This window comes from Haliotis cracherodii, unplaced genomic scaffold (assembly GCF_022045235.1).
Source record: "Haliotis cracherodii isolate W230 unplaced genomic scaffold, xgHalCrac1.p SCAF_7, whole genome shotgun sequence".
Taxonomy (NCBI): domain Eukaryota; kingdom Metazoa; phylum Mollusca; class Gastropoda; order Lepetellida; family Haliotidae; genus Haliotis; species Haliotis cracherodii.
In genome coordinates, this window is record NW_027266330.1 from 30281421 (window position 1) to 30425599 (window position 144179).

At 41.3% G+C, this 144179-nt stretch overlaps 6 protein-coding genes and 1 pseudogene across 12 annotated transcripts in view; 5 read left to right on the top strand and 2 right to left on the bottom strand.

Annotated features, from left to right (window-relative positions):
• Positions 1-2212: 2212 nt before the first annotated feature.
• On the bottom strand, positions 2213-4534 carry LOC139448299 (NADH dehydrogenase [ubiquinone] 1 alpha subcomplex subunit 1-like). The gene is made up of 3 exons (XM_071229849.1): positions 4388-4534; positions 3894-3986; positions 2213-2380 (listed from the first exon to the last, which is right to left on the bottom strand). Exons 1-3 carry the CDS (start codon positions 4487-4489, stop codon positions 2345-2347), a joined length of 231 nt encoding a protein of 76 aa, XP_071085950.1. The 5' UTR covers positions 4490-4534; the 3' UTR covers positions 2213-2344.
• Positions 4535-4949: 415 nt separating this feature from the next.
• On the top strand, positions 4950-25400 carry LOC139447643 (regulator of nonsense transcripts 3B-like). 4 transcript variants are annotated; one of them, XM_071229057.1, is made up of 13 exons: positions 4950-5110; positions 5843-5949; positions 7247-7353; positions 7726-7824; positions 8248-8358; positions 10104-10186; positions 13516-13704; positions 15474-15850; positions 16148-16324; positions 17982-18116; positions 18380-18428; positions 20745-20915; positions 24792-25400. In XM_071229057.1, the coding sequence occupies exons 1-13, from the start codon at positions 5012-5014 to the stop codon at positions 24930-24932; spliced, it is 1845 nt and encodes a 614-aa protein (XP_071085158.1). In that variant the 5' UTR covers positions 4950-5011; the 3' UTR covers positions 24933-25400. The 4 variants fall into 4 exon arrangements, with proteins under 4 accessions (XP_071085158.1, XP_071085159.1, XP_071085160.1 ...); XM_071229058.1 differs by having other exon boundaries at positions 18383-18428; XM_071229059.1 differs by lacking the exon at positions 20745-20915.
• Positions 25401-28869: 3469 nt separating this feature from the next.
• On the top strand, positions 28870-34109 carry LOC139447069 (testis-specific serine/threonine-protein kinase 2-like). The gene is made up of 2 exons (XM_071228224.1): positions 28870-29170; positions 33154-34109. The coding sequence occupies exons 1-2, from the start codon at positions 28870-28872 to the stop codon at positions 34107-34109; spliced, it is 1257 nt and encodes a 418-aa protein (XP_071084325.1).
• Positions 34110-46777: 12668 nt separating this feature from the next.
• LOC139447723 (uncharacterized) lies at positions 46778-87926 on the top strand. Of its 4 annotated transcripts, none has more exons than XM_071229191.1 (14): positions 46778-46836; positions 55267-55375; positions 61337-61396; positions 61898-62983; positions 64396-64442; positions 65067-65183; positions 65554-66253; positions 72318-72475; positions 72846-72904; positions 82185-82251; positions 83971-84011; positions 84202-84433; positions 84608-84694; positions 85334-87926. In XM_071229191.1, the coding sequence occupies exons 5-14, from the start codon at positions 64406-64408 to the stop codon at positions 85990-85992; spliced, it is 2157 nt and encodes a 718-aa protein (XP_071085292.1). In that variant the 5' UTR covers positions 46778-46836; positions 55267-55375; positions 61337-61396; positions 61898-62983; positions 64396-64405; the 3' UTR covers positions 85993-87926. The 4 variants fall into 4 exon arrangements, with proteins under 4 accessions (XP_071085292.1, XP_071085293.1, XP_071085291.1 ...); XM_071229192.1 differs by lacking the exon at positions 46778-46836 and adding an exon at positions 47404-47447; XM_071229190.1 differs by lacking the exon at positions 46778-46836 and adding an exon at positions 47999-48061 and having other exon boundaries at positions 55269-55375.
• LOC139447993 (uncharacterized) lies at positions 69434-70791 on the top strand (annotated as a pseudogene).
• Positions 87927-93043: 5117 nt separating the features above from the next.
• Positions 93044-108857, top strand: LOC139447374 (uncharacterized). Its single transcript, XM_071228690.1, has 13 exons — positions 93044-93175; positions 94997-95053; positions 97890-99006; positions 99272-99304; positions 99512-99628; positions 100446-101172; positions 102068-102222; positions 102681-102751; positions 102943-103009; positions 104033-104073; positions 105127-105337; positions 106254-106340; positions 106837-108857. The coding sequence occupies exons 4-13, from the start codon at positions 99274-99276 to the stop codon at positions 107511-107513; spliced, it is 2184 nt and encodes a 727-aa protein (XP_071084791.1). The 5' UTR covers positions 93044-93175; positions 94997-95053; positions 97890-99006; positions 99272-99273; the 3' UTR covers positions 107514-108857.
• A 21531-nt stretch (positions 108858-130388) lies between these two features.
• Positions 130389-144179, bottom strand: part of LOC139447665 (uncharacterized) — a 19996-nt gene continuing 6205 nt past the window's right edge. The window contains exons 2-10 of the mRNA XM_071229093.1: positions 143057-143277; positions 139277-139443; positions 137951-138201; positions 136060-136297; positions 135185-135362; positions 133899-134180; positions 132991-133176; positions 131671-131818; positions 130389-131006 (exon numbers count right to left, since the gene is read on the bottom strand). Coding sequence (XP_071085194.1) covers positions 130750-131006; positions 131671-131818; positions 132991-133176; positions 133899-134180; positions 135185-135362; positions 136060-136297; positions 137951-138201; positions 139277-139443; positions 143057-143277 — 1928 coding nt within the window. The 3' untranslated portion in view covers positions 130389-130749. The remainder of the gene's footprint in view (positions 131007-131670; positions 131819-132990; positions 133177-133898; positions 134181-135184; positions 135363-136059; positions 136298-137950; positions 138202-139276; positions 139444-143056; positions 143278-144179) is intronic.

Consider the following 144179-nt stretch of genomic DNA (forward strand, 5'->3'; position numbering starts at 1 on the left):
TCTTGAGGGAATAACAGGGCCTCGGCCCCTGCTCCATTATTACTAAAGAATGGAGAGTTACCATGGTTACTCGGACATTCCCCTCCACGTAACTAATATTTATATTAATAAACAAATTCACAGACGAGGCCGAAGATCATTTGAGAGTAGTGGGAGAATAACTTCAGACAGTTTATAATTGTGAGATCTAGCTTGTTCTTAAAGGCCTGGATCAAGTTTTCTAGAAAGTCATGAGGGAGAATGGCTTGAGTCAGTTTACCCAGGGCCGACACCATTGGTCTTGGTCAGACTGGTCTGCAATGATTTTGTGCTCTTTTTTGCAATATACTGTATTGGACGTAATAAGCGCCCAGGGCGCTCTCAAAATTAGAAATAGGGGACTCTTATTGGAATATTATTTTGGTGAAAAAAAAACAGTTGAAAGTTCGTAAATTTCGTGGTTTATGCTGACAACCTGAAATGTTTATATACGACGTATATATTTTTCCAGGATTTAATTGCCCATAATTAAGGGTGCATATAACAAACCAGTGCGTATTATACACGAATAAATAAGTCTTGTGTACATTGATCGGAGGGGTGCTAATTGAGATTGTTCACTAACCAATATATTAGCAAATATCGCTGTGGGCGCTTATTACGTCGAATAGGGTAATACTTTGTGATCCTTAATAAATAATAATAATAATAAGTGCATTTATAATGCGCCAGATTCCATTCACCAAGTGGATGCTCATAGCGCTACACTATTATAACCCCGGTCAATGGATCAGTGAGCACTCGATTTTCATGCTCAACTCCCTGGGGAGTATACAACCCAAGCTGCCTGTGAGGCGCTAGAAGGTTAACAGCCACATTACCATCTCATCCTACTGGGTACCTACTCACTGCTGGGTGAACAGAGGCACGTTTCGAACAAAGTCACTTGCCTAGGGAGACACCACATGTGGTATATTTGCTTCAGTGTGGGGCAGGACCGAAGCCCTAGAAACTCTCAGGAGTCAAGCTGCTGAACGCGGATAATGATGATAATATAATGTGTTAGGCGCATATCATACCAATTGGAGAGACAGAGGCCTTATGTTGGCCAATGTTGCCCTTAAACTACAGTAATAAAAAAGGTCAACAACCACCTGATTTGTTCTCATAATACTACTTAGCATTACCTAATGGGCCAAAATAGTTGTCTTCAGTCAAAGGTGTGGACCTTAACAAATGGTGAGTAGTACACTACAGTTAATATGTCAGATTCATTATACTAATGTGAACTGACCGCCTCTGTGGTCCGGCTGGAGAGCGGCAGGAAGCCCGGGATTTGATCCCCGGCTGAGTCACACCTAGACTTCAAAAGATGGTACTTGTTGTTACCCTGTCTGCCGCTCAGCATTAAGGGGTTAAAAACCAAGGGCTGGTTGGCTCAGTCAGTATACTTTGTCTGAGTGGGGTATTCATGTTAAAATAGGGCATGGTATCTCAGTGGCTAGCACTATAAAATCGGCATCAGTCTAGGCTAATACAAGCGCACACCCGCACGCCCGCACGCGTACATGCATGTTTGTCACTTTGTAAGTGGAATAATCTTGGACATGACGTGAAACCCCAATTCACCTTACCTCACTAATATAAAGAATCTTTACCTTTTATTGAGGATTACATAACACCACCACATCTTTGAGTGAGTGAGTGAGTGAGTGAGTTGGGTTTAACACCGCTTTGAACAGTATTCCAGTTATATCGCGGCGTGTCAGCTTAATGTGGGAGGAAAGCCCAAAGTGATGCAGGTCTTAGACGTTCACCAGTTTGGTGAAACCCATGAGCACGGGTATGGTGCTGACAAACCTAGAAACAATCGGGGCGAACCTTTATTCAACCCACAATCACAGGTTTCTGGCGTGCCCAAGGGACGCAACTCTGCACAGCGAATCGCTGCGCTTCAGATGACTGGGCCACTCGTGCCCCCCTCCACATCTTTCAAAACTGAGATGTGTTTGGGACCCAGCTCCACAATGCCACACAAACATACCGGTACTCTTTTTTTTTATCATCCTCTGCATCATAAGAGGCGACTAACGATCGACTATTTACAGACCACTGTCATATAGCTGGAATATACATAGCTGGAGTGCAGCGTTAAACAACAAACAAACAAATCACGTAACTACAGTTGCGAGTTGATTTCCAAAGATAAAAGATAAAAACAAGACAAAAAATATTTGATACAACACATCATTTACTCATCTACTCTATGCAGAAATATGTTACAAAGTCCTCCCTGAAGCTAAGCAGCAGGTTGGACAGTCCAATGTTCACTAGTTGATGACCTCAACACTGCAGCAGTCAGCCATCAGTTACTCTTCTCGTCAGGTATAGACTCCAACCCCTGCAACAACAAACACATGGAATCAGCATGTTCAGTACGGGTTCGTCGTGGTTAGGGGCGTTCGGGTAGCCTAGTGGTTAAAGCGTTCGCACGTCATCCCTGAGACCAAGTTTCGATTCCCGACATGGGTACATGTGTAAAGCCTATTTCTGCTGTCCGTGTTCAAGATATTGCTGGAAAATTGCATAAAGCAGCGTAAAGTGAGTGAGTGAGTTGGGTTTAATGCCGCTTTTAACAGTATTCCAGTTACATCGCGGCGTGTCAGCTAGATGTGGGAGCAAGCCCAAAGTGGTGCAGGTCTCAGATGTTTACAACTTTGGTGAACCCCACGAGCACGGGTATGGTGCTGACAAACTAGAAACGGGGCGAACCGGGATTCGAACCCACAATCATAGAATTCTGGCATGCCCAAGGGACGCAACTCTGCATAGCAAATCGCGGCGCCTTGGAAGACTGGGCCACCCGTGCCCCCAAAAGCGGCATAAAACCATACTCACTCGCTCACTCAGTGGTTAGACTGTAGGATGAGAGTGAAGTGATACAGAACTTACATGCAGTTATATCAAAAACTCCATCATAATGTTTTGTTTGTGATTTGTTTAACATGTTAAATGCCACACTCCGCAATATTCCAGCAATATGATGGTGGTCTGTTAATAATGTACCAGACCAACCAGTAATTGATATTGTTAACAACAATCCACGCCATTGGGGTACAATGACATACAATCAACCAAGTCGCAGAATCGGACCACCCTATTTGGTCACTTCTTACCATGAATTCAACTACAAAAATTCCAGTTCAACGTTAAAACTCCTTAACATATGGTCTACATTAGTCGGACTCATTAATAAGTTGGGAGTTCCAGGCATTTGATGTATCTTGTTAAATGGTATGTCATGATAAATATTGCAAGCTGGATGTTGCTGCCTGTAACTTGTGTTAGGCAAAGACAACAACAATACTATTCCAGTCATATCGCGGCGTGTCAGCTTAATGTGGGAGGAAAGCCTGAAGTGATGCAGGTCTCAGACGTTTACCACTTCGGTGAAACCCACGAGCACGGGTATGGTGCTGACAAACCTAGAAACATAATCGGGGCGAAGGGGGATTCAAACCCACAATCATAGGTTTCTGCGAATTGCAGCACCTTAGACGACTGGGCCACCCGCGCCCCCTACTGAGGTAGCAAGCATATCATATTTCCAATAAACATTTGGAATTGTTTTTGGTCATGATATTAACAGGTATTTTGATATTGCATTCAATGAAATATTGAAGAACTAAGTATTAACATGATTAAAAGCTTTTGCTTTTAACTATCCACATATCAGTGAAATAAAAGTCAAACTTGTATAGCTGAAAAATTACTTTCAAGTATCACAACCTGAACATGGAAATTTTACTTTAAATTTGTGACTTTTTATAACCCTTTAGCCATGTCAGCTGAGACTTGTGGCCTCTGAGAATGCCCAGATAAATCCCTGAATACTTCAAATTTCCTCAACGCACCCGTGGCACATATTCACTTCCTGTTATCCTCTTGTCCCTGAGATATGTGTTGTAGTCCATGTAGAGGCCTGCGTCCCAGTTTCTTTGACAACTCTGACAACAGAGAAATAAGTAAAGCTTTAAACTATTCCACTCAGAGGTTGTTTGTTTGTTGCTAAACGCTGCAGTCAGCAATATTCCTGCTATATGATGTCAGCCTGAAAATAGTGGAGTCTGGACTAGACAATCCTGTGATTGACATCATGATCATGATGAACATTGATTTACACATTTCGGATACGATGACATGCAATGATGCATCAAGCAAATAAGAAAGCCTGACCCTCCAGTTAACATAAAGTTATGGGTTGTACTCTCTTGTGGGGATATTTACTGTTCCGGGTCATATTTACAGTAGGCTATCACTAGATTGAACACAGAAATGACTTTGACATTGACATCAATGGAAAACCTTTATGCCCTGTCAAAACGTAATTAACGATGCACACGCATACCTTTCCGTTGTAACTCAGTTTACTTATGACCCAGTTTATGTACGTTGGTGCAGTTATGCAGCCCATAACGAGAGCAGCACTCGGCAGTATTTCGTACCACATTTCGATTTTCCCAGTAGTGAAGGGCACACCCGAAAGGAGAAATATCTGAACTACGTTAGTAAACAGGGTGAGTTGGTATATTTACTTCATAAAAAGTATGTAACTTTGTTGATATTGATATAAATCCCACTTTATTGTTACAGGTAATCCCCAGAAAATGATATCCCAATAACTGGAAATCACACGTAAGGCTCTACGCGGCTTCCAATGATGTATTTTACAGTAACTTGAGTTCCATGTCCTTTCGGACATCTATCACACTAGGTAAGCAGTAAATCAGTATTCTCGAATTTAATTGGTGATTATTATGAACCGTCTTTAAGAGGTTCAATAAATTCATTATCACACAGAAATATTCTTATCACACTGTATTACTAGAATAAATGTTACATCTACGGTAATTTATGAAAACGAAATTCTCAAGCCTTTACTGCTGTACTACATTCAGTCTAACTGACAACATCCGGTTAAAATGGTGGAAATCTTCATTTACCAGAAAGTAGATAATAAACTGTTGATACAATGACACACGACAGGTCTGAGAGTAAATCATCAAAATTGTCAGAAAAAAGAAGTAGTGATGAGAGAAGAGGCAAGGATAGAGAGTCACCTCCTACAAAGGTATATTAGAAGGATACAGAAAATATAGCTGTCTAATTTGAAAATGAAACATTGATTTGGGAACAGAACTAGACGAACTGTATAATTTGGAACGTTCTAGTCAACATTACACATTCAAACATAAAGAAAACATCAATCTAAGCCCGTCGTTAATACAAGAATAAATGGGTTGTATTATGTTGAGTTGTCATTACCCTGATTAAAACGTTTGTCCCGCTGGTTAGTTCAGTTTAACAGTTGTTTGTTTTTGCCGTTGACAGTCAGGGAGCATGAGTGCAGATTTTGGACCGCATAAGAGGTGGTATAGAATATGTTCAGCATTATTATCATTCAAGGATCCAAGGGCAAAGCATAGAGTAAGGGGTTACCAACCCTCACCCTACCAGAACTAACCCTAAGGATCGAAAGAGCCACAGATAAAAAAATTTTATGCTAATTATTTTTTCTTGAGATATATCTATTAATTAGGATATAATTGTGTTGTCAGCAGATTCTAACAACAATTCTCTCCATGGTATCCAGCAATTAAATATAACTTTTAATGGGTCCCAAAATTGTATGAATAAAGGTGAGGTGTTCAGAGAAGTCTGATTTAATGTGGGTTTTTGCAACAGAGATCTTCTGTTCTATGATTATAGTTGCTATGAGGTGTTATGATGTCAGATAGGTGACAGAATACATCACCTGTTTTTACTCAAAATATTATTGATAATGTCTGTGAATGCATTTTAGGTTGTGATTCGGCGCCTCCCTCCTTCACTGACACCAGAGGTCTTCCTCGAGCAGGTGTCACCTCTCCCCAAGTATGACTTCTTCTACTATGTCAAGGCCGACATGAGGTAGGCTAACAAATGGGGGATCTAACGTCCAGATGCTGCTTACAATGTGCATCAAAGTTAATACAACAATGTATTTTTCTTTTGATGGAGCTCTCTTATTATCATGATCATTTACTCAAACAGCTATGAAAGAAAATTATGTCATCATTTTGGAATGCAGTGATCTTATCCAACAATTGATGACATCATATGTTCAGCCCTCTAAGTGGCGACCATATTGGTTGCCACTGTGACCTAATTGTATGATTTACAATCATAATTGATCTACTGCTCACCACTTGGCTACAAAAATATGGCGACAATATCGACCATATTTTCCTGTGTTTTGTGCACACATTTTGCCCCCAAAATACAGCTGTGTAGAGACTGATCACTGTATTTTATCCTGCATTTAGCTGACATCATTCTGCTTGATGCTGTTCAAATCACCATGCATTCTCGTGCTTTAAATTTAAAAGTTCATTGCAAAACAATACCATATGACAGTGTAATTGAGGGTTGAGCAAACTTTATTCCTTAATGTATTATTCCTGGTGAAATATTAGTTTCAATTACAATTTCTTCCAATCATTATGTTAAAACTCTTTTCAGTTATGATACTGGGTATTTTTCATCATGCGACCCGTGAAGATGCAGGGTAGAATCGATCTTCAGTAACCAATGCTAGACTATGTGATTATTTACAGACCGCCGTCATATAACTGGAATATTGCTGAGTGCGGCATTAAACAACAAACAAACAAATGTCATCAAGCATGGTGATGTTTTATCACAAGTTTCCCATTTTCATATACCAAGTTTTTTATCTTCTGTTCGTTCACCTGAAAAGATACCAGGTATTTTCTTACTGCACACTGTATGCAGAATAGCAATTTCCCCCGAAACTTGTACCTAAGAATGGGGGGATGTTCATTACACTCAAATGAGCAATACACAAGAAAATACAAAAAGTTGTTGACTAAAGATTAGCATAGAAAACCCTTCTGTTATCCATTTGCTGTTTGAAATTAACATGGTTAAGGTGAGTTTTGAACCTTTGTAAGAATTATTCTGTGAAAAATTGGAACATTTGAGAATAAAGAGTGAGTGAGTATGGTTTTATGCAACTTTAAGCACTATTCCTGTAATATCACGGCTGGAGACACTGTAAAATGGGCTTCACACATTGTACCCATGTGGGGAATGGAACCCGGGTCTTTGGCGTGATGAGCCAATGCTTCAACCACTAGGCTACCCCACCACCCCTTGAGAATAAAGAAATAATTGAGGTCATATCCGTCCTGTTGTTGTGTTTCAGCTTGGGACAGTATGCCTTCACCAGAGCCTACATCAATTTCCAAAATGCTGAGGACATGTATACCTTCCGAGATAAATTTGATGGCTACATCTTCATCGACAGCAAGGGTAGGCTGTCTGCTTGTCATACTCCTGTTATAACTTATATGTTGACAAATACCATTTGAAACTGTCCGGTTCCCCTGGGGAATATTATAAGGAGTAAGATGCTTATGACATCTCTACTCCACCCCCACCCCAAAAGGGGAGACATTGTCATACTTCATATTTAGCATGAAATTGATTAATCACAGGCCCATATAGGTAATTGATATCAGTACACATTCAGAATGATTACTTTAGTGTTTAGTGTTAGTCACTGTATCAATATGTCGTGATACTTTTGAGTCCAATTTCCAGTCAATGACATCTCTAATACCAGATGTTAATTCCTGGAATAATGCCGCAGAGTTATACAGAAAAACATCAATGTCTTTTCAGGGAATGAGTACCCAGCCATTGTGGAGTTCTCTCCCTTCCAGAAAGTTCCAAAGAAGAAGGTGAAAAAGCCAGACACCAAGAAGGGGACCATAGAACAAGGTTGGTGTTACATAATTCGAGAAATATATCTTCAGACATGCATATGTCTTGGCCTGAAGGGACCCGTGAAGATTCGGGGTGGAATAGGTCTTCAGCAACCCATGCTTGCCAAAAAAGGCGACTATACTTGTCGTAAGAAGCGACTAACAGGATTGGGTGGATAGGCTCTCTGACTTGGTTGATACATGTAATCGTATCCCAATTGCGTGGATCGATGCTCATGACATCAATCACTGGATTGTCTGATCCAGACTCGATTATTTACAGATTGCCGTCATATCGCTGAAATATTGCTGAGTGAGGCTTTAAACAACAAACAAACAAGCAAACTTGGCCTGAAGGTATGTGAGAGCTTCGTGTAAGGAAGTTTCAGAACTATGTCCCTACTGATGCCCTGATTAATCTCACTCTTGTTTACTTCAGACTCGGACTACCAGAAATTTCTGGAAAATCTGCAGAACCCAGAATCTGAACCTGCAGCCACTATCGACTCTTACCTGGAGGAGATAGAACAGAGGGAGAGGGAGATGAAAGGTGAGTGTCGCACTTTGACAAAACAATCTTAGCACTACAATTATTGTAAATCCTGAAGATTAAGATCTTAGTCTTCCGCTACAATAACCATCCTCTTGCACAGAACGATTGTTGGCCAAGATCATTGTAAGCTGCAAGGGAAACTTACAGTTGGTCGAAGCAATCTTAAGTAGCTAAGATCTTTGTTGTCCCTGAGTCCAATTGATAAAATGGAATGCAAGACAGGGTCTGTTGTACATTAGACAATTTGCTTCACTTTCAAACATGGCTGTTTCATGTCGTTAAACTGTGTGATTCGAATCAACACTTCAACAACACGAAGAATGCATCATAGATATCACGCCAAACATTGTTAATCGCGATAGTGAACTCCAAAATTATCGAGTCGATACCTTAAAATTCCCATCGACTCTATACTGAAAGAAGTGTGAAGCAGTATACCGTTTCACTAATCAGGGGAAGGATAAGAACATACTTGTCTGTTTTTTTGTTGTTGTTTTTTTAACGCCGCACTTAGCAATATTCCAGCTATATGACAACGGTCTGTAAATAATCGAGGCTGGACCAGACAATCCAGTGACTGATATCATAAGCATTGATCCACGCAATTGGGATCAATGACATGCATCAACTAAGTCAGCGAGCCCGACCACCCGATCCCGTTAGTCGCCTCTTACGACAAGCATAGTCGCCATTAACGGCAAGCATGGGTTGCTGAAGACCTATTCTACCCCGGATCTTCACGGGTACATACTTGTCTGAAAGCTGTTTGTAATGGTCATTACCTTTTTTGTTAACTCAAGGGCAGCTAATCATAGATCATACTCTAGATAGGAGTGCTTTCCCTTTGTATATGTGCTGTCGCCCGTGGTGCACCTTGCAGAATGTTTTAATGATATTTTCAGTTTGTAGACAGTAATAAGTAGTATCTTAAGTGTAAAAAGTACTGCTAACAGCTTCAGTAGCAGAACCATTAGTGATTTCATTTGATTGTGACCACACTGTGACCAATGACGTCACAATGGTCTGCAGAGCATTGTGATACAATTTCATTGCAGCGATATCTACAGTATAGATATCGCTTAATCTCATCCAAGCGATATCTCCTGTCGGAGCCAGTTTTGGATAATAAAAATACCTCCACTGTTGATGATTACGATCTTAAGTCCAGGCTCTCTTACAGTCACACTAAGCTCAGTTTGTGCAAGTGGTTCACTTACCTACCAGTCCACTACTATACCCATCTAAGTTCCGTCTTCTACTTTTATCTACCTGCAGGGGTGCACAGGTGGCCCAGTCGTCTAAGGCAGCGCGATTCGCTGTGCAGAGTTGCGTCCCTTGGGCATGCCAGAAACCTATGATTGTGGGTTCGAATCCCGGTTCGCCCTGATTATGTCTCTAGGTTTGTCAGCACCATACCCACGCTCGTGGGTTTCACCGAAGTAGTAAACGTCTGAGACCTGCATCACTTCGGGCTTTCCTCGCACATTAAGCTGACACGCTGCGATATAACTGGAATACTGTTAAAAGCGGCGTTAAACCCAACTCACTCACTCATCTAGCTGCAGGCTCTACTATGGTTTGTCTGGTCCAGGTTTGATCAGTGTTGTGACCGGACCCATTTTCCCACCCACTCATTGACTGAAGTATTGGACAACACAATACATCAGTACATACATTCGAAGAAATGTTCTTATGATGAAGGAAGGTAACAGATTTTGTAAGACACATTGCTTTGTTTGTAGCAAACCATGGGTGTCCTAAAACAACAACACCACTGATTGAGTACCTGAAGAGGAGGAGGGAGGAGAAGAAAGTGGCCATCCAGGTAAAGATGAGGGTAGTGGGACGTACAGGGTATTAAGGAAGTGGCCATCCAGGTAAAGATGAGGGTAGTGGGACGTACAGGGTATTAAGGAAGTGGCCATCCAGGTAAAGATGAGGGTAGTGGGATGTACAGGGTATTAAGGAAGTGGCCATCCAGGTAAAGATGAGGGTAGTCGGACGTACAGGGTATTAAGGAAGTGGCCATCCAGGTAAAGATGAGGGGAGTGGGACGTACAGGGTATTAAGGAAGTGGCCATCCAGGTAAAGATGAGGGTAGTCGGACGTACAGGGGATTACAGGGAGGAGGAGGGAGGAGAAGAAAGTGGCCATCCAGGTAAAGATGAGGGTAGTGGGGCGTACAGGGTATTAAGGAAGTGGCCATCCAGGTAAAGATGAGGGGAGTGGGACGTACAGGGTATTAAGGAAGTGGCCATCCAGGTAAAGATGAGGGTAGTCGGACGTACAGGGGATTACAGGGAGGAGGAGGGAGGAGAAGAAAGTGGCCATCCAGGTAAAGATGAGGGTAGTCGGACGTACAGGGTATTAAGGAAGTGGCCATCCAGGTAAAGATGAGGGTAGTGGGACGTAGAGGGTATTAAGGAAGTGGCCATCCAGGTAAAGATGAGGGTAGTGGGACGTACAGGGTATTAAGGAAGTGGCCATCCAGGTAAAGATGAGGGTAGTCGGACGTACAAGGTATTAAGGAAGTGGCCATCCAGGTAAAGATGAGGGTAGTGAGACGTACAAGGTATTAAGGAAGTGGCCATCCAGGTAAGATGAGGGTAGTGGGATGTACCGGGTATTAAGGAAGTGGCCATCCAGGTAAAGATGAGGGTAGTGGGACGTAGAGGGTATTAAGGAAGTGGTCATCCAGGTAAAGATGAGGGTAGTGGGACGTACAGGGTATTAAGGATGTGGCCATCCAGGTAAGATGAGGGTAGTTGGATGTACAGGGTATTAAGGAAGTGGCCATCCAGGTAAAGATGAGGGTAGTGGGACGTACAGTGTATTAAGGAAGTGGCCATCCAGGTAAAGATGAGGGTAGTCGGATGTACAAGGTATTAAGGAAGTGGCCATCCAGGTAAAGATGAGGGTAGTGGGATGTACAGGGTATTAAGGAAGTGGCCATCCAGGTAAAGATGAGGGTAGTCGGACGTACAGGGTATTAAGGAAGTGGCCATCCAGGTAAAGATGAGGGTAGTGGGACGTACAGGGTATTAAGGAAGTGGCCATCCAGGTAAAGATGAGGGTAGTCGGACGTACAAGGTATTAAGGAAGTGGCCATCCAGGTAAAGATGAGGGTAGTGGGATGTACAGGGTATTAAGGAAGTGGCCATCCAGGTAAAGATGAGGGTAGTGAGACGTACAGGGTATTAAGGAAGTGGCCATCCAGGTAAAGATGAGGGTAGTGGGACGTACAGGGTATTAAGGAAGTGGCCATCCAGGTGAAGATGAGGGTAGTGGGACGTACAGGGTATTAAGGAAGTGGCCATCCAGGTAAAGATGAGGGTAGTCGGACGTACAGGGTATTAAGGAAGTGGCCATCCAGGTAAAGATGAGGGTAGTCGGACGTACAAGGTATTAAGGAAGTGGCTATCCAGGTAAGATGAGGGTAGTGGGATGTACAGGGTATTAAGGAAGTGGCCATCCAGGTAAAGATGAGGGTAGTGGGACGTACAGGGTATTAAGGAAGTGGCCATCCAGGTAAAGATGAGGGTAGTGGGTCGTACCGGGTATTAAGGAAGTGGCCATCCAGGTAAAGATGAGGGTAGTGGGATGTACAGGGTATTAAGGAAGTGGCCATCCAGGTAAGATGAGGGTAGTGGGTCGTACAGGGTATTAAGGAAGTGGCCATCCAGGTGAGATGAGGGTAGTGGGACGTACAGGGTATTAAAGGGCAAGTTCACACGGAAATGAACCTATTTTTCTTGTACTTTTTCCACATTAAAAGTGTTAACCTAGAAGTGTCGTAGACAAAAATATAAAAATATAACAATTAACTAACATATTTTTTGCATTAAAACGATATATATTTTTCACATTTACCAGGTGTTCTATTTCCATAACAAAAACACCATGGCTTATGCCCCTTGCAATATGACGTCATTGGTGCCAATTGATAAACATTATGACGTCATCATGCTTTGTTAGAGCCGCTTCACGTGATGTAGGTACAGGTGTGTGATTCTAGCGTCTCAGATGCCAGCCAGCATAGTGTTATGCTGAGTCACCACTGCGCCGGAGTGTGTCGTAGGCCATGTTGTTTTACCGCAAACTGGTACTTGATATCTTTTGCGTTGAGAATAGACAGAGACCCAGTTGAATTGGCACCAATTACGTCATAATCTAAGGGGGATAACTCAGGCCTGTTTAGTTCGAAAAACGAAGTCCTCATAACGGCATATCATTTTCACACTATTGTGAGCTTCCTACTTTCACTGTGAAAAAATGAGTGTATCTTTTCAAACACAGACACTAACTAATTCTAAAATTGCGCTTTGTTTAGAAAAAGAAAGAGAGTGATTTTTGCGTGTACACTTCCCCTTTAAGGATGTGGCCATCCGGGTGAAGATGAGGGTAGTGGGATGTACAGGGTATTAAGGATGTGGCCATCCAGGTAAAGTTGAGGGTAGTGGGACGTACAGGGTATTAAGGAAGTGGCCATCCAGGTAAAGATGAGGGTAGTGGGACGTACAGGGTTTTAAGGATGTGGCCATCCAGGTAAAGATGAGGGTAGTGGGACGTACAGGGTATTAAGGAAGTGGCCATCCAGGTAAAGATGAGGGTAGTGGGATGTACAGGGTATTAAGGAAGTGGCCATCCAGGTAAAGATGAGGGTAGTGGGACGTACAGGGTATTAAGGAAGTGGCCATCCAGGTAAAGATGAGGGTAGTGGGACGTACAGGGTATTAAGGAAGTGGCCATCCAGGTAAAGATGAGGGTAGTGGGACGTACAGGGTATTAAGGAAGTGGTCATCCAGGTGAAGATGAGGGTAGTGGGTCGTACAGGGTATTAAGGAAGTGGCTATCCAATTAAGATGAGGGTAGTGGGGCGTACAGGGTATTAAGGAAGTATTACGCAACTATAACAGCCTTGAAAATGATAGTTGAAAAGCCTGGAAAAGGCCTTGACTTTTAGTATTCCATATCTGTATGAACCTTGTTTTGTATGACACGTCGGGAGGACAAACCACGCCCTTTCTCCGGGCAGATGTTCTTTCCACTACACCACAGAGGCATTTTAGTTTACTAGGAGGGAATTCTACCTGTAGGGTTATCATTACTGAGATAATGTCAACATGTGTGATACACAGCTTTATTCTGCTGTAGAAAATCCGTGAGGAGAGGAAGAGGCGTGAACTGGAGCGGAGGCGGGTGAAAGAGGATGAGAAGAGGAAGAGGAGGGAGAAGGAGAAACTGATGCGAGAGAAGGAGAAGATGCGAGAGAAGGATGGGAAGGACAAGGATAAAGACAAGGACAAGGAGAAGGACTCGAAGAAGGAAGACCAGCCCGTGAAGGTGGGTGCTGGGGCAGGTAGTGGTGGTGGTTGAGAAGCACCGTATAGGTGGGTGCTGGGGGAAGGTAGTGAAGGTGGTTCAGAAGCCCGTGAAGGTGGGTGCTGGGGGAGGTAGTGAAGGTGGTTCAGAAGCCTGTGTAGGTGGATGCTGGGGGACGTAGTGAAGGTGGTTCAGGAGCCCGTGTAGGTGGGTGCTGGGGGAGGTAGTGAAGGTGGTTCAGAAGCCTGTGAAGGTGGGTACTGGGAGGAGGTAGTGGTGGTGGTTCAGAAGCCCGTATAGGTGGGTGCTGGGGGGAGGTAGTGGTGGTGGTTCAGAAGCCTGTGAAGGTGGGTGCTGGGAGGAGGTAGTGGTGGTGGTTCAGAAGCCCGTGAAGGTGGGTGCTGGGGGAGGTAGTGAAGGTGGTTCAGAAGCCCGTGAAGGTGGGTACTGGGAGGAGGTAGTGAAGGTGGTTCAGAAGCCTGTGTAGGTGGGTACTGGGAGGAGGTAGTGGTGGTGGTTCAGAAGCCTGTGTAGGTGGGTGCTGGGGGAGGTAGTGAAGGTGGTTCAGAAGCCCGTATAGGTGGGTGCTGGGGGAGGTAGTGGTGGTGGTTCAGAAGCCTGTGTAGGTGGGTACTGGGAGGAGGTAGTGAAGGTGGTTCAGAAGCCCGGGAAGGTGGGTGCTGGGGGGAGGTAGTGGTGGTGGTTCAGAAGCCCGTATAGGTGGGTGCTGGGGGAGGTAGTGGTGGTGGTTCAGAAGCCCGTGAAGGTGGGTACTGGGAGGAGGTAGTGGTGGTGGTTCAGAAGCCCGTGAAGGTGGGTACTGGGGGAAGGTAGTGGTGGTGGTTCAGAAGCCCGTGAAGGTGGGTGCTGGGGGAGGTAGTGGTGGTGGTTCAGAAGCCCGTGAAGGTGGGTGCTGGGGGAAGGTAGTGGTGGTGGTTCAGAAGCCCGTGAAGGTGGGTGCTGGGGGAGGTAGTGGTGGTGGTTCAGAAGCCCGTGAAGGTGGGTACTGGGAGGAGGTAGTGGTGGTGGTTCAGAAGCCTGTGAAGGTGGGTACTGGGAGGAGTTAGTGAAGGTGGTTCAGAAGCCCGTATAGGTGGGTGCTGGGGGAAGGTAGTGGTGGTGGTTCAGAAGCCTGTGTAGGTGGGTGCTGGGGCAGGTAGTAGTAGTGGTTTCTGAAGCCTGTGTAGGTGGGTGCTGGGGCAGGTAGTAGTAGTGGTTCAGAAGCCTGTGTAGGTGGGTGCTGGGGCAGGTAGTAGTAGTGGTTTCTGAAGCCTGTGTAGGTGGGTGCTGGGGCAGGTAGTAGTAGTGGTTTCTGAAGCCTGTGTAGGTGGGTGCTGGGGCAGGTAGTGGTGGTGGTTCAGAAGCCTGTGTAGGTGGGTGCTGGGGCAGGTAGTAGTAGTGGTTCAGAAGCCTGTGTAGGTGGGTGCTGGGGCAGGTAGTGGTGATGGTTTCTGAAGCCTGTGTAGGTGGGTGCTGGGGGGAGGTAGTGAAGGTGGTTCAGAAGCCTGTGTATGTGGATGCTGGGGGAGGTAGTGGTGGTGGTTCAGAAGCCTGTATAGGTGGGTGCTGGGGGCAGGTAGGGGTGGTGGTTCAGAAGCCCGTATAGGTGGGTGCTGGGGCAGGTAGTGGTGGTGGTTTCTGAAGCCCGTGTAGGTGGGTGCTGGGGGAAGGTAGTGAAGGTGGTTCAGAAACCTGTGTAGGTGGGTGCTGGGGCAGGTAGTTGACATCCATAAATTCTCTTCTTTCTGTGTATCACTTAGAAAACATATGCCATGCCTGTTGTGTTGCAGCTGCTGAAGAACCCTGAGAGGGAGAAGGACAAGGAGCCAGTCAAACCAAAGGATGAGAAGCCTACAGGCAGGGAAAACCTACGCTTCTCAAAAGAAAACCGAGAAAGAGAAAAAGCCAAGAATGAGAAAAGAGATGAAAGACCGAAGTCCGGTAGGGACACAGGTCGAGGGGGAGACAAGGGGAGGCAGGGGAAGGAGGACAAGTATGGCGACAAGTCGGGGGATAGATATGACAAGTACGAGAAGTCCCGACCCAATAGAGAGGATCGAGGGGACAAGTCGAGATCTTATCGAGATGACCGTCCGCCGGACCGACTCCGGTCGAGGAATGACCGGGATAGAGACAGGGATCGTGACAGGGATCGCGACAGGATGAGGTATATATGTCCTTCTTGTCCCAGAAGGATTCTTTTCAATACTGACATTGCAAAGATATAGGAATGAAGCTGTTGGTATGTTACAACATTAAGGGTTATGGCACAGAAGTATTGGTAAAAAATGTTTTATAATACCTCCTGAGAAATATCAACTCTCTGTTCCAAACTGTTAATCTTGTCTCTGAATTATGTATGTTAAATGACAGATGTAAGCCGTTATTGAAATGCTATAAACTCACTCACTCACTCACTCACTCACTCACTCACTCACTCACTCACTCACTCACTTTTTTGCAGAGATGATCGTCCAAAGTCTGGTGGCTACGGCAGGAAACAGGATGGGTACTATGACCGTGATGATAGACCGCCACGTGGTAACCATGACGACAGAAAGAAAAGTGACCGCTACGATGACCGACCAAGATCCAGTGGTTCCAACACTGACAATAAACGGAAACAAGACAGTTCACAAAAGTAAGGGTGTGAGTTGGGAGTGAATAATTTAAACTGCAGGCAGTCACTTTTTGGACAGACAAACCGGTGATCGATGGCATGAGCATCCATCAACATCACCATGACACACCATTAGCTAGGTCACACATTGTAAACACCTATGTCAGTTTAAGGTTTATGTCCCTTTTGACAGGCAGGGTGATGTCCGTATGGATATTTGAAATTTTTTAAAACTTTTTAACAAATCTGAAAAATGGACTTACGTCGGGAAATAGCCTATTTAGACATCCAGCATCCATATGATTCAATGTGTGTGGGTGAGTTTTGTATTCCAGTTCCATGACTGACATGACTACCGTATTTGACGTAATAAGCGCCCTGCTCTAATAAGCGCTCACGGCAATATTTGCTAATATATTGGCTGGTGAACAATCTCAATTAGCACCCCTTCCGATTGATCAATGTACACAAGACTTATTTTTTCGTGTATAATACGCACTCGTGTGTTATATGCACCCTTAATTATCAGCAATTAAATCCTGGAAAAATATATATGTCGTATATTAACATTTCAGGCTGTCAGCATAAACCACAAATTTACGAACTTTCAACTCTTTTTTTTTTTCACCAAAATAATATTCCAATAAGAGCCCCCTATTTCTAATTTTGAGAGCGCCCTGGGAGCTTATTACGTCGAATACGGTATGTGATATATCTAACTCACCTTGCCTGGGAAATTCAGCTGGTAGTAGAGCTCCGCAATGAGGAGATTGGGACTTAGATTGTGTAGCTTGATTTTGGAGGAAAGCCAGAAGTGATGCAGGTCTTAGATTTTTCCCACTTTCATGAAACCCATTAGCCAAGTATGAAGCAGACACCTAGAAACATTATCAGGTGAACCAGGCAAGCTCCTTCCCAGGGGGTGACACCTTCGTTACATTCTCGGTAACATCGCTGCCACCAGTGTGGGCGCGGCCATTACAAGAATCTTGAAGTTTGGCCTCTAACCCCAAATGTAGTAATGTTCATACTTTTGTTTATGTCTTTGGGAATGCCATCACAGTGAATTTTGATAAGGTTTACGTCTGACCATGTTTTCCAGATGTTTTGTTTACTTAGTTGTTTGTATAATCAGATTGGTTCGAGATTGCAGACTAACGGAAAATCAACCAACTTCTCCCTTACATTCTTACTATATCAATTAAAGATGATAGTTTCAATGAAATATAAATTCAAATTGACAAACAAAGGATGTAATTTATCAGCGGTAAGTGTATTCAGCGTCACGACAGTCGTCACTTGTTTGTAAACATAACGGTCATACGGTTGCGAGTTCAACTCCACGCATGGTTGGGGTCATTTATCACAGTGGGAAGTTTTGACTGATGTCAGCGATAGTATAGAGAGCTCCGCGAACGGACTATGGCTGTGAGGAGCTTGGTGAACCAAGTTTACAAGGGAGGCAACTCTGCACAGCGATTTGTGGCAACTGAGACAACTAGGCCACCAGTGCTACCTGATTTCATTTGAAATTTTAGTTAACAATATTTAAACAAGTAGTCCAAAAAGGAGTAAATATCAGACAATTTTCCACAGTTTGTGGAGACTGTAAACATTAATTCAATATCTGGGTAAGCTTGTGTGTTTCCATGTGTAGAAAGTGATTGCCTGTTTGCAGGGATGATAAGAAAGATGAACGGAGAGAGGAGAAGCCCAAGTCTGGCGGCAAGAGTGGGTCGGAGGAGAAGCCCAAGTCTGGCGGCAAGAGTGGGTCGGAGGAGAAGAAGAAACCAGAGACATCGCAGGAGTCAAGGTCAGCCGAGGAGCCATGTTGTAATTTTGGTCGTGAAGATCTGGGTCCCCACAACCCATGCTTGTCGTAAGAGGCGAATGCGCTTGTCGTAAAAGCCGACTAATGTGATCGGGCGGTCACTGACTTGGTTGATGCATGTCATCGTATCCCAATTGTGTATATCGATGCTCATGATGTCAGTCACTAGATTGACTAGTTCAGACTTGATTATTTACTGCTCAAAGGAGCATTAACTCACACACACTTTGATCTTTGACCCTCAGCAGCAAGAAGGAAGGGGAGGCAACTCGTCCTGAGCGTGAGCGACACAAGGTAAGGCGTTTGAAGAGTTACCTGTCTTGTTTGGAGGTACAGAGTAGTGTTAGTGTTAGTGTTAGTGTTAGTGTTAGTGTTAGTGTAACCCCTTACTCATGTTATTTGTTAATGTGCTAGAAAGGAATAGTTTAGTATCCATTTTGATACAAAATGCTTTAGACATGTCAGAGATGTTACATTTTTTTAGATCATACAAAATGTTTAATTCCTTTGAAAATACATAAAAACTACTTTTTGAGACTTTCCAGAATTGAAATAAATTTATGATAATCAATCGATAAATTTGGATAACCTCATGTGATTTGTTTCCATGGCAATTGTGTTGTCTATGGCCATGAGTTCATCTGACAGGATGAAGCTAATGGACATCAATCACTATTCCAGGGAGTTGTCTGACTAGTCAAGGGAGGTAACTCTGGCAGGGAGTTATCTGACCAAGCTCCTTCCCAGCGCGTGACACCTTCGTTACACTCTCGGTAACATCGCTGCCACCAGTGTGGGCGCGGCCATTTCAAGAATCTTGAAATTTGCCCTCCAACCCCATATGTAGTAATGTTTATACTTTTGTTTATGTCTTTGGGAATGCCATCATATTTCAATTTGAAAAGATTTACGACTGACCATGTTTTCCAGGATGAATTTACTTTGTTGTTTTGATAATCAGATTGGTTCGAGATTTCAGACTAACGGAAAATCAACCAACTTCTCCCTTACATTCTTACTATATCAATAACACGATAGATTTAATGAAACAGAAATTCAAATCGACAATAGAAGAAATTTATTTAGCAGCGATAAGTGTATTCGGCGTCACGACAGTTGTCACATGTTTGTAAACATAACGGTCATTCGGTTGCGAGTTCAACTCCAAGCATGGTTGTGGCCACCTATTCACAGTGGGGAGTTTTGACTGGTGGCAGCGATAGTATAGAGAGCTCCGGGAACGTAATATCGCTGTGAGGAGCATGTTATCTGACTAGGCAAGGGAGGTAACTCTTGCAGGATTTATCTCGACCTGTTCTCAGCCCGATATTCGTTCTCAAGTCTGCAGCAAATGCCATTAAATATTCCCAAAATGGAGTTTAAAATTTTCCAATTCATGGCAGTTAATATCTAATTTCATGGCTTTGTAGAGATCACCTGTATTTCACAGACAACAGAACAAGTAATAAGAAGTGGTATTGATGCTTAGTAAAAATTTATATTTTTTGCATGGAATACAGTCTCAAAATACAATGTTAAAATACATGTATATGAATTTAAGAAGACAAGAAACGTACCAGTTTTGAACAAAATATATTGTTTTCCCAGTTTGCCTGTCAGAGTCACTCACTTTTAAATCCTGGATAAGTCCCAGTTATTTGAATAGTGATTTCTCATTTTGAGAAATTTATACTCTTCCGGCACTCTGTTGAACATTAACTGCAACTACATGCCTAAATATCTTACAATCTAAGACATCTAGCTTATGAATGCAGAGCTCCAGATAAATTTTTGGACAATTGAGTTTTTACTCGAAGGTTTCTATTTCAATTGGGTTATTACATTTTCATTGGGTAACCAATATTATTTCACTCATCTATTCATCACTCTATTGGGTTTTCCCCAAAATAAGTAAGCATTTTGAGATTAAAAAAAAATGAAATAATGTTTTAGATGTATATTATGGTTCTAAATATGGGCTTGACTTGGAAAGTAAATAATTGTGTTTCGGAAATAAGCTCCATTGTACACATGCTGAGAAAGCTTCATTGGGTATTTACGCATGCTGTTTTCAAACAATTGAGTTTTTCATTTAATGCATGCGTGTCTGTAAGTTGAAATTGAAAGTAATTGGGTTTTGAATAGTTTTGAGGGGTATTTAATGCAAATAGCTTATCTGTAGCTCTGTGAATGTGTACACCTTTGGGTTAGTACTCAAGCATCATTGACCACAAGGTCTGCGAAGTCAAACATTTTGTCTGATTTATCAAATCACCCATTTCTGAATCCTTACCCCCACTTTCTGAATCCTTACCCCCATTCCACAAAGCGATCAGAGTGCTACGACTGTCGTAAGTGTATGTTAAAATATGGGAGTAACGATTATCTAAGTACAACGATCGCTTTGAGCAATGGGGCCAAGTTTCCTATATAGACGTGCGGTGTGTGAATATTTACTTAACATGTTCGTGTTTATTATCATTATCATCATTCATTCACCAGATTTTCTTTCGATCATGTGTAGGTTTTGGAGACTGCATGGCTTTTTCAAATGTGCATTTTGTTCATTTCTTGTTTTGTTTTTTCTGTCCATTATTTCAATGGGAACAGGTTGATAGTAAGAGTGGGGAAAATTGTAACGAGGATCCTAAGGATGTAAAAATAGACGACAAACGGAAAGACGATAACCGATCGAGCTCTTCGATCAGTAGAGGAGAGGAGAGTGAGAAAAGTGGACAGGAAAGTTTGGGGGACGGTGATGAGAAAAAGAGACGACGCAGGGTAAATTAATTCGTTGTATACAGTAATTTAACTCACAAAGCTCCATATCATGCTTTATCTGTAATTATATCTTCGGACGGAAACAGTTTGGAGCCAAGATGGTAATTCTGAAAGATTTTGTCTCTTTACATATTAATTTTGGTCTGGTTTCTTAAGGCTGAAGGGGTCCAGATACTACAGAAACGTACCCTAGGATGAGTCCATTTCACCGCAGGGCCGGAGGGCCGCAGGGTGCAATGCACATAACCAGTTCCTTAGGTATTCGCCACTTCCTGTATGCCAAACTGTGGTTAAATTCAAAATGGCACTACGCTATCGACAGGAGGAATTTTTAGATTATCTTCTGAAGCCTTTGACAATGCTGTAATGTTAAGAAAGGTTAGAGCTCTTGGCAAAAGATCGTGCAGAAGTAACACGCATGCACTCTTAACCAGGCAACCCGGAACTAGAACATGAACCGGTTTCGGTTTCGGTTTCCGTTTCGGGTTGAGGAATATGGACTTTACGCCATTAAGGGTACCAGGTATGTTTCTATATTCTAATTTTGGCTAGGGTACATTTCTGTAGTACCTGTGCCGACAACGACCCCTTCTGTAGGTTCCCTTCACTTTATAATGAAGATGTGTTTATGTGTCGTTATCGCCAACCATGCACACAGTGGACACAGTGACAGCCCTCTGTTAGCAGTCTTCAGTACTTCATGGTCTCATAAAGATACACTTCTGCATCACCCATGAATAGATACGACCAATTTGCAGGGCAGTTGCCCCTGGGGGATTCGTGGTTAGAACTGGTTCTCAGCTGTTCTAGACTTAAGTCAACACATGGTCAGGATCGATAACAAAGTTGATAGCCCGTCCTCGTATCCAGATGGCATGGACCATTGGTCACTATGTGGATCGTGTGGTCAGACTTGGTGACTTGGTGGCTTGGTTCATTGCATGTCATTGTACCCCAACAGTGTGGATCGTTGATCACAATATCAATCACGGGATTGTCTCGTCTGATTCGATTATTTACACAGGGTTCGTACAGGCTTGAAATGGATTTGAATTTCAAGGTGTTTCTTGAAAAGCCTTGATTTTTAGTGCCTACCTTATAAAGCCCTGTATATAACTAAAACAGCTTGAAAACCCTTGAATTTGTACAAATTGGCATCTACATGTACTTGTTAATAAAGGGGCGGTTGGGTAGCCTAGTGGTTAAAGTGTATGCTTGTCATGCCGAAGACCCGGGTTCGATTCCTGTCATGGGTACAATGTGTGAAGCCTATTTCTGGTGTCCCCTGCCATGATATTGCTGTAATATTGCTAAAAGAGGCGTAAAAACCATACTCACTCACTCACTCACTCAAATTTGTGATGTTGATAATCAACTTTAAAGGTTTTACTACTGATATATCGTATTACAGTTGAAAGCCTTGAAAAGGCCTTGAATTTTAGTGATCCATATCTGTATAAACCCTGTTACAGACCACCGTCATATTGCTGCAATATTGCTGCTTGCAGCTTTAAACAACAAACAAACAAATAAACAAGCAAACAAACAAACAGTGTAGTCCCTGTTTTTAACCAACAGTCTAGCTCCAGTGGGAGGGCAACCAGTGATAGTTCAGGCCAGTGATCACTCTGATCTTACAACATTTCTTACACATATTTGACTTCAGTGAGTTATATACAACTTTATTTCATGAACCTACTGAGATTACATACAGGTCACTACTTCAAGGCGGTCACACATATTCAGGTGTGCTGGGGACAAGTAGTGTATTTACAAGACCATGAAGTATTGACATTGTGAAGTGACAAAATTCAACCAATCTTTTATGGAAAGCTACAGTTTCAGCATCTTGTAGAGTATCAAGAGATGCTCCATTAAGAAACCAAGAAAAGATTCCTCATTGTGGTGAATGCAATTATTCTGAATTTAGATATCGTAAATATAATTATATCATGACCTTTCAATTGATGCGGCAAAAGTTGGACAAGTAGCAGAAGGATTTTGAAATTGTCTAGATGCTTTTAGTTTATAATGTTAGTAGAATTAATCATTGTGTGTATGATGAAGATGTGGAAGAGTGAGGGCTTGCTTCTGATGTCCACTGTGGTACATGCGACTGTTGTTCCATTGTTAGCATGCTGCAGCACAAGGTCCTCCCTGCCGCCGTCGCCCGCATGTTCAGCACTTGTTAATCTGGACACTGTTAGTCTTGATACCCTGAAACCCTGTTAAACTGGACACTGTTAGTCTGGATACCCTGAAACCTTGTTAATCTGGACACTGTTAGTCTGGATACAATGAAACCTTGTTAATCTGGACACTGTTAGTCTGGATACCCTGAAACCTTGTTAATCTGGACACTGTTAGTCTGGATACCTTGTTTTGTTGGGGGCAACATACGGTCATCGGTGGACATAATTTATATTCATTTGTTTGTTGATTAAAGCCGCTCTCAGGAATATTCCAGCTGTATGACCACGGACTTTAAATAATCGAGTCTGAACAGACAATCCAGTGATTGATATCATGAGCAGTTGGGATACGATGACATTCATCAATCAAGTCAGTGAGCCTGAACAACTGACCCCGTCAGTCGCCTTTTACGACAAGCATAGTCACCTTTTACGGCAAGCATGGGTTGCTGAAGACCTATTCTACCCCAGAATCTTCATGGGGCTATAGGCAAATGTGGTAGTAGGTTTATAAGTTATGTGACCCATGAAGATCCAGGGTAGAATAGGTCTTCAGCAACCTATGCTTGCCGTAAAAGGTGACTATGCTTGTCGTAAAAGGCGACTATGCTTGTTGTAAAAGGCGACTGACGGGGTCAGTTGTTCAGGCTCACTGACTTGGTTGATGAATGTCATCGTATCCCAACTGCTCATGATATCAGTCACTGGATTGTCTGTTCAGACTCGATTATTTACAGTCGGTGGTCATACAGCTGGAATATTGCTGAGAGCGGCCTCAAACAACAAACAAACGAATATAAGTTATGTCCACCGATGACCGTATGATGCCCGGTCTGTCCAGCTGTTGTTCCTCAGTGTCGACACTGTCCTGTAGTTTTAGATGCTTTGTTCAGACACTACCAACCCTGTCACTGTTGTCCCCACCTGCCACCACACATTCATGTAATAGTATCGTTCTCATTTGGCTAAAAAAAATAAGTCTTGGTTCTCAGGCACTGCCCGCATCATCATAAAGTCTGCCGCACTTTTTGTTTTTATTTCCATTTTTAAAAAAGGAAAGAAATCCTAAAACTTAAAAACAATGCGATCCAATGTAGCACAACGTTACTTCCCTTTACACGCACACCGCTTTACTGCTTTACTGCACATCTCGTGTTATGGTCATGGCGGCAATAGGAGTTTGTATGCTTGTTTATGTAGGCAGGCACTTTCCCAGGTTGATGGTGCACAACTGTTTATTTGGTTCAACACTAGTTTGAACAAGCCAAAAAAAAAAAAATGCAACCACCCGCCCTCACTTTATTTTCAAAAGTCATTGCCTGAGAACTAATACTTTTATTTTTTTTAGCCTTTGTTAATGTCGTTATTAGCATTTATTTACTTACATTTGTTTTTTTCTCTTAATTTATCATCACTATTAATTTTCTTTTGTGCAGTGTTAACATTCATTTTGTTAAATACTTTCATATCAAGTAAATCAGAAGATTTGTTAAATGTGGATTTCTGTTCTTGTGTTAATCTGATGCTTTTTGTCTATTAGATTTGTCTTGTGATGTTAACGGCGTGAACACATTTAGCCTGCATGAAACAAGGAGTGACTGTGCTTCTGTGTGAGTTAATCTGTACTACTAGGCAGTAGGGCTGTTTTATCAGTGACCATGACACTAATTTTGTGCTGATGCAGGATCGGCCAGAGAGACAGATCTATGTCCCGCGGCGAGCGCTCGAGAGGCAGAAACAGGAAGCAACCAAAGACGGGAAGGAAGGTCAAGGTGACAAGGGTCAAAGTGCAGAGAAGTGCGACAGCGAAAAGGGTCAAGGTTGAAGAAAGGACAGGATTTTATTTATTGAGTTTTACTGAGCGTCATGCGAGTCCCTTAAAGTGACGTATGATGCATGAATGGTACACTGATATGTATGTTCATACGGAGATGCACTTGATTTGATATTTGGAGAAATATTTGAAAGGTGGGTGGGAAATATGAAACTCATCACATACATATGTTCAAATTCTGTTGGAAGTTTTTTGTTTTTGGAAATGTTTAGAATATTTTGAGACAAGACATATGTATTCTTTAGTTCATGTTTTCATTATTTCCGTATCACAGTCAGGTGCTCAACGTGTCTGATTTTTCATGTGCATGGATCTATTCGTTTCATTTGTATTTTCCAAATAATGTTTGAAGTTCATGAAACTGTGCTGGGCATATTGATCATGATGTGCAGAATGTGCAGTGGCTGTGGAGGATAGAATGTCCTTGATCACAGCGAGATGAGCAACACTGCAGGTGTTATGCTGGTAATAAACATGTGTAACAATGTGTGTCTTCTGTGTTGTATCGTGGGACTCAGCATCAGTTTCAGATCAGCTGAACACCCTTCATCTTGATGATATGCTACTCAACCTTCGACAGGGATATTCTGAAGTGGGGATAAATTGGACTGGATGTTTGGAGATGTTGTAGTGAGTGAGTTGGGTTTAATGCCGCTTTTAACAGTATTCCAGTTATATCACGGTGTGTCAGCTTAATGTGGGAGGAAAGCCCGAAGTGATGCAGGTCTCTGACTTTTGACACTTCGGTGAAACCTACGAGAACGGGTATGGTGCTGACAAACCTAGAAACATAATCTGGGCGAACGGGGATTCGAACCCACAATCAAAGGTTTCTGGCATGCCCAAGGGATGCTACTCTGCACAGTGAATCGCGGCACCTTAGATGACTTGGCCTAGCATGCCCCCTGGAGATGTTGGAGTGAGAATAGGATGTGATTTTGGCACAGGACTCATGCATGCTAAGCTTTATTTTCAGTAAGAATAAACAAAAGTAAATATGGGAGCATGCACGCACGTGAAGTGTTAGAAGATATCCGCAATAGGTATTGCAGTTTAAACAGTGGGTGTTTGTGTTGAGGCAATGAATGGGTAAGAAGTTAATCTTTGTTGCTTCACTTCACTCCACTCCCAAAACGACACAAAATGAGTCCTAAGATCACTCAAGTCAGTGAGTCTGAACAATACTACTCAAGTCCCCATAGGGATTCTGTGCTTGGTCACACTCTTATTAAAGTCGGGAGCCAACAATGTATATACATATATACTTTCATTTATTATGAAATGAGGCTTTACATGCGTCAGGTTCAGCCCAAATTGCATCCCTTTTGTACACCTACATCTCCAACATCCAGTCAGATTTGTCCCCCATCTGGGCACACAGAATATCCCTAACAAATATGGAGTAGTTCACATCACAGTTGACAGTATGTGGAACACCCGTGAAGATCCCAGGTAAAGGTAGTCTTCAGCAACCCATGCTTGCCATAAAAGGCAATTTTGCTTGTTGTAAGGCGACTAACGGGATTATGTGGTCAGACACGCTGACTTGGTTGAAGCATGTCATCGATCCCAATTGCGTTGATCGATGCTCATGATGTCAATCACTGGATTGCACGTTCCAGATTCAATTATTTACAGACTGGTCATATAGCTGGACTTTTTCTGAGTGCAGCGTTAAACAACACACAAACAAACACACTTTGTACAAGGATACAAACAATAAGCATATTCACAGATTTACTGTAGGTTTACACTATGAGTGAGTGAGTTGAATGCTACTCCGCTTTTTATCACAGCGTTGGCTTTATATCACAGCATGTCAGCTTGTGAGAGGCTAGCCAGAACTGTTGCAGGTCTTAGATGTGTACCCTTTAGTGAAACCCAGCAGCCGGGGTATGGTGCTGACAAACCTAGCAACATCATCATGATTTCACCACTAAACATAAAGCTATCGTAGATATGTTTGATTCCCCCCTGAAATTAATGAGTATGTGCCAGACACTGTATTCCGCCAACTATCTAGAACACTCATCTGTCAGCTGTTATTTAAGCAGTTTGAAAAAGAACTGCCCAGAATTAACAATTAGTATTGCAGATATGTCACATTTGTTGTGAGTCAATTTGTTTGTTGTTAAAGTCACACTGAGCAATATTACAGTCATGTCACGGCGGTCTGTAAATAATCAAGTCTGGACCAGCCAGTCGAGCGATTCACATCATGAGCATCCATCCTTGCAATTGGGATACGATGACATGCATCAACCAAGGCAGCGAGCCTTGCCACCCGATCCCGTTCGTCGCCTCTCACGACAAGCATAGTCGTCTGGACTGCACTATTATGTTAAGAGACAAAATACGTTTTAAAAATACAACAAAAATGGGTATTTCAGTGTTAAGTAACACTATATTATCCGTACAGAATGTGATCATCCAAAATCCCATGGGTAATAAGTAGGATTTAAATTTATGTTTCAATATGAAATTGGTTTAGTTTAATAACGTGACTCGGAACATTCCCATGTGCAATGTTAGGCCGAGCTAACACATGTAACCATAGCCTGAGTCTGTGCCGCTGGCTATTGTGAGTTGAGCTGTTTTCCGTCCTAAAAGTTGAAATTTCTGTTTTACCATTTAGAGACAAGTTGGCAGACTGTATAACTGCAAGCTATAAAATGAAGTGCTTTACGAGTTGCCTACCAGCGACTGACCCGTGAAGATCCGGGGTAGAATAGGTCTTCAGCAACCCATGCTTGTCTTAAAAGGCGGCCATACCTGTTGTAAGAGGCGACTAACGGGATCGGGTGGTCAGGCTTGCTGACTTGGTTGATGCATGTCATCGATCCCAATTGCGTGGATCGATGCTCATGATATCAATCACTGGATTGTCTGGTCCAGACTCGATTATTTACAGACCGCCGTCATATAGCTGGGATATTGCTGAGTGTGGCGTAAATCAACCAACCAACCAACCAACCAACCTACCAGCAACTACCAGACAACCCAGTGATTTACATTACGAGCAGCTATCTACAGACTCGATTATGTACAGACCGCCGTCATATAGCTGGAATATTGATGACTGCGGCGTTTTAAACAGCAAACAAACAATATGAGACCTAATTACAAATTGTTTTAATTCTAAATACTTTTTAACACGGACGAGAATTAACTTAGATCCGTGGGTTATCCGTTTGTCCATTCATAAAACAAGTTGATGTCATTTCCATGTTTATGTTAGTAAACAAGTCAGACACAAGCGTTGTAGAGTTACTTGTTCATAAGACGGACAAAGAAATAACGTCCAAACACTGAGGGTGCAAGCCCCCCCCCCCCCCCCCCCCCCCCCCCTCTGATTCCTAAAATAGGGGCATAAAGCATTTGCCCGTCAAGGCCAAAGACCCGGGTTCGATTCCCCCATATGGGTACAATGTGTGAAGCCCATTTCTGGTATCCCAACGCCGTGATATTGTTTGAATATTGCTGATAGCGGCGTAAAAACATACTCACTCACTCACCCAAATACCCTCTAATGTTCGTCACCAAGTGTCATTGCTCACCCCTGAATCCCGAATACTACTTAACAAAAATTCTCCAAAGCATTAAGAAAATTTACGCACACAATTATTTTTCAGTCTGAGTAACGAATAAGATTATATTTGCGTCACGCGTACCACACAGCCAAGTCCCGAATACCCTCTAAATAGACCCCCCCCCCCCAATATCCAGCTTACCAAAAAGCGTTGGCAGACTCAACACTGCCAATGCGCATGTACTCAGAACTTGCGTAGACATGACGTCATTTGTGAAGACCAAGCGAATGGAACCATAGCGTCATAACAACATGACGTCATAATGGGCGTTGCGTCACAGAGAAGCATAATTAAAATGGACGTTCAAATGGCCGCTGCCATATCTCCAGACTAATGAAATGATCACACGCGGCCGCAAGAGGAAAATGGAAGCTCACATAGGGGGAGATAACTGTAAGGCCCACGGCAGCAAGACAGAACCGATCCCCGCGAAAACACAGAGCGTGTGCCTGCTATCCGACGCCGCATCTGGAGATTCAGTTTGCAGTCCCGATGTTAGCCATCAGTTTGTTACAGTTGTCACAGACATCGATGAGGGGACGACGGAAGTTCACACACAGACCTGTGACCTGGGGGATATCTGGACACACAAGTACCCACTTCCACTCAGTAAATACCCCGCTCGCCCTATTCGTACAGGTAACCGCTTCATTCAGTAAACTCCCGATTTGTCTGTTGCGTTGTGAAAAAAAAATAACAATTATCATACATGATCTAATCCAATATGGAAGGTAGGTATACGGTGTAATGCATGTGTACTACTACTTCTACTACTACTACTACTACTACTACTACTACTACTACTACTACTACTACTACTAGATCTGTGAAGAACCGGGGTAGAATAGGTCTTCAGCAATCCATGTTTGCCCTAAAATACGACTAGATGCGTGTCGTAAGAGGCGACCAACGAGATCGGGTGGTCAGGCTCGCTGACTTGGTTGATGCATGTCATCGTATCCCAATTGCGTGGATCGATGCTCATGATGTCATTCACTGGATTGTCTGGTCCATACTCGATTATTTACAGACCGCCGTCATATAGCTGGAATACTGCTGAGTGCGACGTTGAAAAACAAACAAACAAACAAACAAACTAATAATGATAATAAGGTACGCAGCCTAGGCAGTATCCATTTGGAAGAAGTGTATGCATGTGACCAGGAGACCTTTGGTTAGGTGGTTCTTCTTGGTAACTACGACCGCCTCCGTGGTCTAGTGGTAGAGCGTCCGCCCGGAGAGCGGAAGGTTCGGGGCTCGATCTCCGGCCGCGTCATACCAAAAAACGTTAAAAGATGGTACTTGTTGTAACCATGTCTGGCGCTCGGCATTAATGGTTTAAAACAAGGACTGGTCGGTTCGGAGTCAGTATACTGTGTCTGAGTGGGGTATTCATGTTAAACTGCGGCATGGTATCTTAGTGTGCTAGCACCATAAATCGGCATCAGTCCGGACTAGTACAAGCAGCCACACACACACATGCATGCACGTCGCTATATATGGACGCGACGTTAAACCCCATTTCACCGCACCTCATTATCCTTAATCCGACGTATGGACCCCGATCACAGCCGATCATAAGGCGTTACTTGATCAAGTGATTACCTCTGTTTGCGTACTTGACAAGCTCCAGCATTAAATGCTGCGACATCCAACCTGTTTTTCAGATTACTTTGTGAATATTCGCCATTCGTGGGGTGGGGTGGGGGTGTGTGTGTGTCAATTCTCTTTGGGGAACTATGTATCACAATAAAATACAGAGGTCACATCGAGTGTCAACGTCAACTAATGTTAACCATTTTACATAATCCAGCAACACCATACCCTGCTGTGGTAAACGTCTAAGCCCCGCATCACTTCGACCTTACCTCGCACATGAGTGAGTGAGTGAGTATGGTTTTACGCCACTTTTAGCAATATTCCAGCAATATCACGGCGGGGGACACCAGAAATGGGCTTCACACATTGTACCCATGTCAGGAATCGAACCCGGGTCTTCGGCGTGACGAGCGAACGCTTTAACCACCAGGCTACCCGACCGCCCCACCTCGCACATGAAGCCGACATACAGCGATAGAACTCAAATAATGTTCAAAGGCGGCGTTAAACACAACTCACTCCCTATTAAAGCAAGTTTTGGGTGTAAGGATGTAAGGATAGGGAAAAGCTGGTGACAAGAACACGGGGCAGGTGCATTCTCTGTACAGTAAACTACGGTTATAACGAACACGATTATAACGAACTGACGGATATAACGAGCTAACTTTTTAGTCCCGACTATTTGTTGTAGTTATGCTGTATATATGCTTATAACGACTTACGGTTATAACGAACTAAAATTAGTAGTCCCTTGAATTCGTTATAACCGTAGTTTATTGTATGTAAATTGTTTGTATTTGAGATAACTGAACCCGACACCTTTACTCCAAGTCTATTCTTGGGGTTGCAATCAGTACCCCCATCACATTATCTCAACCACCCCGGTGGGGATCCCGGATCAGGTAGGTCCTCACCGACATATGCTTGGGGATTCACAAGGGGACTCACTGGGTAGGGTTGGCAGGTTCCGCGACCTGACTGATGCGTGCCACCCTACCCCGACGGAGGGGGTCGTTGGTCACAATATCAATATCTAGCTCGGGCTTCATGAAAATAACTTAAGCTCATATATCAAACCTTAAGACAAAATTTGTTCTCAACAAAATTTGAGCTAAGATCATTTTCAAGAACCCAGGGCCTGGTTGTCTGGTCAAAACTCGATTATTTACAGACCCTCACATGGCGGCATGTTACTGAGTGCGGTGTTAAACTGAAAACAAACTATAACAGTCTCACTTATTTGTTGACTATATCCCCCTGATTAATCCAACTTATTTGTTACCACTGCTGGCCTGGCACACGGGCAATCAGTCATCACTGTAGCTGTTCTATCTTAACACAAGCGCGCGGTAGTCGTTTTGTGGACCAGGCCACTCTGCACACAGTAAAATGCTGATGATATTCAAGGCAACATCACACATTTCATTGTCGACCAGCCAAAGACGTATATGTATATAGGTCTTTGGACCAGCTAAATCAGAAGTATTCCAACTACCTGGATAATTGTGTTCTTTAAAGAAGGTAATTCGGAACAAAGTACACTTTGTATTAATTTTATATTACAGCAGGAGTCTTATATCGACAAAGCTATCATTAATTCAAGACCATCACTTTTTCCGCTCGTTTTCAAAGCCCATCCACATTCATGTTCAGATAATTTCATACGCAGTATTATTATTGTCACTGTCCAACCCTCGCTGTCAGTAATGTTCTGATGTCAAGTAAACCGAGTACTGTGTGTTTGTTCGTTGTTTAACGCCGCACTCAGCAATATTCCAGCTATATGACGGCGGTCTGTAAATAATCGAGTCTGGACCAGACAATCCAGTGACTGACATCATGAACATCGATCCACGCAGTTGGGATAGATGACATGCGTCAACCAAGACAGCGAGTCTGACCACCCGATCCCTTTAGTCGACTCTTACGACAAGCATAGTCGCCTTTTACGGCAATCATGGGTTGCTGAAGACCTATTCTACCCGGGATCTTCACGGGTCAAACGGATCACTGAACCCATCTGGAAGTATTAGGAAGAAGGAACACATTACACTGCCAGCTTACCGAACCGCCTTATATGAGTTCTCTGGTCTCACATTTCAATAAAGATAAAACTCGACATTCGTACAGTAAACTACGGTTATAACAAACTCAAAGGGATTACTAATTTTAGTTCGTTTTAACCGTAGTTCGTTATAAGCATATATACAGCATAACTACAGCACATAGTCGGGACCAAAAACGTAAGTTCGTTATATCCGTCAGTTCGTTATAAGCGTGTTCGTTATAACCGTAGTTTACTGTACGTAGCTAGGCCCCCTCCCACAGAGCAATCGTAGCGCTGTGATTGCCGGAAGTCTATGATAAAGTCATCACTCCGAAGCAAGCGTTTCTACCCTTGCCACACCAAGGCCACTTTTGTTGGCGCCACGAGTTGTGCCCCTTGTAATGAAAAAGCGATATCCAATCAGATCGCTGTTTTGATCTCGTATAGCTTCACAAAGATGGCTACCATATGGGCGACGAGCTAGTCAATCAGATAACGAAAACATTCGTGATTTCATCCCTGACACAAAAAACATAGGCAATCGTTGTTTTGTTTTAAAAGATGTCAAAGACATATTCGTGTCAACAAAGACAGGCAGCGGTTAATCACTTTCATCTAAGGTGTACCAGTCGTGGATGTTGATTTTGTGAAACGTTCTCTGATTGGACTATCGATATTAGCAATTGTCCAATCACATTTAGCTCAGGAAAACGGGCTTGATGTGGCAAGGGAGGAAACAAGGCCTCGGGAAGGTGTTATAAAGTGTGGGAGTTAATATAAAATACAGCATCAAAGTTACTTCATAATCAGAAAGTTAAAATAAATTTAATAAATACATGAAAATGCTATGTTAGTATCACAAAATTGTCAATATGCTCCAATTAAACGGAATCAAAAGTAAAAATATGTTCCCCTACAAGGAAATTACTTCCATTGTCCGCATAAATTGAATTTAAACAATTAATCCTTTCTTCAGGTAACAAATACTACGACGATATCATCCCTGAGCTGTCGGGGCTCGGCTTCAACCCGCTTCAAGTGATCGCCAAAGGAAGATCCGGCTCTGTCATACTCGCCCAAGATCTTCATCCCTCCAAACTGGGCAAGGAGAGCGAATACAAGCCGGTCGCTATCAAACTCAACTCCGGCCGGAAGCGGAAACAGAGAGGTGCGAAAGTCGACATTACCGAGGAGATGCTGATCCACCAGCGACTGAGTCATCCGAACATCGTCAGCTTCCTCGATACTCTGACCATACAGGGTCGGGCGGGACTCATCCTCGAGTTCTGTGAAAGCGGGAACCTGGAACAGCTTCTCCGGGCCCAGGACGCCAAATTCATCACAGAACCAGTGGCCAGACGGTATTTCGGACAGATCCTGAACGCCTTGGAATATATTCACCTTTCAGGCTACGCCCACAGGGACATGTGCACTCAAAACATCCTCATTACCAACGACAACAACATCAAACTCGCTGACTTTGGTCACACTGTGAAATTCGTCACCGGCGATGCACTGTGCGAAGATTCGTGTGGAACTATGGGATTTCAAGCACCGGAAGTCGTCTGCAAAGTCCCGTTCAATCCCAGATTTGCGGACATGTGGTCTCTTGGCGCTGTGTTGTATGCAATGACGGTCGGCAAGCTACCTTTCGGTCGTCTGCGCAATGAGGAAATGGCGCGAAGCATCAAATCACTGGAGTTCCCACCAGAAAAGATCATGGTTTTGTCCAGCGAGATTAAGGACTTGCTGAGAGGCCTTCTTGCTTACGTAGCAGCCTCGCGGTACTCCCTCAATCGGTCAACCAACTGCGACTGGATGAACATCCGAGATGAGAGGGTGTATATCGGCAACTTCTACCTCGTCCGGCAACCGCAGAAGATCTTCGAGGGGGACAAAGAAAAGGACATGAAGGGGAATTACAAGATTTAGAACACATGACCTCATATTGAATCAATAGGTCATCCTGTGAAATATACCTTATACCACCTGTTAATTTGTGTCATAATCTGTACGGAATATCTCAATATTTGTGTTATTTTTATCACCTATATCTATGTTTGGTCTGTTGTAAAACGTATGTAGAAATCTAGTAGGCATATTTATTTAATCATGATAGTAATGCTGTCGTAATTGAAAGCAGTATCTATAACCGTAACATTTTTCTCAAGCTCTTTTAATGTTCAGGTAAACGTGACGTGTCGTCATGTCAGAGTACTCTTGTCAAAATGGATTCCGTATTTTTGAATGACTATAATCTCAAAAAGAGTATTCGTATTGCAAGATGGAAAATCATAGAAAATAACCCAACCTGAAGAAAATTCCCCTCTGTAGACATACATTTGTTGTTTCAGTGTAAAATATTCTGTTTGCGCATATACATTTATCAATCTATTTTTTATCCATATCAAATAGTTTTGACTAATATTTGATGGAAAATGGGCCTTTATGTAGCAACGATACCCGCATACCTAGACCTTATGAAACGGTTTCGTATCATCGAGTTCTAAATGTTAAGGTATCATTAATTTTAACAGATTTCATAATTCATTAAATATAATTTGTTTTCTGTAAAGAAAGTATTTTACCCAAATGATATGTTTTTGAACTACTAACAGAAGGAGAGTTGTTTAAGTCATATAACGGCTACATACTAGTACATGTTTATTCAAGTGCGGATAATCATCAACGTAAATAACAATAAATCCCATTCAAATATACACATACACGTGCGATTTGTCTTTTGTCTGCCATCTTCCCGAGGCAAGGGCTTTTAACTGTCTATAGAAGTCCAGTTTCCAACCTTGCCCAACAAGGCGGGAATTTCCAGGCTCGATCGTAGCGCCACCAGTAGCTATTACGAGTTATGTCCCTTCTATGTCCCTCCTATTAACCAATCAGATTCCATATTTCATATCACTTGCATTTGCTTCAAACAAAACGGCGGCGCCCAGTCAAGACGATCTGCTCGATTTCCAAGATCTATATTGTAATAAAACGGGTCTTACCCTGCGAAGTGTATCAAATCACGTGAGCACCTTGATTAAAATCGTGAAAGAACTTGTAAAATATCTGTCGACGACCAAGTGGCGGTACACATGCTTTGCAAATCTTGCAGTCGACCGACATCTTCACGTTGAAATCCATGTTGTTCACAAACCGGAAGTCTAGTTCGTTACGCGATTTTGATTGGACTATGCATAGACTCGTTAGTCCAGCCAAAATTAATTCCATAATTGCAGCCTAGTTCGGCAAGAGAGGAAAATGAACTTTGGTCTGTGTGTATTGTCAATCATTTTTACAGAAGAAATATTCTTTGTTTCTTTTTATCTATTTATCTTATTCGCGACTTCCCTGTTCATCTAAGCAGGGATACAGCTCTCTTGAAAATGATGGAGTGCACTGCTCTTTATAAGGTGATGGGTAAGGGTGGGGTGTTGTGGGGCGGGTTTGGGGTTGGTTGCTCTTAAAATGCACAAACACTAACACATGACTCAGGAAACAATTTGTGTTACTCCGTAAATCTGAAAACTCAGTGTTTTTGGACAATTTTTTCTCTTTCTACTGGGGGCGGTGAGCTAGCCTAGTGGTTAAAACGTCACGCCGAAGACCCGTGTTCTATTCATGGGGCCACATGGGTACAATGTGTGAAGCCCATTTCTGTTGATATTGCGGGAATATTGCTAAAAGCGGCGTAAAACCATACTCACTCACTCACTCTCTTTTTACCTGTAGTCATACATATCCTGATACACTTTTGGACTTAAAAACCGGTGAGCAGCACGCAGTGAAGGATCATTGTTCTGATTTCATCCACATATCAATATAAAACACTGATGTTGAACATTTAGGTTTACGAGGGGCAAACTACTTCAATACTCCGCGGTGGGGTAGCCTAGTGGTAAGAGCGTTCGCTCGTCACACCCGCATAGGTGGCCCACATGGGCACAATGTGTGAAGCCCATTTCTGGTGTCCCTCCACCGTGAAATTGCTGGAATATTGCCAAAAGCGGCGTAAAACCCTACTCACTCGCTTCAATACTGACTCAGTGTGTGGAGAATCATTTAAAAGCAAGACTTGTTCCAGAGATATGAGTGCGTGGGTGAGTTGGGTTTAACGCCGCTTTTAACAGTATTCCAGTTATATCACGGCGTGTCAGCTGAATGTGGGAGGAAAGCCCGAAGTGATTCAGGTCTCAGACGTTTACCACTTCGGTGAAACCCACGAGCACGGGTATGGTGCTGACAAACCTAGAAACATAATCAGGGCAAACCGAGATTCGAACCCACAATCATAGGCTTCTGGCGCGCCCAAGGGACTCCAGAGATATGATCAAGTCCCCTTCCATCGGCATGGAGCTAGATCATCACAGCTGTCTGCAGGTCAACGAGGAGACAAGGTTGCTGTCCCAAATACCTATGGTATGAAATGACTGATTTCATAGTCTCACTCTAACATATACACCCTGACTATACAACGTTCAAAATGCCTCGGGGGGCACGGGTGGCCCAGTTGTCTAAGGCGCCACGATTCGCTGTGCAGAGTTGCGTCCCTTGGGAACGCCAGAAACCTATGATTGTGGGTTCGAATCGCGGTTCGCCCCGATTATGTTTCTAGGTTTGTCAGCACCATACCCGTGCTCGTGGGTTTCACCGAAGTGGTAAACGTCTGAGACCTGAATCACTTCGGGCTTTCCTCCCACATTAACTGGAATACTGTTAAAAGCGGCGTTATATCCAACTCACTCACTCACTCAAAATGCCTCGTTTTTCAAAGTTGAAACGGGGAAAATGTACAAAAGAGCAGAATTCACAAGTCACTTACTCCCTTTCATACCGCAGCAAACAAATCCATTAGTTTTACAATAACTCCGCAATGTTAGTTAAAAGAAGCAAATATGGGTACTCTTTAATATAACTTCCTCTACACATGGAATCACGGATTTTCTTGTGTCTGATGAAATAGTACCAAAGCCCCGGACTTTCATTGAATCGCGTGTCATATTTTTTTATCCCGTACTCACAATTTATTCTTCAGGAGTCCAAAGTTTTATTTCATGATCGATAAGACAATCACGCAGTCTAAATATACGCGGAGAGACCCTTCAACACAACGCCGCCGCCAAAGTAGAAACGTATCCAAGACTCATTCTTGTCACTTTTTGACTGCTTTGAATCTGACCTTTTTCACATTTAGTCCTATGTGCTGTTGGGTTAGTACATAGTTACGTTACCTGCTGTCAACGTGGCTGATATGAGATATCACTTCGGGGTTTTTCGCTGTTCAGTATCACAGCAGGCTTGACTTCCTGCTACAAGGTGAGGTGAACTGGGGTTTAACGTCGCGTCCAAGATTATTGCACTTATAAAGCGACGTGCATGTACGTGTGTGTGTGTGTGTGTGGCTGCTTGTACTAGTCCGGACTGATGCCGATTTATAGTGCTAGCTCACTGAGATACCATGCCGCAATTTAACATGATTATCCCACTCAGACACAGTATACTGACACTGAGCCGACCAGTCCTTGTTTTAGCCCTTTAATGCCGAGCGCCAGACAGGGTAACAACAAGTACCATCTTTTAACGTCTTTTGGTATGACGTGGCCGGGATCGAATCCCGTACCTTCCGCTCTCCGGGCGGACGCTCTACTACTAGACAACGGAGGCGGTTTCCTGCTGCAAAGTCAAAGCCGCATTGATACACTGTGTCATAGTAAATACATAATGGCACACATCCTATAAATAAAACCATTACTGGCGGCACAAGGATAGACCTGCCCATTTACAAGAGTGAGTGAGTGATTGTCACTTGAACAGTATTTCAGTCATATATATATATGCCAATTTCGGAGGATGACCCAGTGTTGCACAGATTTTAGATTTTTAATACTTTCGTCAACGCACAGAAAACCAAGGGTTATAAATGGGTCGATTTCAAAAAGCAGCTCTGGACAGCGAATTGTGGAGCCTTGGAGAACAAGACAGTTTATCGCCCTGTGGGTTTCAGGAGAATAGACACGGGCCGTTGCTCCTGCAATCAACCAGTGTTTTGCTGGCCCAGACTGGCCCGTGAAATAGCTGAAATTCACTCAGCTTACATAAAACCGCCCCCGTGGTCTAGTGGATAGAGCGTCTATGGTTGGATCCCCGGCCGCGTCACACCAAAACACGTTAAAATATGGAATTGTTGTTACCGTGCCTGGAGCTCGGCATTAAGGGGCTATAAAAACAAAGACTGGCTTGGATTCAGTATGCTGTGTCTGAGTGGGGTATCGATCCGTGTTAAAACGACAACATGGTATCTCTGTGGGCTAGCACCGTAGAACCTGCATAAATCGGGACTAGTAAAAGCAGCCGCATGAACACACGTGCACACACACACACGTGCGCACACGCACACACACGTGCGCACACGCACACACACACGTCTCTACATGAGTGGCATTACCTTGATGCGGATTCATACAGTTTGCACATCGGTTTTTCGATTCATACGAAAACAATACACAGTCAATCCTTTAGTATATACTACTAACTTTGTTAATTTAATCTTTTGGAAGGTCCGTCATATATAGGACACAAGACACATGTTCAAACACTTTAAAAAATAACTCGTCCTTTCGATTGAGTTATTTGTGTTTAAGTACACTTGGGAGAGCACAGGCGTGATATTTGTATTTACTTTATGAACGGCCAATATTCTGAACTTTTTTTGCAGCCCTTGACATTTGTCAAAACACATCGGTGTCAAAGTGACTAAAGCGGAAAAGCAGGCTTATTCCTTACATAAATCCGAAACGTAAATAGTGTTCACGAAAGACCTGAGAGAGACATGGCTATCACTGGCCATAGCTGTCTCTTAATATTTATGCGTGACCCTGGGTTCAAACTCCAAAACGAGGCTATCCCACGCAAACTTTCAAAATGGCATCGGAGCATCGCCGTGTCCTCGAATACGTTTCCGATGCGAGGTGAGATAAATCTATAAGTTTTCATCATTGTTCCGGTCGATTTATCTTTGCGAAAACGATGACTGGCAGCCATCCAACAAGTTATAGGGACGTTGTTCACCGTAAGTAATAATTATCATTCATGTTTTTGCAAAACTGATGAGCGAATATCGCTTATCAACTATTGATTTTATCACAGCTACCATGACGTTTCAGTACGAAGTACTCGTGCTTTTTCTGAATACAATATTGATTTCTTTTCTCGTCACATTAATACTACATACTATCATATATAATTCAGATGTATAGATCTATATATATATATACTGGGTGTCGTTGTACAAAGCGATATTAGCGTGTCGGTGATCGTAACTTCCATACCTCCCCCTTGATGCCACAGGGACATATATGTCCCTCCTCTACAACCCTCACTTTGAAGTCGAATAAAATTCAAAATACATCATGCACACAAATACACTTCACAGTTTTAAATAAGGTGGGGAATTCCCTGTTCTGTGATATCATCCATTGGCATTTTAGGCCAAGCAAAAGTACTAAACATGACCTCTGAAAATTAGGTACTTCGTAAATGGCGCCATTTTTTACACATTACTAAATCACCACTCACCGCGTTATTTACAGCATGTTTTGAAATCTGAATTTCTGATATTTACTCCGAGAAATGAATTTCAAAAATAGCATATCAGTGATCACGGGTATCTTTATGAAATCACCAATGATCATTCCAAAACGTCTCCGATAACCCTACAATCGTTTCGAATGTTTTGGAAAATACGCAAACACGAACGCCGATGTGAACTTTCCGCCATATTGGATAGTGTTTACAAAATCACGTATCAGGTACACCAGTTATGAGACGCCTGTAACATCACGTATATGTCAAACTTAGCTGCGATACACACATCCTTAAATTCCTCATACATTTTAGAATCGAATGAACAATGGTCTTTGTCACCAATACGAAGTGGCTGGATGCAATCAAGCAAAATATGTTAGGTGTGAAAACGAACGCTGCGCTCGAAAAACTGCACTTGTTTGAAATGTAAACAAAGCAAAATACAGATTTTACAGTGTAGCATTTTCTGCTATTTTGAGCTATCCATATTCGTCTATTCGTTCAAGATATTGGCTCAGCTCAACATTTTCAGAATATGCATGGGAAGAAAATCGTAGGAAGAATTAGGGAATTTAAAATAGATACATTGACAATTTATGTTGAAAATATCAAATCATTGCAAAGTTACCGTCCATGACTGACGCAAAATCATGCACAACGACAACGATATTTATCGGAATTTCTGACTAGTTCGGTTTGTTTCAATGAAAATAATAACAACAAATAACAGTACATAAATTGTCAGAATGTTTCTGATTACTTACATGTCACATTTATGTATATACGATCCCTGAATCAACGAAAGTCCTCTCGTAAAATCCCGCGTACTGTTGACAGTGAACACGCTATTTTGTAAAAGTCGGTCACAGGTAGTGATGTCATACGTCAACATATTGTTGTACATATTTGGTAATTTCTTTGAGGTGAAGGTCCTTGAATGAGAGTGCACACGATCATTGTACCATGTGTTTACAGTTTCAGTTATGATGTAGATTTTGCATATCTTTTAGACATTTTTTCACACAATTAATTTCACTTTGGACATTTGTCAATGTTCAAAATGATATCATACGTAAATATAGGCCACAACATGTATGAACGAACCTTTGATAATCTCCTGTTTGTTTGAACATTGTTTACATAACAATTGATAGGTTTTCAGTGTCGAATACGATATTTCTTTCCTTTGGACAAGTGTAACAAGATGAAGTGTAAATGTTACTGCATCATGTACGTATTTCTTGGGATGTGCAATAGTCAATATTATAAGTTCATATTAGCAATGTCCATGAATAGCCGTCTCATTTTATTTTATAACTAAAACTGAATATATTACTTTCACAAAATGGATAATATTTTTTCGGTAAAATATATGCACACATTTCAGAAAGAATTGTCTTTGTCTTTGAATTGATTTTTTTAATGTTTTTCATACACAGAACAGTGATATCTAACGATTCGCCAGGTGCGCGTTAGTCACAAACAATTTACGAATTATTCCTCTCGTTTTGCATTATATAATCAATGGGTTCATTCTTTTATCAATATTGTGATCACAGGATATTAAACTGTTTACTTAATTTCTCCAGGAATTGTAAAATGTATAAAATAAAATCCATGCCATTGTATACCAATAGAGCTTTCTTCGCATCTTTTATTGTGTAGACGAGATGAAGAGAAATAATAACATAATAATGAACAAATATATGTCCAATATTGAATATAATTTTGGTTGTTTTGAAATATTCTCTTGGGTATTTCATTACGTAAATTGATGCCAAACAGGTGCGCGTCTTGTCCAATTAAGATACACGACAAGCTATCTAATTGTTTACATATTCAAGACATTATTTACTTGGTGAAAGCAGTAATTTTATGTTGTGTCGAAAAAGCGTCAAATTCCGTTTTACACATCGAGATTTTCCATACCATGAACGAAAATTATGGGAGTTATATATTAATCAAAATATCAGTGTCGTCTTTCTCCGACGTTATCAAAGACATAAAACCAGCCATGACGTCAAAAGGAATGGTGTTATTTTGGGGGTATTTCATTACATTTGATGATAAGGCTAGTGCGCCATTAATAATGCTGCAACATTATTCAAATTACACTTACACAATCAAGAGAATGTTGGAATCTAAGGAGTAAGTTATAGGTTAGATAGGGCCATCCATTTCTCTATTACCTCTTTTTTATGAAGTACGATTTGATCATTTCTTATGGGGTTTTTTAATAACTAAACGTATACAGTTTCAATATGGATATTTGTGTTGGAATAGTTTGGTTCCTCGTGAACGAAACACCACGAAAATATATTGTCCTTACCCACAGCTAATTCTCACAAAGTGACCTGATTTACAATAAACTAGTGCTAAGCATAGCGGAGTTATGCCCCCTTTTTCTTTGTATGCGTGTAATCTCTCTGTCGTCTTTTGACGTCATAGAAAAAAATCAGTTTTCTTTATTTACAGCATGCTATTTTTGGCATTGAATGTATGTCGTTATACATACGCATATAACCCCATTTGATATACAGTTATGTGGTTCAGATATAAGGCGGTATTTTGTTCGTTGACATTTTCCGTGAAGCCTCGAAATAAAAAATCGTCGCACAGTACTTTTATCGGTGTACGATAAAAAGCGGACATTTTTTACTGTTTTTCAACGCAGAATAAATTCTCGGACAACACTTAGAAGTGTATTGTTTTTAAACCCGTTTAATATTTGCAGTTAACTATACACCATCAAATAGGAAATTTAATATTCTCCACCTCTGCGTAAGTTTATAGCCAGACTATATCCAGTGCCGCGTGAGCGTAATTCTCGCACAACCTTCACTTTTCCGATCTTGGGAAAATGGGCGTCAGAAAAAAAAACTCGGCATCCAGAGGGTTAACATATGGACAGTCTTAAAATTAGGTCTAAGGTTGTTTTGTACAACGGCACCCGGGAACTAATATTTATACTAATGTAGGTCACATGATGATAGCATATCGACTTTCAAACAATTACATTTATTCTGGTCAGAATATACATATTTCTAGGTTGGAAATGGACTACACATATAGAGGTAATATGAATGCATATACAGACATAAATAGATAATGTATAAAACAGTTACAGTTGTTTTAACTTATGCTTTATTGGATTCTTTTTCCGATTTATATTCATACACAAATTAAAAATCAATTTGGGGACTTGAATGAATTGAATGTTTTAAATTTCAGTCCTTGATTTGTGTGTTGTAAACAAGTAGGCCTATGCCCCTGTGCAAGGAATACTGAAATCAGGGACAATCACATCCATATTTGCATGGACTGTGGCCACAACACGAAGGAAGCCCCCCTTGATCCTATAGGCTAGTCCTGCACCATGACAGTGGAATATATTTATTTTATGAAAAAATAATAAACTAGAAATGGGAAAGCAAGTCTAGCCAGCTCAAGCTAGCTCTATTCCACATAGGGAATTGTTATTATTTTTAGAGTCAAGAAGGATATTGTGTAATATAAGATTTCAGAGACTAAATGTTAGTCTACCTATAGGCTAGACTAACATTTAGTTTCTGAAATCTTATATTACACAATATCCTTCTTGACTCTAAAAATAAAAAAATTCCCTATGCTGATGTGGAATAGAGCTAGCTTGAGCTGGCTAGACTTGCTTTTGTATGCATTTCTAGATTATCATTTTTTCATAAAATAAATATATTCCTCGGTCATGGTGCAGGACTACCTATAGGCCAGAACGTCATAGTGTAAGAATTTACAACTATCCACTATAATAATATGTGTATTAATAAATGTCATAAATCAAGATTGCATTATAATTAATTGTTTTTACTTTATTTATGAAACATTTATATTACATCAGTATTATTTTGTTTGTAGTGTGAGAAGAACCTGGTTCCGGGAGGAGGTGTGATGGACATGAGGTTGAAGAGAATGATCATTCCACACAGAACGTGGGGTGTGAGGCACAATTTGAAATAAAGGAGATGCAGGTCCATGTTGAACAATGGGAGAACCATCTACTCAATAACCACCTGGCTCTTGAGAATTTTGGAGTATCAAGATCCCATTTCATGCAATATTATATTTCATTACTGACTGTGATACTTTCAAGTGATGTTTATATTTTGATCAACCCAGTGCCACCAAAGTGTGTAGCATGTATTATGTTTGTTCTGACACTGTTTCCTTGGCTGGAAGACCCAGGACTATATGCTGTTGACTGCACTGAAATAAAAATTCAAATCACATCGGCCTTTGTCCTCAACTCAAAAGTTTAATACACTTTACAAAACTAGCCACCCACTCTAAAGCCTGATTGGTATAGCCCCTCACGATGCTGTGAACTTTGTATCATGTTTGTCTACAGCTGGTATATCTGATGCTGAGATGTCAAAGCTGTGAAGTGTTTGGTATTTTTCTTGATCTTGTACAGCCTGGTGTGGGGGCAGACCAAGGCTTTACTATTGCCACTACTTTGCACACAAGAAATAGTCTCAATATTCCCCCTTTCCTATTTAACTGTAGTCAGCTTTCAGCCGAATAAATAGGAGAAATACAAACCTTAACATCCTTGAGAGTCCCATGTTGCAGAATTTTCAAAACTATCAATCAGCTGTGGACAGTTGCTTGATTATGGTTTCCCTTGCACACTCTTATAGAATTGTGCTAAAATTGCCTGTGGGAGATAAAAGTGTCAACTCGTTTGAGACGCAAATATTTTATTAAACAATGTACATACATTGTATTTAAACTGATGTCCATAGCACTGGCTCGATCTGTCTGATGGCACAGAAACAGTTTGCTGTAGAAACCCTCACTTCAGATAAATCTGAAAAAATACATTGAAGTTATGAAGAAAAACATGCAGATGTCAATTGTATGAGTGCAATTTAATAAGTGTTCTACTATTAAACACTTCAAACATTGTGCCGAGTCACTTTGACTTTTAAAAAAAAATTTTTTTATATAATTTGCATTAACTGCATGGTCTGTTACCCAGAATTATTGTTGGAGTTTAATGTAACTTCCATACCCATTGATACAAATAAATTTGATTAATTGAACATGAATACGACATATATATTTCATAGTCCTTACCTCTAAGTTATGTGGGATTCCACACGAGTCAGGCCACAGGAATCCTTTGGACGACGCTGGAAACATAATGATTACTAGATACACACATTCAACTATGAAACAGAACTGAATTTAATGGAAGATTTATGAATGATCGTGGATGATTAGGGTTTATACAAAAAAAAACTATTTAGATCTATGGCCAAAAACATTTGCATTTATGACGGTTGCAATATACGTGACACGTACAGTATAAACTATGACCTTAATAATAATCATATTTATTTAGATCTATAGACTACCGTAATACCCCAAAACACAAGAATTAAAATAAAAAAAATATAGCGCTTACACACATTTAAAGGGCTCGTTTTCAGTCATTATGGCTGTCTTAGCCAATTCATGTTACGCCCAACAATAGGTTACAGGCCGGCAAAGCCACATTTCGAAAATAGATAGCCCAAATTGATGTGGCTCTCGCGGCAATGGTTATGGTTGCGTGATTGTATAATGTGGCTCTCGCGGCTATGCTGTCAAAACATGCTTTGTGATTCTAACAGGTTACCGTATATAACAAAACAAGTCTTGTTTTCTCATTTTTTATTCAACAAGGATAACATATTCATCAAAACTTTACATTGATGAATATGAATAGCATATGAATATCATAATGCATTTAATGTCATTACTGCAGATGAAGGAGGTCGCCCACGTGGTCAGCATATTCCATCTCACTCAGGTGTTGGTTCAGGAGCTGGATCTTGAGGGACGCAATACGTGCATCGATTGCCTTGTACTTCTTTCTTCGTGAAGGTTCTGACCACTGGTGAGAGAGTCTCAGGACTGCAACCTCTTTGAGTGACTGCTCTCGCTGAAATAGCTTCACTACCTCCTAGATGTTCGGGTGGCACTTCTTGGCAAGTTTCTTTATCTTGTTGTGCCACACTTCAAGGTGATTGTTGGTACGGTGGCCTTGGTTTTCGAAATGGTTCAAAATCTCTGGCATGAAGGCCCCTCCTTGAACCCAACTGGTTGTCACGTAGTCCATGAAGGCAGTCACTTTAGGGCCAGCAGGAGAGTCAGCAATGGCATCAAGCCACACATCATCCACTTTGTCACGAGGTAGTAGAGGGAGGGCAGCAGCTCTTCTCACCAGCTTCTTCACCTCGTCATCTTCCTTATAGTCCATCACCAGACCTTGTGTGGGCAGTTACCTGTAGTGTGTTTTTTTTAATTTTTTTAGGTGATTATTTAGGTTGGTGTGTCCTGTTTGGAGTTAAGTGATTACTCTGTCGATTTTTTTTATGGATGGAGAATTTTTGGTTTGGTTAGTGGTTTGCTGAGCACTTTTATGATTTGGCTATTTGAGTTTAGATATAGGTTATGCCATTTTTTGTGATTTTTTGCTTGTTTACACTTTTAATTTCTGATTTTGAGATGGGTAAGTTTAAGCTTATTTCTGGGATTTTGAGGGATAGTTTAGCTGCTTTAACGGCGTTTTCATTACCGTATATTCCTACGTGGGCGGGTATCCACAAGAAGGTTATTTGTTTGCCTGCCTTGAGCTAAGCACACGCTGAAATGCCCCCAAGGAGGCAGACGAGAAGGTATACGGACATTGGACTGGCCCGGTAAGTAGCTAAGTCCCAGACATGTCACATCTGAAGATCCGGGGTAGAAATGGTCTTCAGCAACCCATGCTTGCCGAAAAAGGCGACTATGCTTGTCGTAAGAGGCGACTAACGGGATCGGGTGGTCAGGCTCGCTGACTTAGTTGATGCATGTCATCGATCCTAATGGCGTGGATCGATGCTCATGATATTACTTCCTGGATTGTCTGGTCCAGATTCGATTATTTACAGACCGGAATATTGCTGAGTGCGGCGTTAAACAATAAACCAACCAACCACCTCAGCATAGAGCATCTGTGGGACCCGGCAACATGGCCCAGCTTGGGGCAGCTCTCGGCTCAAACCTGGTATGTATATTCGTTACCTAACAATGTAAATCAGTCCTGTTTGGCACAAACAGGTGTTTTTTCTGAGAAATAAGCTTAAATCGTTACTTTGTTTGCTACCTGTCGGCTGGGCGTTTTCAGCTTAAACAATTTTGGGTATCGTTTACGTTTCATGATCACCAACTACGCAGTTGTATGTTTCATGATAAATGCCTGTTGGTGTCTATGAGTTTATCGTGAGTTTAAGTGTGTATGTTAATGTTATCTCTGGGGGGTAGCACATACCGAAGTCGCTGCACACAAGTAGTTGTGGGAACGTTGCAGCCTCACTGCATCACATCCGGGCTGTGTATGTGCAGTTGTTTTCGTCAAAGTGTGCAGGCATGCGTAATTTCTCTGAATTACATTATAGTTTAAATTGCATAACAAGAAGCTTGAATAACATTCTAAGTGTGCAGGCATGCGTAATGTCTCTGAATTACATTATAGTTTAAATTGCATAACAAGAAACTTGAATAACATTGGGTGAAGTGAAAGAAACACCCTCTAACTAATGTCCCAGGAAATACATCAGTCACGGCATTGTGAGCTGCACGTTCAAAGTCCAACTAATGTGGGACACTCATTTAAAGGTATCTCTAAAGAACACCACGCTTAATAATTTAAATGTGGGACACTCATTTAAAGGTATCTCTAAAGAACACCACGCTTAATAATTTAAATGTGGGACACTCATATAAAGGTATCGGTAATCGGATTAAGTAATTACCCGCTAGAATAGGTGAAATGCACTCAGCTGAAAATGTGGCTCTACCGGCAATAGCCATTTATGAAATGTGGCTCTCCCGGCTAGACACCCAACAATATTAGTTCAAAACAACAGCATATGCCATGAAAGGTAACGTGACCTGTCAAAGTGATCATTGTTATTTAGTGTAAAAGCACACTATACGTACTTTTAATACTGTTGATGAACCCATCGCTGTTGTAATGGAATCCCTTGTTCAACGGGGAACTCCTCGCGCTCTTAGATTGACTTTGAACCAAATTCTTGACGAAGCTGAACGAGACATGCGAGACGAGCAATAAATCACTTCCGGGTGTTTGCTCTGCCGCCATGCGGGGAAACCCGCGTTTTGGAGTTTGACCTTGGGGCCATGCATAAATATTAAGAGAGGTCTATTACGCAGTGACACTCAGGTATGTTCCTAAAGGGGTTATTTGATCAGGAGGTCTGAGGTACAAGGTACGTGTGTAATAGTGTAATGGCCGTTAGTTACTTTTGACGAAATAACATTATATTGTTTCAGAATTCACTTTATTTTGACTTTTATCTACCTACGCTGTACTGAATATCAAAATATCAAGCAGGTCATTTCATACCACCATTTTGCTTTAATTTAATGGTAGTGTGTTTTGTCAACCAAAACATTCAGTGTGTTTGCGGTAGCGAGCGATTTCATTATTCTAGCCATTTACTGCCATTTGCATAGTAAAATAATTATGTTTTCGGTCAACTGATGATCTATTTCATGTTCTGAGATCCGTTCCATGCAGCTTCAATTTATTACTTTTTATAGACTCTTTGTCTTCAATCTTAAAACTGCTGTTCAGACATAATCTGTCACATCAAATTGCTGAATTCATTGGTTCATTGCCGTTGTTAAGGTTTTGTGAAACAATCGTTAACGTTTAACGTTAAAGGGGCACTGATCTAACGCAATTCCCCGGACTGGTTGCTGCCTTTGTTATTGTTTTTTCCCCGTGAGTACCCGGATGATACGCAACGCAACTGAGCGTGACCAAAGACTGGGCTACCGTCTGCAAGGACAGCTAAATAAACTTGGAGGCTGGAGGCAATATTTGTTTTATGCATTTTTGAACACTGATTAGTTTAACCGTGATCTATAAAGATTTCGACAAAAGGCGCATGTTAATTAATTTCTTCAGCCTAAACAAACAGACAAAAAGAACGGCGGAGATCATCGTATGTTGTCATTTGGAAATACCCCAGATGGTTATAGTTTAATAATAAAAAAAGTATCCATGCAGTGAAAGCATTTTCGGATTTCGGATTGCGTCGATAATACGATTACTACTCACTTGTTGTCATCCACGTTTTCTGGTATAACCCTACACTTGTGTATTTGTCGTCATTCACTTGATGCTCAGTTAATGAATTTATTACAGGTACAATTAGTGGTAGCACCATTTAGATTACCTGACAAAGGTTCCCATTTGGCATTTATTGTGTCTGGGGTAATTATTCAATTTAAATCCAGGTTTGAAGTGAGGTGAAATGTGTGTTGTGTAATATGCACGTGGCAGCCCAGCAAGAGGTGAATGATCAGTTGATTTACTTTTTTTGTAAATCAACGGATCGTTCCTAGTCATCAAAGGATTAACAGAAATTACGTTGATTGATTAATCACTGTTATCTTGCACAATGAATATGTCAAAAGTGAGTGTTTACATGTCTAGGTTTACTAAAACAAAGGAAATACACTCATATCATGGCGTGAAGTGTCGATGTAAAAACAACATACTTTGTTCAAAGGGTTAACTAATAATACGTTGATTGATTGCTCATTGTTATCTATCACTCAAAGGATTTTTTAGGAACCGTGGACGTTATGAAAATAGTTGTCACGTGGGCTTTTTCAGCCGACCCTTGAGACTTGACACTTATGTGAAACACCTTGAGAAAGGAACACGGGTTATAATATCCCGAAACGATATATATCTTTAAAAAATATTTGATTGTGAGAGAGACACGTGACATCGAATAAGTTTCTTTGTACAGCTGCAGACGAGTGGGATATTGTTCCTTTGTGTCGAACAAGGAAGCTGCCCAAAATTTATACACATAAATTTGGTAGGTTGTAATTATGGTATTTGCATTTTGTTTTCCTTCATTCGCTGTAGCACGGACTTGTATAGGTCCGTGGCTGTAGCATTGAACCGATTCGTTCTTGTTCCTCTACGTCTTCGTTGGGAAATTCTTCAGATTGACTAAAATTGATTAAGACGATCAAAAGGGCCTAACAACATCACAACAGATTATTATGTTGGATTAGAAGCCAAACAACATAGATATGTACTTTTCATCGTAACATTTCAGTCTCTTGGTGATGACATTAAACATTTAAAGGGGCACTGATCTAACGCAATTCCCCGGGACTGGTTGTTGCCTTTGTTATTGTTTTTACCCAGTGAGAACCCGGATGTATAGCAGAAATCTACACTAGTTCGCGACCTCTGCTGCGCCATTCGTAAGCCCATTAGTCACTTTTATGGGTAGTAATAAGGGTGTATGGTCACATTGATCAACAAAATGAAATACAATTTCGAGATATTAAGGAAATGTAGGTATCTTTGTGGGTAGCATCAGTAATGGTGACGAAGTTTTTATAAGTCACTTGCTTGGTAATTTTGCGATTTTCGTTTACACTATTTTGACTTGCAACACAAAGTAAATATTTCACCTGAGCATTGCTTATAAAAAGTGTGTATATTTTTTTACTGTCAAAATGTGTAACATTTTCAAATTTATTAAACGTCTAAATATTCAGTTTTTTTACAAAGTGACTGAAAAACATTTCCATCTGTATTATTATGATAACAAACTCCAAACATTTTGATGTTTAATATCATCACCAAGAGACTGAAAATGTTACGTTGAAAAGTACATTTCTATGTTGTTTGGCTTCTGATCCTACATAATAATCTGTTGTGATGTTTGTAGGCCCTTTTGATCATCTTAATCAATCTGGACAGATTTTTTATAGTCAAAATGACTGAAATATTTACACATTTTTTAAATTGCCTGAGAATCACATTTTACAAATTGACGGTAATATGTACACGCTTACAAAGGAAAAGACCTGTGAAAACAACGTCTATCGCGCATTGAAGAATTTCCCAACCAAGACGTAGAGAAACAAGAACGAATCGGTTCAAATGAAGGAAAACAAAATGCAAATACCATAATTACAACCTACCAAATTTATGTGTATAAATTTTAGGCAGCTTCATTGTTCGAGGGATGTATCCGTGAATATCCACACAAAGAAACAATATCCCACTCATCTGCAGCTGTACAAAGAAACTTATTCGATGTCACGTGTCTCTGTAACAATGAAATATTTTAAAAGATATATTCGTTCGTTCGTTCGGGGATTTAACGTGCACTTTTCGCATGTAATAAATTACATTTAGCGCATCTCGCACAGGGGGAAGCACTTATACTAAATAGGAAAAAAAGCGTAATGAATATATAAGAAGTGTGACCCCAAAAAATGTAAATGAAGTAAACCTAAAAATTTAATCTAGGTGGGGTGGGTTTGGCTGGGTGGGGTGAGGGTAGTAAAAGAATAATAATAATGTGGAAAAGTTTGGGCATGGGTGTGTGTGTGTGTGGGTGGGGGGGGTTCAAGCGTGGGAAGGCACGGCGTCGGCTGGCGAGCTGGTGTGGCGAGTTACTGCTTCTTCCCAGCCAGGAGCCTCCTGGCTAGGTCGAGCTCTCCGGGAGGAAGAGCTCGGAACAGGGCGGTGGTGAGGCGGGCGGCGGCGTTTGTGATGAAGAGTGGGCTGACTGGGAGATCACAGTCAACCAGGAATTCCGAGAGATCCTGGTAGCTGTGAATCTCGTGCTCAAATCTTTCTTCACCCCAGTACTGCACCAGCACCAAGGGTGGGCGTGGGCGGTTGCTGGGATAGATCTTGCCGCTCTCATTCTGGTAGCAGGGGTTAGGGTGGACCTTGTGCTGCTCCAGGATGAGGTCTGCCTGCTGTGTAAGGTGGGCACGGACGTCTACCTCAACATCTTGTTCCGGGACCGGGTTGGTCTGGACTTGGTTGATGTTGAGGGAGGGGCCTTGTGTTGTGGCGGTCTGCGTCTCCGTGGTCATGCAGGTTGGAGGTGATGGGAGGGGGGGAGAGTCAGGGGAGAAGATACTTTTCCTCTTTCTCTTTTTCCTCACGTGGCCAGTCCCTACCGGCGTGCGAAAGGGCTCATCCCCTCTGGATTCGAGAGGAGCGAGTTCCAGTGCAGCTGTCGGGGGCGGAGGGGTGGTGGGAAGGCTCTCCTGGATCTCCATGGGGGCAATTGGTGGAGCCATCTTCACTGTAGGCGGCCTGGCCTTCTGTACCAGACGTGGTGCAGCAGGGGTAGGGGCCGGGGTCTTCTTCTCCTTAGGCTTGGTCTTGGCCGGAGCCTTGACCAGAGGCCTTTTCCTTTGGCCTAGGTCAAAGGAGATGGAGAGGGTGGATGAGTTGGACTTGTACGAAGTCCGGAGGGAGTAGTCCCCAACCCTGTAAGCCAGCAAGGGCTCCAGGATGGCAACTAGCTCCCTAGGAAGCGATAGAGCGATATCTGTCATGATAGAGCGTGGGTTGCGAGCTAAGAAGGACAAGTCTGCACGGGGCGAGTGTCCAAGCCGGGGGTAAAAGATATATATCGTTTCGAGATATTATAACCCGTGTTCCTTTTCAACTGATCACTTGGATTGTTTCAGGTGTTTCACATAGGTGTCAAGTCTCAAGGGTCGGCTGAGAAAGCCCACGTGACAACTATTTTCATAACGTCCACGGTTCCTAAAAAATCCATTGAGTGATAGATAACAATGATCTATCAATCAACATATTATCAGTTATCAAAGTATGTTGTTTTTACATCGGCACTTCACGCCATGGTATGAGTGTATTCCCTTTGTTTTAGTAAACCTAGACATGTAAACACTCACTTTTGACATATTCACTGTGCAAGATAACAGTGATTAATCAATCAACGTAATTTCTGTTAATCCTTTTGATGACTAGGAACGATCCGTTGATTTACAAAAAAAGTAAATCAACTGATCATTCACCTCTTGCTGGGCTGCCACGTGCATATTACACAACACACATTTCACCTCACTTCAAACCTGGATTTAGATTGAATAATTACCCCAGACACAATAAATGCCAAATGGGAACCTTTGTCAGGTAATCTAAGTGGTGCTACCACTAATTGTACCTGTAATAAATTCATTAACTGAGCATCAAGTGAATGACGACTAATACACAAGTGTAGGGTTAAACGAGAAAACATGGATGACAACAAGTGAGTAGTAATCGTATTATGGACGCAATCCGAAAATGCTTTCACTGCATGGATACTTTTTTAGTATTAAACTATAACCATCTGGGGTATTTCCAAATGACAACATCCGATGAGCTCCGCCGTTCTTTTTGTCTGTTTGTATAGGCTGAAGAAATTAATTAACGTGCGCCCTTTGTCGAAATCTTTATAGATCACAGTTAACCAATCAGTGTTTATGCCAAAATGCGTAAAACAAATATTGCCTCCAGCCTCCAAGTTTATTTAGCTGTCCTTGCAGACGGTAGTCCAGTCTCTGGTCACGCTCAGTTGCGTTGCGTATCATCCGGGTACTCACGGGAAAAAAAACAATAACAAATGCAACAACCAGTCCGGGGAATTGCGTTAGATCAGTGCCCCTATAACCACATTTGAGAGGAAATACGCAGGCATAAGGTGGTCAATTCCAAAGTCAATAAAAATTACACAGGCGATGGTGCAATTATCAGTGACGTTCCCAAAACAACTAGAGTCAGTTCTCCGAATATCATACACTTTTGGTCGCCGGTCTCAACCACCAAGCTTTGTATGCAGATACTGTGTCATGGGGCATACCAGACGAAAGGTTATCCAATCATCTTGCCACCCCATTAAACCGGTTGTACATTCCGATTTCCGTTTTGACCACACGTTCAGTCAAAGGCTAATAACGATCACTTAAATTCGTACAGTGTGACTGTAATATCATACGCAATTTCTTCTAATATCGTACATGTATTTTAATTCCGTACAGCACCTGAATGGTACTCCCGTAGCTTTTATTTCTTATGAAAATTTGTATATATTGGTTGAATCAAAATTCGAATTATCGCACGAAAGGAAATGCATATAGGTTCAAAAACTATATTAATATGTAGATCTATATCCCATTATTATTAATCATTAGTAGAATTTATTAATTTATTAATAAACTTAATTTATTAATAAACTCCAGGGCCTGCTTAGAGTACTGGCGTCTTTTCCCCATCTAAAATATTAAACACAAAACTAACTTTATAAATTTTAATACTGCCCTGTTTGAATCAAAACAGAACAAACAAGTTGGAGCATTGATGAAGTCCATTTTTTTCGAAATATTCGAGAACACGTCTTGCCAAAAATGTGTCAGACACGGGGTCGTTTATTTTTTTCCAATATGCCATGCAGAACGACAAACAACGTTTGCCACTGCAGACCTTCATTTGGGATGATCTAAGGATTTCTGTAGCAAACCAAATATTATTTCAGCTTCATTTTCAAAATAAACATCATCCAGAGTTAGGGTGTTTAAAGTTGAACGTGCGACCGCGATCACTATTTCACGTCTGCTTCCAAATATTTCACGGCGCTGAACAGATTTTAAAATGTTTTTCACTAATGTTTAACATATTCTACCTTGGTACCAGTCTTCAAATTAATTTTGGACGAATTCCAAGGGTTTTTTTCTTTTCGGAAACAACTTTTTAATACACATAGTTGAAGAAAGATCTAGGCATTTTATGAATGTGCAATGATGGTGGTACTTTTGTTATTACGTCGGGGCAAAATTAATACAGACATCCTGACAATGTTTGTAGTATCTTTTTGTAATACATCTTAAAACAAGTACAGTTACTAGGTGTTTAGTCTTTGTGTTGTCGTTTTACTTTATGACTGCGTAGTAATGTGGCACTGGACGCATGATAAGAGATAAAAAATGTTTTCGGTTAGATCTAAATGAAAACAGGGATAAGGTGTGCTTCGGTCTGTTACTTAATATTTCATATAAATAAGCTTATGACAGTGAGCGACTACTTCAAAAAGGACTTTAACAATGACCATACACTAAGGTGACAATATATATTCTTTTTGTCATTTTAATTTGTTTATCAATGCTTATTCAAGTGTTTCATAAGAGGGTATATCAAATTGAAAATTGAAAATAACTTTTATGAAACCTATTAATAATTTTCAATATGAAATGTTTATGGCAGCTGATATGCATTATTTCGTGTTTCCGTACCGTTCGTGCTTATTAAATTTACTGCAATGAGCTGTCACGTGTAGAGGTTCTCGAATCGTGACCTTGACGTCAACCCAGCAAGAAATGGAGAGAACCGCTTCTGCGTAAGTGCACTTCGCGATAACCAATCATATCTCGTTAGAGAAAACGCATGCCAAATACACTTGATAGCTGAAAATAGAGTTTCTGTTTCAAGACATTCGACAGTGTCTAAATTCATCTAGGGCAAGTTATTTACTGCTGCTGCCACGTATTTGACCCATTGTTTTGATTGTAAACCCAAATCTGAGTGTTGTAATAAAATTTAATGATTATTTATTGATCTTGACAGAGGGGAACCCAAGGTTTCCTCCATGGGTTCTAACAACAGCAGGACACACTGAAGTTGATTTGGAATGGTGTGGTAATGGTGGACGTTGGTCATGTTGTCACTCAACAGCGTGAGTATATCATCTTTACCCAGGGTTTTAGGTACTTTCACTATCTTGAATATGGAGTTTAGTGTGAGACATCATGATTGTTAGCTGTAAGTATTATAGATGCTAAGCCTTCAATGAGAAAAAATAAATTAAATTAAGAAACCTTTTGTAGAATATGTAGGTGCCGAAATTCAGTCGGGGAATGGAGATGAAATGGTGTTGGCGGTGTAGGAAGGAGGTAGATGAGAACGTGGAATGCGCTTTCAGGTTTCTTTTGAGATAATTGGTGTGGCCCTGAAGAGAGCTGTTGGAATAGTAGTAGTTGTCTATTCACATGGATGAGTAGTCTTTGATCTGACCAATTGATGTGTGTCAACAGTGTGAGTATATCATCTAGCCTGGACTTATGCCGATTTTATAGTGCTAGCCCACAGGGAAACCATGCCACAGTTTAACACTTATAACCCACTCCAAGCCCCTTAACGACTAGCGCACGGCACGGTAACAAGTACTATCGTTTAACGTCTATGGTATGGCGCGATCGGGGATTGAACCCCCGACCTTCCGCTCTCCAGGCAGACGTTCTACCACCAGACTATGGCGGCGGTCAGCTGAAGGTATATTCACAAGATCTGCTCAATTGTCTACTGTACAGGTGTGACATACTTTATCCCACAAAGATCCTCCACCCGTACCATCACGATCGCCATTATGCCATAACGCCATTACAACCATGCCAACCTCTAGAGGACGTGGTGGGTATTGTGAAGCGTGTGGCAGTACACCACATGGTCATCCCTGAAGTGTCACTGAAGGTGATGAAGAAAAAGAACTGCAGCAATGCAAGTTTGTCGTCCAACAGAAGAACCAACCTGTGTGTGATATATCTGGGCTGATGAAGATGTATTGTTTAGGCCTCTGACCATTTGACTGAGATCTGCCTAAGGCAAGGACAAATACCTGGCTGTGTCAAAATGTTTAAAGAACCCACTACCCTGAATGAATATTTGGTGATGAGTCTGACAGAAAAGAGGAATCACAGGGCACTTGCTCAGTCAGCCAAATCACCAAAGAAACTCAGGATCAGGATTATGCCTCGCCATTACAGCAGGATGATGATGATGATGATGATGATGATGATGATGAACCAGAAGATGACAGAAAAAAACCACCTAGTCTTGACGATGACATCTTGGTGATTGCCCACAATTACCGTGTTTATGACGGACGCCTGCTGCTACAGCATCTACACCATTATATTGTGAAACCACCATGGTGGTGGGGCCTCTGATTTTAAACGATTCATGGAACTTGGCTCTCTGCAGCACTTTTCAAAAACGATTACACTGACTGAACGCAAGAAAGGCTACTTCTCATAAGACTGAAGCTGACAAAGGTTATCCATGTTCCCTGCTGACTGTAGCGAATTCTTGACCTGCAATGTCAAGTGTCACTTTGATCCAGATGAGGAGTTGCTGGCCTACTGTCAGAGTGATGTGGTAAGCTTGCATCGAGTCTGTACAAAGTATTCATCAAGCATGTAGTGACTCTACCCCAAGACTTGCATGCTGACCTTTTCGAAAACTGTTTTTGACACCTAAGACAATTGCCATTACACCCCTCTCCCTTCAGAGGCTTCGTTGGCTCAACTGGGTAATGCATAAACACCTTGACCTGCACACACAGTATGTCATTAATGTCACATACTATGCTGATGGCCTTAACTGTGATGTTGGCTGTTTGTATTTGGTGGATGACTACGACTCCATGGCACAAATTGTGTTTAAATGTTTCGGTTGTTTCTGGCATGGATGTCCTCACTGTTACAAGACAGACCGAGGTGAAACACACACAACTGGGTACTGTGCATTGGAAATGGTACCATTAAACTCTATATCGTCTTGCGGCATTACAGCAATGCTCTGATGTCAACCATGTGGTGACCGATTGTGTATGTAATTTTCAGCAAGAGCAGAAAGGCCAGACTGACGGTATGCAAGGACGACATTGTTATATGCCAAAGGCGTTGGATCCCAGCAATGTCTTCAGGTCGTCGTGGACTTGTATTGTTGACCTAGGGCACGTGTGTTAGTCAGATCATTAACATTTTGTGACTGCAAATCACAGACTGAGATATACTGAACCAAATAATAAACTTCACAATCCTAAAATTTTAACATTTTGACCAGTTATCATTGTGGGCCCTTATTGTGTATTTTTAACAGTAATGGCCACGTATTGTCTTCAGATAACACCCGTTTTTGTGCAGGTGAAACGATCGAAGTCATGTGCACAGCACTGTAGTGGCAAAAGTGTTTTTTCACGTGCAACTGGTCACGTGGCCATAATACCGCACGTGTTTTCAGCCATACATGTTAGCAGTCATTAACAAAAAAAGAAAAACACAAGAAAACAAAAGTCTTTACGGCCATTTGTCATGCCACACCTTTCAAATGTGCAACGTGAACGTGCCATCGGCATATTGCAGACGGGAACGTCCGTAGCTGAAGTCGCAAGGACGATGGGTTGTAGTCGACGGACTGTTTATGATTTACAGACGCGTCTACAGCAAACGGGTACCACCGCTGATCGCCCTCGGCCAGGTCGACCACGTGTGACGTCACATGCAGAGGATCGTCAGATTGTCTTACGTCACCTCCGTAACCAATTTTTGATTGCTTCATCAACCAGAAATGAACTGTTTAGGGGTAGACTGAGTGCGCTAACTGTTCGAAACCAACTGAGAACTGCTCACCTTCAAGCACGACGGCCATACTGCGGGCCGATTCTGACTCAATTACACAGACGTCAACGTCAATTGTGGGCACAGCGACACTTACGATGGACTCAGAGGAATTGGAATCAAGTCATCTTCAGTGATGAATCCCGATTTAATCTTTGATTTGCTGATGGTAGGGCGAGGGTGTGGAGGCGCCGTCATGAACGTTACGCCCAGTGTTGTGTACAGGAAGTTGACAGATTTCATGGTGGAAGTGTCATGGTGTGGGGTGCTTTCTGTGGCAATGCATGTGCCAGGCTTCTTGTCATCCGTGGCAACCTCAACGCTGCTGCTTACCACGACCAGGTACTGGCACCAGAACTTCTGCCTTTTATGGCACCACATGGACCCGGTTTGATCTTCCAACACGACAATGCCGGACACCACACAGCAATTTTGACAAGGAATTTCCTTCAGAATGTGGGAGTCAACGTCATGGACTGGCCGTCAAGGTCTCCCAATCCTCAATCCCATTGAACACGTCTGGGATGCTCTTGGCAGAAGTCTGCGCACTCTCCAGAACCAACCACAGAATTTGCAAGATCTTGGCACCATTTTGCAGCAACAATGGCGTCGTCTTCACAATCATGTGTTCACAAACATCACAAGGTCCATGCGGAAGCGTTGTGTGGCAGTTGTCAACGCACATGGTGGCCATACACGCTACTGAACTTGTGTGCCATCAGATTCTCGTGCTTGGGCGTTATGATTTAAACTGTTGATGTTATTACCGTATACCGTAGGTGCTTGGAACAAATTATGGTTCTTCTCTGATACATTTGTCCGTTGTATATCATATATGGGATTACTTTTAAAAATGTATATTATACCTCTTGCTCAGTTTTACCAGTTTGAAGCAGCATGCTAGTACCCCGTAGGCATCCATCATGATGTAGACGACGGATTCCTAATCCGATTGCAAATATTGCATTAAAGCAAGACGAGAGAGCTTATATGTTTCTGTGGACAATGTAAATCAACAATACTGTGTGGGGTTGTAGTTCTGAAACCGTTTAGGTGGTCGGGTGGCCTTGTGGTTAATCATGCATCTAAAGTCGTCATTGCATCCTGGTAAAGCAGGACTCAAGCTGTATTCATATCATCGGATCAACTTGCGTTGTACTTTGGTACAGTATTATCTACACTACTCGCCATTGGACCTGGAGCGCTCGCCTGGAGGATCATATAAATGAAATGGGCAGGGGAAATACATAGGTCACAACAGCATACAAACTATTTCACCTTTAAATTACGTGGATTTACACTTCATTAGTGAACTTTGGCACTGTTATCAACTGTATCACAGGGATCAACACACTATTCCTGTCCCCTATCATCATCACATTCGTATTGTTTGAAGAGGCAATGTAGTCGTTTCCAGGGCCACTGTTAAAGGCTGTTGCCCAAAATGTTCACTATGATCCTATGAAGGGGTACCTGTGGAGATGCTTCCATGTTACTGTTTAAAACCCCCATTGATGCTTCTAAATTCATCGGGGCGGTCGGGTAGCCTAGTAGTTAAAGCGTTCGCTCGTCATACCGAAAACCCGGGTTCGAATCCCGACATGGGTACAATGTGTGAAGCCCATTTCTGGTGTCCCCCGCCGTGATATTGCTGGAATATTGCTCAATCGGCGTAAAACCAAACTCACTCACTCACTCACTCACTCACTCACTCTAAATTCATCACTTGGCCATACAAGTTTTTTCCAGGATAGATTGCCTTTATCATGTGATAATGACATCCTGGTCCCTTATTGTATTTGGACTTAAAACCCAGCATGATAAAAAGAAATCTCTTTTGTTACCCAAAAGCCGTCTACATTCCAATGGAAACATAAATGGAGAACTCAAATCGAAACAAGGGTTCAGTTGACCCTTATTTGTCAACTGACACAGGTCAAACCAACCAAGCTACTCTACTGCCCCAGTCACCCACTGGATTCTTTAAACCCATCTGAAAAAAATCCGTTTATCCTGGGTTGTGATCTAATTGAACAGCATCGACCTGTAAAAAGAGGATTTGCAGTGACATGTTTTACACCTTGTTCCTGTCAGAACTCATCCTCCTACTCCACTATCTCCCACCTCGACCCCTTTCGCCTTGACCCAAGCTCCAACACCCCCACCAATCCCCAAACACCACCCAATTCTATGACTACCAAATAGGGTCCAAAACTTGCTTCCATACAGCAATGTGCTTAAGACGCTGGCTCTGTTGACAGCAATGTTGCTGTGGGTTGTCAGTTTGCTGTTCCCCTACACCCTCCTCGTCAGTTCAGCATCCAAAGACTTGTCTATTATGGTTGAAATGTAGGTGAACTGGTTCACCAGCTCCAGCTTGAAGAAGTTGACGGAGATCACCTTAGGATGCTCGACGCTTTGGTCCATCACGTTTGTCTTCTATCATCTGTGTTTCCTGAGTGGGCTGCCAGAGCCATGTCAACTGAGAAGAGCATGTCTCTCACGAGGGCTTCGTGCACCTTAGCTTTTGTATTCACGTGAGTCAGATTGAACAATTTCCCATCCAATCCTATGTAGAGGGAGATGGTTCAAAGACAGGCTTCAGCATGATTACGAAGAAGATTCCAAACAGGGTAGATACAAGTAAACAGCCCTGCTTTACTCAACTGCAAATGTCGAAAGCCTTAGAGGATGACTGGTCACAAGAATAGTTTTTGCTTTAAATTTGGCAAATGTCAAAGTCAGGTTTACGGATAAGAAGGATAGCATCAGCCAAATGCAACAATGCACATGATTCCCATATAAAGGTAATGCCCATTGCCTTGATTTAAACACCATAGTACTAATACAACTATTGAGTCAGGTGGAGGGCCATCACATGGCTACATGATGTTATCCATCGTCAGGATCTAGGATCGACCTCATGATCAGGCAGATCGAGATCAGCTACCAGAGCCGAGAAATGTTATGTTATTCTCACAGCTTTATGCCAATGTTCACAACAGCAAGAGTATTCCTTCTCTTGTATCTGCACATAGTTTGACATACTACCTTTTAAAGTGGTGATACTTTGCAACTTTGAGTTGTTTATTATAAGATGGAAATGAATGTAATTACGGATAGTTGGCATACGCGTCAACAAAACATACACATAGCTTTGATACCTGAAGAATCATTAAGGCATTATTATCACACCAGCTACTCTTTTGTTATCAAAATACATTTTTCTTCTGTTTCAGATGACAAAGTTGTGATAATATTCGTTTGAAAATGAACGGTTGTCCGAAGTATGGAATCAGGTATGTAAAAGTTTCAAATCTGAATATGACCCGTGAAGATCAAGGGTAGAAAATCAGTCAAATTGCATGGATCGATGATCATGTTGTCAATCACGGGATTCTCTGGTCCAGACTCGTTTATTTACAGACCTCTGTAAATTTACAGACCATATAGCTGGAATATTGCTGAGTGTGGAATTAAACAATAAATAAACAAACAAACAAAATCGCTGTGCTGAGTTGCGTCCCTGGACACGCAAGAACCTATGATAGTGAGTTCGAACCCCGTTTTGCCCCAATTATGTTTCTAGGCTTTTGTCAGCACCATACCCTTCCTCTTGGGTTTCATCAAAAAGGTAAACGTCTGAATCATTTCGGGCTTTCCTCCCACATTAAGCTGACGCCGTGATATAAACTGGAATACTGTTGAAAGCAGCATTGAACTCACCTCACTCAGTGTATCATCTCAGCATCATGTCGAATCAGCTCGTTTATTTGCACAATTGTTTCTGTTCATTTCAGCATGTGGAGGCTGCGCTGAAGAAATAAAACTGAACAAATACACAGAAAAGAACTGGTTTGTGCTTCACGCCCGTGCATCTCTTATCAACATACCAAAGGACCACATTAACAAAAGGGAGTGGAAGAAACACCGGGATCAGTTTATAATAAAGTACAAACAATATATATCAGCTCTGCGAAATAGTGGCGGAGGGATTGTATTTGTACACATACAAGATCTGGATCCCACAGATTGGTGCTTGGACCATTTCCATGAGCTTGTAGACGATCGGCTAAATCTGTTGATAGAAGATGGCAGTTTGTTTGTCAATACATACAGAAAAGACTGGTTCTCAGATGAAAGTGAAAATAAGGGAATCATAGTAACCATCGTTTCACCATCCGAGAGTGTTGTTACTGTTAGTTACAACACAAAACTACCTCTTGACGGAAGCATTGTTGACTCATCATGTGCGACAATCACCGAGCTTCTACAACATCGTGAGAGGATTAAGGAATCGAAACCAACTATCCGAGGATTAGACAGCATTAAATTGCGTCAGAGCAGAAACATTCAGGTGAAAACTATTTTTACAAATTCTGACAAATTTGATGATATTGATACTGTTATTAATAACATTTGGAAGGATCTTAAACTAGGATTCTATGTGAGTGCTTTTACCAAACTCGATTGCGGAGGTTCATTTTATGTTGGAATTGAAGAGAAACCAAAGCCGTATGGTACTTACATAACTAAGTGCCTGAACATCACTGGTTTTGAATGTAAGTACTCCAGAGAAACATTCATAGATCGCTTAAAACAGAAAGTTCAAGGTGAAACACTCATTCTGGCTGATACTGACATCGTTGTAAAAAAAGACCTTATTGATGCAGTATTCCACCAAATGGACGATAAACATAACGCCTATGTTCTCGAAGTAGCAGTGGCAGCTGTTCAGGGACTTGTGTTTTATGACAGAAACGGACCAGAGGCATATGAACTTGATGTAAATGGTGACATCAAGCGGATAGATCCTATGAGCTGGTTGAGACGTATTTCGAAACATCTCATCTAACCATCTTAAAATTGGAAATGGATACGCACTAGTAAGTACCAAATGGGGGCACGGGGACCCAGTCGTCTTAGGCGCCGCGACTCGCTGTGCAGAGTTGCGTCCCTTTGGCACGCCAGAAACCCATGATAGTGGGTTCGAATTCCGGTTCACCCCGATTATGTTTCTAGGTTTGTCAGCACCATACCTGTGCTCGTGGGTTTCACCGAAGTGGTAAATGTCTGAGACCTGCATCACTTCGGGCTTTCCTCCCACATAAAGCTGACACGCCGTGATATAACTGGAATACTGTTAAAGCGGCGTTAAACCCAACTCAAGACTATATTTAGAGCCGTTATATACACCTAAAACATTATTTCATTGTTTTTAAATCTCAAAATGCTTATTTTGGGGGGGAAAAACCCAATAGCGTGATGAATAGATGAGTGAAAAAATATTGGTTACCCAATGAGAAATGTAACAATCCAATTAAAATAGAAACCTTAGAGTAAAAACTCAATTGCTCAAAAAGTTATCTGGAGCTCTGCTAGGTTTACCAATCAATGCAATATACTACACGGCAATTTCAATGGCAGTACACAATAGAAAGGTAGTACAGTATTCACTACATAATATGATGGCAGTGGTCAGTATCAAACACAGAAAATACAGTCGTGTTAGCAAAAGTCAGTGATAATAATATATTTATCTAGCGGCATTGTTGGTCAAGCTTCCGAGAAAGGAATCCGGGGTGATGAGTGATCTTCACACGAAAGCTGGTCTTCATATAATGATATGTGGCACGCTCTTATCCCCTTATATACAGTCTACCCAACCACCTAAAAATATTCACACAGTATCATCGCAACATAGAACATTCCACGTTTCTATAGCACTCGGTACACAGGAAGTTTACACATGACACTAGCATCTAAATATAGTAACTACCTAAAAATATTAAATAAATATTACTACATTCCTTACAACTAATCACTGTTCAAACATGATCCTCTACCGAATCTCAACAGAAACAATGTAACACATTTACAATCATTGTTAAACAAGAAAATACACTGCCGTATAACAATATAAAGTCCGTCAAGAGTTTTTTGACTATGTTGCACTACCAAAATCTTGGTCAAAATAAACTTTGATAGTGTAATGGTGTTGTGACAGAAATATACACTCAACGTTATCAAGAGATTGATGCAGGTTAAAAAACAGAATTGAATGTATATATGTTAAGTAGTTATTTCTTAAATTATGTGGTTGGAATAAAACTTTTGCGCCCGGAGTTTGAGTACTCCATGAACTTGTAGCCTGATAACCGTGAAAATATGAGATGGCAGTCGTATGAGTATCGTCTTTAGTCGTTAGAATTAACCACTGCCTGATACAAACTGTGCCATATACCAACGCTACATAATTTCATGTTTTTGTTATAACTGACTATTTTATTATTTTCAGAACAACTGCGATGACACAATCATCTATGACACATCTAGAGATGAGAGGTTAGTGTTTTAAAAAAAACCTAGGTCCTAGCTTTTATGATGATATAAACATAAACAAAAGGCTAATAAATTGGGATAGATGTGTAATTTGTGCTATATCACTTAGAACTCTATTGAAATGATGATCATATCAGATTTAATGTATATGTCATGAATAATCCCAATCTGCCCAATCCGCGGATTACGTATGGCAATTCCCCGATCCCCGGGAACAGTGACCCTGCTTGCGTAATCAGCATTGGCATTCTTCATTGTGTAATCCCATAGTATGAGCAACGACAACCGTTGATGAACAGAACTCTTTCATTGTAGTCATTCAGGACATTTGTTTACATGGAAGCATCGGAAAAGTCTTACTTTAAAGAAAACACCCTACTGTTATCACCACCCTACTGGATGACACACAGATTGATACCTCAATACCTCAATAAAATAATACTAAAAAAGATTACATTTGAAGTATGATGCATTGTTTGGGGTATAATCGATATAAAACATATGGCCTGTAAGGGAACATTTTCTAGGTCATATAAAATAGAAAATTCTATAATTTTGAAACTGATGAAGTAGTATTGATTATTTATTAGTTTTGAATTATGCATATACTTTCATTGCTGATGACAGAGTGCATTGACAAGAAGCAGGAGAACATTGTCACCATCGCTTCCTTTAATCAGAAACTACCAATTGTGAAGCAGATAGGATCAAGCATCAGCGACATTCACAGACATATGATGAAAGGTAATATTGTTTCATTTTACATTGTGTGCCAATTAACCCTATAGGTTGACATGGCCTACCGGCGGCTAGAGTGCTTTGGATAAATGAATCATCTGTCATCCATCAACCAAACGTTTTCATATAGTAGCAGAACAGTTATCCATTACCCTTAGTTTAAACATCGAAGTTAAAATACCAAACGTGCTAATGCTGACATCAATGTTATGTTGAAGATGATCAACACTTTTTTCCACTGTGACGAGGTTATTATATGAATTGGTAGATGGGTAATAGAGTCTTCATTCTGTTTACTTGAGTTGACTGAAGTATAGAAAACACCAAGAAGTTCACATAGTTCACGTTAATGATCTTTCATTTTGTTCTCTTAAAGAAGCTACATATCCAAGTAACACCGTGCTTAACAAGTGTCTGCATCAACGTCTCCAAGAGCTTTCAGGAAATGGACTTTTCTTTGTCTCCAAGAACCTTTTCGTCTGTGGAGGGTTTTCACAACAAAAGGCATGCCCTCTATCAGCTGATTCCATTCTAGATGTATGCATGATTGTTGAAAACATGCCAGTTACCATATTGACACTAGTCCAAGACAACAGTGAACATGTGGATGAAACAGATACATACTGCTTAACACTTGCGAGAGAGGTAACTATGGCTATACGTTCATTTTGTACAGAACATGTCAGCGCTTTGTATGGCGTGGTTACAGAACGGGACATCAATACCACAGAGAACTTTCAGGGCTTCTTGAAGAGGCTAATAGAACAAAATCAAAAACGATACATTCCAGAGTCTTTGAAAATGCCAAACGAAAAATGGAAATGCACTACACGAGCATTTGCTGCATCAATTGCAATTACATCTTCTGTGTTCTGTGACAATACTGAGAGTCTTTATTTCCTGACTTATGAACAATTCTGTATACTGATCGAGAACATAGACAAGAAAGATGTTACTGTGAGAACAGCGCCATCAAGCGGTGGGAGGACACTGATCCGGGAGGTTGCAACAAGACTGGAGATATCAGGACCGACATTACTTGTCATGGAAACAGAGGATCAGATACAGATTGCAAGGTATCCCGAAAACTTCATACATCATAAGTATCAGCTACATAATAGGATAAAATGTATTCAGGGTTGTATTTTATCCATGATGTATAATTGTAGTTCAAATTTCTGCTGTATCAAAATCTTATGGTGCGCGAGACACATCTGTCAACTGGAGTCTTGATAATATCCTGAGATTTGAAAAGTACTCTGAGGAGCAAACGAAACTATGCCAATATATAATGTATTAGAATTGAAAAAATAGATTAGAATTCAAACACGAAATACTCTTCCCAAATCATTTTAGATATTGGGCTACTGAAAATATTGGAAGGAAAGAACGCACTGCTTCTTGTTTAGTCCAGGAAATTGTACCATTTGGAGGTGGCGGTGTAGTGTCCAAAACCAAACGTGGGACACACGCGATATTTTATCCATGCAGACTGACTTCAAACTCATCCATATTGGCTTTACAGTGACTTCAAACTGACATTTTGCCCTCAAGTCCTTGTTGAACTCGTGGATCTTTTATTATAGGAACAGGGTTCCGCCGTCCCTCCCCGCGCTTCTCATTGTGGACAAATATTCTCAAAAACTAGTCAAGTTAGAGAAATAAAATGATATACACTGATGTTACTGGTCACGATCGCAAATGAGTTTGCAAATTAGTGCATACAGTGTGAAATGGGGACAACGTTTTCTCAGAAACTAATGAAGTTACATAACTGAAAGTTTACATTCTTATCTAAGAGATTCTTGTCAAGAATCCCGTAAGAGTCCCGTAAATGTTTTTTGACAGTGTTATTGCCCGTGATCCATTAATTTTTTAACTTATCCTGCATTACTCCGTATAGCATTTACTGCTGTCTTTGACAGAGACGAACTGTGTGAGATCCAGCTGCTGAAGAAAGTTGTTTTCATCTGTCAAGGAAGCTGCGCCCTCTCCCACACAGTCGGCACGTGACCCGGAAGACATGAAGTCATGTCAAAACACATAACTGCTTTGTCAACCACATGAATCGAACCTATACTGTATCCCTCGTGGAATTATTAAAGCTTTATTTGATCCTGTCTTTCTATTGTTTACTACGACAAAAGTCTGCTGTGTTGTTTCTTGTATTTGGTTTGTCGTGGGTGCGCACATCCTTGACGAGGACTTACGTCGAATGACCAGGTCTTCCCAGTCCGCCACCATACATATGCCGGACTCCTGACTCGCTTTCGTGGAAACGGAACTGCGGCGTTCTTTGAAGCCACTATCTACACTTGCCTCTTCTGCCAGAGCCATTGACCAGGATCTCTCATAGTCCAGTCCTAACAGGGTCGACCACCTACGCACTGTTATGACATTCCAACTTCGCCAGATCGATCATTTGTGCAATCATCTGAGAGCCGCTCTTGCGGAGATCACCGCTACTCGACGGTTGGGTTACTTGACTTCCACGGACTGGGATTCCGAATTCAAGCGTTCTTTACTACGACAACCTTGGTCAGGTCTTACCCTTTTTAATGGTGCCATCTCTGCTACCCACGCCCGAGTCTCCAGCTTCGCCAGAGATGAAACGGCTCTCAGAGCCTTGGAGCATGTCAAGTCCTCCAAAGGCAACTACAAACCGCGCCGTTCCTCTCTCAAGGTCGTCTCCAAACATACCTCACCCTTTCGTGGCCAGACAAGGCGTGTTCGTGGTAGATCTCGTGGCACCTACCAGCCCCGAAGGGATCGTCACCAACGCAAGGGTGCCGATTCCACCTCAAAGCGTTGACTTGCGGGACCTCAACGACTGGGACCTCCCACCCCAAGCCGTTACGGTTTTGGAGAAACTGGTCTATACTGGAGGACCCATTCGTCACAAACGTCATCCGTCAGGGGTACCGGCTCCCATTGGCTGCACTTCCTCCTCTGACGTCTACTCCGACAACAGACGCTTATTCGCCACACCAACTTCAGCCCCTTCACGACAGCATCGTCTCTCTGCAGAAGGAGGCCATAGGATTTTACTCTCCGGTGTTTCTGGTTCCCAAGAAGGGGACCACCAGCTGGCGCATGATACACAATCTCTCCACTTTCAACCGGCGCTACCTGGAACGTCCTTCCTACTTCCGAATTACGACGTTGCGACTGCTCAGGACGAGAATCACAGCAGGCGATTCCCTGATCAGTCTCGATGTCCAGGACGCCTATCTTCATGTACCCATCCAACCCAACGACCGACGCTTCCTCAGGTTCATTTTCAATGGTACCCTGTACCAGTGGGCGGTCCTACCATTTGGAATATCCACGGCCCCGTGGCTTCCCCGGATCACCCGGCCGGTCGCCGCCTACCTGCACCTGAGGAACATCAACTTCGATCCATACATCGACGATTGTCTCCTCAACAATCGGGACTCGACGTTGCTACTGAGTCACAGGGATTTTACCCTGCGGCTCTTCAATCAGTTGGGTTGGATCATCAATCAGACAAAGTCGGAGCTGACCCCATCGTTCCGTCTGCAGTTTATCGGGGGCCTGTTTCTCACGGATCAGGACCTCCTTCAAGTCCCCAGAGACAGGTGGTTGAAAATCCTCGCTCATCTCTTCCCTGCCCTCCAGCAGGCTCGAATTCTCCGCAAATGGCAGGTTCTATTGGGTCTCCTCACATCGGCTCAAGACCTGACTGCCAGAGGTCGCCTCCAACTCCGTCCAATTCAATGGTTTCTCGCTCCCTTTATCTGGCAGCAGGATCCGGAGTCCCTCATCGTCCTCCAGGTCCACCTCCACCCCTTCCTCCGATGGTGGACGGTGGAATCGAACGTCTGCGGCGTCGTCTCCTTGACCGCGCTACAGCCCTCCCTTCACCTGTTCGTCGACGCATCCAAACAGGGTTGTGGGGCTCATCTGGGGACTCAAACAGTTGCAGGGCTGTGGTTCAGAGATCGACTCCACTGGCACAGCAACAACCTCGAACTCGAAGCTCTCATCCTGGCCATCTCCCATTGGCAGAGCATTCTCAGTCACGTCCAGTTGACCATCTCCACGGACAACATCAACGTGGTGTGGTGTCTGAGGAATCAGGGTTCTCTCCACTCTCAGTCCCTGCTCAACCAGACCTTCCGATTCTTCGACCTGGCGGACCGCTTAGACCTGCAATTCCTTGTTCAGCACATTCCAGGTTGCAAGAATGTTCTGGCAGACGCTCTGTCCTGGCCGGACAAGGTGGCTCCCACCGAATGGCAACTCCACCCAGAGATCTTCACCGTCCTTTGCCAAACGATCGAAACTCCAAACATCGATCTGTTCGCCACGTCTCAGAACTGCCAGCTGCCGACTTACATCTCGCCAGTCCCGGATCTGGCCGCTGTAGCAGTCGACGCCTTCAGTGTTCCCTGGGAGGGATTAAGCGCGTACGCTTTTCCGCCTCCGGTTCCTCAAAAGATCCAGGCCACTCGACACCTGACACTGATTTTGGTCGCGCCTTGGTGGCCTGCCAAAAGTTGGTTTGTCGACCTCCGAAACATCGCCAGAGACAACCCTCTAGAACTGCCGGTGTGGTCCACACAGTCGGTTGCCACACCCAAGTCCCGCTTGGTTTCGTCTGCACGCCTGGCACATCTAGGAGCCAAGGGCTATTCGACTAGAGTGTCCAAGGCTATTGCTTTCGCCCATCGTCCATCTACACGGGGACTATATGATGATAAATGGTCCTCGTTCCAGGCATTCTGCTCTGACAAGCACCAGGATCTGATGACGGCGTCACCGCAGTTCCTGGGTGAGTTTCTTCTGTACTTGCGCAGCACACGTCCATTAAAAGGCTCTACCATCTCCACGTACCTGGTCGCCATTAACTCCATCCTTGCCATCCCGGACAACTGGAGAATGACGAAAATTCCCGAACTTCAGGCGTTGCTGCACTCGTTTTGTCTCGAAGACCAGAAAGCCAAGTTCAGACCGCCTGCATGGGATCTGAATGTGGTCTTAAAGGCTCTTCGGGAGGCTCCCTTCGAACCACTCTACACGTCTTCCTTTTACAACTTAACGAAGAAGACGGTGTTTCTACTGGCCTTGGCTACTGCCGCCCGGGTTAGTGAGCTCCACGCCCTAGACCTCTCTCGTGTCCGGTTTGAACGCGGGACTCTTGGCGCAGTTCATCTTGGGCTGATCTGGGACTTCATCGCAGAGAATCAACTCCCAGGACAGCCTGATAGATCCTTCACCATCCCTCCCCTTTCGTCGATTGTAGGTGCCGACGACGTGGAGGAGCTTTTATTATGCCCTGTTAGGGCCCTGAAGGTTTTCCTGCGATGGTCTAAAGCCTGCCGTAAGTCTAGGAAACGCCTTTTCCTACCGGTCTCCCCTTCGTCGCTGTCGGAGGTCAGCCGGAATACTATCTCCCTGTGGCTCCGGGCGGTCATCCTCCAAGCTTATAAAGTCGCCGGATTGGACCCCCCCAAGGCCAACAACCCACACGAGATTCGGGCGGTCGCGTCTACCATGGCTCTTCACAGTAAATGTTCCCTAAAGTCCATCATGGAAGGCTGTTTTTGGCGATCCGACACCGTTTTCGCCAGCCACTACCTTCGTGATGTAGCCTTGGAAGATGTCGCCGGCGTTCATAGCTTTGGTCCCCTGGTGGTAGCTCAACAGGTCACCAACCCCCGACGCCACTGATTCTCCATTACCCGGAGCGGGGCCCGTCGAACTCTCTGGTGTTTATCACCCCAGATTAGAGCTCTACTGAGTTCCGCATTCGCTCTTAGGTCAGTTCTAGTTTTGGCATTCCCGCCTCATACTATTTCTGTCACCTATTTCGGGTTCCCTCTTTTGCATCGACTCTCGTTTCCTTCGACAGGAATGGTCGCAGGTGTTCCGGTCATCTCTTGTCCATGCGGTGCGGTTTCATCGGACCTTTGTCAAGGGTTTTCTTCTGGCTCACATCTGAAGGTATGCCCACCGGCCGTGCCGTCTGATAAAGATGCAATACGGAGTAATGCAGGATAAGTTAAAAAATTTAGTAAAATCTAAATATTTTTTACATTTGTATACTTATCCTGCATTACGAAGTATAAGTGCCCCCCTGCGCTCCGCTTCCTCCCCACGAAGTTTCCGATCTTGTGTTAAAGCAGTTACGTGTTTTGACATGACGTCATGTCTTTCGGGTCACGTGCCGACTGTGTGGGAGGGGGCGCTGCTTGCTGGACAGATGGAAACAACTTTCTTCAGCAGCTGGATTTCACACAGTTCGTCTCTCTGTCAAAGACAGCAGTAAATGCAATACGGAGTAATGCAGGATAAGTATACAAATGTAAAAAATATTTAGATTTTACTAAAATTTTACGTCGTCGATAGTGTGAGCATTGGGGGACAAGTTTTCCAGAAACTACTGAAGTTAGCTCTTCTCAGAGACACTTATCAATACTGAGTTATTTTTTCCGAGAAGGGAATTTTTGTGTGTATTAATTTTAGATTTAATCATTTTTGTCTGATACGGTAATATAAAACAACCTTACTGCCTATTTATTCTTAAGGTTTTTTAGAACTCATTTTTAAAAATTCATATTCACTACTATATGAACAAAACAAAATTCTAATATGCCCCATGGTGGGGGATAGTAATAACGCTGTTTTCTTGTTTTCATTGCTACTGTACAATTGCTGTCTTTCAACTTTACAAATGCTACATGATTTCATATGTATGTTGGTATATTTTCTCTTGCTCTCTCTTTTGGTTAATACTGATTACATTAACTTTTTTGATAAATCACCTAACGTAAAATTGTATGTATATACCTGTTATATTTACACCTGAAAAAGTGTTAAGCTCCGCCTCTGTATTTTCATATATTCTGAAATTGCATGTCTACATAAGATTTTGTTTTGTTTCTAACATACCACTGATACCAAATGAGACATGGTATCATGACACTGTATATTCCTCCAGGTGTTATCGCGGCCATAATATGTGATATGAAGAAGGAAAGGAAGGAATTCAAAGGGTAATTTGAAATAGCTATGGAATGGTTACAAAAAATGTTGTTATGTAATGGAGTTAGGTTTCTGCATTTCAGAACCATTGTCTGATCTTAATATCATATTTGTGTTCCCTTACATCACCAGGGGGATGGACACTTGCTCTTTCACAGCTACATTTGAAGAATGGAAAAAGAAACTAGAAACAGGGACATGGTCAATGGGTGTAATCAATATGGTGACCAACTGCCAAGACTGCCCTCCTGTGCCTGGTCTCTCTGGCAAATCATGGACATTCATCCCGGGTACTTCATGTCAAATTATGAAACAGTCAAAGAAGCTAATTGATAGAACTGATTGTTACTGATAATCTAATATGAAAAGTCAAATTATAGACACCCAAGCAACCTGCAGTACACGTTGTCACATTTCTGATATACCCAACTCACTACTTATTTGTGGTTAAACTAACCTACCAACAATGTAAGTCGTAGTCAGAATGTATAGAATTTCCATCAGGGCACGCCACCATCATTTTGGAGGATAGCCAAAAGTGGTAAAGTTTTTCAATGTTCCTCAGCTTGTGCTGACAGAAGGTGTTATAAACAACCGTTATTAACCCCCTTGTGTTTTTATGTGAAGAAGAATAAACAAGATGTGCATCTTCTGTTTTAGGCGGTGCATCAATTCCTAAAAAAACCCGAAGTGACATCCACCTACATCCACAAACAGAGGTAATCACAATATATTTTATTTTCAACATTATACACCTGGTAAAAAAAAATATCCTAAAATATTATTAATTTTTAAACACTATAAATAAGATATTTTCATCGTTTTATATTAATATCTTGATTAATTTAGTGATTTTATTAACGTTATTACAGCGATATCACGACAGCCAGGGAAAGTTGAGCACAACTTAGTGGACGATAGTAAGAACATCGTTAGGTCAAGATGACCCAGAATCAGCCACAGTCTCAAGTTGTAATCAGCATGGCATACTCAGGGCCTTTTCATCGCAGAAATAGTGATGTGATGGTTTACTGATGAAGCCATACAAGTTGGACATACCCGTTGGATTCCGTTTATATTCCTTTAAGATATATATCGTTTGCCGGGTCTCATACTCGTATATATAAGTAAGGGTGTTTAACTTTGAAATTGCACAACTCTGCAAATATTTCATCAAGAGATGTGATCGAGTGAGTGAGTTTTGGCTTAACGCCGCTTTTAGCAATATGTTCTTCTCTATAGTAGATAGGTCTATAGGCCCTATCGCCAATTCAGAAAACAAGCAAGACTGAAGACTGTAGTGAAAGTTTATAAACACGGTTCAGTTCATATATTTCATAGCGTGTTGAAGTCTCACTTGTGACAGATTGACTGCAATAAATAAGAAAATATAGCATGACATAATGCTATTTTACATTGTGGTACTATTACAACCTTATGTAACAAACTTCACCAATAAAGATATATTTTTACAAAGTCTACAACTTTGAAATTCTGGAGAACCGAAACATGTCAGTCAAGTCATATAACCAATATTTCTACAAATAAGCATTTACTGTTAAATAATAAGTTTGAAAAGCCCTCGCAAAACAACCTGTTGCAAAATCTATTTTTAACACCTCGTGCAAAGCGAGTGAGTTTTGAATGCAGCAAACAGCTTTGAAAGCCTTGTGAAAATACAGACTAAATAACGTGACTGAATACTATAGAAAGTGCTGCTTATAAGTTAATAATATTAACACAAAATGCTTCTAAGCAAAGACTGCTAATAAAGTAATTCATACCGTTTGTAGACCATCTATTCTTCCAAAAGAATAACCCACATGGTACTGATGGCAGGCAGGCCAGCGACATACTTCCAAAATAAAACCTACCAGCAGTTATCCCCCTTTGTAACCACGAAAATTGCAACCCGCTAAAAAACAAACTTGACAATAAATCACTGCTATTTGCACTAGGGTTAATCATATCAATTCTCCGACAATCTATCTGGAACACATAAATACCAAATAATAATTTTATCATTTTGGCCGTAACACACTGGCCCCCTAATTGGGATGATTAAATCATACCAATTACAAATATGAACACAACAGGCCAAATAATGAATCTTGGAGAAATATTTCCACATGAAATGTTCACTCAGTCAATATTGTGTCTCATTCGAAGACACTTTGTTACCTTGGTAACCAAATGTTCACCGACAATCACAGGATTGCAACAACAGACAGCATTTGCACTAGGAAAGTTGATTCTAAGCAAATGTCTACTTAGAGATAGGTTGAAAAGGTCACCACAATGTCACAATGACCTATGCCTTCAATTCACAGTCTGCTTCCAACAGTAAGCACAGCTTATCAATGGGACGAACCAGTTCTGACGACTTGGTTCTCACTTTAACACTGCGAACAAAGCCTTTGTTATCTGGAAATGTCTCCACTACTTTGCCCATAGCCCACATATTTCTTGGTGAGGAATCCATAAGAAGGACAATATCCCCAACACATACATTTTTCTTTGGTACTAACCACTTTCGCCTTTCTTGAAGCAATGGCAAGTACTCCTTGACCCATCTTCCCCAAAAGATATCGGCAAGATACTGTACTTGACGCCACTTTCGTCTCGCAATATTGTCATCCTTGTGAAACATGCCCGGGGGTAAGACTTCTCCAGCTGTATGTAGTAATAGATGGCTTGGTGTAAGAGGTGTCAGGTCATTTGGATCAGACGATAACTCTGTAATCGGTCTGCCATTCAATATAGCCTCAACTTCACAAAATAAAGTTTGCAATGCTTCATCATCCAAATGGACTACTTGAGTATGTAGTAAGGAATAGAGTACCTTTCTCACTGAGCGTATCAAACGTTCCCACACACCTCCATGTGTTTCTGCAAGAGCTCCTTGCAGATCTGTTCATGATTCCATGAATTAATTGATTCTCGAAGCTCTTTTTCACACCCTACTAAATTTGTGCCATTATCTGATCGAATAACTTTCGGCATACCTCTTCTGGCAACAAATCTCCTGATGGCGTTAATACAAGAACTTGTGTCGAGGGTACTGGCTACCTCGAGGTGAATTGCCCGTATCGATAAGCAAGTAAAGAGTACTCCATATCGTTTGACAAGTGATCGACCTCGCTTGACATAGAATGGTCCAAAGAAGTCCATGCCAACCCGAGTAAAGGGTGGCTCTTCAGGAGTCAGTCGGTCGTCGGGTAGATTTGCCATCTTTTGGTTTCCTTCTTGTGCTCTATACCTTCGACAAATCACACATTTGGATAACAGTCTCTTAATGATGGATCCAGCACCAGGAATCCAGTACTTCTGACGCAATGTGCTAAGCATACTATTCTTCCCAAGATGACCTACTTCCTTGTGAATATCCGTAAGTAGCATGGTAGCAACGGTATCCTCTCTGGGCAACAAAATAGGGTGCTTTGCATCATAGGAAATATCTGCATGATCAAGACGACCTCCAACTCTTAGAATACCATCAATGATGATAGGGTCTAACTTGTATATAGCACTTGATCTTTTGACAGATTTACACCGCCCATGTTGTGATGACCTTAGTGCTTCTATCTCGCTTGAGAAATGCTGATGCTGTATGTAGCTGATCAATGATTTTTCAGCTTCATTAATCAATTCTGGTGTCAAAGGCAAGGACTGCATCCCATTCCAACCCATTTTGTTTCCAACTGTGTTTGAACTTTTCAACTTTTTCTTTCTCACACAGTGATGGAGATAACTTCTTACAAGTAGAAGGCAAGCTGTAGCCCTTTTCAGTTTGGCCCAACTTGAATAGTAGTTCAAAAGCTTTGTCATGGCATCTTGTGACTTTTTGACAATAGTAGCATGTACAGGCTTCTTTTTCTTCACTTCAGCATCATCCGCACTTAATGAAAGTGAGAACTGCCTATCTTGTGGCCAATCAGCCTCTAAATTCCACAGAAACTGTGGACCATGAATCCAGTAGTCTGCTTTAAGGAATTGTTTCATATTCAAACCTCTTGATGCTGCATCTGCTGGATTTCGTTGTGAATCAATGTACCTCCACTGTTCTTTCTTGGAACCTTCTCTGATCACTGTAATTCGATTGGCGACAAAAGTGTGGAATCGTGCTGTTTCGTTGGTTACGTAGCGTAAAACAGCCATACTGTCTGTCCAAAACCATACTCTGTCAAACGAGTAATCTATGTCGGCAAGTATCTGTGTGCTTAGACGGACTGCCACAGTTGCTGCAGTAAGTTCCAGTCTTGGTATAGTTATCTTCTTCAAAGGAGCGACACGTGATTTTGAAGTGATAAGTGTACAATGTGATTCATTCTTCGCATTGCAGAGCCGAATGTACGCTACTACCCCATATCCATATTCACAGGCATCTGAGAACATATGTAACTCACACCATGTTACATCTCTGAATTCTGATGGTTTGTAACATCTTGGTATAGACATAGTTTCTAGTTGTGGAAGGCAATCCAGCCACTGTATCCAACTAAGTTGACAATCTTCGGGTATTAGTTCATCCCAGCTGTTTCCTTGACGACAGAGATTATGTTGCAGAATTTTGGCTTTCAAAATAAATGGAGCAGCGAATCCCAGTGGTCATATACAGAGCTGATGACAGATAGCAGACCTCTTCTTGTATGTGGCTTGTCCTTGATCTGCATTTTAAATCCAAAAGTATCTGACTCAACTGACCAATACACACCCAAGGCACGTTCAGAAGGGTTATCTTCACATGACAAATTCAGGTTTTTGACATCCTTGGCTCGTTCATCAACAGGTACAGATTCTAACACCGCATGATTGTTACTAATCCATTTTGTCAGTCTGAATCCTCCGAGAAGACACAAAGAGTGTGCATCATGGATAAGTGAAATGGCCTTAGCTTCATTAGCAACTGATGATAGGTAGTCATCCACATAAAAACTCTTCATAATTCTGTCTGCAAGATCTGCGTCAAACAGTGTTTGATCAATAGCTGTTTGTCTAAGTGCTGCATTTGAGCAACTGGGTGAAGAGATAGCTCCAAATAAATGTACTAACATTCTGTAGACAACTGGTTCTCTAGAAATGTCTCCATTAGGCCACCAGTAAAAACGTAGACAATCACAGTCTTCCTTAGGTACCCTCACTTGATAAAACATTGATTCTATGTCGGCCATTATAGCTATTGGTTCCTGTCGAAAACGTAGAAGAATGCCAGTCAAACTATTCATCAAGTCTGGACCACTTAGGAGCTGACCATTCAAAGACACTCCTTCATATGTAGCGGTGCAGTCAAAGACGACACGTATCTTGTCAGGCTTGCGAGGGTGGTATACCCCGTGGTGTGGTATATACCAGACTCTACCGTCCTCCCTGTCCAACTCCTCGTCAGGAACTCTCTCTGCATAACCCTTGTCAAGAATGTTTGCCATGAAATCTGTGTAGTCTTTCTTAAATTCAATGTTCTTTGTTAGTTTCCTCTTCAAGGCACCAAGTCGCTGCTGAGCTTGATTGTGGTTGTCTGGCAGTTTAACATCATCTTTCCTGAATGGAAGATTCAGGTAATAATGACCATCTTTTTGTTCAATAGTATCATGTATTTTCTTATTAAATCTCCTATCTTCCTGGGAGTATTCTTTCTTATCATCTGCTATACGTTCAGAGAAGTCAAAGGTCATTGATTGCCTAACCAGGTGTTCAAGTTGTTCAACTTCTTGAATGGCAAGTACTTCTGTTCTGTTGACAAAACAAGTTGTGTGCTGTTCCTCTGTGGACTCCATGTCGTCTGAAAATCTAACAACATTCCACACAATCCAACCTAGCATAGTCTTTGCTGCATGCGGGGTGCCACGAGGACCTATTTTTAATTCAAATGGTGTGTAAGCATCGGGGACATTGTTTCCAATTAATAGTCCAATTTCTGCATCCAACTCTGGAAGCTGTAGGTCACTTAAGTGAGACCAGTGAGAAATATCATTCTCTGTAGGTATGTGACTATTGACACAGGCATCATAGCTTTAGTGTAGACCTTTGGCAGTCTGATCGAGTTCTCCATTTGTAAATCACAAACTTCCAGTCCGTTAATAGCATAGGTCTGCATTGTATGCGGAGTTCCCATAGTTTCTATGGTGATTTTCATTCTTTTCCCTTGAACACCAAGTTCCTTTCTTAACTTCTCTGTACAGGAGGAGACGCTGCTCCCTGGGTCCAGAAATGCATAGGTTTTCACTGTCTTCAAACCATCCTTCATCTTGACAACCACGGGAATAATAGCCATAGCACAATCAATGTCACTGATCCCCATATCAGAATCACATTGGCTGGGATGCTCTGCACAGGCACTTGCAATGGTCTTTTCACTTGTCACGGAATGGTCTGTCTTAGAGTTCTGTTCAGAGTTTCGAAAGCCTTGGTTCTCCATATGCAGTAAAGTTTGGTGCCGACCTTGACACTGATTACACCTGGCCTTGAAATAGCAAGTCCTACTAAGATGACCTCTCTTAAGGCATCTGAAACAAAGACCTTTTGTTTTCAGGAAAGAAATTCTTTCTGCATAAGGTTTTCCTGTTAACTTCTCACACCTCACAAGACTGTGCTGTTGGGAATAACAATACAAACAGGGTTTTCGCAATGATCTGGTTTCAAAGGGATATAGGCTACCATTCCTGCCACTCTGATTACCAGTTGTGTTATCATCTTGTGTCTGTTCCTCTGTTTCAAGTGTATTAACCTGACTAGCAGCAAAGGTATACTTAGTCTTGTTTGCAGATACTGTTTTCTTGTGCACCATCTTTCCTGTGTTCTCGTCCTTTCTTAGCGCATCTTTTCCAAACATGGGATCATTCGCCTTTCTGGCCTCATTCTTCACAAAGTCCACTAGACTGTCAAAACTTACAGTTCTCTTCCGCTCTCTCAAGTTCTGTACTACACCCCTGAACTTCTCCTGATACTGATAGGGTAGTTTTCCAACTATTCTCTTAATGTTCTCAGAAAAGTCAAGTACTCTGACATAAGGCATACTTTGCACTGCATTTTGACATTCACACAGGAAAATTGAGAAATCATCAAGAGCTTTGGCATTATCAGCTTTAATAAGTGGCCAATCTAACACTTTTTTCACAAAGGCATTCACAATGGTCTCTTCATTTCCATAGCGTTCTTCAAGTTCTTTTAATGCAGCTGGATATCCCTGCTCCGAATCTAAATAGCCATAGCCGCTGACAATCTTGTTCGCTTCCCCAGAAGTGAACTGCTCTAAATAGTTCATCTTCTCATCCTCACATTCTGAATTCATCACAATTTTAGTTCTGAACTGTCTCATGAATTTGCGGTACTCGAGTGGATTCCCGCTAAACTTTCTGATGTCAGGAACTGGTTTCCGCAATTGTCGCACCACCGACAATATAACCTCGTCAGTATGAACAGGTGGTGAGGAAGATACACTTTCTTGTTCATCAGGCGACTGAACAAAGATACGACTATCACTACGTCTGGATGTGTTCTGACCTGTATATCTCCTCTCCCTATGACCTAGCTCATGCTCTTCTATGTCATTTCTATCATCACGACGTCTGGATGTGTTCTGACCTTTATATCTCCTCTCCCTATGACCTAGCTCATGCTCTTCTATGTCGTTTCTATCATCACGACGTCTGGATGTGTTCTGACCTATATATCTCCTCTCCCTATGACCTAGCTCATGCTCTTCTATGTCGTTTCTATCATCACGACGTCTGGATGTGTTCTGACCTGTATATCTCCTCTCCCTATGACCTAGCTCATGCTCTTCTATGTCGTTTCTATCATCACGACGTCTGGATGTGTTCTGACCTTTATATCTCCTCTCCCTATGACCTAGCTCATGCTCTTCTATGTCGTTTCTATCATCACGACGTCTGGATGTTTTCTGACCTATATATCTCCTCTCCCTATGACCTAGCTCATGCTCTTCTATGTCGTTTCTATCATCACGACGTCTGGATGTGTTCTGACCTGTATATCTCCTCTCCCTATGACCTAGCTCATGCTCTTCTATGTCGTTTCTATCATCACGACGTCTGGATGTGTTCTGACCTGTATATCTCCTCTCCCTATGACCTAGCTCATGCTCTTCTATGTCGTTTCTATCATCACGACGTCTGGATGTGTTCTGACCTATATATCTCCTCTCCCTATGACCTAGCTCATGCTCTTCTATGTCGTTTCTATCATCACGACGTCTGGATGTGTTCTGACCTATATATCTCCTCTCCCTATGACCTAGCTCATGCTCTTCTATGTCGTTTCTATCATCACGACGATCAAGAACAGACTTCTTCGCCTCTGTGATAGCTAGTTCCGTGTTCAACTCAAGTTTTTCTTCTTCAATCTTAAGTTTCAATTTCCTAAGTTCTAGATCCTGCTTTCTCTCTAATGCAGCTGCCCTTGCCGACAGTTCTGCACTCTTCTGTTCCTCCCTGAGCAGTGCTGAGGCTACTGAACTCACCCTTGAAACAAGTGATCTGTTACTTCTACTTGTCCTGGACCTTACTTCATGCCTCTCCAAATTAACAGATTCAATGCATTCTTTGTCCTTAATTTGTAGCCATGTAGTAACTCTATCTTTGAAGCTATAAAGATGCTCACTCTTTGTTCTTAAAACCATTTTGAAGTCTGGCACTATGTCACACTGCAAACATAATTCTTCATAGTCACACTTGGATTGCATAAACTCTTCATATGTGAATAGCCAGTCTCTATAAGCACCTTGTACATAACAATAATCATCTTCATTGAGCATCAAAGAATCAATATGTTCTTCTACTTGTTTGAAGTTCTTACAAATACCACGTATTTTCTTTTCTTTTGTTTCCATGCGGTATTGAAGACCTTTCTCTGTCTCTTTTCTAATCCTAGCCCCTGCTCTACCATCAGTACTTGTGAGATTATCATCATCGGTCTGAGATTTCTTTTCGTCGTTACTCATGTTTGGGTAAAACGTCAATATTTGTTCTTCTCTATAGTAGATAGGTCTATAGGCCCTATCGCCAATTCAGAAAACAAGCAAGACTGAAGACTGTAGTGAAAGTTTATAAACACGGTTCAGTTCATATATTTCATAGCGTGTTGAAGTCTCACTTGTGACAGATTGACTGCAATAAATAAGAAAATATAGCATGACATAATGCTATTTTACATTGTGGTACTATTACAACCTTATGTAACAAACTTCACCAATAAAGATATATTTTTACAAAGTCTACAACTTTGAAATTCTGGAGAACCGAAACATGTCAGTCAAGTCATATAACCAATATTTCTACAAATAAGCATTTACTGTTAAATAATAAGTTTGAAAAGCCCTCGCAAAACAACCTGTTGCAAAATCTATTTTTAACACCTCGTGCAAAGCGAGCGAGTTTTGAATGCAGCAAACAGCTTCGAAAGCCTTGTGAAAATACAGACTAAATAACGTGACTGAATACTATAGAAAGTGCTGCTTATAAGTTAATAATACTAACACAAAATGCTTCTAAGCAAAGACTGCTAATAAAGTAATTCATACCGTTTGTAGACCATCTATTCTTCCAAAAGAATAACCCACATGGTACTGATGGCAGGCAGGCCAGCGACATACTTCCAAAATAAAACCTACCAGCAGTTATCCCCCTTTGTAACCACGAAAATTGCAACCCGCTAAAAAACAAACTTGACAATAAATCACTGCTATTTGCACTAGGGTTAATCATATCAATTCTCCGACAATCTATCTGGAACACATAAATACCAAATAATAATTTTATCATTTTGGCCGTAACACAATATTCCAGCAATATCACAGCGGGTAACACCAGAAATGGGCTTCACACATTGTACCCATGTCGGGAATCGAACCCGGGTCTTCGGCGTAACGAGCGAACGCTTTAACCACTTGGTTACTCGACCGCCCCGGTAAAGATGTGAAGACAGTGATTAGTATGTGCTACAGTTTCCCGTCAACACCATTTTTCAAAATAAATTTTACAGGTGACGGAGGGAGTCCGCCACAAGCCAGAAGAACATTTATGGGAAACCGTAAAGTCCCTTGAGGACGGTAAGCCCTTTATTTTGGTTTCTTTCGTGTAGAGTTTATCTACAATTGGCCTGCTTGCCGTAAAAGGCCACTATGCTTGTCGTAAGAGGCGACTAACGGGATTAGTTGGTCAGACTTGATGACTTGGTTGATGCATGTCATCGTATCCCAATTCCGTGGATCGATGCTTATGATGTCAACCACTGGATTGCATGGTCCAGACTTGATTATCTACAGACCGCCGTCATTATAGCTGGAATATTGCTGAGTGAGGCGTTAAACACAAACAACAACAACATCATACAGTTGTGATTTACTTGATTTCATGCATTGTTTGTGTATGAACGAGCAATGCGGCGTCTACAGTGCTCCGAGTGTGTACGGCTTATTAACATGCAGGAAACTGACAGAAGTCAGAGTTTAACAGTCTGTGATTAGCAGACTATGGAACAGGTACTAACAAACCCAAAAGTCGACCATGGACCCCTTTCAGAGCGTCCCAGGTCAACGACAAGAGTGCAGGGACGATTGATTCGAAAACCAGGCTCAATCTCAATGCTGCAGACTATCATAAGACTATTAGAGAGGGAGTTATGATTAAAATCGTCTACATGAAGCTGACTCCACGGCCACGTCTTGTTACAAATCGTCATGTAGCCAACAGATGTCAATGGTGTACACGACGTTGAAGCTGTGGCTAAGGGCGCTGTCATTAGATTCAGAACTTTATCAACTAGATTACCAGATAGAGTTTCCATTTTTACACCCGTATCAACGACGATTTTAATGGCTCTGGAATATATAGTAAACAGTTAAAACAAAAGGATTTCAGTATTTTTTAAACTCGCTGTCCTACGGTATGAACATATTGCATGCAGAGAAGAAGAAGAAGAAGTTTATTCATTAATGAAGGCCACATGGCCCAGAGTTCATTCACAGGAAGAATATATACTATGCACGTGCACAAATTTTCTTACAACAAACGATCATCTTTTCGGGGTTTTTTGGTTGTTTTTTTTGTACATTCAGTAAAGTAACCGCACTAAAGCCAACCATCGGTCGACATTTGAAGAGGTCATGATGCAATGATGTCGTTTTGGCCTTTCACTCTATACTTTTGAATATTTATGAAAGGGCGAAGATTTCGCATCCCTTATGATGAAAGAATCACGGTCAAGCATGTCATGCTTGTCTGTGTTGATTTTTCCATCACAAAGTATAAATATTTCAACGTTTCATCCCTAAAGGATCTTTTGAATACACTGAATGAAAAAGAAACGTCACATCATGAAAAGATTTCATGAAAGTTTCCCATTGAAATATCAATTCATTTGTTTTAAGGTATCTCATTTTTGACATTTCTCTGTAGCCAAATGTTATGTTAACGGCCAAAAATGACACAAATATGCATATGGTTGGTCGCCAAAATGCAGCTTAACAAACGACCATGCTTTCCATGATTATCAAAATGCACTTGTGTTTCCTTGTGCCTTTTCTGATAAACGGCAACCCAATACGTGGATCCAACATTCTTGCATCGATACTATTGCGTCTACTGTCAAACTTCACTACTGGTTGTAATGTGTTCCCAATTTGTTCATTGTTATCATACAACTATTACTAAAAAGTAATATCTCTTACAACTTTGGTAAATGAAAGGTACTTACAAGTATCCCATATTTTTTAAAAAAAGCATATGTAAACTGTATTAACTTTATCAACTTGTTTCTGATCTTGCAGATTTGCACAAGGTGAAAGCGGAAAATGAAGAACTGAGGATGGTAAACATTAAAATACACTTACCTTAACTTGGAGAGTGAGTTTAATCATCAGGGAAACATCAGGCAGCCGTAGTGGTATTATAAAAAAAATATATATTTGTCTATCCTCACGATAGCACACAATTTCTATTACCATGGAAGTAAAGTAACCGTGATGAAATGTTCTTCTCCTGACATTGATATTTATCAGATAAATGAGGACTTCACCAGCGTTCTTGAGACCGCATCTGTGGGTGGATTCTCTAGGGACAGTGGCATGGGCAGTGCCAGAAGCAGCATCTACAGCACATGTAGTTCTGCTGCCAGTGGTGGTGCGAATCCAGAGCAACTGTCTGCACCAGAGAAACATATAGGAGGTCTTAAAGTGCTCAAAATCTTAAAAAAGAAGCTAACATCTGAATCAGTCAAGTCAAAGAAACAAGGTAGATAGCATTAACTTCTAGTTACACTTGACGCTTTGGGAATAATGGTAACGCTGTAACAGGAAATTATGGTTTTACATCCACATACTTCAATATCGTGGGCCAATGTTTTAATGTTTTAAGAATAGTGTTACTCTTTCATTTATGATGCAAAGAATATGCTTGCTGTTGCAGCTCCAAAGATCCCCACCTACCTTCTGGACAACACAGCTGTGTACATCCTAACAAATCAATTAAATCACTCACCGATTTTTCTGATATGTAAGTCCTGTACATGTATAAGTGATACATTAATTATGTTTGCATTTTTGCAGACGTCAGCAGACGCCTTCCTAGAGGTGTACACACAATTTGTAGCTCTACATTTTGTAACTTATAATTGTAAATGTCCTTCTTTTAAAATGCCCATATTTATAAAGACGTCATTTCTATATATATATTAGATTCCGTGGTTATGCAGATGTCAAATCGACTGTTTCAATCATAAGTGAGTGAGTGAGTATGGTTTTATGCAGCTTTTAGCAATATTCCAGCATTATCCCGGCGGTGGACACCAGAAATGGGCTTCACACATTGTATCCATGTCGGGAATCAAACCCGGGTCTTCGGTGTGACGAGCGAACTCTTTAACCACTGGGCTACCTGACCGCCCCTTCAATCATAAGTAGTCATTGTGATTTTGAATGTCTGATTGACCAATAAGAATCAGTATATGGATGATAGAATATCGTTGACTCCATGTTTTTAAATTGTTAGTTCACTTGACATTTCGATTTTCGACATCTTCTCTGACAAATACCAAATACGTGCTTCATTTTAATCCGAGCTCAAAAACAAAATAACAAACTATCTTTTCACTATGCAAAATATATGAACTGAATACGCATGTTGATGTTTCAGGTCAACCACCGGCGATTGACATCGTCAAAATGAACAAATACTGCGGTCGCGTTACCTCGGATGATGAGCACGGGTGTTTAGTTGAGCTACATCAGGGTCTGTGTCGCACACTTCAAACATCATTCTCCGCAGCGCCAGGTGCAGATACACATACCAGGGCACAGTACTGGGAGACAGAGTCCGATATCGAACTGAAGGGGTCAAGCGTATCCTGGGGTGATTTGATGGAGATAGGGGTCACTGGAGCAAGCTCTGAAGAAATGTCCTCTGTGATACATAAGCAAGCCAATACTTGGTGTATAACAGTAACAGCCTGTGCCAAACACTCCTGTATCTGTACACAAGTATGGTTGGAAGGGAAGCATCAATGGTGTTGTCGAGACACCATGCCTCTAGAACATGGTAAAAAGGTCACACTGAGGCATGGGGTTATGGTGGATGAGAATGGAACAGTAGGATTCATTGACTTAGACAGAAACCGTCTCCTGTATAAATGCCATACCCTAATTCGAGAAGATTTTTTCCAAGTGTTCGGAGTTGGTACACTCCTCTACAATAACCCAGCAAAGATGAAACTAATCGGTGGGAATATGATCACAATGACTGATGAAAAACAGAGACTCATTTACGCTGAACTGACAAACTCTTCCAACGGTTAACGATTAACGTGAACAGATACTTTCTCGCTGGTGTGTAAGTTGACAGTACAACTGTTGAGCGTTAAAGAAAGCACCATGGCCAAAGGGAATAGAGACCTATCCATGTTGTGGAGACAGCTGACAATCCTTAAAATGAAAATGGAGTTCAAAGAAGATATTTAGTGAGACAATTTTAGTCATTTAATTTGCAGATTGATGTGACTTCTAACCTCAGTTTTTTTCAAATTAAACGGCAATGCACTGGGACCTGTTTTACTGCCCATGTATGTTACAGTCAATGGGAGGCAACTCAGTCTGTTATATTGCGGACAATGCTGAAAGCGATATATTTTTTAATTGTTTGAACAGTATTTTTTAGAAGTTGGCGGATGACAAAATAGAAACAATTTATGGATAACAACTGTAAATGGCGACGTTTCGGTATAGATCCTTAGACCATTGTCAAGCAGTAAACAGTAACAACAATTGCATACATGAGTAGGTTAAATAATAACATGATTGACAGAGAATACATGACGAGGAAGCCATCTCGGACCATATCAGCAACTGCCTTAATCACAACATCAACTGGGGAAACGTCCAAATCCTCTCGAACAATCTCCATGACTTTACTAAAAGAAAACTAACAGAAGCGGTCCAAAGTCGCCGTGACAAGCCATCAATCAACCGAGATCAAGGCTATTTCATCCCATCCACCTACTATGAACTCCTAAAGCAATAATCACCACACCTATGTATACATAATCCTGTGTAATTGGCTTCCTGTTTAATTGGCTTCTGTAAATGGTTGAAATCTTTAGTGGTTGTTAGAATACCATCCTGAAAATGTTTAGTACCAACTGATCCCGATTCAGAAATTGGTTATTGTATTTGCCTAATTTTGCTTACATATCAGCATTATCGTTTACATTTAATATATAGTGAATATATATATAGTGATAAATTCATAAATAGTTTAGTTAAGATGTCAGATATTTATTTATCCTCAGCTTTGCAAATATTTAGATGTTTTCAGCATGACTCTGTATGCTTTGGCTTCGCAGTCAAAATGTACAATATATCCTCAAAGCTCAGCCTTGCGAATTGAAAGCAGTATTTAGGTTGCAGATTGTTCCGCCGAAGTGGGTGAATTATTGTTAAACGACGAAGTCAGCAATATTCGTGCTACTGCATTGAGGCCTGTAATTATACGAGGCGAACCAGTGACTTAAAGCATGAACATCGATCCACGCCACTGGGGTATGATAACAGGCAATGAAGACAGCCCCAGAGGCTGAACACCTGATCCGTATCTTAGACAGCTCTTAGGACCAGCATGATCATGAGATATGGCTGGCCTATTTGGATGCGGAATCCCAACAGCCGCTAATACGGTACGCGGGCTGGTCAAAATGTTCTAATCTAATCCAATCAATCAAAACCAACATTAGTGAAGTTGGTTTTACTTTTATTTTTTACACGTTTAATAATATGGCTCAATTCCACAAGTAGGTAAGGCTCATTATCATATTTAAACATATTTTATCTTTATGTACACTTTTTGTGTAACCTTTGAGGGTTACGACATGCTCATTTAAATGTATGTCATGTTAATTGTGGAATGATCATGATGATGTGTATATTAGGTATATGTGTAAATATTGTTTTAATTGTGAGTATGTGGGCAAAACGTTGTATTTGGTGGGAAATTATCTCCCTTGGCGTGACAGAATATGTCATGACTGACTAATTGATAAATTTGTAACAATTTACATGTGTTGTAAGATGCCATAGTACCAATATATTTTTATATGTAAGCTTCTTCTGATATTTATGTATAATTGATATAATTTATGGCCGTTATTATTTTGTTGTAATTGTTTCAGGGCCATTTCTCCATTTCTCAATTTCTTCATCTCTAAATCTGAATAAAACCGATCACAACCCCCCAGCGAGTAATGTTTCACCCTTGGCGTTTAACCAGCTGTAACAGTAATACTTTCATCTGACAGAATACGTTTTTCTATCTCCTTGATTGAATCTTCATTGATAGAAGTTGAGGGACACCCAGACCTAGGGTCAGTATTAAGGCTTGTTCTCCAAGCCGTGCACCGTCTCAAACGCGTTGTTTTAGTTGGTTCTGATCAGAATACGGCTGTTGCCGTAAGATTACCTTTACAATGGACAACACCAAAAGATAAATCAATCTGAAAACTACTCCTCTAGAGTTTATTGAAGGCAGTAGGTCACTGCTGGCTAAACCGCCTTTTCTACGTCCCTTTCCACCTTCTCTACAATTATTATTGAGGTCATCATTTTGTGTTGTATTGCATTTCGATGTCGATGGGGTAGCCCAGTGGATAAAGATTCACGCTAATGACCGGTTTGACTCCCCACATTGGTACAATGATTGAAGCCTATTTCCAGTGTAATATTACTGGATTATTGCTAAAAATGACATGTGAAACCATTCTTATTCACTCATTATCATACACTTTGAAACAGGATCAACAGTCCTTGTATTTGGTGTGTACTATATACCGTATTCGACGTAATAAGCGCCCTGCTCTAATAAGCGCCCAAGGCGATATTTGTTAATATATTGGCTAGTGTACAATCCCAATTAGCACCCCTTCCAGTTGATTAATGTACACAAGACTTATTTATTTGTGTATAATACGCACTCGTATGTTATATGCACCCTTAATTATGGGCAATTAAATTCTGGAAAAATATATCTGTCGTATATAAACATTTCAGGCTGTCGGCATAAACCACGAAATTTACGATCTTTCAACTCAAAATAATATTCCAATAAGAGCCCCCTATTTCTAATTTTGAGAGCGCCCTGGGCGCTTAATACGTCGGATACGGTACATGTTCCAGTCATGTCATGACTTCAAAATAGCCTTATCCACTGATTGGGATATCTTCTGGTATGTGTTTGTGTTCACATCACATCTCGAACTGACGTGTATGTGCTGTTACTGATCTTATGTCGGTATCTCGCAAATATGACGGCACGTTAGAAATTGAGGGAAATATGTAAATGTGCACATATTGATGCTTTTGCTCAGAAATTGGCACACTGCCACAAAACGTTTCATCCCTATGTGGTTAACATGTTATACATTGCTCAGTACTATTGATAATACTCAAATGCAAAAAAAGCTTTGTTGAATGTGAATGTTTGAAAGAAGAAAGAGATACAAAGTCGAAAGTATTACTATAAACGATGTATTAGTAGCACGACCTTCAAATAGACGTTTGTCGTTTCTTAGAAAATTAACAAACATTATTTGTGTATTGGAAATGTAAAATGTATCTATATTTCCCCTATTACACGCTGAATCTCAAATACAAGCACCAGATCCCTAATATAAGCGATATTAATAGATCGCCTAATGTCTAATAGAGGAAATATGGTAGTTTGATGTTGGATTTTTTTGGTGTTCTTGGTCGCAACCCTGACTGCTACATTGATGACATTACAAGATTTAAAGAAGGCATATCTTTTCCATACAAATGAAATATGTATGAAACTATTAGGGACGTTGTATGGAAGAGACTATTTCCTCATTAAAACAACCGACAATAACAGTAAAAAAAACACATTATAAAACATGTGTGAAGAATTATTCATGAGAACATGTTGTTTATAAACCTTTTTGGGATATTCATTGCCATCCCCGTCTACCACCACCGTAAGGATTTGGCCGAAGAGGATTTTAAAATCCATCAGAAAACACTCCTAGATTCCCCAGCTCCCTCCCAAAGGACAGACCAATGTCCTGACATCACTTAAGTCAAAGCACACTTGATCATAGCAACTTATCAAACTGGTTAAGATTCATTTCAGAACAGACAATACACGAACCATTGTTTCTGGGCCACAACAACAATTTTCTTCACCACACTTGTGTTGAATCCATGAAAATTCAAATTGACAGGTCAAATCATGCAGATTCCTTGTGTCAAAATAGCCGACTTGTCTGCAGACGTAAAAGTGTCTTGTCTGCAGCCTGAAAAGCAGCTGTTCAGTCAAACTCCAGTTCTATTGGTAAGCATATTGTACCAGCAGGCTCATTCCCATTGAATCTACAGGTTAATGTTGAACCACATCGTAGAGCGGGGTTGTCATCCTGCTTCGTCTGCTGAGGCACAGAAAATGTAAACATTGTTAGCCATATTGAGTGTGAGTAACTGTGATGTAGGTCAAGTTCTGCCACATCCAAGTTTGGGGTGGAGAGGCGTTTATGTGTTTTTTTTAAATATTTACTTGGGGTAATTGCTAACTAACTAATAAGACTTACACATACTAAATATATAGTAGAATATTATTAATAAAGTATGTTGTAGAAATTTATTCGTTTAGCATTTTAAAATCTATTTCTACCACCACTCACCCATACAATGGAAATGGCATGTTCGATTTCTAAGAAAATCCCTCCCGCGCTGGTTTCCAAGACATGACTTGGTCAGTCCAAACAGTGCACAGCAGGTTGTTACAAATTAAAACATCTGCCATTGGACTAAGTTTGGAGGGTTATTTGTCAACTTCTATTTTTAAAACTATGTGTTTTGAGCACTTATTTTGAACTACTCAAGACTGGTGTTTTTAATCTTGAACTTCAGTAATATTTGTTACATATATGTAACTACCTGTGATCACTTGTCAGAATGTTCTAAGATTGGGACCTTTATACCCTGTGTTGTTACACGTTGCAAGAGAACACCGTTTTCAAAGCATTGTTGCCGTCATAGTAGAATGGAGATAAACGTACTGTGTTTTGGAATATGATGTAGTCCCACTGTACAGTAAATACCTGTTATTTAAATTTTGATTTCAAATGTATAAATAAGACAATCAGGTCAATTTTTATATGAAGTTCTTCTTGTTAAGGCTCTGAATCCTAAGTGCAGAAGTGTGAAAATATTCAGGATTTTATCAACCCCGGCAAATAAGAGGATGGTATTTCTCTGATGCAACAGGAACGTTTTTAAGAAAAGTGCTGATATGCTATTCCTGCACCAATGATGCTGTTCAAAATAGGAAATGATAAAAAATATCAAGAGAAATCACAACATTGATCATCGGCAGTCCTCTGCTATACATTTATATATGGCGCTATAGACATTGTTATAATTAAATGATGATTATTAAAATTGTATGATAATCTGCCTTAGATCTGAGTATGCACCAATATCTGCCCCATTTGTGGAATCTGCCATAGATCTTAGTATAAGCCAATTGCAAGAAACTGAAACTGCCAGAAGGCTGGATGCTGGGTGAAGGTCTGAGGCTGTGTTAAGTTCTGTGGTTGTGTGAAGATTTGTCCAAGATGAGTGGATGTGTCTGCGTTGAAAGAGGTGTAATCTCTTTGTGAGATTGCGTGAAGGTCTTTGACTGGGTGCAGATAGACGACTGTCTTCTGAGACTTCGCATTGAGCTTCGTAGTGATTATCACGTTAGCTTAGACATGTTCCTTCTTTGAGCGAGACGACTTCCTTGAAGAGGAAGAAGCTGACTTTTCCCGAGGGATTGAAGATTCTTCTAAGTGTCATCATCTTCTTCTTCTGCTTCGAAGTACCCTCAGTAAGGGTGTCACCATTTCTCCTTAAGGGGAGACTGCTGAGGTAACAAGCAGGAACTGCAGCTCCCTCTCTGAAGAAGGCGTAGGCATAGTAGTTAGCTTCTTTTACGACAATGAAGTCGTCTCAGAAGAGGATAAAACTGATCGAGATGATTCCCTCCTTTGGTCAGTCATGTTTCTGTTGACTACAAATAGGTACGGAGGAAAGTATTCTTTTGGGCACAGAAGGAACACCTTTTGTCTGCAGTACAGGCTTGAGGGAACCTGTTCGAGCAGATGAGCATCCCGATCTGAAACACGGACACAGCAAATATTACATGATTTAATTAGATAACAGTACAAACAGTTTAAAAATATTTTAGATGTGATAATTAAAAGTCTGAAGATTGTAATCCGAGAAAATGTTTGGATATGATGGCTTGGATGGCGCGACAATGAGAGAATTCCGAGTACAGCGGCTTGGCCACGTGTCCGGTGCGCATGCGCAGGGAGCGTTCTAGTGAGATGTTTCTCTGTTCTCCAAGTTTTCCAGTACTTATCGGAAACGAGCTGAGTCGGACTGATTGTAGTGCTAGTCGCGGGGTTGGCCATGGCCGTCGCCTCAATAAGAACGTCCTTCGATGATGAAGAATCGCCGTCCGATTTCCTGTCTATGTGTAATGGACAGGGCGGGTCTCCGCACCGGAAACACTGGTCACTCGGTCCCTGTGGGCGTTCTGTACCGTTTTGACCTGTTTCAACCCCTAACAAGAAACATGGCTGCTGTCTTCAACCCTTCATCCCTTCAGCCCTGAGTTTTGTCTTCCGTCATCGCCCTCTGAGGGCCTTCTTAGGGCACAACTAATACGCTCTTGGACATAAACATTTAGCTTGGGGATTTCCTTTCGTTAAGTTCTGGTTGCAAAGACGTCACTCCGACCAGAGTGCTCATTTGCACAACCCGTGTGGTATGCTGAAACACTTACTCAGGTTGGTTGGTTGGTTTGTTGTTAACGCTGCACAATATTCCAGCTATATGACGGCGGTCTGTAAATAATCGAGTCTAGACCAGACAATACAGTGATTGACATCATGAGCATCGATCCACGCAATTGGGACCAATGACATGCATCAACCAAGTCAGCGAGCCTGACCACCCGATCCCGTTAGTCGCCTTTTACGACAAGCATAGTAGCCTTTTACGGCATGCGTGGGTTGCTGAAGACCTATTCTACCCCCGGATCTTCACGGGTCCTTTACTCAGGAGACAGCAACAATATGAAGTGCACATGTACGTAATTCAAGGGACGGAGCGTGCGGTAAAAATATCAACACGTACGGATTAAATACCTTAATGTAAAGAAAACATCAGCGAGCCTTAACCCGAAACCCGAATGTAAAACCAGTTTAATTGATCGGCTAGATCATTGGATAACTGTTCGTATACGACAATGACAAACCGGTTTCTGAGCAAGCTTGGTAAACAACAAGAAGCACGGATGAAACGAAGATGAAGTAGCCGAGATATGGCCGAGATGATCAACACCACGGCAGCGATTTCAAACGTGTTCTCGCCGACGATGCAGAGAATACATATACACCATCATTGCTGAATTTGACGATCATTCATGGTGAGAATATATTGGTGTCCACCACATGCTAACATATTTTAACAGATGACTGCACAATGCCTCAGCTTAAAATTGATATTCCGCCCAGACACAGTATACCCGATAAGTCCCCGCTTGGATAGGTTCCCTTCAGGAAAAGATCACGGGGGCGCTCCGAACTTTTGTGGAATGCCTTAACCACCAAGTGCTGATTAAATTGATCGTAGCGACGACATTACATCACGGATAAACATAACATGATTACAAAGTCATGTATACTGATTCCAAGCATTAACTGTATTAACGATTTTCAAATAATCTTAAACAAATATTCATGAAATGTCACGGATGGAGATGTTTTCAGATCTCGCGATCAAGTCCTAAACAATATCCCGGGGAAACATTCTTGTTTCCTATCTCGGCGTCTCATTACAACAAGAAAATACTACTGTCGTCACCATGTTATGCTTCGCGACTTGGGATGATGAAACTAGACGCCAACTATGTCAGTTTGTTGAATGTCCAGGACAATACACCGCTGTTCTATTTAAGTACACGCAACTGCCATAAAACCACTGATGCATTGACAGTAAGTGCGCCTCCGTTCTCGGATCGGTCTAAATTGTAAAGAGAGGTGTACAAGTGCAGTTATGACTTTTTGTTTGTTTGTTTGATTGTTGTTTAACGCCGCACAATATTCCAGCTATATGACGGCAGTCTGTAAATAATCGAGTCTGGACCAGACAATTCAGTGATTGATATCAATCCTATCCACGTAATTGGGATCGATGACATGCATCAACCAAATCGACCATCCGATCCCGTTTGTCGCCTCTTACGACAAGCATAGTCACCTGTTACGGCAAGAATGGGTCACTGTTCAATCAGCAGATGGGTAGACATGTAGCTAGCACTGACCCGCACAAAATCCTGGTTCGATTCTCAACGTGAGTACACCGTGTGAAGCCCATTCTTGGTGTATACCCCCACCCCACCCCTTGATCCCCGCTGTATACTACGGACAGAAGCAGTGAACCCAATTCTTCTACTACCTCTGGGTTTCGTTTATTATTTCATTTGGGGATCCATGAGGGTCTAGGATCAGTCACTATTATCTATTGTTTCTGTTGAAGTTGTGTTCTGTCAAACAATTTAAACGTTTTCATTTATTGTGAGGACATCCATCGTCTCCAGCGAACAATTTGTTTTTCAGTAAAACCTTAAAAAATCTCAAGCCCCCACCCACCTCCAACACTTGTGGGGCACGGGTGACCCAGTCGTCTAAGGTGCCGCAATACGCTGTACTGAGTTGCGTCCCTTGGACACACCAGAAACCTCTGATTGTGGGTTCGAATCCCGGTACGCCCCGATTGTGTTTCTAGGTTTGTCAGCACCATACCCGTGCTCGTGGGTTTTAGAGACTTTAAGGAACATTTTCACATGAGACATCAAACGTACTTCGTTTACTTAATCCCGCAGCTCCATAATATTTTTAGGTACTGTCTACGGTCATAAACAGTACCTGTGTTACCGTGATGTTTTTGTCAGTAAATTTCAATCACAAGTTCAACTCACCAATATCTTCTTTATTTGTTGTCAAATGTCTGTTCTATCCAATGACATTGGTATCGCCCAGCTGTTGTGGTCAGTCATCCCATGCCATGATTTTCTCCATTTGTCATGGTTCAGAAATAGGGGTGTGCTTAATATTTTTCTTTGTGTACATTATTTAGGGAATCCATGAGGGTCGAGGATCTTTCACTATAATCTTCTTGTTTCTGTTAAACCCAGAATATCAAATGGTGATCCATGCAATGTGGTTCTTGTATTTTCACTTTACAGCACAGGTGTGTACACAATGTCTTGCGAAAGAAAGAATGGAGGGCACCCATGACGACTGTGAGTAGTAATCGTTGAATATTGCAGACAGATATGATGATTCAAAATATATACTAAACTTATAACATGATTCAATACTTTTGCTTTACTTACAAGGCCATCATAATAAAGCTTTGGAAACGTTTCATGGTTGAGATATGGATTGACATTACCACATTTGACACATCAGTGACCAGACCGCCTCCGTGGTCTAGTGGTAGGGCGTCCGCCCGGGGAGCGGAAGGTCCGGGGTTCGATCCCCGGCCACGTCATACCAAAAGACGTTTAAAGATGGTACCTGTTGTTACCCTGTCTGGCGCTCGGCATTAGGGGGCTAAAACAAGGACTGGTCGGCTCGGAGTCAGTATACTGTGTCTGAGTGGGGTATTCATGTTAAACTGCGGCATGGTATCTAAAAAATCGGCATCAGTCCGGACCAGTACAAGCAGCCGCACCCCCCCCCCCCCCCCCCACACACACACACACACACACACACACATACACACAACACACACACACGCTTTATAACTGCAATAATCTTGGACGCGACCTTAAACCCTAGGTCACCTCACCAGGGACCAAAATACAAGTCTGAGGTGTTTGGATTTGTATCTTATGTTCCATGTGTCGGCGTGAACACCTGGTATCATCACTATTTGTTGATTTGAAAAATAGGACATATGCTGCTTTGCGAGCTCACAGGGCGTGTAATCACACTGTGAATATTTTCAGACAACTACGTAAAGTTTTAAGAAAACCTTAAAAGAGAACAGCGTATCAGGATAAACAAATATTTCAAACCCACAAATTCGAACCCACAATCATAGGTTTCTGGCGTGCCCAAGGGACGCAACTCTGCACAGCGTATTGCGGCGCCTTAGACCACTGGGCCACCCGTGTCCCCGAAGATATTTTGATATTGGAGCTATAACAAGTCACCCGGGACAAGTGGAATTGATAATGAATTTTTAACTACAAAGGATCTTATTACACCCTTACTTACTAAGCTCTTCAATGGGAAACCTGATACTGGAACTTTTCCGCAACAACGGGGAAGAAGTATATGTCCTATTCACACATCAGTGGACCTGGATATCACTGATGAGGGGGCACGGGTGGCCCAGCCGTCTAAGGCGCCGCGATTCGTTGTGCAGAGTTGCGTCCCTTGGACACGCCAGAAACCTGTGACTGTGGGTTAGAATCCCGGTTCGCTCACTCGCTCACTCACTCACTATCACTGATGATTACAGGGGCATATTGAACGTTCTGACATATATTCTGGTTAAAAGACTACAATCCTGGTGTGACATTAATTACATCATACACGAATATCAAGCTGGTTTTAGACCCTGAAATTCAACTCCTGATCAGCTTTTCACGTTACAGGCAGCTGGACAAAAATACCTCTCCGAAACAAAGTGTAGATTTTACAGCATCTTTGTTGACTTTTCAAGGGCATTTGACAGAGTTAATCATGAAGTTTTATGGAGTTTGAGGAGAGTAAGTCTTAAATGCAACTTTTATTAATTACTTGTATCTATGTATTCTAATCTATCAACACTTATAAGAACACTAACCGGGTTACATGATGAAGTGCGACTTGGGAATCCGTCAGTGATGTCTTAAGCCTTAAAAGGCTTTCCGGGGGCACGGGTGGGCCAGTTGTCTAAAGCGACGCGATTCGCTGTACAGAGTTGCGTCCCTTGAGCACGCCAGAAACCTATGATTTTGGGTTCGAATCCCGGTTCACCCCGATTATGTTTCTAGGTTTATCAGCACCATACCCGTGCTCGTGGGTTTCACCGAAGTGGTAAACGTCTGAGACCTGCATCACTTCGGGCTTTCCTCCCACATTAAGCTGACACGCCGCGATATAACTGGAATACAGTTAAAAGCGGCGTTAAACCCAACTCACTCACTCACTAAACGGCTTTCCGACAATTTATTTCAAGACTGGCACTCATCCTTGGAAAGATCATCAAAGTGAACTAATATAAACAACATACACCACTTTTCAATACTGAATCTTATCTGACCATAAACATACCCCGATATTTTAGTGGCATTTATCAAAATTTAGATGTAATAATTTTGGATTACATGTTGAGATTGGAAGACACAATGATATTCCTCATGATGAAAGATATTGTGAATTCTGTTTAAAGTAAAATGAGAAGTTTGTAGAAGTCGAATACTATGTGATGATGATATATGAACGCTACTCCAAGCTCAGAAACCTATATCTACATCCATATTATACAGATTATTATAAATGTATTCACCTGATGAAATCTTCAGAGACTGGCTATTTTTTACCAAAACGTTTACAATGAGAAATGAGAAAAAAGTCATAATAATACCCTTGTATGCAGGATAAATAAATATTCATATTATTGTATTGTCAGACTTAATTTGAGTCTGTCTGATAGTGATTCTAAAACACATGCTTATGATATAGTTGGAAATGTTCAATGTAACATGGAAAGGGTTTTGTCGGTTTTTTTATGTTTCATTTAAAAAAAAGTTATAGTAGGTACTCCGTGTTGGAAATCTTAGAATATGTATTCAGTAACCCATGCTTGCCGTAAAAGGCGACAATGCTTGTAGTAAGAGGCCACCAATTAGCTGGCCAGGCTCGCTGACTAAGTTGGAGCATGTCATCGTATCCCAAGTGCCTGAATCGATGCTTATGATGTCATTCACCGAATTGTCTGGTCCAGACTCGATAATTTATAGACTACCGTTTTATAGCTGGAAAATTGCTGTGTGCGGCGTTAAACAACAAACAAATGAACAAGCAAACAAACAAACTTTGCATTCTGTTTTATTTAATTGCTCATCTTTCTCTGACCAACAGGTTGTTACATTTGTAAAGAACTCATACGAAACAAACAACAAATACTCATTCAAGAAGACAACTTCCTCACGATAGATGTCGTTGCATCTCTTATCAATAAACCAAGGAAGGGCAGTACACCAAAGGCAAACTGCACAGTAAAAACTTCAAAAGACCAGTGGAAAAAGGAAAGAGATCAGTTCACGCTGAAATTGAAGAGATATGTCTCAGCGCTTAGGAACAGCAAGGGAGGGGCAATACTTGTACACATAACTGATTTAGATAAGAAAGACAGAAATTTGGATCATTTCCATGAACTTGTTGATGCAAGACTCAATGACATGATAGAAGATGGCTGCTTGTTTGTCCTAACATACAAAAAGAATTGGCTTCCATGCTTAAATGACAACTATCAGTTTGTGGCTGTTGTTGTATCCCCGTCCACACTGGTCGTGACAGTGGACTTCAAAACAAAGACTCCCCTGGACAATAGTATCGTTGATCCTTCAGTTACGACCATACAGTATATGCTGGCGTCAAGTCAGACCTTTGGGTCTATTAAACCAATCCTTCGTGGTATAGACATCGAGGACATAGATGAAAGTCGCTGTATCCAGGCTAAATGTTTTCAATCTTCATTCAGTGAACTTTTGGATGTTAGCAGGGTTTCTGAGTTTATTCAGTACATTTGGGAAAACTTAAAATTAAAATATTACGTGACCTCGTTTTCGAAAATAGATGGTGGGGGATCTTTCTACTTAGGGGTGGATGAGATAGATGTACAGTACTGTACCTACAGCTCAAAGGCTTTGCTTGTAAAAGGATTCGAATACCCCGAATCATTGCATACTGGTTTCCGTGAAGGTCTTATAAGAAAGGTACGATCTGAACTGCTAGTTCTTCTCAAAAACGAGCGTGGTATCGTCTTTGTTGAGCCACAAGACTTGATAGCTGTAGATTTTCATCCAGTCAATGGCAGAGGTGAATCGTACGTCTTGGAAGTAGCAGTGGCAGCAGTCGAAGGGATTGTTTTCTACGACAAGGAGGGTCCTGAAGCATATCAAATTGACGATAGAGGATCTGTGTGCAGGATAGATAAGAAGGATTGGTGTAGGCGTTTCAGGGGGCTTCAAGTACAGTGAGTTGAACATACTCCTCTTGTATCTTCTTACATGCCAATTACAATGTTGTATTTTGATGATGGGTGGACGTGATTTTTATTTTAAAAGTTGTTTTTATGTGAACATCGAATTGTGTAGACACCCGTCAACCAAACAAATGAAGAAAACATTTTCCCCCATTTCATAATCAGTTATTTTGTAGGAGAGAAGATTTGTTACATGCATATTTTGTGTTCAATTATTGTGTTTGTTCAGTGAAGATATACCATCTTGTTTCGTCAGCGATGCAGTCAGGAAATGCGGTGTGTTTGAAAGGTAGTTTTTTTATTGACCTCTTCCTTCCAAATTCGTGTTTGTTCATTTTGTATTTTGATATTTATTTAAAGAGCAAAAACAATACTTTCACAAACGGTGTAGCTTTTAGAAGGACATGATCTGTCCAACCATTTGAGTTTCTGAATACAAAATGTTACATGTAACCTTGTTTCATGCATTCACGTTCTGTATCCTTGATGCTGATAGATCCTGTCACGAAAACACAAAGGCATGAGGTCAACATAGTTTCCTTCGATCAGTGCCCTCCAAATATAAAACAGATAGAAAACAGCATTGAAGACATTGAAGATTACGTACATAAAGGTCAGTAATTAAATTCTAACGTGTGTCAAACATTTGTTCATACTTTTGCACCTTTTATTTTGTCCTCGATGAACAAAGTCACGACTGTGTTTAGAACTTGCAGTGAGAGTCTATTATGACACTGTGACAGATAGACGTGGCTGCCTCATATGTTCGCTGGATTTCGACAACTTTCTCCGTGAACAAACAAAGTGGTCAAATGTAACTTATGTTATTTTTGGTATTGCACTTTCTTAGTAAAGTCCAAGTTATAGTCCCCTTTTGACCGAGTACCATTTGGGATTCGAACCCACTTCCTTAAAGAAAGGCACCTAATCGCCAGCACACAGATTCCGCGACCTAACTCACTCAGCCACCGATGCCTCTATATATGGAACCCCGACAACTGGTAGACGAGATCACGTACTTTCTTTTCGCCTCGGCTTAGTGTTAACTGGCAAGGCTACAATGGCCGAAAGCTTTGAATAAACAATTTACACTGATCGTGATCTTTGACTTTCTTGTCAACACAAATAATTTATTATCACATTTTAATTGAATATCGGAATAATGCAGTCTGCAAGATTATTTTGTTAAAAATTGCATGTCTTTTGATTATCTTTTCGTTTATTAACGCGAGTTACCCTCATCAAAGTGACAGTTTCTCAAGCAAACTGGGAAGGTTTTACAATGAAACAGGAACATGAAGTCTTAATCTTCTAGAGAAACTTCATTTCACAAGCTAAGTGTAAACATACTTCTAGATCAATATTTTAAATTTGTATATATGTTTGTAAACCTGTAATGTACAGCATTACATGTATTTCTGTATTTTCAGATTCCTTGGTTGTGTACCCACCAAGAATACGTCAACATCATCATGAAATATGCCTGTTCAAACGACTTGAAGAGCTTTCTGACAGAGGTCTTGCATATGTTTCAAATAACTTATCAGTGAGTGCAAACATAGAAACGGCTACCAGATCAGATGATGTTGTGCTTGACATCTTTCTCCTGGTAGAAGGTCATCCACCTTCAGTGATTTCTATCGTGGGTCGCGAAGCATGTCAAGACTCTACAGGTTTCAGGCAACGGGCCGCACAGCAGTACAATCTTTCCCTGACAAAGGGACTCATTCAGGGTGTTCGTAATTTCACAAGTGAACAGTTCAGTGCTGTGTTCGGTGTTCTGACAGAAAGGGAACTAGAGACCGAGAAAGAGTTCAAGGCGGCGCTTTCAAACATACGGAAAAGGACATCAGGTCTGTGCGTTGCTGGTTCCCTCAGCTTAATGGAGGTCAAAAGAAAGAATCTTATTAGAGCATTTCTGTTGTCAGTCTCCGTAACTGCATCTGTTTCTACGGTGGAGGAGGACTGCAGTTTGTGGCTCCTTACTCTGGAACAATTCCGTGTCCTCACTGAGAACATTGACAAGCGACACGTCACTGTAAGGACGACACCGTCCACCGGAGGCAAGGTTTTGATGCGAGAGGTTGCTAGAAGACTTGAGAGATCGCGGCCAACAGTTTTGATCACAGAGACGGAGGAGCAGACACAGATAGCCAGGTAATGAACCAAGCATCTTTCACTACCCGTTACCTTCAAGAATCGCACAATGACAACACATGTATTGAAAAATGTTCGTTCGATATCCACGAATGCAGCTAGGAATGGACCACTATATTTTCAGTATGGGGAGAGAATGTTGGTTGCTTAATGTTATTTTATTGGTCCCATTTGTTTTGTAATATCGCCTGGCCTCTTCAAACCAAGTTCAGTAGACTACATTATAACGAACTGACCGATAAAACGAACTTATTTTTTAGTCACGGCCATTTGCTGTATACATGCTGTATATATGCTTATAACGAACTACGGTTATTACGAACTCAAATAAGAGGTACCTATGTGTTCGTTATAACCGTAGTTTACTGTAAAGTACATAAATGTAAATCATATAATTGAAAATATTTAAAATCTGAACATATATAGGATATGACCTTCGAAGGTAACGTGAACCTGAGTTACGTGAATTCAGAATATACCAATAGCACATTTTCGTCCTAAATAATGAACTCTATTAAAGTGGAGATGTAGTGTTACAAATGAGGGGGGTGCGGCCTGATTGTTTGTTTAAATGACATTACTTAAGCTATCCGTGACTGATGAGGGGTGGTCTGGTAGCCTAGTGGTACAGGTGTTATCTCGTCACGCCGAGGACCCGGGTTCGATTCCCGACATGGGTACAATGTGTTAAGCTCATTTCTGGTGTCCCCCGCCATGATATTGCTGGAATATTGCTAAAAGCGGCGTAAAACCAAACTCACCCACTCACGTGACTGATAATATTTTATTTGGCCCAATGTCGATTATTTGCCAGGGCTGTGATATAACTGGAATAGCATTGTATGCCACATTAAACAACATATACTCATACATTCATACCACATTCTTTACCCAGAAGGATGGAAATATGCTCCTTCGTGATGACACTTGATACATGGAAAAGGAGACTAGCAGATGGGGGTCAAGTCGGCGGGATTAAGAATGTAGTGACCAATTGTCTAGACTGTCCTTTGCTGGACAATTGTGACAGGTCGTGGATCTTCGTCTCAGGTGATTTGATAAACCCTCACTAGAATCTTTAGCTGAAGATAAGTACGTCATCCAGGAAAAATACGATAATACATCATATGATGTATATCATTCAGTTTTCTAGTTCAGTTAGTGTGATGTATAAATGCAGCAAAGATATTTTTTTGTTCCTTCACATCAAATGTTTAATATATATATTTTAGGCAAAAAGGTCACTTTAAATATGGCTGTATCGCCTGTGTTGAAGGTTTTCACATTCCTCGTAGCTGATAACTCGACCGATATTTTCTACCAAATGCGTAGTATTTGTTGCGTCAGCCAGTGCAAATCTTTACTTCTATTACATTGATTCATTTGGCTAAATTGGACGCATTTGTTTAGATCCCGAAAATAATATTTGGCGCCAGAGTTTATTTTATTTAGAGTAGGAGTTTAAAAAATGGTACTAATACCATTATGCCTTCTTTGCACTTCCCTAGACGGGGTAAAAACACCAAGTCAGCAAAGTGAAGCTATGGACCGGGGTCTTGAAAGACAAACATTTGCACAGGTGAAACAATTTTAGTAAAATTTAACAATTTGGAATTCAAAACGTCAATCAATTTCAAATATCTGCCAAAACAGATTCCATAAGACGTTAAAGGCAAAATAGTGATGACAATTTTATAAATGCGCCACTGAAAATGTAATGACTCGTTTTGGTAATATTGAAATTGTCCGTTTTATTTTCATTTTTGTCAGGATTCTGGAAACGTCACTGATGTGCCCAACGAAGACGTTATGAAAACCATGCATGTTCTTGAGGAAGGTAATCCTTTTTTCTCATTATTGTCACAAGAAAATTCCCATAATCAGTAGACCCGTGAAGATCCGGGGTAGAATAGGTCTTCAGCAACCCATGCTTGCCGTAAAAGGCGACTATGCTTGTCGTAAAAGGCGACTCACGGGATAGGGTGGTCAGGCTCGCTGACTTGGTTGATGCATGTCGTCGATCCCATTTGCGTGGAACGATGCCCAGGACCCGTGAAGATTCCGGGGTAGAATAGGTCTTCAGCAACCCATGCTTGCCATAAAAGGTGACTATGCTTGTCGTAAAAGGCGACTAACGGGATCGGGTGGTCAGACTCGCTGACTTGGTTGATGCATGTAATCGATCCCAATTGCGTGGATCGATGCTTATGATATTAATCACTGGATTGTCTGGTCCAGACACGTTTATTTACAGACCGCCGTCATATAGCTGGAATATTGCTGAGTGCGGCGTTAAACAATAAACCAACCAACCAACCAACCAACCAACCAACCAACACGTGATATTAGTCACTGGATTGTGTGGTCCAGACTCGATTATTTACAGATCGCCGTCATATAGCTTGAATATTGCTGAGTGCGGCTTTAAACAGCAAAACAACCAACCAACCATAAACAGTATTTATCATTAAAGGCGACTAACGGGATCGGGTGGTCAGTCTTGCTGACTTGGTTGAAGCATGTCATCGATCTCAATTGCGTGGATCGATGCTCATGATATTAATCACTGGATTGTCTGGTCCAGACACGTTTATTTACAGACAGCCGTCATATAGCTGGAATATTGCTGAGTGTGGCGTTAAACAACCAACCAACCAAGCAACCAAATCTCTCTCCCCCATTTGGTTTAGAAAGGTGACCAAAATGGCTGGAACGTTTGAGGATTAATATGCGTGGGACAGTTAAGTCGCACACCTTATAGTGTCTCCCGACTGATGTTGCCTGACGCAAATTGCTTCGTGTGTCATGTGCATATATGCATACAATTCAAATATGCAACTTTTACTTATTTCATTTACAGACCTACAAAAACTGAAAACTGAAAATGAAGCCCTAAGAAAGGTAAACATTGGCTGCGATACAGCTGGTTGTTGTATGGCTGTCAGTGTAAACATGAAGTTACTTGTATGAGGAATTGTGTATAGATCAACAGTCGCAAGCTCCGACGTTCATTCAGTTAATACTCCAATGAACACACACAGTGAAAGTCCATTCTTAAATGTATCACAGGTTCTGAAAAGGTTTGTGCGATTTAAAATTTTGTTTATCTTTCCGTTCAGTCGAACGAGGGAAATCCTGTCAGAATTATACCCGAAAAATGCCAACTTGTCATTTTTTAAATGGACGTATTGGGCACGTGGAATATTAATGCATCTTGAAATATAAGCAAAAGCTATAGTGACTTTAGCTGAATGTCGCATTTATGCAGCCTTTGATATTTATGTTAGTGGGCTAGCCAGAAACGCCTACATTGTGCTGAGAAGAAGTAAAAACCTTGACGGTAGTACTCACTGACGAGTAGCATTTGAGCACTATAATTCTGAACCGGTTCTCTATGTTCCAAGTTTGCTACAAAATATGTAAACATGGTTAACATGTTTGTCTTATTCAAGCAGGACAAACTACAAACTCTGAGAACTAGCCTTAAAAAAATAAATTTCTGGGTCTGTTTATGTTAGGAAGCGACCTTTTAATAAGCGTTTGGGAGGGTGGGGGACCATTTGGTCTTTTTGCACAACACGTTTTCAGCAGACATTTTGGGGACATTTACAAATTTGATGCATTATTGACAAAAATCATGTCCGATGCAATTCCTTAATTTTTCTGGAACCAAATGTTCCCGTATCGTTTTCAGGTGACCAATTAGCTTGCCTTTGCATGTGTTTGTGACATCGGTGGGGGCAGGATACGCTCACCATTTCGCGAACACCTGTTTGATAATGATGCATAAAAACCTGATATGGTCGGAATCAATACAATTGATATTTCTTATGAACATGTAAACGGTTTTGTCGCTTTAAATTCAGGACAAATAACAATAATAATTTATATTTTCAAGTATTGGAAATCGCACCAACGACCATATGTCTTGTCTGTAATATGTATGTTTTCCAGACAGAGGACGACCTCACAAGGATGCTTGAGTCTGTTTCCCTAGGTGGGTTTTCCCTGGACAGCAATAGAAGCCGCTGTTTCAAGAGTGGTTCCGGTGTCGGTAGTGTTCGGAGTCTTGACCGGCTGGCCAAATCTGACAAACAGAGCCGAAGCTATCATGCCTTGAAAAGTGTAAAAAAGCGGCTTACAGTGGGATTCGAGAGAAGGAAAGGTACGTAGCATCTATGACACACTGAAGTGACTTTGTGGGTCCACATACTTGTTGAAAGAGGTTAATTTATGGATCGGTTGGTCAGCCTCGGAGGCTTCGTTGATTGAATGTCACCGTAACTGAACATGATGGACCGACTTAAGGAAGACAACACATACATAACAAGTAGGTCCACATGGGAGCTTGTCGTAAGAGGCGACTACCGGGATCGGGTGGTCAGGCTCGCTGACTTGGTTGATGCATGTCATCGTATCCCAATTGCGTGGATCGATGCTCATGACATCAATCACTGGATCGTCTGGTCCAGACTCGATTATTTACAGACCGAGGTCCTATAGCTGGAATATTGCCGAGTGCGGCGTTAAACAACTAACAAACAAACAATTCATTCTATCAATCACTGGATTGTCTGGTCCAAACTCGATTATTTACACCAAACAAACGAACCATCTGGTAACCTAATAGTTACAACAGGTAAAATGTCAGGAAGATGTGTTTTGTGTTGATATGATGTGATATATGTTCCAAATGATAAAAAGACAAATTGTCCATTTTAAGTTTTACTGAGTCACAATACATGCCCTATTTCCATAATTCTATTTATAATAATCGTATCCCATCACCTGCAACAGTAGATATATATTTGCGTTTACACGGTTCATGATATTAATCACTGGATTGTCTGGTCCAGACTCGATTATTTACAGACCACCGTCATATAGCTGGAATATTGCTGAGTGCGACGTTAAGCAACAGACAAACAAATCATTCTATCAATCATTGGATTGTCTGGTCCAGACTCGATTATTTACAGACCGCCGTCATATAGCTGGAATATTGCTGAGCGCGGCATTAAACAACAAACCCAACCAAAGCCACGTGTAAAGATGTCCTTACATCATGTTTGTTGTTGCAGCCCGACTTGATCCCACCTACTTGCTGGAAAAGGATGCTGTGTATGTCATTACAGACGAGTTAAATCGACATCCGCTTTATGTGATCTGTAAGTGAATAAACATACGATTTTTTTATTCTGTGAAATAAGGCGCAGAACAGTCTGTTTCACGACCGATACGCTGTCCAGAGTTGCGTCCCTTGGACACGCCAGAAACCAATGATTGTGGGTTCGAATCCAGGTTCGCCTCAATTATTTTTCTAGTTTTGTCAGCACCATATCCGTGCTCTTGGGTTTCACCGAAGAGGTAAACGTCTGAGACATGCATAAATTCGGGCTTTCATCCCACATTAAGCTGACACGTCATGATATAACTGGAATACTGTTAAAAGCGGCGTTAAACCCAACTCACTCACTCACTCTAAAACAATCACGTAACTAAGACAATGATCCAGGTGATGATCAACAACGACCGTATTCGATTGAATACTTGCTAACATTCTTATGATAATGGAAACTATTTTGACCGTTTTGATACATCACCGTTTTGATTACGGAAAATGTTTTGCCGCTTTTTATTTATTACAACTTTTATAATTTCCAGGTCGTCAACATGACATGGATAACGACCGGATAAACAAGTACTACGGCCGAGTGAGCATGCACGGTCAACCTGCGACATCACAAGATGTTCGGTTTTACGTGTTGCACGAGGGTGCATGCGTCACACAACGCGTCACCTTGACGCAAGCCCCTCCTACGCCCGCTTCTCTAAGCTCCCAGTACTGGGAGACTCACACAGTGGTTGAAGCGAGGGAGCCGTACCGCTTGTTGGGAGTACCTCTGTTAGAGATGGGAGTTTCTGAAGAAAGCCACGTGCTCAATAGCAGCTGGGTTTACCAGCAGCCTGGCTCCTGGTCCATACGAGTGGTATTCTGTGACACCCACAGAAGCATCTGCACACAGGTATGGGAGGATGGAGAACGTATTGCGTGTTATCCAGGCACCATGTCCGATGCTGCTGGTTCACGTGCCACACTGAGGTATGGTCTAGTGGTGGATGGAAATGGAAGAATTGGATGCATCGACCTGGACAGACACATTGTGTTATATAAACTTGACACATCCATCAGAAATGTATTTTACCCAGTGTTTGGGGTGAGCATATCCCCCTGCGTCACAATTAAGATGAGGATGCTCAGCGGGAGTGGAATCATCGTGACCGAAGAGAAGCAATCACTCATATACTCGTCATTGAGAGAAACTGAAAAAAGACGTTGAATCCCACAATGTTCTCTTCCAACATTGGGGCGGTCGGGTAGCCTAGTAGTAAAAGCGTTCGCTCGTCGCGCCGAAGACCATGGTTCGATTCCCGCCATGGGTACGATGTGTGAAGCCCATTTCTGGTACCGTGACATTGCTGGAATATTGCTAAAAGCGGCGTGAAACCATACTCACTCACTCACTCTTCCAACATTGAACATGTACAACTTGTCGCCAAACTCAACTTCTCCGACAACAACTTATGTTGATTTAAAGTAGTGGGATTTGGCACTGACGAGGTGAGGTGAGGTGAGGTAAGGTGGTGTTTAATGATAATTCACTTATGCAGCAACGTGCATGCACGAAGAGACTGCAATTAAATTGTTTGACTTCTTCGTTTACTGAATGTGGATTGTACTAGTGACCGGTCCCATCCCCCTAGATAATAAAATGCTGGGTCCCTGGGTAATATGCGCCAGTCACCAAAACCCAAAAGAATTGGAAGAATTGGGTTCACTGCCGCTGGTCGGGACTTTATAGTGCTAGCCCAGAGAGATACCATGCAGCAGTTTAATATGGATACCCCACTCAGACACAGTATACTCCGAGCTGACCAGTCCGTATTTTATCCCCTTAATGCCGACCGCCAGACAGGGCAACAAAAAGTACCATCTTTTTAGAAGTTCTGTTTCATATAAAATGACGCTCTGGTGAGATTTGCCGTATCTTCACACAGCTCGGTGGGACTCACCAGGGATGTATAGTAACCTTGACCTCATCACGGAAGGTAGGACATGTTACTGGCGGTACGGAAACCCTATGTCGTAAAGTTCATATTTCGTGTCTACTGTTTGGTAGATACATGTAAGGCTGTACATAGTGTTAGTAGCTCACCCACAGGTTGTGGTATTTACCTGCCATTTATATATGATTGCATCTTGTTTATACTTCGGTCAGTGAATATGGAAGTTAGATACTGGTATTTGTCCAGGGGCCTGTTCCACAAAGCGATCTTAGCGCTACGATAGTCGTAAGTCAGTGTTAAAGAATGGGAGTTACGATCGACTTAGCGCTAAGATCACTTTGTGGAACGGGACCGAGGCGTGTAGTTCATTCACTATTCTATTGTTAAACATGGCGGAAGCTTCGAGAGTGTGCACAGACATGGTAGCTCCACTGCTGTAGTCCCATATACATCAGCTGTACATATTAGGGCTGGGACGAGTCCAAATTTACTACCCATTTACCCATCCCCATATTACCCGACCCTCCCCGGGTACCCACTGTATACGTAGGTCTCAAGAGATACAAAATGTCCGATTGGGAAATTGTTTTTACCACATCACTTGCAAAACGTATTTAGATACATGTATTAAACGATCTGGTCACGCATACACTGAAGTTGACTTACGTTATATCTTTATTCAACCATATGAATAATCAGAAGGAATGGGTGCATAGTCAGAAAGAAATGCGAAGATTTGTGACTTGTCGTGTAACCATAGAGTTCTAGATATTTTTTGGCTAACCACGGGTCCGGGTAGTCCTGTAGGTAACCGGGTCCTACTCAGTACCCCTCCGACCAGAGTACCCGAGTTACCCGTCCCAGCCCAAGTACATATCACACACATATTAACATATATTAACATATTGGCAAGTTACCTGGGTTACGGGCGGAAATCTTACCTAAAATATGAAAGCAAATTATCCTTTCGTCGACCATAAGGACAGTATATTTCTTTACAGAGGTAGAATGTGGATAAAAATGTCACCAGCAAAGTTCGAACTGAATAATTGCAGTAACTCAGTGTTTTTACTTGCACGTTTAGGATGTTGAGAATCTCCTCCCATAACTTGCTCTTTCCTTGTCCCATCCGCTGACATCAAAACAGAGTACCCTCCCTTGTCGACACCTCCTCTACCAAAACCACCTGTACTTCCTTAGCCGAGTTTACCTTTCGTTTCTTGTCATCCATGTTTGACAGCTAGAGCAGACGACACGCGACAGCTGTGTTTACAAACAATCCGACTTTCGCATCTCCCATCCCTGAAGAGTTCCCGTGATTACCGTAGTACGGATAACGTGCGCGCGTCCCTACGACGACGGTCTTAGACTTACACTTAGCTAAGATGTTGCTAAGACCGTTTCATGATCCAGTCTAAGGCCGAATCTTAACTTAGCAAAATCTTCAAAACTAAAGACAAAATTCGTGCTAAGCAAAATTTGAGCTAAGATCACTTTCCTGATCCCGGGGTCAGGACAACTACATGTGATCTAGGACATCTGTACGGTGGCCCATGTGTTAATTTGCCAAAGGTTACGATAACAGTAAGTGAGATATCAAAATATTGAAAAACAATCTCCATGTCTCATATGGGCCACCGTGCATTTGCAATATTCAATGTTGAACAATATACTTGCAGTACAATGATGCATACATATCGCAAGTGCTGTAAAACTTTTGAAAAGTTTTACTTAGGTCTTGAATGTTGTTACCTTGATCAAACACAGTCTTGTAAACCTCTTTGAAATTTTCGTTGAAAGAGCAAGCTTGATTGTACCTCAAAAGTTGTGAAATGTAGACACATTGCTCAACATTGATCGAAAGCTGACTGTTAGAAAGCCAGCGTTCTTGTCATTATATCATGTTGTGTTTTTTGTCAGTCTGAAATTGTATGCATAGTTCAAATTTGAACTGCTCCCTTTAATTCCTAGCACTTGAGCCATCGTTACAGAGTCATTAAGCATGTATAAATTCTCTGTGGTTTTAACCAAATACAACATCACGACAAGTAAATAGCAGTAGATTTACGTCTGAATAGTTAACATATACTGTATCGTGTGTATATGCCTACTAGGGCAATGAATGAAATGCGATTACTTAACAATCGCTTGCAAATTGTCGTATGCAGAATATGATCGCGCTATATACAGTCAAACACCGTTGTGTCGAACTTTGAAGTCTCGAAATTACGGTTGTCTCGAAGGCAGAGCATTGTCCCTGTGTGTTCCGTCTTTATTCACCATTCTTCAACCTCTGATGTGTCGAATCTGATGTATTGGAAGTTACGGTTGTCCCGAAGTCTGTTTTCAGTCCCAAACGTACTTCCAGCACAAATGTACTCTTTTAGTCGATCTCGCTTCTCTGTTTGTCGACATTTATTCAAACAATGTTATTTCCTCGTCGTTCGATGTCACATATGTTTCGTGTTATTGATTCTCATACCAATCGGTGTATGTCGCTTGTGTCGAACCTAGGATAACTCGAAGTATTTACGTAGGTAACTTCAACACTTTGGTGTACGACTTTTTTAATCATTATTTATAAATCATTTACATTTTCAATACATATGTTCTCCATTCATATATCCATGAATATCTATAATTACCTTTAAATATTAATTGATTCGGTGCCTGACTTATAAACTCCTGTTTATTCTCTCGGGTGTTTGTTTGTGTTTTGTGTAATAATAAAAAAAAGTACATCGAGCTTCTTTAACCACAAGTAAAAATACTTGTGCCATGCTGTACTTGGTACTTGGTGCATGTCAATCCCAAACCCGCAAAGTGAAAGTAGCGCGTAGCAGAAACACCCACCACATTATAAACACAATGGATACACTGAAACACTTTTAATACAGATAAATAATATTTTTGAGTAGTAATTGCCCATCAGAAAACCATGTGCATAGACACTAACTTCTAACATCAAGTTTACATGGGCGTATGTATATAAATTTGGACGCGACGTTAAACCCCATTTCACCTCACCCGTATGTAAACTGACGTCCAAAAGAAACTTTACCAGAGTTTGAAATCACTCTTGCTCAAAAACATCAAAACATACATGCATGAAGTAAAGTGATTTGAGAAGATCAATATATCAACATAATCAACACTGAAAATGACAATCATACCGCGACCGAGAATGACGTCAGAGCCCCCCAAAGTTGGGTGTGGTACAAAACTCGAGCTTTCAGAATCATGGACAATAGGCAGAGTACATAAACACTCGCTCACGTTCAATAACATGTCATTATTAGCGTGTGTGACCACCAAATGCCTCAATACACGCAAAAACTCTTCGACGCACAGAAAAAGTCAGTCGTCTGATGAGGTCACGTGGGATTTGACGCCATCCTTCTTGGACGGTCAAGATCAGTTCTTGCCGGTTGGCTGGAGAGTGTGGTCGTTGTCGAACACGACGATCCATCAAGTCCCAGAGGTGTTCTATGGGGGACATGTCGGGTGAGCGTGCAGGCCACGGCAGGGCGTTGACGTTGTTGGCTGCCAGGAAGTTAGTGACAATTCTGGCTGTATAGGCTTTAGCGTTGTCATGCTGATAAATGACACCACGTGACTGCTGTTGGAGAAATGGAAGGACAACTGGACGAAGAATGTTATCCATGTAGCGTTGAGCTGTCAAGTTTCCTTCAACGATGACCAGCGGTGTCCTCTCCTGCCCACAGATCCCTCCCCCACACCATGACACTCCCTCCACCATATGGAACGACCTCCTGCACGCAACACGCCGCCGTTCGTTCACCCCTTCGGCGGTAAACACGTTGTCTTCCGTCAGCCCTAAACATACAGAATCGACTTTCGTCAGTGAAGAAAACCTCTGCCAGTCACGTCGTTGCCAACGTCGTACAGTCCGGGCCCATCTCAATTGCAGACGACGATGTTGCGCTGTCAATAGCTGTCCTCTGTATGGTCTAAAAGGCCTGATTCCGTGAGCCCTGAGTCTCCTTGCCACTGTCTGTCGACTAACCCTGTGACCTAAGGCATTTGTCGCCGATGACGTCACTGTCAGGAAGCGATTTAGGAGGTGCTAGGTACGCAAGTACCGGTCATCATGGGGCGTGGACACCCTGTGTCTGCCTGTTCTTGGCCTGTCAGCGGTCCGCCCTGTCTGTCTGTAACGTTGCATCAAGTTGGTAACGGCAACACGGGAGCAACCGAAGGTTCGTGCAATATGGGCGTGGGTGGCTCCTATCTGTACCATACCCAAGGCTCGTTCACGTTGTTCGACTGTGAGTCGTGGCATTATTTTGTGTTTTTTTTATCACTGTGGATGTCTGACTTGCCTTTGCAATCGTTTTATACCCTTACTCGCACGTGCATTTGAAGTTGTCCGTGGTGCACGTGTTTTTCACTTTTTCGCGTGTTATCTCGCAAACATGAAACAGACGATTAATATTTTCTGCATACACTATTGTTGTACTTAGGTTATGTGTTTTAGTTAGGCTTTATCGAAAAAAATGTATACTTTGTCTGAAATTTATATTTTCAGTTGGTAAAGTTTCTATTGGACGTCAGTATATATATATATATATATATATGAAAAACTGGAAGCCAGAACTTACATTTCACTGATTGGTAGTAGGCAATGGGCAATGCACAAACGGGAGACATGGGGTAATGAGCAATGATAGGTAACAGCAATGCGTTCGCTCGTCACGCCGGGTTCGATTCCCGACATGGGTACAATGTGTGAAGCCCATTTTTGGTGTCCCCCGCCGTGATATTGCTGGAATATTGCTAAAAGCGGCGTAAAACCATACTCAAAGCAATAGTCCTGGGCAGATAGGTTCCCTGGTCACGGTTCATGGCTGGCTGATGTCTCCTGATGTCAATGGTTTCTTGTAGTTTTCTTTGTTGCCAGTTGTTGGTGGCTTCCAATATGACTTTGGTGGCTTCCCACATGATGTTATGGTCTTTGTTCTTGAGGAACCCCAAAATACTATCCATGTATTCAATCAATCCTCACACTGTCTGAATACTATCCATGTATACACGCCAGCTACAAATATTATATATAGGCCATCTACAAACTAAATATTATTTATTTATACAGTCCATCCACAATATAAATATTATCGATTTAGACAAAACATAAATAAATTTTCTATAGTATACATGTAAACTATCCATCTACAAACTGTCTGAATATCATCCACATATACAAACCATCAACTAAACTGAATGATATCCATATGTATAATCCATCTACATATTCATGCTTGTCTGTGATATATTGTTATTTGACCACCTCCAGGTTAATATTCTTACTATGTTACCTATTGAAACTTAAAACGCCCTCCAAAACACTTACATGATTACTCTTCCTGAACAAATATAATGTGGACTTTAAATTGGTACTATTTTGAAAAGCAAAAGTATTGCTTCAAATTAGTTGTTAAGTATTAATATGCCTCATGGCGATGGGGAACGTGTGTGGATAGACACGCGGGGCATGTGATACATATTTACACAATGGTTCATTATTATTCAGCTCCCGTCCCGCATGTAGAGGACTGGAGTCTTGAGGCTATATTACAAATACAACAAAGGCTATGTTACACATATAACACAACCGGATCTTTACCCCTGTAGCCGTAAATATTTGTAAATATGCAGAGAGTATGTTTCATAACAAAAGTGTTATGGGGAAAGTTCTAAACAAAAGCACCTTACCGTGAATACATGCATTAGGTGAGGTGAAATGGGGTTTAACGTCGCGTCCAAGATTATTGCAAATAAATAACTTGCTTCATTGATACAACGCACACTTTAGCAAACGGCATGTCTGAGACAAAGATGAGTTTACGATATAAGATGGTATGATATTCCTTATTTTATCTTTACTGCTTTGTCGCGTCAACAGATGAAGGTATAAAGTAACCACTTCAAACCAGTTAATGCCAATTTTTTTATAGCAACTAATAACTTCATATTTTATAATGCATTCAGTTTCACATAGAAAAGACACTTAGTGTGTCAACCGTCCCGCCCTAATATGTCATAAAGTGGCTGGGATTGGTTTCATGATGAAACAAGATGGAGTTGACATTCTGAAGCAGAGTAGGACATCGAACTCGATAGTAATACTCCTTTAAACAATATTCTGATAACAACGGACACAACGAATGAACTGATTGTACTCATTTTAAGGAATTCACAATGTGATAATGATTTTTTAAATCATGCCTATGATAAAGACGGAAGCGTACGAGTTTGAGACGAGTTTGTAGCTTTTATTTCTATGAATATAACTTCCTTGATGGTGTTTCAGTTGACCCTATTTGGATTGTTCTCCCCTCGAAGGTATTAATGTTCGAAGCATTTATGGGGTAGGTCGTAGATGCTATTCACGGGAATGATGCTGACTGACCATAAGCTGTGATTAAAACCTAGAACCGGCGGATCCTAGGGACGCAACTCTAGACATACACTTCACTTTAGGAAACTCATGCCCCACGATCCTATAATATTGCTATTTTTAGGAAAGAAAGGGAATGCATATGCATCTTATCTATCTCATCTATTCCACACTTTTGATAGGCATAATTAGTTCTCGCATACTATCAACATACAGTCATCCAGGATTGGTCTGCACGACTCACTTGCTATACAATGCGTTGATGTTAATCAAGAGCGTAATGCCCTTCTTTGTGTAATTAATGTAATTACACACATTTATGTATTAACAGATAGCAACTCAGTACATAGACCATATTTAAAGTATGATATCATTTGCAACTATTTAAAAACCTGTCTCACCTTCAGATGTTCCTCCTTCAACAAGATGGAACTTCACTAAGGCCAACTGGCCTTTGTTTGAAATGCTTGCATCCAATCAATTAAAACCTTATCTGTTTCTTGACACTTCTGATCCTGTACAATTATTTTCGGATGAATTAAACAAAATAGCCGATGAATGTATTCCTAAGTCCTCTACAAATCCACACATCCATAAACCATGGTTTAACAATGACTGCAAGCAAGCGAGGAAGGCACGGAAAAAAGCTGAGCACTTTTTCCGCTGCCATCCCATGGTCCATAATTGAATAAATATAAAATCTTAAATGCTAAAGCCAGGCGTACGTTTAAACAAAATAAACGCCAATCTTGGCAACATTACGTTTCCAAAATAAACTCACGAACGCCCATGTCCAAGGTTTGGAACATGATACAGAGAATTAAAGGTAATGGTTCTAAATCTAGCATTCATCATCTTCAGAATGGGGATGAACTATTAACAAATAAACTGGATATTGCAAATAAACGTTAGCAAAACATTCTTCTTCCTCAAATTATGACCCTCAATTCCAAAAAAATTCAAAAACAGCTGGAAAAGAAAACTATAAATTTTAAATCAGATAATGGGGAAGATTATAATGAAATATTTTCGAACCATTAACTTCATACTGCTCTTGAACAAGCTCACGATATGCTACAGGAGCTGATAATATACACTATCAACTCATGAAATATTTACCAGAACGTGTTTAGAAACCCTTTTGTTAATTTTTGATGATATTTGGACAAGTTTCCTTCTTCCTGGCGTGATGCCATAGTTGTACCCATACCGAAACTTGGACGGGATCACAGTGATCCCTCAAATTATAGACCCATTTCATTGACCAGTTGCGTTTGCAAAACCATGGAACGCATGGTCAGCAATAGATTAACATGGTACTTGGAATGAAATAATTTAATTACAAATATTCAGTGTGGCTTTCGAAAGAATCGAAGTACTGTTGACCATTTAGCTCGATTAGAGTCATTTGTAAAAAATGCAATAATTAATAACCAGCAAGCAGTGTCCATCTTTTTCGATTCAGAAAAAGCGTATGACACAACGCGGAAACACGGGATTTTACAGGATTTACATGATTTTGGATTGCGAGACCGTTTGCCTCAATTTGTATCCAAGTTTTTAACTGACAGACAATTTCAGGTCCGCGTGGGTTCTACCCTGTCTGATCATTATCACCAGGATCAGGGTGTCCCGCAAGGCAGTATATTGTCTGTCACCTTATTCAGTATAAAAATATACAGTCTTTCAAAGGTATTAAGCGATTCAGGAGATGGATCGCTTTTCGTGGATGATTTTACTGTTTCTTGTCGTGGAAAAATATGCATACAATAGAGAGGCAGTTACAAATCAGTCTCAATAAAATTCATAAATGGTCCCTTGAAAACGGGTTCAAATTTTCCAAATCAAAAAATAAATGTATCCATTTCTGCAGAAAATAAAAGCCGCATAAGGACCCATCACTTTTTTTAAATGGCACCCCTATCAAAGTTGCAAAGGAGGCCAAGTTCTTGGGCCTTATTTTCAATAGCCATTTAACTTTCCATATGCATATTAATTTCCTCAAAACAAAATGCCTGAAGGGACTTGATTTATTGAAAGTAGTTTCCAATTCAAAGTGGGGAGGGGATCAAACAACTCCCTTACACTTGTACAGGTCACTGATCCGTTCAAAACTCGATTATGGCTCCATCGTCTATGGTGGAGCCGGCAAAAGTAATTTAAAAAAATAGATACGATCCATCATCAGGGCCTTGGAGCCTTTAGAACTTCTCCGATTCAAAGTCTGTATGTAGAAGCGGATGAACCTTCTCTTAAACAACGCCATCTGAAACTATCTTTACAATACACCACTAAATTATATTCTAATCAGTCAAACCCAGCTTTTAATTGCGTATTTAATCATTTTTTACAAAAATATTACAATAAGAAAACATCTATTGTTCCACCACTTGGAATAAGAATTAAATCTGTTGTTTCTGCTGCTAAAATTAACTTTCTGGAAATAGCTCCCTTACAACTGTTGTCATCGCCTCCAGGGCAAATGGTAAGGCCAAATGTAGACCTCACATTAACTAGACTTAAGAAATATGATACAAATACTCTTATTTATAAACAAGAATACAATCAATTACGAAACACTTATGACACTTATAAATCTATATTTACAGATGGGTTATTTAAATGAACTGAGATTGTAAGTGTCTATATCCTCAAAGGGGGTTAAAGTAGTGTAACATTATTTTTCCCCTGAGAGGATATGTAAGACCACTTCACTCAAAGTAATTTATCTATCACTGTTTTTAAACGCAGAATATTTGTATATTTTAATTTTCGGCTAATCTCATCAACAGTCGCCAAGGACTGGAGGGGTTGTGTAAATCCTACTGGGGAACCATGCAGGCAGCAAAGGTACTGTAAGTCCTCATGGTCCCTGGTATGGTGGCCTTACTTTAGTTATTGGTGACATATAGCCTGTTTTTATTGTATGTTATCTGTCATAATCTGATATTTGTATTGTTCTAAAACTAGTTTTAAGATTATAATCTGTGATATATTGCTAGTTGTTGTACTGTCCTTCGATGACAGTTTTTAATATATAATATAAATGAATAACTTGTTAAAGTCACGATATGGCTGAAATACTGCCGATGTGACTTTAAACATTAACTCACTCACTTTAAAGTATGATAACTAAGACATGTATGCATGAACGTAGGCCAAAAAACGTGTTGGGCTTACTATTTTGGGGGGAAAAAATATAAAAATTATTATTCATACAGCGTATAGTAATACATCATGCATCACAAGCCAACTATTCAATCTTTTGGGACAAATTTTAAAAGAGCATGAAAGAGAAGCCACACCAAATGAGTGAGTGAGTATGGATTTACGCCGCTTTTAGCAATATTCCAGCAATATCACGGCGGGGACCACCAGAAATGGGCTTCACACATTATACACATGTCGGGAATCGAACACGAATCTTCGGCATGACGCGCGAACGCTTTACCCACTTGGCTACCCGATCGCCCCATATACGAAATGAATCAAGGTGGGTATTGCGATAGTTTCAACCAAACGTTTCCTCTCTAAATTGCATGGTTAAATATGGGGATGCATTCACTGGTAAATTCAATTGCTAAACACTCACCTGATAGTTCATATTCTCCTAAAGTGACATAAATTCCAGCAAATACCACAAACGATATACCAATCATGTTGGCAATAACACCGAGAGGGAGGCGATTGTTCTACAGAGTTTCAGAAGTACCAGTCCCGTTCTTGCTACATGTAAGTGAATACTGTCGATACTAGTCTGCCCGATATACGCCCGTCCTTGATTGATACATTTGCATATTGTCAAGGACAGTCCTGATCAGTGCAGGTAATCTTACCTGACACCCATCTGCGCTTCCTCTCAAGAGTTATAAACAGATCATAGACAAGTGATAATATTCATGCAAGTGCACAATTGTAAACAAACATTTGTCACTTTGAGGTCAATATTTTCTCCCTTAGTATTACATCGGCAAAAAAATCTACAACAGACATGTAACAACACTAATTATGTATTCGGTTCATGGAAACATAAGCGCAAATCTATTTGCCTTCAATCACTGTCAATAAATTATTTATATGAAGGTCAACATTGGAAATCTGACAAATCTGAAGAGATGCATTATGACTAGTTCTTTGTTATAATTATGGGAATTCAATTCAAATGCAAAGTACAAAGGCATTGAAAAATTAATAACGACCTTCAATGGTTCGTTTATTTATTAATTAAATGTCCTAATGTATCAGAGCGCCGGACCCACGACAACACAGCTAGTCTGTAAATAATCGTGTCTGGAACAGACTTTCCAGTGATTGATATCATAAGCATCGATCTACACAACTGGGAAACGATGACAGCCATCAATCAAATTTGCTGTTATTTTTGGCATCAATAACCTTTATACTACCATCATAAACAACAAGGTGAATCTGTGGAATGCTGACGATGAAGACTTTTTATAATTGTAATCCACCATCCGCTTTGATAAATAAGTATCAGCATAATTATGACTGTTGGGATATATTCCTTGTCTGAAGTCGACACAATGTGAAGTCTGGTTTCTTTTACGACGGTTGTCATATACATGGGCGTCACGTGCCTGACTGAAATTATCAATTGCCTCTATCATGCAAATGTAACTACTACCTGGTTGGTAGAATATTTATCGGACGATCAGATAGTCCATCTGTGGGTGCTGCGGGGTAGATCAGGTCCCAAGATTAGGGGAGGGAGGGGGCTTATAAATTTGTGTAAATATAAAACTCATCCTCCAGCTTTATTAAAAAAAACTCAGCCCCAATGAAAAGTCTCGACCACAATTTATCCATCCTCATCAATACAGAATATTTCGTGATTATTTCAAATCTTCCATTTCAAGAGGCCATAACAGGTTTTGACTGTGATGGAAAATGACCATTAATTATCATATACCCTTACTAGGAAACAGGAAGATACTTGTACGGTCAAAAGACATCCTTCCAAGTTCTGCTATGAGAATCAGGGTGGCCAAAAATGTACCCTATTGCAGTTTGAGATGCATCAGCTAAGTCAATGAAGGGTTTTTTTTGGTAGGGATATGCGCTTTAGTTGTCTCATAATTAACCAAAACATAAGCCCAAGAAACCAAACTCTAGCTCGCAAACACCCCTTACTCACCCCAATATCCCAAAGAATAACTAACTACCTCAATGAACACTAAACTCAAAATCTTAAACAAAACTGCAAAAAATCAAATATCTTCACCCCTAAACTCAAAATACCCAAAATAGACACAACGCTAGCTAACCAAATAAATAAACAAACCGACCCAAACATAGCTAAAACCACCACAATTGCATACATACATGAAAATTGGCCAAATGGGTGTCACATATACACTGATGGATCGTCAGACCCGATCTCCAACCACACAGGCTTCGGAGTCCATACCACACAACCAGTTATATCCACACAATCTTACCGACTCCCTAACAACCAATCTATATTCACGGCCGAACTTATTGGCATGGCCTCAGCCCTGCATAACCAACAATCTAAAAACAACAATAAAATCCTAATTCTCACCGACTCCCTTAGTGGACTACAAGCCCGCCAAAACAAAAATACCAAAAAACGACCTAAATTAATAAACCAAATACTTAAAAGCTCCAACGACCTAACAAAAGCAGGCAAACAAATAACCTTCTTGTAGATCCCCGCCCACGTAGGAATTTACGGCAACGAAAGCGCCGATAAAGCAGCTAAATTATCTCTTAAAATACCAGAAATAAGCCTAAACCTACCCATCTCAAAATCAGAAATTAAAAGTGTAAACAAACAAAAAATAACCAAAAAATGGCATAATCAATATCAAAACTCAAATAGCCAAATCAAAAAAGTGCTCAGAAAACCACTAGCCAAACCTAAAATCCTACACCCCTCTAAAAAAATTGACAGATTAATTACAAAACTCCAAACAGGACACACGAACCTAAATAACCACCTAAAAAAACTTAAAAGACACACCACAGGCAACTGCCCCCACTGCAAACAACCAGAAACCCCAGAACACGCACTGATCCACTGCACCCACTACCAAACACACAGAACCACTCTACAAACCACCCTCAATCTAAATAAGGTTCCTACTCTAGATGAACCACTAAACCCTCAAAATAAACAAGAAAACTTCAAGGCCCTAGGCGTATTTCTAATCAAAGCAGACCTAATTAAGCGCCTCTAAAAACTAATTAATCTACCAATCAAAAATCCAATAAAAATACAAACACCCACCTCAACCGGCTCCCTTAGTTCCCTCCTCCACCCACCTCGGCATTTATTCCAAATTTAAAAATCTCAAAAATTCAATATAAGCAACCCCTAGAAGCCCCCTTTTGGGTTGCACACACCACTTTCACCCTTTTCGGAATACACTAAATGGTCTGGCCAGGCCTGTGTGCGAAATACGCTGCAGTCGGAAAGCGCCCGTTAAATCTTCTATATCAGTCAGTAGTTGTCTCAGCACTACACAATCAGCAATCTAAAAAACAAACAAAAAATCCTCATCCTAACCGACTCCCTCAGTGGACTACAAGCCCTCAAAAATAAAAACACTAAAAACCACCCCAAACTAATAAATCAAATACTTAATAGCTCAAACAACTTAACTAGGGCAGGTAAACAAATAGAGTTCATTTGGACCCCCGCCCACGTAGGAATCTTTGGAAATGAAAAGGCAGATAAAGCAGCAAAATTATCCCTTTAACTCCCAGAAATAAGCTTAAACTTACCCAGCTCAAAATCAGAAATCAAAAGTCTCACTAAACAAAAAATCAACAAAAAAATGGCAAAATATATACCAAAACTTAAATAGCCAAATCAGGAAAGTACTCAAAAAAAACCTAAATAAACCAAAAATACTACACCCATCCAAAATAATCGACACAATAATTACTAAACTACAAACAGGCCGCACCAAACTAAATAATCATCGTAAAATAGCTAATCTACACACAACAGGAAACTGCCCACATTCCAAACAACAAGAAACACCAGAACACGTACTCATTCACTGCACACACTACCAAACACACCAAACAACACTACAGACCACCCTAAATCTTAAAACCGGACTTACACTAGAATCAATCCTAAATCCATAAAATAAATTAGAAAAATTCAAAGCCTTAGGTTTATACCTAATTAAAACAGGACTAATTAGTCGCATTTAAACCCCAAATAAAATAATAAAACCAAAACTACCTTATCTAACAACCACCCAACACACACAGCTCCCTTAGTTCGTCCCCCACCCACTCTTGGCATTCTTTCCAAATCTCAAAATTTCAAAATTACTATATAAGCAGCCCCTAAAGCCCCTAATTCATAGTCTTTTTATTGTTCAAATTACTGATAAAACATATTTTAACTTGTTCCTTCTAACCATATTTCCAAACAATTCCAAACCATTCCAAACATTTCCAGTGTTGGAAATATGTTTGGAAATGTTGCCATTCCAATTTTGGATTTTTGGAAAGATCGATCTTTCCAAGCTTTGGAAAGTTTGGAATGAGCGATCTTTCCAAAGCATTCCAACGTTCATTCCAAATTGGAATGGACGCTATTTGGTCTTGTGAAAATAATGAGTGTTGTCTTTAGTATTAACATTCAAATACGTGATATCTGTATTAGCGATCTTGTCTAAGTTCCACCGGTGAGTAAGCATTAGCCTTACAATCTCGTAGTATAACTGTTGCATTAAATTGTATTTCTAAAACATCACGATACAGTTTTTTACGATGCATCACGTCTGCACCAGCGCTTGATAATAGCCTTGTGTTTGGGTGTTTCAGTAGTTTAAATTGCTGTTCTTGATGTTGTTGAATATTATAAACTTTGATACTATGAACAATATAGGGTTATATGAGAGTATGACTTTAGAATGGTAACCGTTTGGGTCGGTTTGGGTGGCAGCTTAGATATCCATAGACTAGGTTCATCTCGGAATCTCCCATATAACTGGGGCTCCTCTTCAATTTAAATGGAGTTACTTGTTTCTTTCAGTTTTAGAGACTAAGCATTAGTCTGAATAGATATCACCAGTTTGGAATTTGAAACTAATCTGTTTACAGTAGCAGAACACTGTTTAAGTGTCATGTACAAATGAGAAAGTGGAATCCCGTCAATTAGGCGGACGAAACCTTAAAACTATTGATAAACATTAAAATAAGCAATATCGGGAAAATGTATATGCATATACTATCTGGCAATAAACGCCAAGATCACCTTCTACAAAAATAAGTTTTAAAAGCCGGTTGATATTCTTTTGCGTATTTGACGATTATATAACTTTCGAAAGTATAAATCCTTTTCCGATACTCAGACGTTCCTGAGCCTTGCGCTTTCCTAATTATTTTGACTAAAAGTATTACCGTTATCATTGTATTTGTTAATGGGAAATACCCGCCGATCAAGTACGTGCCATAAATTAAAGGGGCATTGTACGATTCCGAACTCATCACGAGACTGTGTTTATGACTCGGTGACATATATTGGAACAATACGCCAAATCGCGCATGCACAAAACGGAAATTCAGTACCTCCGCTAAGCGCTTCGAGTACAGTGTCAAACTCGGGCCTGTAATCTAACACGCGAGAACTGACCAATAAAATCTGAGAAGAAGGAATACCGGTCGACGCTGTTGCTTGATTGACAATGTCAAAGGGAGGAGCTTGATGATATCGTACTCTCCCAGTAAAAAATATATATCAATCAACCTATATCGGTAAACTAATCTGACTATTCTTAAAGTAAATTCAGTATAGCGAATGCACTAACTGACCGCCGCATACAAGATATCTTATGTTTCACATATGCGGCTAAACTCACGGTCACTCCAGCTGTGAGACAGTGGCTCATTATGCAAGTCTGCCCAGCCAGGCTGACACAAAGGGTCACTCTCTCTGAGAACCAGTGATTAGTGAGTTAACTTCACATCACAGTGCCGGCATACATGGTCAGTCCAACAGTGATGTAAGGGTCAGTTAGGCAATACAACAACCTACTTGAATAAATCCGTAAATAATGACACACCCACCCATTGTTACAGCCGATCAACCGCTGACACCTGGGATGTTGTGATCTTTAGTTATGTAACGTAATGAAGGGCTGAGTTGTATATATACGGCGGTTGGTGGTAGCAAACTTCACTCTGCTTCCACCAATAAACGTCACAAACTCAAAAGCCTTCTCTGTCCTTCAAGGTAAGACACTATTTACTTAACTGTTAACTTATTTTGTCAGCTACGATCTTAATACGTTAGGTATAGGTTAGATCTATTTCGACTATATCGTAGCATTGTGAAAATTATCATTGACTTAATATCCAGACAATACTTCCTCTCGCGAACATATATTAGTATATTAGTATACTAGTTGCACGGCAACATCCCAATATGAGTATGTGTACCAATGTCAATAACTTGTACGTTCCTACATTCAGTGACACACACTCATAGCAATGATTTGCCTGCAACTTAGTAACCTTGAAAACTGAGTCGGCCAACATGTATTTATATTGTCTCTTATAACAGAATATCCACGCGTGACTGTTTTTCTACTGTTTTCTACCATACATATTTTCGCGTAATTAATGCCTTTTAATCCGTTAAACAAATATATTGTACATCTTTACAGTCATGTTATTATCGGTTGTATACTGATTGTATTATTATGATCGTACGTGTTGTACACATATTGAATTGTTATAATTATATGTATGCAATTAGATGAATATGACTCAACCTTTTATATATATTATCGTGCCATTAAAATTAAATGTACTTCTGTGTAAACTTCACTCTGCTTCCACCAATAAACGTCACCAACTCAACAGCCTTCTCTGTCATTCAAGGTGATAGCCAGTCGTGACCGCTGCTACCGACTAATTCCCCCAATTAAGTAGTACACCCAAAAGACAAGCTACGTCACCCAAAAGACGCGCTACGTCAACTGGTGGAGAATCCCGCTACGTCACGTCCAATGACCATATACGGAGGTTGTACAGAGGGAAGGCGACGACAGAAATGCTTCCTCCCAATTTGTGATAATACAAGACCAAATTTAAGAAATGACACATGACATGGACAATTTTTAGAGGTGTTCTGTGTGACTGAATCTAATATTGAAGAACCAACATGGGTGCCATATTTGCTTAAGATAGGTGTCTGGTTTTGTCGCAAATTTACATTTGCTTGGTTTTAGAATGATTCCTGCTTCTTTGATCATTTGGAATACTGCCTTGAGGTGACTCGAATAATCCAAAAACGTTATAGAAAATATCATGTAATCTACATATAGTACTATGCAACGCCAATTCATTTCTCTATTGCCTCTGAAATGTTTCATAGAAATGCAAGAGGAACATTTTGGATGTAAAAAGGGAGGCGATTAAATCCAGAAACACCATCAAGTGTAATTAAGGATGGAGTGGTATTTGCCAAAAGCCACTAGCACAATCAAGCACATTGAATATTTTGGCAGAGGTGGTAGAGGGAAAATATAGGTTCGATAACTGCATTGAGGCATCTATAATCAACGGCAAAGCGGTAAGAGCTATCACGTTTTTTCTCCATGACCATGCGGTAGTGCCATTCAGAAGAACTGGGCTGAATGATAATGGCTTTTAACATTTCTTTCCTAATGGGTGCGTTTTGCCTATAAAAGGGAGTCTAATTGGTCTGGTGTCACCTGTTTCCATTTTGTGATGATGTAAGTGAGTGTGTCCTAATTCTGACGAATCTGAAGCACAAACTGATCTTTGTGATTGGAGAAATGCATTTTACTGTGTACCTTGGGTATGGTTCTGGTGCATGGCTAGTCATGGCGTCGGATAAGGTCGCCGCCTCACCAATGATGTCTCCCGTCCATCCAGTCTGCCTATGACCATCATCCTGTTGACTACGGCCCAAACTCCTTGCAAAGTGGTCATGCATGTGGCCTGTTCTTTCAGTAGCATAACCCTAAGCATGTTATTTGTCACTGCCCAACTGTTTGGGTATGAATGAACAGTACATCGTTCCTTTTATATTGATATCTTTGTAGGCTGGCATGCTGCAAATGCAGCAAAAGTTTCACTTCAAACTCAAGTTCCATTGATCTGGGTAATGTAGCATGGGCATTACTCAGCAAACTGCTGTGGCTGAGTTTGGGCGATTGATTCTCAACCATTTTGTAACATTATTCAGGGTTTTGGACCAAACGTGTACAACTTTCATTTTGGTAACGTTTCTTTTTTTTCGTCAGTTTACATCAAAAGTCATGCTACTTATGTCCATCATCCATATCATCTTTATGAAGCAAACCCGTGAAGATTCCAGGGTAGAATAGGTCTTCAGCAACCCATGCTTGCCATAAAAGGCGACTATGCTTGACGTAAAAGGCAACTAACGGGATCAGGTGATCAGACTCGCTGACTTGGTTGATGCATGTCATCGATACCAGTTGCGTGGATCGATGCTCCTGATATCAATCACTGGATTATTTACAGACCGCCGGCATATAGATTGAATATTGCTGAGTGTGGCATTAAACAACAAACCAACCAACCAACCAACTTTATGAAGCAACAAAAAATTGATTGACTACTCTTCTCAATTTGACAGTTTTGGTTTACTGGAAGTTTAGAAGAACTGTAGTCAAGAGAACATTGAAACATGGTATTCCTGACTACCAGGTTTATGTTAACCATAAGGACTAAAGCTTCCTTGGTGGGGTTGCTGTGTGTATTCGTTGTGGACTTGGTCGTTATATCAAACATGTTGTTTGGGGCAGAATACATGTAAGTGCAATAATCTTGAACGTGACGTTAAACCCTATTTCATCAACAAAAAAGGTATAATTATATGTATTTAATTCATAAACAAGAACATTTGATAATCAAACGTCTAAAATGTTTTTAAATATTTATGCTATATTTTACTAGGACATTTAAATGTGTATTTAAAAAATTCAATACTCATGACCCATGAACAGCATTTACTTGGCCTACTCCTTTCTCTGCACATACATGGTACGGTGAAATCTGACAGGAGATACATTCTAATGGAAGTTAAGATAATAATTATTGCAGTGAGTGAGTGGGTTGGGTGTAACGCCGCTTTAATAACAGTATTCCGGTTATATCGCGGTGTGTCAGCTTAATGTGGGAGGCAAGCCCGAAGTGATGCAGGTCTCAGATAATTATTGCAGGCCCAGGTGTCAGAACAAAACAATACAGAATGTAACAATTATTTTGTTTTGGCTTTACTGTTTTAGGCCGCACTGTGGCATGTAAATATTCGAGTCTGGGCCTGACAAACCAGTTCTTGATATGAGGTACATCCTGGCTCAATTAATGATGTAGAGGGTTGTGGGGGTAGCCTAGCAGTTAAGGCGTTCGCCTGTTATGCCAAAGGTTTCCCCACATGGGCACAATTGTCATTTCTGTTGTCCACTGGCATGGTGTTGCAGGCATATTCAATCAATCTCGCTCTCAACATTGTTGGGCCGAGGTTGTAGTACGGGCCTGAACATTTATAACATTTTTGACATCTTACTGTTCCCCCTTATAATGTCATGAAATTGTGAAATGTATACAGCAGTGGAATCTTTACTGTTCAAAATTGATACTGTCCGTATGTTTAGCACGAGTGGTGTTCTCCACTCAAATACACCAAGGTGCCCAAGATTAAGTAATACTTACATTCAGTGTTACTAAAGATCTGACAAAAAGTAACTTGATCAGGAAACTTCACAGATCAATTAAGATGTGGTACTTATTATGATTCAGAAATCGCATTTTTTTTACTTATATCTCATAATATAAACATCAAAAGTCATTGGAGACAAACACCGAACGTTCATCCGATCTCCATGCATAAAACAGTCCATGACGAGACACAATGATGGCACTCCCTGTGTGTTTTTAGATTATTTAGTTGCCTTGCTGGTAAATATATTATATATCTGAGTATGTATTCAGTACCAATGGGATGAGCGACGGGACTGGTGTAACGTAACACATCTAGCCGAAATCCAAACACGACCTCGAACACTTTCAGTATGTTGACGATCTTTTCAAAATCATTTAGTGTAAAGTAAAGTAAAGTAGAGAATAGCAGAGTGGAGTCACATATGTCATGACGCAGATAATACGACGTACCTCAGTAAGTCAGTCACAATGACAGTGCGTCATAATACATTTACATCAAGTACTACTACAAGACGTCAAAATGGCCGCCTTGATAACCCTGTCGGGAGAGATTTTGGAAGTTGTTAATTAACCTTTGGCGGTTGTGTTAATTAGACACTAAGGTAAATTCATAGATTGCTGTAGACTGTCACTGTCAGCCTAGACACGGTCCGCGTCAATACTTCGATACTGTAGATGTGCATTTCTTTGTTTTGTTCACTAATGTTCGGTCGTAGCGAGGATATTCGTAAACGATGATGCAGTCAATCTCTCTGACGTTGCTCAATGTAAAATGAAACGCTGAGTTTAAGATTAAAGGGTCTAAATGATCAGAAAGTACGCTTCTGTATGTATTCGTGCAAGGGAATTCCCAGGGGTCTCCCCAGGAATATGGAAGTAGTCTGTCAGTTTAAGAACACGGTCTCAAGGAAAAACGTATAAACGTTAAATTGTTTCGTTCAAACACTTATGAACGATAATTTTGTGGTCATGTGACCGACCTCTCAAATTGAAAAGCTGTAAACTTCAAATTAAAAAATTATGACGAATTGTACTAAAAAATGAAACAATGTGACACCCATGAACATTACACATTATGTATGCATCACTGATGGGATCCAGATCATGTAAGAACGTGTTTTTGAATATAAACCTGTTATGTCTATTCGGATAGAACTGTCTCATAATCAGCAAGCATTCTATGTTTATGTATTGCTTTCTCAAACCGAGAAATAAAATACCTGAATACATATTAGTGTCACAATTGTATGTACACAAGGTCAAGGTTTCTTTGGGGAGGTCCTCGTTGAAAATATATGTCATTCGATATCCTGTGTTGTGTGAATGCACTCTAATTCTGTGTAGTCAGCTTAATTTGTACTCTAGGATGCTTTGCTAAAATACCAAAATACCACTCTCAGATCATATGAACTACACGCGTCAGTACCGGGGTGTACGGGATGGTTGTAGATGAATGGACAATTACCGTGACAACTTACCATGCTATAAGCTCGAACTTACGTTTACTTTCAGATCATAAGTAAGTACCGGGGTGTATGGAATGTTAGCAGATGAATGGACAATTACCGTGACAACTTACGATGCTATAAGCTCGAACTTACGTTAACTCTTAGACCATATGAACTACACGTGTCAGTACCGGGGTGTACGGGATGTTAGCAGATGAATGGAGTGGAGGTCGAGATCGAAGGTCGAGAGGTGTACACGAACGTTCAATTCGTAAAATCCCGTACAGCACTGACAACATGGAATATATTTATCATGAGGTGTTCACAAGTACAGAGATTATTTTGTGAAATATGTTTGTGACAAGACCAGATCCGAATTACGACTGCCATTGGGTCAGTAAGGTAATTGAAGCTCTGTGCAGGGTCGATAATCACGACAAACAGATGACGTTATGATGATGACGCTGGCCGACTGACTTGTATGTCTGAATTTTCAAGCGGGTAACTGTCCAATCAGATAGTTGGATTTGACGATGAATGGGAATTTGGGATGACGGGAATTACGGATAGGATCTTATGAATCGATACATGCTTGAGCCTTGCCTCTGAATACAGGTATAGGGCCATAAACAGGGCATATGTGTACTTCATTGATGAGTTGAGGGAAAAAATGACTCGTCCTGACTTCATGGAACTTTACGTAATGGTAAAGGTAGTCCTCGAGTGAATATGTTAAGCGCATACTCACAGTGTCATGGTATTTGTATGACCACTGATGTTTTCTACATACATGTTCTAAATGGTATTTATTGTGAATAATTTAAGGACATGTGTTAATTCATGTCTTCCAGCCTGTCGGTGTCGCTCGATTGCATCCTCTAAAACAAGTATCAGCATAAAGGTCAATGATGCATGATAAACATGTTGTTCACGACATAAATGTCATCCACTCTAATCAGAGTGTACCACAGTGGTAAAAGCCTTCACCAGAGACGCTGAAGACCCGGGTTCGATTTCGCAGATGGGTACATTGTGCGTAGCCCATTTCTGGTGTGCCCCGTCGTGATATTGCGGGAATATTGCTAAAAGCATCGTCAAACCGTACACACTCACGTTGGAGACATACAAGTTCTGTCACATGCTTGTACAAAGTAAATATATATTTTATTAGTCATGTATACATGATAACATACGTGTAAGGGATGCCAACAGCATAAGCTCAATGCACGATCAAAAAAGGACATATTGCAAAACTATCACAAATCTCAGCCCGAAGTTCTTTACAAATGATATACTGCACACTGAGGACTGGATTTCATAACTCTATCACTATACAGTGTATACGAGCGTTGGGATTCAAACCACCGACGCCTGTCTACATGACAAAAGGGGAAGGTCTAACCAAATATAACGATGACATCTTTGAGATGGCTGTAAACCTCGCTTAAGAAACGCTGTGCACTGAACACGTACAATCATCTTCCCATGTAACAGATTTCCATGCACCCCCTCCCAAACCCACCCCCACCCCACCCTACCACCCCCAAATAACATGTAGATAACAATTTTTTCATAACCGCTCTGCCTATAATACATGAGCAGTCCTTAGATAATGTTTAAATTTTAATATTGTTTTGAAAACGTGTCCGTTTTTCATGCCCACTCCAGCGGCTGGAAGATTAGTCAACCTCGAATTTACTATCATGCCTGATAGATTGCACTCAGCAGCGCTGGGTAGAGTGGGTATCATATTTCATGTTGAATGTACATTGATGAATTTTGACAGAATAAAAACATGCAGAAATAATACATATGACAGAATTAATTGGTACTTTGGATGTTGTATGTTGGATTTCTTTCGTAATATGTGTATATGTATAATCAGGAGCGTGTAAGTTGTGAGTTCAGTGTCATCTAAATGTAGTAATGGCTATATACGACTACGGATATACACCACAATGCTGGTAGCCACAACGATCCTTCATTAAGTCCAACTCCGCTCACGGGGCACTTCTCCTCCTCTTCCCCCTCCTCCCCCGTGTACTCCCAGTTCCCACACCGGGGGAAGTGTTTGGGGGGTCGGGGCATCTGATTCAGCTCCCCCACCTGCACGATGAGACCCATCCCGATTGACACGTGGAAGTCGATGTGGCAGTGCAGCAGCCAGAACCCTGAATAACAGAAATAAAGAATAACATATCCAAATGTATCCAAGCCCTCCACATTATCATCGTGCATCATCTACCGAAACATGTTGAGCATGTACCCGAAATATAGACATTTAATCTGATTACTGTGCATGAAATATTATGATGTTCGTGGACCACCTACATAGGTTATCTCAAGTATAGTGATGTTCGTGAACCACCTACATGGGTTATCTGCAGTTATTCTGGTGCTCATTGACCACTTATTCGGGTCATCTGCAATTGTTTCTGATACCCGTACACCACCTATCGGGATTATCTGTAATTAATCTGATGCACATGGACAACCTATCCGAATTACTTCCAATCAATCTGATGCACATGAACAACCTATCCGAAATATTTCTGATTAGTCTGATGCACATGGACAACCTATCCGAATTTCTTCCGATTAATCTGATGCACATGGACAATCCATCCGAATTATTCCCTATTAATCGGATGCACATGGACAACCTATTCGAATTACTTCCGATTAATCTTATGCACATGGACAACCTATCCGAATTATTCCCGATTAATCTGATGCACATGGACAACCTATCCGAATTATTTCCGATTATTCTGATGCTCGTGGACCACCTACCCGGGTTATCTGCATGAAACCAGATGCTCCTGGACCACCTACCTGGGTTATCAGCATGAAACCTGATGATTGTATACCCTCCATCCGGAACCGTTACAGTGTCTTTAGCTATCGGTGTTTCCAGGTTCCTTTCAATCAGACCATCTGCATCCATCTGTTTGATCTCCTCTAAAGAGGTTGACTCGTTGACCTGGTTAATAGGATCTCTGATTATCAGGGGATCATCACCGTGACATAGTGTAGAAATAGGACCTTGTAATTTGCTTTTCGGTGTATGATCAATTCATACCAAACATTCACTCCAAACATACTAGACATATAAGGATCATTTGAACCATTTCATTTTTCATAGGTTCGTAAGTCACATTAACGTCACCATTTATTGAATAAAAGAAGGAACTTTGGAAATGTTTGTTTGTTGTTTAACAATTGTAATTCTAACAATCGTGCTGTACCAGACAATCATGTTATTGATAACCACGCCATCGAGTACGATGACACGCAATCAACCAATTTGAGTCACCGAGCCTGACCACTCAATCCATTATGTGGGAGGCCCGTGAAGATTCGGGGTAGAATAGGTCTTCAGCAACCTATGCTTGTCATAACAGTGTGAGTGAGTTGGGTTTAACGTCGCTTTTAACAGTATTCCAGTTATATCACGGCGTGTCAGCTTAATGTGGAAGGAAAGCCCGACGAGATGGAGGTCTCAGACGTTTACCAAACACGGGTATGGTGCTGACGTGCCGTAACATGCGACTATGCTTGTCGTAAGAGGCGACTAATGTGATCAGGGGGTCAGGCTCGCTGACTTGGTGCGGCGTTAAACAACAAACGACTAACACTATGTGGGAACTATTCAATCCGGAATCCCAACACGATGTTTTTCGGAAGCGAGATTAATCCCAAATAAATTTCTTACTTATTTATAGAGATTACAACAAGAGTGTCAGTCAGATGACGTTTATATGACCTAACGAGCGAAAGTAGTGGCACATTAATACATAGCACAACGGTCATGAATAGCGAGTAAGTATGGTCTTACGCCGTGCCCATGTCGGGAATCGATCTCGGGTCTTTGGCGTGACAAGCGAACGCTTTACCCACTAGGCTACCCGACCAACCCCTAAGGAATGAGGGTGGTGACGTTTTAGCTAATTGTTCGTAATGTCTAAGTTTAGTGTTTCCAGAGTTGAAACAAACTTGTTGACAGGATTTTATTGTTTAAATGCATAACTTTAGATAGTCACGATATGGCTTCAATACTGCCGATGTGACAATAAATCTTAACTAACTCACTCACTCACTACAAACGATGTAATATAATTATACTGTCAGTGACAGTTTCGTGCTATGGCTCACCCTGTCCATAGCGACCACCCGGAAGTGATGGCCATGTAGATGAATGGGGTGGTTGGCGTTGAAGGCGACGCCCTCATCAATGAGCACCATCTCCACGGTGTCGTCCAGGTCCACCTTGATGATGTGGATACACTCACAGTACTCCTGGCTGCAGTTCCTGGTGTTGTGGGAGCCACAGAACATGTCCTACAGCAGAAGGTATCTGGACTAAAACGTTCCATTGTCTGCATGACCTTGTGTTTTAATAATGATCCAGTTCATTTCCAGCATAGAGTCTTTGAGATGGCAAGAACAGACATGTCCTACGGGAAGAGGTATGTGGGATAAAGCGTTCCTTTTATATTTGGGATTTCGTCTTTGGTCGATTTATTCTAAGGGGTACTTTGTAGTTTTCGTGCCAAAGAAACAGTACCAATGAAAAGGTAATATGTTCCCGAAAATGGTGAAAAAATGGTTTTGGGTGTTCCAGAAAAACCCAGGACGTGTTTGGTTCTTCTGACAAAATAATGTTTTGAGGGTCTCCAAACATTTTGGCACCTCCTTGTCTTGAAGTGCTGTCTGAAAAAAAATATTTTGTCTCAAATACAAAACCGCACGAACCCAAAAAATAGTAAACAGTTGGTGTATCACACAGAAGAAATCATGCCATTCAGGCTTCATCAAGCTGGATGAGGAGATAAACTGCCGGGCAAAAGATGGTGGCTAAAAATGAAGAAATTGTAAATCGATGGTGATCTATGTGATACGGTACCACAGTTGTGCTTTTGACCTCATGTTTGCCGTGTTTCGGCGACTGCCGTCAGCCTAGTAACGTTTTGATGACGTTTTTACTTTTTTAGGTCAAATCCAAATTTCAAGTGTATACTTTCTTTTGCCCTGGAGTTAAGTTAATGTTTGTTTGAACTCACCTTGGGTATGTCAGCAAACTGGGACAGTGGCGGGGATGGCGGTTGACTATTGCTGATATGATTCATCTGTGGTAAATAAAGCCTTTTATCCATGTTAACGGCAGCCAAGGGATAGAAATCTTCATGATGGAACACATAGTTGTCTATTGTGTAGAAGTCCATGGCAATGTAAAACTTCTTATCCGGCACTTGTTTCATGTGGAGGGGGTCTGCTAGGGTTGTGTTCAGCCAGGACACGGGGGTCAGGTCAGGGGTGCCTTTTTCGTTCCAGGGGTTCAACAGCTAAAACATGGATGAGTCAATACAATTACATCTTGAAACCGTATAGTTCACAATGAACCTTAAATTATCGGTTACATTAGTGAGCGTGAATATGGTTTTACGCCACAATTAGCAATATTCCAGCAATATCATGACGGGGGAAACTAGACATGGGCTTCACGATTGGTATCCATATCGAACCCGGGACTGCGTCGTGACGCTTTAACCACTAGACTACCCTACCCTTGACAAGGACAGTGGGAGAGAGTGGTGAGTCAATGTTGTTTACCGCCGCAGTCAGCAGTATTCCAGCTATTTCACGTCACCGTGTAAGTGGTCGAAGATGGACCAAGGAAACCAGTGGATGATCTACAGCAACAGAATGTGATGAGAAGCAACAGAGCTACCCGATTCAATTTAGACTCCTCTTCAGCTAATAGGTAAAGAGGTAATAGAGACCTATTATAACTCAGTTCAATTCAGGGTGGGGAAGAGGAAGCAGCGACGAGTCAAGGTTTCGGATCTGCTTCACAGTCTATAGGAAACATTTCAGGCATGTACACAAATATTGAAGAGATATATACACATGCTCATAATTATAGTCACCCGTTTACTAACAGGCATTACATCTAAGGGTTACAATAATTATCAGCATGGGTATTCTCGAGAAACGGATTGAGCCCTCCAAGAAAATGCAGCTATTTGTGGACGTCTCTGGTGGCCCAGTCGTCTAAGGCGCCGCGATTCGCTGTGCACAGTTGCGTCCCTTAGGCATGCCAGAAACCTATGATTGTGGGTTCGAATCTCTTTTCGCCCGATTTTGTTTCTAGGTTTGTCAGAACCATACCTGTGCTCGTGGGTTTCACCGAAGTGGTAAACGTCTGACACCTGCATCACTTCGAGCTTTCCTTTCACATTAGGCTGACACGCCGTGATATAACTAGAATACTGTTAAAAGCGGCGTTAAACCCAACTCACTCACCAGTATACTTTGCAGTCATGTATATGACCTCTGTCATGATTACCTTGCCTTGTCTACGCCCACTCTCATAGTCTGAAGGTCCACTCGGTTCTGTCTCTGTGGCGTTCTCATACCTCAAGATGGCCAACTGTTTCGCTGACATAACAGCGCAGTCTGCCATACCTCGACTTCGAATCCAGTAGTTGTCAACAGCCTTGTCAGCGTCCAGTATGAAGTCGTACCTACCAACACAGACAATACATTCGATACAAAGTGTGTTAAGGGTAAACCATAAACTATTCTGGTTTGGGCGTTGGAGACAGGCTACTTTTTTCGGTCAAAGCTTCGTGAGAATACATACAATTTCTTTTCCGGAAAAGAGAAGCATAATACAGTGAACAAGTACATTTCTTTTAATTAAAACCAGAAGCACACTTATTATTTGCATTATTTTCTGCAACAGACGTCCGGTCACTAACATCCCTGAATTACATTAAAGCACCTAATGTGCAGGTTCGATTGGCAAGTATGGAATGGTTGCTCATACAATTGACAAAAAGAGATATCATATAGGTGTAACATGTCTTTTGAATGTCTAAGAAGGGATACTTAGGTGTTTTGACAAAGTTGCAGAACCCATTTCAGAATTAGGTAGCAATTGATTTCCAATTATTATTATATTTAACAGATTAAAATAGAAAATGCAGCAAAGAGGGTTTGGGTGATCCTGGCACAGTCAGGCTGGTTAGGCTCATCATCAGCTCAGGCCTTTCCCCCTCCACACGCAGCCCAGACACCGAATGGGACTTCTCCCAGGAAGCGCTGCCTATTCAACCCACCGGGAACTTTGCGGAGAATGTGAAGACTCCCCAACAATGCAGCCTTTATTATTAAATATGTCACCAGATACTTCTGCTTTCAAAACCACAACCATGGTACCTCTCTCCCGCGAAGATGTTGAATGAGCTGACAACGACAGGGTGGTGGGGCACTCCATCCGTGGCAATCATGATGATGTCGTGGTGGTCAACGGAGACCTGGATGGGGCAGTTCAGGATGCCGTTGCTGATGACGCGGAAGCGGTACTTCTGGTTCTTCCTGACATTGAACACAGAATACGGGGTGTAGATGGTCTCGTTGGTGTCTGAAGTCACGAACTCACGGAACGCTCCCCTACCTGGAAACAAAGTTATGAGAGTAAACGTCTACATATCTGTGTGAATTCAGTTTTTTTATTAACAATTTAATTTAAATTTATGGAAAAGGAAACTTACAACGGTCAAATTATATGGCACAAATGAAAGACAACAAGCATCTCAATATATCATTCGTCACCACTCGTCTCTTTCCGTAACCTGCAAGAAGACTCGTCCCCCTATCGATTAATGTTATGTGCGAAAATACGACAAACCAATCAGAATGCGGGTATGATTTAAAGTTCTTCGTCAAAGAATCCCTCAGAAATAATGCCTTGCATTTAAAAATATACCTAAGACACAGTTAAACGTGTTCAATCACACTGTATAATTCCGCATATCCAGATGAGCTTTAAATTGCATCTGAAATGTATATAATATATGGGGAAATATATGTGAACCACTACGCAACGAGTTGACAATTGATTAAGGTATGCCCGTTTGCGCTAAGACGGAACCAGGTGGCAGAAATAGCCATGAGAGGGGTACGAGTCGCTATTCGACTTGTCCCGGAATTACACGAGTTGGTCACGAATGCTCATTATATAAGAATACCACGCGATAATCGCAAAAAAACAATGAAGAACGAAGTGTGGTTTATTTATCGATAAAACATTGTGCTATCATGGCGTCATTTCTGGAGATTCGAACATGCGCTCGCAACTTGATGACGTCGTATATCGGACGGCCTTATTTTTGAGAGGGGGGTGCCTTGTGAGTTGTTCCCCATAAATGTAGCTGGGTAACGCGATGGCGGACCGGTCGCATCCAAAAGCTGGCGAGGTTTTGGAGAAAAGGTACAGGTAACCGACGCAAGGATTGTGAAAGTATGTGGGAAATACCCACATGTGCATTATATGGACTTGTCCGACATACGTAGCTGGGGTCGGATTATATTGAGGGAGTCATCATTATTTGAATACTGGAAATGTTTTTAAAGCTTGATTTTTTTGGTCATTCTTATAGAGTCTGTACTTAATGTTGATAAAGCATATGAAAATAACGACTCGTGGTCGTTGTTTATTGTACAATAAAAGACTGCAGGGAGTACTAACCACTCGGGGCTGCGCCCCTCATTGTTTATTCTCCCTGCAGTGCGTTATTGCACGATAAACAACTCTCACTCGTCGTTTATTTCTTAATTAATGTGCCTATATACTGCCCTCCATAAATCATACTCAGTAAGCTACTGTATGGTCTGGGGGGCACGGGTGACCCAGTGGCCCTGTGGTCGAAGGCCCTGCGCTGGTTTGAGTACCGGAAATCGATTGTCGTTGGTTCGAACCCAAGATTCGCCTTTGGTTCTTTTCGATGTCTAATTGTTGGGAATCTCCACGAAATGTATTGCTATAAAATGACAACACTTTTTTCAGCGAGTAAGGACATGGGTGGTTGAGTGTTTTGAACCCTCATTAATGGTTGCGTCCCTTAGTCACGACACGATACGATAATGACGGGCTTGGTCAGTGGTCTGTCAGCACCTCTCCCTGATCGCGTGTTTCAGCACGGGTAGACGCCTACCATCTGCATACTTTTCCTCCCACACCAAGTTGACGTGCCATGATATTACTGTAATAACTGTGGAAAGCGTCACTAAACCAAACAGTAATGATTGATTGAAGATATAACGCTACCGTTGATGAGCATAGATGCGGGTTTGTTGTCGTATCCTGCGTGATGGTGGCCGGCAAACCTGTTGATGGTCAGTTCAACAAGCCAGTCGTGTACTATCATGGTGTGTTCAGGAAGGTCATGGTCATACAGGTGTGAGGATGGGTCACGTGACGGAGGTTCCCGGATGATCAGCGCCCCGAACAGACCGTCGGAGCGGTGGACGCCAGCATGACCGTGCCAGAAGTGAGTGCCTCGGTTACCGGCCTTGAACCTGCAGGATCACACAAGATGAACAGTTACGGTTATGGAATAGCCTTTACTGTTGTAATCACTGGGTGAATGGTTAGTAACTTTTCTACTGTAATAATAATAACAATAACAAAAACATTAACAACAACAAAAAAAGAAGAACAAAAATATATCAAAAAAATATAAAATAAATAAATAAATGAATGAATGAATGAATGAATGAATGAATGAATGAATGAATGAATGAATAAATAGAATGAATGAATGAATGAATGAATGAATGAATGAATGAATGAATGAATGAATAAATAAAACTAGTTATGCGCTATGATCCATCCGTTCAAGCATGCTCAAAGGGCTATAATGTACCTATGTATGATAATGACACTTACAGGAAAAATGGAGAATGAGAAATATGGACACAATCTGACATAACTTGGTGATACATACAAAATGTAACCCCAAACACATTTCACTTTTATTCCTTGTCTTTTCCTGTCAGTATGTATCGATTTAACAATAGCATCGTGGTGCTATATTGATATTCACGAATGCTATTACAAAACTGATCGACAATTACCTGGACATCTAAGTGCAGAGTATCTGTTCATCAAAACTGACAAGTGTGCATGCTTTACTGTGTGAATATTGGCGCTATACAAGTGAATATTTTATCATTATTAATAATAAAAGTATAGTTAACTAGACAACACGGTATCTGGTGCATTACGTTACAACGCACCTGCCCTGGAACTTGGAGTAAGCTCTACTGTAAGACAGGGTAGGATCCAGCAAGTCTCTTGACCAGAACATATATATTATGTACTACGCAACAACGCAGTGGAACTTGGAGTAAGCTGACACTCTACTATAAGACAGGGGTGGATCCAGCAAGTCTCTTGACTAGAACATGCATATTGTGTACTACGCAACAATGCACCTGTACTGGAACTTGGAGTAAGCTGACACTCTACTATAAGACAGGGGTGGATCCAGCAAGTCTCTTGACTAGAACATGCATATTGTGTACTACGCAACAACGCACCAGCAGGTCTCTTGACTAGAACATATATATTGTGCACTACGCAACAACGCACCTGTACTGGAACTTGGAGTGAGCTGTTATTGGGCACTGGGTTACCATGCTGACGCCATCATGATGTTGATAACCTTTCTGGAAGACTCCGTGCCAGTGGATGGTGGCCCCCTCAGAACCTTCCATCTTGTTGTGCACGTTGACAACGACCATGTCGTTCTGACAAACCTTGGGATAAGAGAAACAGTTGGCGTGAACATAACCAACAGAGGTCAACGTTGAAAAACCCTACATAGTTCAATATTACCGTTACTATAGCCTGGTTATCATTTGCTGAGTGTCCTCCTTCATCTTATTGTTTTTATGTTATCTTTCAGCACATGTTTTATGTTCCTTATATTTAATATACACTGTACGGAATCCCTTTTTCATATAATACTGTTTTTGAAATAGTCGATGTTTAGGCCTTTATGTCCCTCAATGGAGCATGACCAGAAACAGCGTATGAATACGGTATTTAAGTGAACCGTCCTTCTTACCATAAAGTTCCAAATCATTGCAACAATGGCATCGGGAAAGCCATTATAAAGACTTCATACGAAGTGTAGTCAATAGTTTATTGAGAAAGCAGGCACTGAATCGACGAATGGAGATTAAAAATAGTTCCTGCTTGGTGACCTATTTGCATATTTTCGGATCGTGATGCATGTTTATTGGATTGGATTATCGCAGCAATAACACGATCCATTACATGGTGAACCATAACATAGGTTGTTATTATACCGTGCAGATTCACGTGAATATAACCAAACTGAGTAGACGACCTACATATTGTGAGATGTGACACCGCGTATGCAGTTACTGAAAGGGGAGTAACTCTTGACGAGGCTGAATGGTTTCAGTTTTGGTAACCAATTAGTGGCACGTTGAACAAAGACAAGTGCATAGTTTAATACCGGGATTATTTTGTATGACATTTTTACCAATACGAAAGGAAGACAACCAAGTGTGCTATGTCTCCTCCAGCAGCACCACAGGAAGACAGATATGGGACATTGGATTTATTCTGCTCTGTATCCGCACAGGAAGACAGGCATGGGACAGTGGAGGTGTATTCTACCTCCGTTTCATTACGAAATGAATGAGTTGGGTTTAATGCCACTTCGAACAGTCTTTCAGTTATATTGCGGTGGGTCATCTTACTGTATGTAGAGCCTCAAGTGGTGCAGATCATAGACGGAGACCAGGTGCTGGAGACCGAACCTCCGAATAGTACATGATATGAAGTTACTCGACTAAGTGACACAACTCTCAGTTAACGCCTTACATCATACCCTCGCTCCCCACGCTGGAAACAGCATCTGTCACGTGTATGACAGATCTCGCGAGATTTCCGAAGTTTAGACACCAGTCTGACTCGCCAGACACGTATGTCAGCAGTAAACCCAAATACAAATACAGCAATCTGAAGGACACACACAATGATTTATGATACCACGACGTCCTTACATGTATCACAAGCGACTGCTTTATATGTGACTGAGAAAGTGTAAATGTCACTCAAAATGATGCCCTTTCATCTGAATTTCGTGACCTCACTCTGTGTTAAGCTATCGGAGAAATTGCTAGATGCGGGCGCCGTTTCCTGTATATACTCTGTGTGCGTGTGCGTGTGTGTGTGTGTGCGTGCGTGCGTCCACAGTACTCCAATAATATCTCACCAGGCACCAACAATGGGCTTCACACATTGTGGAGAATCAAACCCGGAATTGCGGCATGATCAGCGATAATGAGACGTATATGACAAAAAAAAAGGGGAAAAGTAAAAAAATCACAACAACAAAAAAATTCATAGTAAGAATCAGCTTTCAGTAGCGCCTATTTGACCAACATGTTGCGACAACAGCCTGTTGTTTCATGTTCCCAATAAGTGTCTGGGTGGTTGCCTAGGAAAGATTGTTCCACTCTTCAGTAACGACATTGCCGAGTTCCTGTAGATCTAGAGTTTCCGGAAGGTTCCCTAGCTAGTTCCACGTGTGTTCGCTAGGGTTGAGATCTGGTGATCGGGCTGGCCACTCCATGCAGACAATGGTCTCCTGCTCTAGATAGGCATCAACGACCCTGGCACGATGAGGATGAAGTGCACCATTGCATATGGTTTCGTTCACATCCAGAATGTTATCCCTGTAGCGCACACCTGTCAACGTGCCCCGCTGTAGATCATGGAGATCGGCTCTTCCAGCTCTACTGTTCCCACACCAAATCATGATTACGCCTCCTCCATAGCGGTCATGTTCGGCTTCGTTGAAATTTTGAAATGTTTCTCCTTGTCTACGCCACACTCGGGCACGACAAACTTTGAAGTCTCGATAGTATCTCGATTCATAAGGGAAAACGCACTGGATCCCAGTCCCTGTCATTGTTAGGAAAGGGTTTTGTCGCTTTATTTATTTGGAAGCATGTCAACGTGGCCCTATGACTTGAGACCGCCTCCGTGGCCTAGTGGTAGAGCGTCCGCCCGGAGAGCGGAAGGTCCGGGGTTCGATCCCCGACCGCGTCATACCAAAAGACGTTAGAAGATGGTACTTGTTGTTACCCTGTCTGGCGCTCGGCATTAAGTGCCTAAAACAAGGACTGGTCGGCTCGGAGTGAGTATACTGTGTCTGAGTGGGGTATTCATGTTAAACTGCGGCATGGTATCTCAGTGGGCTAGCACTATAAATCGGCATCAGTCCGGACTAGTACAAGCAGCCACACAAACCCACACATGTACATGCAGGTCGCTATATAAGTGCTATAATCTTGGACGCGACGTTAAACCCCATTTCACCTCACCTCACCCTATCCTTAATCCAGCCAAGGAGGGTTTTCTTTATATTCTATATTTTCTCTATATTTGAGCAAGTGGAGTTAATACCACGTGGATTCTCAAAAACTCAAAGGATTTGCTTGACCATTTGCAATCACAGAAAAGAACCAAGTTCCATTCTGTCAAGACATTTGATTTTTCAACTTTGAACACCACTATCCCCCATGACAAACTAAGGGGAAACTTCATTCCTTGATCCATGGGGCTTTTGTTACAAAACGTTGTGAACACACATACAGTTATGTATCTATATTCAGAGGTTCAGGACAGTTTGTGAAAAATGAAAGCAAATGCTATCTGAAGTTTACTAAGAAAACAATATGTAAAATGCTGGACTTCCTCATTGATAACGTAATACTTTTTTCGGTAGGACATTTAGTCAAGAAGTAGGGCACCAATTGTGCTCCCCTTCTTGCGGATCTGTTTCTTTATGCATATGAATCGGAATTTCTGTTCGGATTGGCAAAGTCAAAACAAGGTAATTTTGCCAAGACGTTTATATTCAGGTATATCAAATATGCCATTCCCTTCCACCGATTTACCCACCTGAACAAGTAAAAAAGAAGACGAGTGAGACCGCCTCATCTGTTTCATAATTAGATCTATGCATGAAGATTCAGAGTGACAAAACACTCTCCACAAGACTGTATGACAAAAGAGATGACTTCAACGTTCCAATAGTCAACTTTCCCTTCCTATCGAGCAATATTCCAGCAGCTGTTTGCTGTTTACATTTAACAACGTTTGAGATACAAACACGCATACTCTTTCTACCACAATTTCAAAGAGAGTCAGACGACTCTTGTACAGAAGTTGTTTCATCAAGATTACAACATTCAAGGCCTCAGGTAGGCTTTTAAGCTTGATATTTTTCTAAAAGAAATACAATTCAGCAAGCAAAAATGAAGCAATAACTGACAGAAATCCCTCCTCCCCTATCCCATTATCAAATGTCGGTTCCTCATATCCTACTTGTAAGGCAGGTCCTGGTAGCATCCTGTTCGTCGTGATGATCCCCCTTCCCACGCCGTCAGCAGCAACGCAGTGGGGTCTGTAGCAGTCGGTGATGTTGTATGGGCAGTCGTAGCAGGCTTTGGTTAAGACGTAGTAGTACTCTACTGTAAAGTTGTACACGCAGGTCATAGGGGGCGCTCCATCCCCACACTCGCGCATACAGGGGTGGCTGCCATAATCTGAAATATACGCTTCCATGATTACTATGTACTGACGTGTTCAGACAAGAAGTAGGTATCCCCCATGAGCATCAGGTATCCTCCTCTTCTTGCTGATCTGTTTCTTTATGCACCTGAATCACAATTTCTGCTCAGATTGGCAAATTCAAAGCCAGTGAATATAGCAAAGGAATTTAAATTAAACTTGAGGTATATCGATGATTTGATATCGTTCAATAATGATCAAATAGACAAATCCCTTCTATTGATTTACAAACCTGAACTAGACGTCAAAGAGACCAGTGATACCACCCCATCTGTTTAGGTTTAAATGTACGCATAAAGATTCAGAGTGATAAGGCATTAGCCACATTTGTTATGACTTCAAGAGCTCCAGTCTTATGTCTTCACTTATAATCTCTTACTGAACAATCGAGAATGCTCTTTGAGCAAAACTTCAGAGTCCTACTCTTGCTTATATTTACTCAGGCATTGGTGAAGCTTTCAAAAAGTTTTGTGTTTGAAATGTGAAGGTCATTTCAAAATTTGGTACCTGAAAATTATGCCCGATGCAATTCCATATTTGGACTTGTACCATATATGTATTGCTTCAGGTGAGCACTTGTGACTTGCCTTTACGTGTGTTTGTGACGAGTACCATCGGTGGGGCAGGATAGGCACACCTTTACTGGATACCCTTGTTTAACTATTATGTGACACGTATAAATATATAGTCGTATCTGTTTGAAGTAGATTTTTTGTGTGAATACACAATGGCAAATGTAATATTTGCTATCACACTTTCTTACTAAAGTACAAACTCAAGTGGGGGCACCTGATGCCCAGTCGTCTAATGCGCCGCGATTCGCTGTGCAGAGTTGCGTCCCTTGGGCACGCCAGAATCCTATAATTGTGGGTTCCAT

Bases quoted from the DNA above. Each gene is read 5' to 3' on its own strand.
- LOC139448299 (XM_071229849.1), bottom strand. From the start codon at position 4,489: ATGTGGTACGAAATACTGCCGAGTGCTGCTCTCGTTATGGGCTGCATA. The intron at 3,987-4,387 runs GTATGCGTGTGC...CTCTGTTGTCAG, and splicing joins AACTGAGTTACAACGGAAAG to AGTTGTCAAAGAAACTGGGA. The intron at 2,381-3,893 runs GTGCGTTGAGGA...TTGTTGTTGCAG, and splicing joins GAAGTGAATATGTGCCACGG to GGGTTGGAGTCTATACCTGA.
- LOC139447643 (XM_071229057.1), top strand. From the start codon at position 5,012: ATGACACACGACAGGTCTGAGAGTAAATCATCAAAATTGTCAGAAAAA. The intron at 7,825-8,247 runs GTTGGTGTTACA...TGTTTACTTCAG, and splicing joins GAAGGGGACCATAGAACAAG to ACTCGGACTACCAGAAATTT. The intron at 18,429-20,744 runs GTAAGGCGTTTG...CAATGGGAACAG, and splicing joins CTGAGCGTGAGCGACACAAG to GTTGATAGTAAGAGTGGGGA.
- LOC139447069 (XM_071228224.1), top strand. From the start codon at position 28,870: ATGATCACACGCGGCCGCAAGAGGAAAATGGAAGCTCACATAGGGGGA. The intron at 29,171-33,153 runs GTAACCGCTTCA...TCCTTTCTTCAG, and splicing joins CGCTCGCCCTATTCGTACAG to GTAACAAATACTACGACGAT.
- LOC139447723 (XM_071229191.1), top strand. From the start codon at position 64,406: ATGACACAATCATCTATGACACATCTAGAGATGAGAG. The intron at 66,254-72,317 runs GTATCCCGAAAA...TTACATCACCAG, and splicing joins GATCAGATACAGATTGCAAG to GGGGATGGACACTTGCTCTT. The intron at 84,012-84,201 runs GTAAACATTAAA...GATATTTATCAG, and splicing joins AAAATGAAGAACTGAGGATG to ATAAATGAGGACTTCACCAG.
- LOC139447374 (XM_071228690.1), top strand. From the start codon at position 99,274: ATGCAGTCAGGAAATGCGGTGTGTTTGAAAG. The intron at 102,752-102,942 runs GTGAAACAATTT...CATTTTTGTCAG, and splicing joins AAAGACAAACATTTGCACAG to GATTCTGGAAACGTCACTGA. The intron at 106,341-106,836 runs GTAAGTGAATAA...TATAATTTCCAG, and splicing joins ACATCCGCTTTATGTGATCT to GTCGTCAACATGACATGGAT.